Genomic DNA, 142,744 nt, shown 5'->3' with positions numbered 1-142,744 from the left:
AACCAACTGGGTTCTTTACCACTTCTCTCCAACTCGCATAAAAGGATATGATCATAAATCAATATAACATCCAGATAGAATAAAATTGTGTTGTTCTTATTTTCATCTTCTATTTCTCCAGCACATTTTCAGCTCCTGAGCTCAGAGCAGGAACCCAAAACTGTTTTAGTGTTAAAACCTGCCACCTAGAGATCAAAACCACAAATGGAAATAGGTTTGTGGGCTGTTGTTTTTAAAGCAACTGTCTCACAGCATTACAGATGTGCTAGAAACTATAAATTCGCTGTGCTGTCTTTTAGGGCAACAAAACAGATTTTAAGAGACCCTTGATTATGTATCTGCACAGCACAGACATCATTACAGGGTATTGCATCTGCTCCCAGCACAAACACTGCTGCATGTGGCTTAGTGATTATAGGACAGAAAAACATTTTTTCTCCCAGTACTATAAATTTGTACTTCGTGTAAACAGAGACTGATCTCTTTCTCCCTCTTTTTTTTTTTTCCCCCCTTCCTTTTCTGAGATCACATAACCATTGCAGAAAGCAAGGCAGTTTTTAATCATAAGTTTTGGTGCTTTGAGTGGCAAAAAACAGTCTGGGTCTGAGTCTGCAAGTGAGCTGTATTAGCTCAGCTAGTCTGAGAAACTTTTCCTTGTGGTCTTCAGCCTGAAAAGGCATTAAAAAATAAAAATCACAGAGCACCTCTGAGGAAGTTTCTTGAAGTTTTTAACTGGAGCAAAATAACTTTCAAGTTTCCACTTCTAGGAAAACATCCTGTTTCCACCTCACCTTTGAACTGAAGAAGTTGCCAATTCCTACTGAAAATGGATCACCTTTCAGTATTTCTGAGTCAAGAAACACTTCTGAAATTGTGCATTTTGATTCAGGTCAGTTCAACACTACACCACATTTTCACAGAGAATAGGAAAGGGATTAGATCAAAGTCATCTCCCCCTAAAAATTGTGCCTACCGAATGTGCTAGTTATTTCCATAATGTACCCAGTCCCAGGTTCCCGTGCTCTGTTGTACAGACTAGAGGGGAAAGGCAGAAAGGGATGGGAAGAGGCAGGTGAAGCAGTGCTGTAAATTCAGAAGAGTCAGCTACTTGCTCGTAATTGTGAACAGCATGAATTTTGCTGCCTGTCAGGTGTCCATCCACAGCATCCCAAATCTTCCCATCCCTGCCTGGAAAACAGCAGACTCACACCTGTATTATCAGACGTGTGCAGAGCCCTTCTTAGGAAAAGTTTTAAGCTAATCCTGACAAGTGAGAGGTAGTGGAGAATACTTAATTCCACAGCAATAATTAAGAGCTTATGACTTGGGCACCAGAAGTCAGCTACCACTTTGAAGACATCCGGACAAAAGCCAGCCCCCGAGGTTCTTCTTGAGACCGCTGTTATGGGCCTTGGAGCTCAGATCCTGGCGATTTCTGGCCCGTTTTGATATGCCCCTCACCTGGCTGCCAGCAGGGGATCCAGTCACCAGGCCCCAAGCAGAGGTCAGTCACCACCCCAAGACAAAGGACATATTTTAGCTACTTTCAGTCCAGCTAATTAGCAGCCTTCTGCCAGAGTGCAACCTCTAACCCGCTTGTCACCGGTGAGGCCCATTAGCGAGTGCCTCTCTCCTCACCTTAAAGCTTTAAATTTACTGTTTGATCCGCAAAGAATGAAGTTGCATCTTCAGATCAACTAAAACCACCCAGACCATCTGAATACAGCAGCCATCTGACTTTAATTAACAAATCTGCTGGTGCCCTAGGGCATTTCAATCCACCACAAAAAAGAAGCAGGTAACCAAAAGGATAAAAAGCAGCATATCCAAAAAACGGGGTAGCTTGAAGAACTGGGGCAAACCTCAGAAACTACCCCAATTGCTGTTGAGAAAACCACCACCATCTTCTTAGGAATCCCATACAGTTTTAAGTACATCTCAACACCTGGGTGACCCTCTGTCAGGAGCCTCTCCTTTCTTCTCCACCTCCAACACACAAAGACGACCTTATCTAACCAAATGGATTGGTATAAAAGAGTCTCAATAAAGTGAATATCAAAAATTCCTTTGCTAGAATCTAGCAAGTACCTTTTTAAGTACGGAGATACAAAGAGTAACTCAAGTCTTCCACAGAAATATGACGTACAGAATTCATTCTGGAAAATAGCATAACCACAGGAAAAAAAGTCACCAACACATCCTACAAACACAAAAGGCATCGGATTTATTAGGTGTGACAGACCTCTAACCTCGAAGAATTAGCATTGACATCATCAGACTCAAAGAGCACCTACTAAGTGAGGATACTGGATGCCATTCAAAGGCAAATACTGCCCAGCAAGATTAAAAAAAGTAGGTGTGTCTTCTCTTTTTCAACCAAATCTTTGCAGCAATGAATCCCTCTGACTAGGAAGAGCATCTAGAATTTATTCCTAAAAAGTGCTTGTGATTTATAGGCTGGCTCTCTTGCCAAGTCTGGATCAAAGAATAAAAAAAAAAAAAAATGATAAAAAAGACAATTTCATAGCACAATGAGAATTTGAATGGAATATCAGTAATGTCTCTCTTACACATAAAATGTACCTATTAAGCTATAAGGCAGAAACAGGTTTAAGGCTCAAGGCTAACTTTTGTCTTTAAAAAAAAAAAAAAAAAAAAAAAACTCAGTTTTCCATATCAAACTACTTGAAATTATTTATTCACAAGCACACCTGGATGTGAACGGATGTGAATTGTATTTTCCAGAGACATTGTCATTAGCACTGTAAGAGGCTGATGAGATCTTGTCAAGTGTAGACTTTTACACATCAAGAAAAGTCTGCAAAAATTAAGCCTCTCAATGGGACTTGGTCGGATTTCTTTTCCACCCTTAGGTGATTCTCCTCTCCAGGCTGGTTCAGAACCAGACAGCTGCTAAAGAGCAGTGCTGGATGCCTGCTGTGAACATTAGAACGAGGGGCACGTTTTCAATGCTTCCTCAAATTTCAGCATGAGGAGCACTTCCTCAGGGGACAGCAGTCACTGCAGTTTATGACTATCTTCTAAAATCGTTGGTGCCTCTGAAGTAGCTTTCATTGAGCAATCCCTAGCAGGAAACTTCCTAGGCTTCAGTTGTCCTGGAAGGTCACCTACCATAACATTGGTGGCACTGGCACTGATGAAATTCAGGCGGTAGATGAAGTGTTACCCATCCCAAAAGATGTGAAGCCCACCACTACAATGAGCCACTTTGATTAGCAGGCTCCCAAGAGGAAAGGCTGCAGTACCCTGACTTTCACACGTGAAGAACTGCCTTCTTACATGGACTGAGACATTTTAGCACTTGTATTTCTAGAGTTAAAGAACACTGTTTGATCTTTTTTACTTTAAATTAAATCAGGCACTACATGAAAACTCAGCTAGTGTTAAATTCCTACCTGTTGTCACAGACTTTACCGAATGATTTACCACTCAGTGCTGCCTTCAGCTGTCCAGTGACACAATGTCAGGTTCATTTTAGTAAACCACACCAACACGAATAATACAGGATCTCGTCTCTGCACCGTAAGTCCCGTATCATCTGACCAGTGCCTGACCATATATGAAGCACATTAATACACATTCGGTGCAGCAGACATTTGACCTGTCCTTTTACTCCTTCCTTCAGGGCGTAGGTCTAGGAACTGTAAATGTCAGCGTCAAGATAAATGTTCACTGCTTGCATCAGAAAGCAGAATTGCCCAGGCGCTTAAGTGAGAAAAACTAAGAACAGCTTTAAACAAATAACAACACGAGTTTTGGTAACAGCACCTTTATGGAACACAAGGTTAGCTTCAGACAAGTGCCAGGTTACATGAATTTTCAGCCCTCTATATAAAGAAAGCAATCCTGGGTTTACTCCATCCTGATGAAACTTATAAATATTCGTTTATAGGCACAGTGTTTGGGCTATTTCCAAAGTAAAAAGGGCTTTCCATTACAGTGCTGGGAGTGGTTAACAGGTAAGATAACTTACTACATTCTTTTCCAGAAAATAATATTTCTCATCCATTATCTCCCAATGGTATTGGGATTTCAGAACACACAAACAATGCAACCCTAGTTCAGGTTAAAGAGGAAAGTAAAGTAGTTTAAGACAAAGAGCAAATCATTTTCATAGTTACACTTTTGCATGTATACATTTGCATGGGAAATTAGACTCATTTTTGTGAACAAAAATCCCACCTCTCTGTAAAACAAAAGGAATTCCTCGTCAGTAGAGGGCTACACTGTGCACGGGTCAGCCTTGAAAAGAAAGTCTGGACTTCAGGCATATCCAGCTACATGGATCAACAAGCAACCCCTTCAGATCCAGCAGCTTTGGTTTAATGGACGGAAACTTTGGCCTATTGTTTAAATGTACTTGCCAGCAACGAACAAGTAAGAATTTTAAAAATAAAGTGTGATACATGATATGAGCAATGTGCTTAATGTCAGAGCCTTGATCCTTAAAAGCATCTCTTTAAGTGACTTAACCTTAAAATGGGCAGTGCTTAAGTTACAAAAGATTCAGACCTTCAAGGCTGATTGGTTTCTTTATGATGACTGAAGAAACAGTTCTGCTGCAGGAATTCAAAAGATGTATCAGGTTTAGTAGCAGATTTATTATTTTGCTGTGATTTACAATAAGGTGATCATGTCTGAACCAAGAAGACATCAAAACAGGTTTAGCCAAGAGGTTTATGGCTTCAAAGTCAAATTCCACAACCAGTGCCAGTCGTTTGGGCAACTGAGGATTAGCAGACAAAAGATAAGCAGAGGCCAGGTGCTGCACTGATGGTTCAGAGACGGTGTTCCGAAGTGTCTTCTCTTACAGCAATTTCCTTTTCTCAAACTCCTGCAAATAGCACACAGACATTACAGGTGGAGGAAAAAAAAAAAAAGAAAAAGGTTTTTATTAATACTGTATTTTAAATTACTTTCTACTTATTGTACCAAATTGAATTTTAGGAATTAAAAAACTGGAATTAGAAAGGAAATTAAAAAGCGTGTAATGTGTGCAAGTATTCTCCCACCTCTCATTAACTCACTGGCTATGAAAAACCAGTAGCTCTAGATTGCGGTCAGTGCACCGCACTCAGACTGCAATGCTGTCAAGGCATAGGAAAACAGGCCTGAAAAACACTAATTCTGCATGAAAACCGCAGCAGAACCCTTATAGTACAGAATTCGAGCCAGGAAATAAATAAAGTTTTTCTTTTTAGTAAAGGAAAAAAACACAACAGAAAAAAGGGAAGACTCCCACAGCAGCCTGTGAAGGTGCTATTATGCAGTCATCACAGGAAAAACAACTACCTAGCACAGTTGAATTACGCATTTCCTCTAGGCATGAAACAGTGCCTTTTTTGGAGATGAATTAAGAAAAATAGCAATAATCCTGTTTCATACAGAAGTTTCTCAGCTGTATGCATTCAGCCATAATCCCAAATTAGTACTTAAAAGAGACATGCCTATAAGCCAGGCCTTTCCTCCTTCAAATACTGTACTTTCAAATAGTGTTTTAATATTTTAAATTAACTTGGGTTCTTTGCTTCCTCAGATAGCATCCAGAAAACACAATTCAACCAGTTGTTGCAAACACAGCTAAGTGTAATCATTTCTATATTTTGCTGTTTATTTTCCTATAAGGTTGTATTACACATGCTACTTGCGCTATCATCTAAGCAATAACCGCAGCTTGTTCAGTCACTCGACTTCGTATGTTTAACCAGGCTTAGAGCAACAGAATATTTGGGTGAGAGATGTACTACCATTCCCTCAAAAGTAGACTCCTGCTCTGGATAAGTGTATATACCAGTTTCCAAGTAACGAACCTTGTAGATGGTGCTACCTAGCTGAGCAGGGGACATGCTGACCACAACGCCAGCACTCTGAAGAGCTGCTATCTTCTCTTTAGCTCCACCCTTTCCACCAGCAATGATTGCTCCAGCGTGACCCATCCGCCTGCCTGGAGGAGCGGTCAGACCAGCAATGAACGACACTACTGGCTTGGCATTTGGACCCTGTGGATAAAGAAAATACACAGAGTTACATGGGGGAGAGTGAGATGAAAAGCAATTCTACATGGCAGGTTAAAAAAAAAAGAAAAGCATCAACTAGGCAGGCAAAGTTATCAAAGAGCTGGAAACCTCAGACAACATGGAACCACTAGTCTGAAGATAACTCCTCCTGATTAACTGTGTCAACCAGAAGCAATCATGAACTTTAAGATATCTCTTTACAGAACTATGTATATCACCAAAAAAATGTTCCCTACAAATGTCATTGCAGGACTAAAAATCTGAAGTTGTCGCTGCTCTGCTGTTAGAATTGAAATTAGAAGCTTCAATCATGATAAGTCATTCTCTTTAATATGAGTACAATCACTGTTTCTTTTTTGTTCTTTTGTCAGTACAGGTTAGAAATTGAACCAAGCTTTCTTGACATAGCAGAAGATGGCTAACCCCCAAGGCATCTGGAAACAAGCTCTTTAAGACTTACAGAATTATTTTCTTTCAAGAATGCTGCTGCATCTTCTTCAGCATTTCCTCCAATCTCCCCAATCAATATGATCCCCTCAGTATGAGGATCCTTCAGGAAGACATCAAGGCAGTCAATAAAATTAGTTCCATTGAAGGGATCACCTCCAATCCCTGAAAAAAACATGAAACCACATTAAGGTAACTCAATATAAAATTACATTCATACTAATAGTTTCAAAGTAAATTTCAGCATGAAGAGTTGTTCCCAAAGGCTCAAAAGAGGGACAGCTCTCAGAGTGCCAGGTTCCTGCTACAAATCTGTCTCCCCCACTATTTTACAGAAAGCTTGATATCCTAAGTTAACATCTATGACCTTTCAAACCATAACCAAACAGCACACCTTATATAGAGGCTCTATAAAATGTACAGCAGGGGCAAGACTCCAACTCTAGAATTGTGCTCTAAGAAAAAGTGAGTTAGCCAACTTGCTTAACATACCCAAGTAAATGCTTAAGGAAGCCCTAACCCTTTTTAATACTAAACATTTTAGAACATGTTCTAGTGGGAGGTGTCCCTGCACATGGCAGGGGGGTTGGAACTAGATGATTTATAAGGGTCCCTTCCAAACAAAACCTTTCTGTGATTATCCATGTGTTGGCAGTTCTCTGCTCAAAACTGTTTCCTAGGCTGTTATTAATCTGACAAGAAAATGATATCAGAGAAGGGGGATATTCTTCACAGCAGCTAGGGATCTAATTTCTCAGTATGACAAGAACTGATTCAGCTATTTCTATGCTTGCAAAAAAGAAATTAATTGGGAATTGTTCCTGTGAAGAAGCAGATTAGTCTAGATACAGCAAGCTGCTTCTGAGGAAACCTACCGACACAGAAAGACTGCCCCAATCCAACTTGCGTTGTCTGATGAACAGCTTCATAGGTCAGGGTTCCAGATCTTGACACAATACCTTTAGGGAAGAAATGGAGGTAAACTTAACACTAATATAGCTAAGTACGTGACTAGAGGTAGCTGTACTTGCATTCATGAAAATCACCTTAAATAAACTGAATGTGAGATGTTAAGTTTTCCAGCTATCCTTGCCAAAAGATGAAAACTCTAGATAAAATTGTATCTGTACAATTTCTTAGCTAGCACTTTTAAAACTTAATTGTAAACAGATGAACAGGCTTGCCCAGCAAGCCAGTTCTATTGGGCAAGACAGCATTCCTCACATTACAGCTTTACCAGGAGAGAAAACTGAAAACAGAACAGAATGTCTTTCTTGTCCTGTATACAAGTAGCTTATGCACTGAACTCAAATCAGCATTGCAGCTGAACAGTTAATGAAATAATTCAGTACAAGTTGTATCTCCAGCATTGCCAGGCACATGAAAGGCCCTCCAGAATGGAAATACACTTTGTAATGTAAGTTACCACTATTAAGGTAGCCATTGCTACAACACTGCTCTGCAATACATATTTAACAAGTACATTCCAATATTACAAGAGACCACAACCTAGCCTGGCATAAGCAGATTTTCTACAGCAGAAGTTTTGTGCTGAATCCTGGATCAGGGGCAAAATCATTCCATTTTTTTTGTTCGTTTTTCAAAGTCAAGATTTTTGTTAACACTCCAAGAGGGGAGTTTTCCAGGAAAAACAGATATTGTCTTCCATCTATTTCAAGCCATTTAACAAGCAATGTAATTAGTGTATTGCATGAACAGAGGACAAAATGCACCATTAGACTAACAAGCTTAGTTTTATCTACAGTTTATACTGCTGAACAGTGCAGATGTCTACTAGCAAAGAATTTTTTTCTCACTACATTTGCAAAAGGCTTCCTGTTTACTATGTTTCAGATTTCATGAAAGAAGCTACAGACAGAGGTCCTAAGATTGCAGCTATTTTTATAGCTTGCATCCCAAGATTGTCAAATGGTTCTTGGATGCCTCACAGTAAGAGAAAGCTGGGGAGCATATCACTAAAGGTCATAGTGGTAAATGAAGCTGGGAGGGTGGCAAAGTTCACATCTTTACTTCCTGATTCTTAGATCACCATTGAAAATATTTCTATTAGGGCAACTGGATTTAAAATATTATTTTGCACTTCTGGTGCCTTGCATTCAGATTCTACTGTCTTCTGACTGTAAGATATTTCAAGTAGACACAGAAAACCTTAACAGAACTTTGATTCAGAAGGAAACTCGAGGTAATGTTAGAGAACACTGAACAGCTTTTCCCACAGCAAACACTTTCCACCAAAAAATTTTGATAATGCTGTGAAGGGTACCTTCTGCAGAGGAGGAGGGCCGCAGAGATGATCAGAGGGCTAGAGCACCTCTCCTACAGAGACAGGCTGAGCCTGGAGAAGAAAAGGCTACAGGGAGAACTTACAGTGGCCTTTCAGCACCCAGAGGCGGCTGCAGAAAAGCTAGGGATGGACTCTTTGTCAGGAGGAGCAGTGACAGAACAAGGCGGCATGGTTTTAAACTAGAAGAGGGGAGATTTAGGTTAGATGTAAGTTAGAAATTTTTTACTCGTCAGGTGGTGAGGCACTGGCATAGGCTGCCCAGAGAAGCTGTGGATACCCCATCCCTGGAGGTGCTCAAGGCCAGGCTGGATGGGGCTTTGGGCAGCCTGGTCTAGTGGGAAGTGTCCCTGCCCATGGCAGGGCGTTGGAACTGGGTGATCTTTAAGGTCCCTTCTAACCCAAACCATTCTGTGATTTTATGATTTTGTGTCCAAGTTAAACTAGTTACCCCATTGACAGATAATGGCAGTGTACGCTGTTTACAACCTTTCTGAAACTCTATTTATATTAATGCATATTTTGGAACATATTTTTTTTCAAATAATGTAATGCAGGAGCTATAATCTAGTTATTATTTCTATAGTTTAGGACAAGAACCACCAGAAATCAGGACATGACACTTGCATGCAACAGGGTGTGCAGCTACCATATGATTATGAACAAGTCACTGCCCCTCTCACCTCAGCTTCCCTGTCTGAGAAGCGGGTGTGTTTGCCAATTCCACTCACCATGTTATAATTGCCTAACTAACTTGACATGTTATGAACTTATCTGTAATCTTTTCCTGGTGATGCTGAGCTCATGCTAGGTGTAGGATCCCAGTGACAGAATCATAAAGGTTGGAAAAGTAGTCCTCAGAAGCCAAGCTGTTGGAAGGATTAGTATTTGGGTGCCCTCTCAAACCCCACAGAAAATGGAGGTACAGTCAAATTAAGAGCATCATGGAAACACATTTCCTAACTAATCTTTTTCAACTGCTTTGCCTCTGCCATCAGCACTCAGCACCTACTACGGCAGGCTGACAGACTTTGTCGTTCAGGATTGATAATGGCTAAGATCACTCACAAACTGAAGGACAGAGAAGCTGTTATACAGAATGTTAAGTGTGATCTGGGTAGGATGTGACTAGCCTTGTGAATATGAATAGTAGAGTACCAAACTTTACTTTTAGATAATGCATAGATATTCAAAAACTCACCAATTCTTCCTTTCTTGTGAATGTGACCAGGCATGATACCAATTTTACATTCTCCAGGCTAAAGAGAGAGTGGGAGAAGTGAGATGGAACATTTAACCCATCACCAAAAATGGTCCAGCTTTGGAGCAAATCCAGAATTCACTTACATTGATGACACCAGGACAATTTGGGCCCACGAGTCTTGTCTTACCCTGCCGAACCAGTCTGTGTTTAACCCGAACCATGTCCTGCTGGGGAATACCTTCAGTAATGCAAACAACTAAGGGCATTTCTGCATCGATTGCTTCATTGATCGCAGCAGCGGCAAACGGAGGAGGTACATATATAACAGTGGCAGAAGCACCAGTTTGTTCTTTGGCCTAGAAAGATGATTTAAAAAAAAGCATTAAGCATCCAGTGGGCCCAAGGGGAGCATCTGACAATTAATTATTTAAAATATGTCTACTCACAAACATAAATGAAGTAAATAGATAAATACTGATTTACTATAATCAACACAAGTGTTAAATTCACTGAAGACAGGCACAGAGTGTGACCTGAGACCTAAGGACTGGCTGAAAAGGATATCCCCTACAAATATCACCACAAACACCCTTTGATAACAGTTGTTACAATTCCATCATATGCACCAGAATCAGAAACTAGTTATGGGCATAAAACATATGCATACTATGAAGTCATTTATATATATTTATATATACTATAAAGTCATTTGTGTTACTGAGCATCTGGACTCTGAACTTCCCAATGGAAGGCAAGCTCATGCTTGACCACAGTGAAAGCCACTTTTATAAGGCATCTATTTCATTCCACAGTGACATCCACAGTTCAAATATTTGTCTCTTCAGTATGAGGAATGGAATAAGGAGGCCTTCAGCAGCATTAGCTCTTGGATTAAGCCACCTGGTCCTCCAGTCATTGCTGCAAATTACCTCCTTCACAGAATTAAACACAGGCAGACCCAGATGAGTTTTTCCACCTTTCCCTGGAGAAATTCCTCCAACTAGATTGGTGCCATACTCCAACGCCTGCTGGCTGTGAAAGGTGCCCTGTGAGAGAGAAAGAATAAGTAAAGTTAAAATGCATACAAAGACAAATTTAATGTAGCAAAAAGAAGTTTTGATGACATTTGTAATTCTGAAAGCAATTCATTGCACTTAATTTATTGCACATGCCATGCTTTTTGCTTTTAAATTGGAGCACTATGGTTGCACACTAAAGAATGGTTTGTTCTGTGTTGCTAATACACCAGCAGACATAGCAACCACATTTTATCTTCCACATCAATTATGGCAGATGACAAATACAATAATCAAATAGAAGAAATTAGCATTCTTGTTCTTGACTAGCTGACAAATTTAGCAAAAGCAGTCTTCTTCCCTTGCAAATGTGTAAGAATCAATGTGGAAAAAAAATACTAAATATCCTGAAATTAAAACTTTTTTTTCATAGCCATTGATATTCAAAAGCTTTTGTGAAAGAGGCACTTTGAAAATTGTAAGGTTTTTGCAGGTTTTTGCTAGTCTCTTTCTGCTTTCTCTACAAAGAAACCCTTTCAGTTCTGTGCAGCTTAAGGCTTAAGACCAAAGCCAACCACAAAAATCAAGTCATCATGATGACAACTCAAAAAAAAAAAAGTTTTAAGCTTGTATAGTAGTGGAAAAAAATCTAGTTTAACGAATTTAAGGGAAATGGTATTTGGACAGAAGAATGGGAAACCAAAGAGCTGAAAGGATCTCCTTGATCACAAAGTCCCGTTTCCTAACAACACAGACAAGGCCAGCACATCATCTCTTTTATATGTTACTATGTTTTACGGCCAATTAATGTTCTGCACTGAAAGGGTGACAGAAGAAACAGTTCATATACATACCTGTTTGCCTGTAAAACCCTGGCAGATAACCTTTGTATTTTTGTTAATGTACAGATTTTTCCTCGACGCTGAGTAGGAGCAGTGTCGTACTCCATTCTGGTGCACTAGAGGAAGAAAGCAAGGAGAGAACAAATCGTTAATGAACTGCTTTGTTATGCTCTAAGTTAAAAAAACGTCCTAACAAGTCAGTACGTGTATATTTATGCTTACAGGAAAAGATGTTGATCCTGTAGCTCCTGTTTTTAAAAGCAGACCTGAAAGCTGCAAGCATTTACTAACTTTCATTCTAAGATAGGAAACAGCTTTAGTTCACTCTCTAAGGCTGCTCAGTTTGCTGGGAATCAGATGTTGGGTACTGAACATCAGAGCTCCGGTCAAGATAAATCACAAACACCTTTCACTGCTTTCATTTGTGAACGAACAGGTCTCTGTCCCCTAACAACTGCTACAAAGAGGCAAAGCAGAACTAAGATCCTGATATCCCAGAGGCTCTACATGTTGTGCAAACATAGCACAGCTCCTACAGACACCAAGAGATCTCAACACAGCCCCAGGACCTCCAGGCCTAACTCCAAGCATGGCACACAGCAAGAGATCTTTCCCCAGCAGATGCCCAGCCACGGGAACTTGTACATCACAGCTTGTGGGCTCTTGAAGAAATACGGCTCTCTGGATACTCCACTGGAACAGTTTTCAATTTAGTTCTCACAACTCTGGTCTTGTAAACACCACTCACACACAAAAGTAACACAACTGTAGAGAAATGGCACAGTGAATGCTGGTTTCAAGAAGAAAAGGAGAATGACTGCTGCTCTGCTGGAGGGAAAAACAGGGCATTAACAAATGATTAAAGAAGAAAAGTGTAGAATGTCCCAATGCAAGAAAACTCAAGAGATTAAGGAGGAAAAAGAGGCACAGAAAGGATGCTCTCACTGCCATGAGCTTTTGCAATGGCCAGGGTTTTGAGGAGATCTGAACTGATTCACTCCCTACAAGAGTTTTAGATAAAGACCACATATTGTGCCTGGAGTGAATGTGGAAGAGTGCAATCCTCATACAAACACTGACACTATTATGGTACTATGCACCTATTAGCTATTTGAAAACTTTTCCACTTCAGATTTGCAGAAATAAAAAGTGAAGTCAAAATGAAAATACAGAGGTTTTGAATCAGGCTCCTTGGATTGTTCCACACACTTGCTCAGGCACGCCTGATCCGGAGGGAGTTGGGTTTTTTTATTGTTTGTTTCTTACAAAGGAAGCAAAAAGTACTAAGATGGAAAAGAAAAAAGAAAAACAATATTCTTCAATATAAACTGTTGATGCACAGAATTTGAGATGACTTTTAGCAGGACACACTCAGTGATTGTAGTATTAAAAAAAAACAAACAGTCATTTCTTTCTCCATACCATGAAAGCAATTCTATGGCCCCAGCTCTGCTGCCCATTCCGTACCTATTTTCAGCTATTTATAACCTTTCACACAGATGTTTTCAGAACCTTAAGTGTGCCAATTCTCAGTCTTCAGGAGACTATACAGACATGTTTCAAGGATAAGAATCTTTAGTGCCTTTTATAAGCTATCAAGTACCAAAAAAAAAAAAAAAGATATATTTATTCCCATGCACTGATAACTGAAAAACAGCTTAAATGCCAAGCTTTTTCTGGATTTACTCTTAAAAACTTTATGTACTTTGTACATGAGTGAAGAGCCTTGATTCAGAAAAAAAAAAAAAAATACAGCTTTTTTCAGAAGAACCTGGCTAGAGCAGAGCAGCTGGCTGTCTCCAGAGAGGCAGCTTAGCCTGGCACGTGTCTGGGAAGCGATATATATTGGAAGAAATGAAAAAAATCACCTTGTACTTTCTGGGCTGGCTTTGGATGAGATTTTATTTATTTATTTATTTTTAACTGGCACGATGCAGCTCTGTATTTCTCTTCATAGCCTTGCCTGAAGCAGAAAGGTTTGGCCCTGGCTACCAGCACAGTCGGACCTGCAGAGGAATCGGTGGAGATGAGGTTTTGCTATACATATGGGGCACTAGCAGCAAGCCCCGGGTGCAAACAGCTGGCAATTTAAACAGCTAATGGCCATTTAAATAGCTGAGACAGATATAAGATGAGAAGGAAACAGGTGGAATATTGAAATGGCACGCCTAAGTTCACAGCAGGTAAGTCAGAAATAGAATCAGTCTCAGTTTCCAGCTAGGACCTTCATTCACCAGCTCAAACCGTTCTGTGACTCCCAACTCCTGCAGGCAATTGCTTTTACTAGACAAAAGCCAGGAGCCTTAGTGTAAATGTATGTGCCTTCCAGAGGGCAGGACAAGAAACAATTTGCTCTTCTGCTTACAAAGCTTCAGCAATGAGCCAGGAAAAGCCAAACTCCTTGCCGATGCTATTTTAATGCACGGCTCTCACTTACAGGCCAAGTTACAAAGGTGCTGGCTCCACACGAAGCCATAAAGCACAAGGACAAGTCTTAGCACTTGCAGATCTTATCAAAAGTATGGTGGAAACGCTGCATTTTGTCAAATCAGAGGCCCAACATTAACAAAACCGTGTTCAGCCAAGGCCTGTAATGCACTCACTGCAGCTCAAGTAGCAGGGAAACACGGTTACATTCACTTCTTGAAAGAAACCTCACAGCAGTAATTCATGCCTGACAACTCCAAAGCCTTTCTAGAAAAACACGCTCCTACTTACCATCGAGTGCAAACACCAATTTACATGTTTAAAGGAAAATTAACCCATTTGCAAAATATTTTAAGTTACACATCAAATGTAAATACTGTTGTTTGTTGTTTTTTTTGCAGGTTTCAGGCACTCTTGCAGCAGGATGTCCAAATCCTGACCTTACTTAAACAGCACAACCCAAGCCACATTTGCACAGCTTATCCCAGATGAAAGCCAGCTGACAGTGGAGGTACTAAATCTCTTCCTCAACTTTACAGAGTTGAAGATTTGTTATTTTCAGGACCTCCCACAAGACTCCCTAGAGCTACAGGCAGGAATCCAAGTCAAAGTGCTTCCTTCTTGCCCACGCTTATCGTGGAGGAAGCACCTGAAGGTGCTCACAAAATGAGCACAATATAAAAGCAAGGTAAGGCAGCAGAGATTCCTTTCCGCAAGGCCCTGAGCAGACACCTCCACTGTCAGAAGATGGACAGGTAATAAATGAAATTGTCCTTCCACTGCTCCTTGAAATACCCCGAGGGCCTGGAGATGAAGGAAGATAATCCTTTTCCTATTACCTATGGAAGGGAAGAAAGCCTTAGAAAATGCACAGGCTCCAAAACAAACAGGGAAAATGAACTTTAGTGCAGGGAAAGTCAGGGAGGAGTCAAGTACAAAGACTGCAAGGCAAAATGCTCAAAGTTGTTTTTTCTTTTTTTTTTTTTTCCCCCCCACACACATACCCCTCACTTTCCATCAGTTCCAAACCCTCAGTTTGTTTCTAAGAAATCCTCCCAATATTTCACATGCTGTTTAATTTGCCTCGTTATGACCATCTCCTTTCTCCTCCCTCTGCCTACAGACGCGTGGCCTGGAGGCCAAAGTACTGCAGCAAATTTTAGAGTTTGCTGACTCGAAGTTTGATATTACAAGAAGATTTGACACAGTTCCTTATCCCAGTCCTTCCTTCAATTGTGATGATCACGATCAGGCCATACGTGCACATTCACACACGTGGTTGTATCCTGGACAATCCTTCCCCAAACCTGTCTAAATTCATCCTGAAAGGTATCGGTTGCACTAGTAGAAGATGATCCCCAGTGACAAAGAAGTTTTCATGCTGTTGAGGGATTGCCAAAATATCTTACTCCTGGTCTTAAGAGGATTATGAGCTCAGGGAAGGATTTCCAGCTATTGGTACCCAGCCTCTCTTCTCTCACCCTTTCCTTGCCAAATTCCTATTAATTAAGGAAAAAACAATCCACAAACATGGCATAGGAGCTGAGGAATTAAGTAAATTAACCAGTCTGTAAAGGAGAGATGCAATGACTATGTAACAACAACTATGTTACACAAAAGTAAGCTGACGGACAAGTGACAATTAGAAAAAATTCATTCTTTTCAACACCTCCCTCTCCGCTAAGCAAAAATCCCCGCTTACTGCCATGGACATCACAGGAAACATGACAGCATCTGAAAGAAAAGCTTTCTTCTCCTAATTTATGAAGTTGAAACTGCAGGGCCATGTGGAAATAGGCACACTGTGTTCTGCACAGATCAAGTTCTTCTAAGACAACAAACTTTTTCCCAGGTACACTCCACTAAGCCTGCAGTTAAGGGTCTGCGAGCTTGCACAAAAGCAACAAAGAAATTCTTCAGTGTGCATCGTGATTTCTGCAGCACTTCTTTGCCAGGATTATTCACAAAATTTACTTTGGTTATTTAATCTAAGAGCTCTCCAAAGCCTTCCAGCTCGCCCAGAACTTTCAAAAATCCTGACTCTCCAGCGATAATTAAGATAAGCTTAAGTCTTGGTCCATAAGCGAGCAGCACTTTGAGCTGACCTTTGAGCAAGCCCTCACCACTCATTAACATATTGCATAGCATGTTTTCACAAATTCCTGAACTGAAACTTACCGATACACACCCTGCAGGCTTGCTTCAGCAGTGTACCAACAAGAACAGATGCTCTTTTGCAACAGAAAACACTAGAAAGTCACTGCTTTAAATTGCCACTAAGAGGAGATGTTAATTATTTGTTACTGGGACTGTTGCATGAACAAAGTCCAAACTTAATAAATTAAAAGACTGCCCAAACCTTAAGAGTTTCAAACCAAAAACTGTTTCAAATGAAGAAATATTCCTTCTTACAGCACTTTCTTAAAAGAGTTTATGAACTGTTGCTGCAAGCAGAACACTTCCTGAAACACTGAGTCCACCTCTTCCCCTTAACCTACAAAAGAATCTTAAGCACTCTTCCCTAATCTCTTACTGCACACAAGATTACTTTTGCTATGAGCATAAATTAACCTGAAGTGTAGGTGCTACATTGTCATCTCCACCAGCACCAACCTGCTCTGGGGAGCCAGCGCAAAGAGCTGCCCGGCAGAGTAAGCCCCACAGGAAGGAGTTCAGGAAGGGGTACAGCTTCCTTCCTACTCGTGCTCGTAGGGGACAAGAGGTGGGAAGGGATGCCTGGGGGACAGTGGGTGCGCCACAGGAACAACTTGGACCAGCTGAAAATGTCGTGGGATCATGTCCTGAGCCCCTGACCTGCATGTTACCATAGGAAGCACAAGCTTTGCTTGCACGGAGATCCAGTGAAATTTATGAAGTTTAACTTTGCCCACTTGCTGTCAGCTGTCAGATCCCTGATGAACACACCATTTCCTCAGCTGAAATTCCAAGAAAAACTTCTTGTGCCTAGGCTACCCGTACCGATTCCTGTAGAGAACACAGCATTAACTGCACAAAATAAGCACCAAGAAAAACACTTAATTTAATTTACTGTGATATTATTGTATCACACCAACCCCTCTAAAAGCTTTTGAGCTGACGTTCTAGCTGCAGATTGCTTGCATTCTCTGTGCTTAAAGGCTAACGCTGTTACTCCTGACAACACAGACAACTTCATCAGGTTGTGCTGAAGTCTCAGGACAACTCAGGGCCCCCGAGAGGCCTCTAACCCAAAGAACTACTCAAAGTGACCTGACCCAACCCCACCACCACCTTTTTCGAGGAGCTCTGCACATTACCAGAGATGAAACCTCCCTGGCTCCCCACCCAGCGTCCAACACCCCCCCAAAGGGCACACCCTTCATCCCCAAGGACCCCCTCACCCCTCAACGACCCCCCAACCCCCCCCCCTCACCCCCAAACCCCATTCCCGTGCCCACCCCCCCGCATCCCCGCGGCCTAGCCCGGGGGGGGGGAGCAGGCCTCGGCGGCTGAGAGCAGCTCCCACGAACCGGGAGGGCCCCGAAGCACCTCAGGGGAGGGTTGTGGGGTCCCGGGGGAGCGGTACTCACGGCGGAGGAAGCGGCCGAGGAGCCGGGCGGTGTGGCAGTGAGCCATCGTCCCCTCACAAGGACACCCGGCCCGCAGGCCCCGCTCGCCGCCTCAGCACTGCCCGCCCCGGCGGCGCGCGGGGGGTTGTGGGGGTTGTAGTCTGTCAGGCTCCTCGTAGTCATTCTACGCTACTTTTTAGCTCCTAAATTGTGATACATTCAGCCCAAAAAATGAGTTCTGATGTTTGTCTGCAGGTGGGCATTAGAAGATGTCCCGGTACACTGCTAGGTCAGCAGCTGGGGAGAAAGGCACGCTGCCTACACAGGGGTTACTCTTTTGTCGTGTCTGTAGCCACCAGTGCAAAAATAAGTAATATTTTTCAGGGAAATGCTTCAGTAAACAACATAAGACACGTACATCTTCGTTGGTGAATTAATAAAATGTTCCTCTCTACATAACAGACCTCATATGTTACTGATTTTCAGGGCTAAATGTGTAGGAATGCGGCAGAGCTCACGTCCCGACCGCACCAAGGAAATTTTCAGTAAATTGGTAATTCAGTAAATACAATCACAGAAGGATTTGGGTCAGAAGGAACCCTAAAGCACAGCCAGTCCAACCCCTTACCACAGGCAGGGACACCTCTGGGCAGCCCAGGTTGCTCAAAGCCCCATCCAGCCTGGCCTTGAGCACTTCCAAGGATGGGGCAGCCACAGCTCCTCTGGGCAGCCTGTTCAGTGCCTCACCACTAAAAATTGTGTCTTCAGGAGGGGGAGAGAAGTTGTTCTAGAATTGCACACAACAGAAATGAGTGAGAATGGAAAGCAGAAAACCAAATGGAACAAGCAGAACCCCAGCTATTTCTAAGCCATCCCCCTGGGCTTGCTGAGGCAGGTCACAGGCAGGCCTGTCCCAAGGGTCAGAGAAGAGTCCCTGGCCTGTCAACAGGGAGATCTGAAGTTTTAACCCCAAATAAGTTATACAATGGGTTATTCTTTCTCTCTTTTATGCTGAGATACGTAGTGTCACAAGTCTAAATTGGACACCAATTTAAAATAACTCAGGCATGAAGTCAACAATGTGGCCACTGCAACTTTTGCATAGTTTTAGTGGGACTGTAGAAGGTGAAGGGTAGTGTGGGTTTGTTTTGTTTTGTTTTCCAAACCTGAGTAGCATAAACATCTCTTTAGTCAAAACCTGAATGCATGTAGCGTCTTTTAAGTATTAATATTCATGTATAATCAAAAAGTCATTACCACTCCAACAGTAAAGTTTCAGGGTACTCAATCCAGCTGTACAGTATATAATTGGCCAGAAGCTCTTGGAAGTGGGTTTGTTCCCATCAGAGCACACTCTGTCCCACTAATATTAATTTAGTTAATTTAATCAACTACATAGAAAGAAACCATTCAGCCAAGGGAGAAACAATACAGCAATTAGCAACACTCGGGTGGCAATGACTGGGGCTCCCTTACACAGTTCAGGACAGAGTGAGTTTTAGCTCAGAGGGGGGTAGCCAAAGGATTAAAAACAGCTGTGGGATTTAATCTACTAACAATGCTTTTCAGGCACTGCAGAAAGATCAAATGTCAGGCAGGCGGTGGGGTCTCTCCCTAATGTATTATGAAATGAGCAACTTCATTATAAGAGCAACACGGATCTTGGAGCTGAACCTTGTGAAAATCACACACCCAGGGACTGAATCCTAGAAAACATTTTTCTTGCTGTCTTACTCGGAGTTGGGAGTTAACTTTGTTTGAAAGCACTTCTTCATGATCCTAAACACAGGGTGTTCTGCCACATATCCATCTGCAGAGGACCAGACCTTCAGATCACAAAAAAAAAAAAAAAAGGATCATAAGGATCACGTTAATGTTTACCCACATGGGAGCTCCAGCAGTAGCCTAAGATAAAAACAAAGTGTCTGCTAACCTTTTCCCATTCCTAGATCTTCAGATGAAAATGATTTTCACTTTGTGAACAAATTCAACCGGTTTTGGTACTCCCTTAAAACTTATTGTTAAAATTGTTTTCATTCCTTCCTTTACATCGTGGCTGGGCAGTTGAGGGCCCTGGCTGTGGTGCTAGTGGTCTGCATGCTTCCTTGGGACCATCACGGAAACTACTCAACCTCTCCCAGCCTTGATTTCTTCTCTCTAAGAAAAGACAACGCTTTGTTTGCTTGCATCAGCAGCTAAAAATGTCCAATGCAAATAAAACATCAACCCCTTAAATATCTGGATTTACCAGCACTAAGAGCAGCAAAACCACATATGTTTTGTGTTTTGTTTTGTTTTGTTTTGTTTTGTTTTGTTTTCAGGGTGCCCTGTTTACACCCCAGGCCCTAGACCTGATGTTATTCCACACAATGAACACAGACTGTGCTCCAGGCTCTGGCACCTAGATCTAATTGTCACCTGCACCAAACCCCCGTGTCTTTTTTCTCCATGAAGCCTCAATACAGCAACTACCTGCCAGGCTTAGCCTTCTCCATCCGCAGAGGTAACTCGCCCCTTAATACACAAAGCAGTCCCTTTCCCATATGCACATTTCCATGCGTGGATCCATGTATCTCCTTTTCTGGGTTTCAGGAGATGTCTAAACTGCTTGTGGGCTGGCATCTAGTGCAGCTTGAGCTGCCCTGCAGCACCCCATCCAGCTTCTTCCTGCCTCTCCAGAAACACCTGGGTTTCCTTTCAGTCCTGTATCCAATTAGCCAGTCCTCTACAGATGTCACAGAAACCATAATGCATCCTACACGGCATCAGACACCTATATTTAGTCACCTAATGTGAGCCTTTGCTGCCAGAATGGTATGCAGCTAAGGAGGAAATTCAGGTCCTGTGTGGCAGGTGAGTATGTGTGTGCTGTCCCAGGTCTCGTTGTGCCAGAGGAGACCTTGTTGGTGCCATCAGCATGGACAAACTGCAGTTCATGAGATGTCTATAAGCATCTGCTTCAAGGAGAGGGATGAAATGTGCCCTTGTAAAGCTGGAAGGTCTCTGCTGGTTGTGACAAGAGCTCAGAAACCCACTCACATGGAGGCAGTGTGTGGTGGACAGGTCAGCAGAAGGTGTGTGAGGCTGAACCTGACTCCCACCCACCCGAAAGCATTTTGATCCCAGCAAAATACGCTGCTAAGTCTGCATACATGTATTTTGCCAGCACTTACCTCTGAGATAAGGGTCCGTTTGGGGCTCTGGTCAAGGTTGCACCAATGTTTTGGTGCCAGCATGAAACCTGCTCCATTGCTGTCCACCCAGCTGCTCTAGGACTGCAGCCCCCAAGCTTTGTGGTGACCTTAACCCCGGGCACAAATCCTTTGAGATGTGGTCACACACTCGATCCATATGTTAAACTCAGATATATCAAAAAAGTTGAACGCAGCCTAGCAGCCATACAAACAATGCAGTCAGTAAAGCCAGAAAATGGCCTTTATGGGCAAATACTTCGTGGCATAAAATATACCATTGGCTTTCTTCTCAGAATCAGCTTTGTCTGCTAGTGCTGGCCAGGGTTAAAAGGTTCCCCTTCCTCTCTGCTCTTCCCATCACGCAGCTCCTTCCTATGCAGATCTGCCACCCGCCCTGTGATCAGCATTTCTTTGACAAAAGCAGGTTCTAGCAGGAAAGGTTTAGCAAGAAGGCCACCCTTTGAGCCTTTATTTTGGGAATTGCTAAAGCAGGGACAAGCTGGCTTAGCAACGTCCATCTGGTTTAACCTTTACTCACATCAGTGGTGACACCAGACCAACACTCCTTGCACCAGCTGATGTTTGGTCACTGGCTCCCATTCCTAACTCTCCAAAATAGCCCCACTGCTTGAAATCCTCATGCATCTTGTAGATTTAGCAGCAGCATCACCTCCTATCGCTGGAAGTTAAGAATGTGCAAAGAAATGGGTCATTCCTCTCATCTTCCTTGGATTGAGGGACCAAAGCGTGAAGACCAGCCCTGGCCTTAACTGTACCCAGCCTCCAGCAGCTAGGGATGCTGACCTAAAACAGGCTCACCTGTGGATTATTTTTACTAAAATTTACAGGTTGCAAGAAAAAATAAATAAATAAAGTCAGCATCTCTGCCCTGGAAGTCACCGGGTCTACCATTCTCCTTCTCTTTGTGAAAAGCACAGAAAATCAGAGGTGAGGATTCCTCTGCAAGGATTAGCCACGCTTGTGCTTTAAGCCACTGAGTCTTTATCCCTGCAGCCTGTAATGCTGCAGTAACAGAGCTATGGCTGAGAGCATCTGCTAAGGAATTAGGTAGAAATGGACTTACTGGGACTTCTGATGTGGCTCCAGATAGCAGAGAGAAAACCATCAAGGGTTTATGGCAAGGAGGGAGAGGCAGGGGTTGCTGGTGTTGTCTCACTTACTCCATTTCTCTGCAATTCACATACTGTTTTGAAAATTTTATGTTTAGTTCTCTGCTCCTGAAACATCACTCAAACTTCAGTAGCATTTCTACTGGTATGATTATTATTTTCAGCAGTGCCAAATGAAAATTCACCTGCAAACCAGCACTACCCCCCTCTTTCCTAAGCATGGCTTGGTGTTTCCGAAGAGCCTGCTGTTCCTGTGCTGCTTCACAAACAGGGCTCAGGTTTCACCTTGGCACCAATCAGGGTCACAGCATCGACATCAGAAGGGGGCAGTCCCCAAGGACAGGACGCCCAACCAGTCCCCACAGCCTGCCAGCCCTGGACTGGCCATTTCAAGTTTGCACTTCTTCAGGAAGGCAGATGCTGCTGAAGACCTTTGGTCATCAGCTGGTTTTCCTCTAAATATTTTTTCCCTTTTGCTCTGTGATTTGAAGTCTTACTCTGTCCTGTATCAGGGTTTTATCAGAGTTTACTCATTTTATTCAGGAAATTTTGGCAGAGATGCTTCAGCACCTCCAGCTCTTAAGAAAACCTTGACATTTGATGGGCTTTTGTGGCAGCTCACTGGGCTGCAGTCAGAGCAGCCATACACATCCCTCTGCCTTCCTGCTGTCGGAGATGGGCCAGCCAAGCACAACGATTTATTAAAATCACAGGTATTGAGCCCAGAGCTGCCCCGCAGTGCTGGGAAATGTTCACTTGCACCACCCAGGGAGCCAGCTCTTCCAGACCTCCTGGTCATAAGGAATGGAGCAGATCTGAAAGATTGGATGTTCACAAAAGAAAAACAGAATTTTGGGGCAAATTCTGTTCTCCACAATCTTGCATGGAGTTCTCCTGGTGCTGGAGCAAGATACAGCATGTGGAGCTTTGGCCATCTAGGAAGAAGAAGGAGCAAAATGGGATGCAGGTTCCTTGAACCAGAAAAAGGAAGAGCTCTTTCCCCTCTGCTTTCAATAAAAAGGAGTGAGGTTTTTCTGCTCCTTCTCACCTTAAACTTGCTCTGGATTTGATCAGAATGAAAACACAACAAATAGCAAAACCATACTACTAGATGGTTTGGGATTTATTTTGAATGGTTTGGCATTTATTTTGACTTGCTTCCATCTACACACAGGCATTTTCATGGCAATCCCCAACCAGCAATAGCATAACATGGGCTGCAGAACTAAGGATCTCTTAGAGTTTGAAATCTCCATGGGTCAAGATTTTTCTTAACACAGGTATGCTCGTACACTCACACAATCATTGATTTGTACAAATCCATGGGGAAATTGCTAGGACAACCTCTGGAGGATGACTTTGGCTGGACTGCAGTCCTCGAGCAGGATCTGGGAGCTTTGAGTAGCCCCAGCTGATAAATCTTTCCTTCAAGCAGTCTCATGGGGTTTCAAGAATCTATACCTTCCCCCCAGGGGACACATTTTCAGCATGAAAGTGCAAAGCAAAGCTCAGCTGAAATTCTTATTTTATTCTGAATATACATTGAAGCCTTAAGAAGTGCTGGGCTGCCAAACTATACCTTCTTACTATCCTTTTCTGGATGTGATCAGATCATTTGCAATAGCGAGACAAGTCACCTGCATAGTCTGGAAATCTCAGTGTTGGCTAAAGCAATGGCATAAATGCATCTGTTGAGCTTTTTCATATTAAAATTGTTTTTCTTGTCAGGCTTTGTAAGGTTGATGGAGAGTCGAAGTTCTGTCCACACTTTTTTTCCTGGAGGCGTAACAACCCCAGAATAAAATATAAATTCAGGTTTATCCCATGGAAGAATTTGTCTTTCACCTAAATAAAAAAGTATTTTGTGCAAGTTGGAGGGTTTTTGTGCTGCAGTCATCTTTCTACTTCCAAAATACTACTAAAAAAATGACAACTTTAAAAGTGCTTTGTAAAGTGAAGATTTTTCCCTGAGGTTTTTCTTTTGCTCTGATCTTGCTACCTCAGCAATGTGCAGAGTTCTGCAGGACCAAGTTAATGTTCCACCAAAACGCTTTGCTTAAGGATCAGTTCTTGAAAATTAATTTCTAGGAAACATATCTAAACTAAATGCAGAGTCTGATCTGCATTTCACATCCTTACGGTTAAATGCAGAGCACCAGCACTGAAGTTACTCCCATGCCAGCACTTCAGACCTTGTAGCCTCTTGAGAGTCCTCTGGCTCCAAATCCTTAAAAGCTGCAGTCAGATCTCCACCTGTTACATCAAACACACTGAAAACCAGCTTTCTTTAAATGTGCTTATTCTCACATACTCAACGTTGTTTAATATATATTTTCCTATTCGTTCCTAATTTTGCCTTGGCAGTGGTGAAGACCCACAGAATGACACTCACATCTCTCCTTTACAGCAGTTTCTTCCAGTTTCATCTTCTGGGAAACCTTTCAAAACCAGCTGCAGCAGCAAAAAGCAGTGGATGGCTGAAGAGCCCTACTCCTCCATGCAAAGCGCAGTCTCTGCTTCACTAAAATTATTTTCATTTTTCCTGTGGTTCCGTCATAGAGGAAAATTGCAGGTAGGTCATGAAGGCATGATGGTCATATATACGTATTGTCATATTTACAGAGAGTATTTTTCTCTGTGCTGAAATAGCCACGAGTACCACTAGATGTCACAGCTGCTTCGCTGTTTGACCTTCTCCCAGGGCTGCTCTGAGCAGCCTTCCAGCAGAAGGGCTGCTACAGGCTGAAGAGCAAAAGCGAGGACTGTGCTGAGCTGAACCAGGCTCCAGCTGAAAGATGCTTTAGAGCTGACTTTTCTTTAGCAAATATTTGAAGTCCTTCTGAAGTCCTCTGACTGGACGGGGTAGGCACAAGAAGGCCTGCAGGTTGTTCGGGCTGGAGGAAACCATCAGAGCTGCAGAAGAACCCTGGCCATTGGAAGCAGCAGCAGAAAATTGGGGTGGAGAAGGGGCTGCCTTCCTCCTCTGTGCTGGTAGTTTCACTGTTGGAAGAAGTAATTTTTTCTACACATTCTCTAGAGTTAACAAATGGCATTTGCCCTGGTGCCGTGGTTATCAATGCCTGCTGGATGGATCTCAGGGATGCCTGCTTCCTCCTCCTGAAATAGTTAAGAAATAACAAAAATATAAACCAAATATAATCAGGTCAAAACTGGGGCATTTTCTCTCAAAGGGAGCTAATTTAAGTGCCAAACAGCTACAGAGATTGGCTGCATCTCCGCTCTATTTGTGGCAGAGAGGCAAATAATTGCAGTGTGAAGGAGTGAGCGCTGTTTCTTCAGGCCACATGAAGGTCAAGGAAAGAATATTCTTCCTCCCTTCTCAGGCCAGTCTTATTTCTGTCTCCTCTCGTGTCACCAGTAGGAACCTCTTCATTTAGCTCTGAGGTTACCAGAAAGGATACACCTTTTCTGGAAGGAGGTTCGAACTAATTATCTCCCACAAGCCTTCCAAAGATTTGTCTTCCTCTTCTAAAGACACTGCAGTTAGTGCAGCAGCCTGTGTCATCATTATGCACATGAAAGTAATAACAAAGCTGAAGATAATTAATTCATTTATTCACTCTGGCGTGACCGGTAATTGCTGCTGTGGATTTCTTTTTCACTCCAATGACAACACTTATGCTACAAACAAAACCAGAACTGAATTCCTGTGAAATTGCTATTAAAACATTCCCTTAATGCGCTTCTTATGAGAAATTTTAAGAGAAGTCAAGTGCAAATCAGGAAGTAGCTAAAAACGATTTCTAAATGGAGTCAATTTTCCTAGCTTTTGTTGCTGTGTATTATTATTTTAACCTTGCCCCAAACATCTTGGGTGTAAATCTCCTGTACTGCAGGGGGCTGGTACCAGGCTGTCGCTATTGCAGGACCCATCACCCATGGAAACCCCACCTGGCATCACTGAAAATGGGGTCCCCATCTCCTGGAGCAGAGCAGCATCTGGCAGGACATGATTATCTACAAAAGCAGCCTCTAAATTTGGGCTTTGAAACTCCAGTCAGTGTTCATCCTTCCTTGGTGCTGAAAAATAACATTTCCATCAGCTTTTGCTGAAGGCTTCCCATTTGCTCCCACACAATTGCAGCAATACAAAAATGGATTCCTTAATTAATCTACAGTTACAGGACGACAAAATTTCCACCCAGTACAAACCTTTGACACCTATATCAAGGAAGCCTCGGTTTCTTGCTTTTTTTCCTCAAAAGGTTAGATGAGTTTTCTGGATTCAGGACGTGGCATGGTGCCACAGGCTTTGTGGGCTTCATGGCAACTGCTCTTGTCTTCCCATGGAAATCAATAGCCAGAGGATTGGCATCATAATCTACAACCAAAGACTGCAGAGAAAGCAAGGCCATGGCAAAATTGATAAAGAAAACACCAAATCAACAATGATCCCTCCTCTCCAGCCCCATCTTCCAAGCAGAGCGGTCTCTGCCATGGATTTTGCTCTCGCAGTCTGCAGTATTTGAGATGAAGATGGTGGAAAACATTCCTGCCAATGTAAATTCCCCTCCTGCTGCATGGTGGCTCTTCTGTTCAGCAAATCACCTTCGCTGAGAGATGCTTAAAAAGAAGGAGGGAGAAATCAGTGGTTGGAAGGTGCACTGGGGAAAAGCTCTGGGCACCTTTCAGCAGAGCAGATGTACCAATTCCACTCAAACACCATTCAAAGGAATGTCTAAAACCAGACTACAAAGCACATATTTAAATGTGAATGTAAATTCAGCTCTGAGCGTGCAGATAAGGTAGAAAGGCTGCCTCCCTCCCCAGGTGCCAGATCCCAGAGTGCAGCACAAGGAGTCTTCGAAGAGGTGGCTGCAAGAAGCCAAGAATTTTTCACTAAAACATCCACAGGATTTGAAAATATGGGGTTCATTTGAGCTGTCTTCTCCCTAAAAAGAAACAAACAAACTCATTTTCCCTAATACACTTGTGCTGGCTTCTCATGGCAATCGGAATTCAGTCCTGGGAGGAAGCTACTGCGGCCATGCTCATGTGTGGGTTCTCTCCTAAATGGTGATGTCTCAGGACTGTAGGTTGCCCTGAGAGGCTGTGGGGACTCCATGGGGGTCTCCAGGAGTCGCCTGGACGTGGGGCTGGGCCCCCTGCTCAGGGTGACCCTGCTGGGGCAGAGCTCGGGGTAGAAGGCCCTACAGGCCAGCTGCAGCCATTGGGCCAGGCCTGATGATTCCAGGGCCTGCCCTTCTGACACGAGCCATACGTGAGGTTTTGTGGGTAGACACAAGGAACAGCTCATATCAACAAGCAGCGATGTGCTAAATCCACTTGACTCACAACCTGCTCAGCCCAGAGCAAGATCGAGCAAACACCACCCCACAAAATAATCTTTCACTGCATCCCCAGCCTTTCCCAGCCTCAAACTTCCATCGTTTCCACAGCATCCTATCTCCTTTCTTACCAAACTCCAACCTGAGCCTCACATCTCTTCCCCGTACCTCTGCATGTGTCGTTTCACAGCAGCCAGATCCTTCTTACTGTCTTCATTTTAGCCATTTAACATTTTAGTGCTGTTTCTTATTCTGTTTCTGCACAGGACGAGAATACACCCGCCTGCCCACAGGAATAGGGTGCTGGCATTTCATTCCCAGCCTGTGTGATGATGTCCCACAGGCCAGATGTGCACAGTTCACACCTACACAGCATCATGCCACCCCACGGCTGCTCTCAGCTGTCCTCGTCGCTTCTCTCACACCGTCTGCCAGCACGGAGCCTCCACGCACACCAGGACTGTCTTGCAGGTTCCTCAGGCTGCTTCTCTCTGTCTCCAAAGCAGGGATTAAATCAATTACAAATCTGGTTTAATTCCATCCCTAAAAAGCACAGGAACTTTGTGTCCCACCACTTGCATTCGTCATATAAATTAATTTATATCCTCAGCATCCTTTTCTAGTGGCTGAGTGCATTTAACAGGAAACAGATAAAACATCCCACAGAAATAAATGGTTCTTTTATACCTGAATGAGATTCGGATCATTGGTTGCAGAGGAAACCTTGCGTCACATGCAATGTGCAAGCTGCAGCAACTGTACAGACATGGGGCGAGCTGGAATCGGGATGAACTTTTGTAAGCAAGCTGGAGAGAAAATGAGTTTTCCTCCCTTCCTTTAACTCTGCTCACAGATCACTGCTCTGCTGAAACACCCAGAGCCGCTCACCATCACAGCAATATCTGCAGTTCAGTTCAAAATCAATGGGATTACTCACAGCTTCACCAGCCCAAGTACAGAGGAGGGTCACTGTGAAGCACTGCCCATCATTCGTTCCCAATCGTGTCTCCAAACAATAAAATAAGATTTTGGTTTAATATGCTCATGCAGCAGTAGGAAAGTCACACCTTCTGCAGGGATATACACAAAGTTGCTTGTTATTGTTAACAGCAGGTGCATAGCATGCACCATCCACCATACCCATAGGAACTGCAATGAGTAGAAGTGCTCCAGTTTGCACTTTTTATTCTTTTATATGTAATTTATTATTCCTGCTTGGTTAGAGTGGAGTAACTGAGCTGATTTGATGGTCTTTTGGGTCTAGCTTTTAATGCTAAGTACCCAAGGTGACAGAAAAATTAGGACATTCATTAACTATGTTTTAAAATACCTGATAAAATAATACCTGGTGCATAGCTAAACAAGAGCTAAAATAAATAGCTGATGTGCAGACATATGCATCATCTTAATGGGAGGAACAAGCAAATTAAGGAAATATTGTATAAAGGAGAGCAAGGGATATAATCCCATCTCAGATCGCTGTCATCTTAATAAATCTTAATTAGTCGAAGATGACAAGTCAATTATAAATACATACTTACAAGAGGAAAGCTATGAGGAAGTTAAGTCTTGGCTTGCCTTTTAGAGCAAGTAGATTGCTTTCCAGTCCTCATTAATGTCATGTTGTGTACTTGCTGTTTTCCCCAGCTCTTCTAGGCTTCACTGCAAGTCACATACCCAGTCTCAAAAGCCTTTGGATGACATGGGGTGAGGATATGGGATGGAGTCATCCCACTGCAAGTGCTGCACCTGCTGCACCTTCTGCAGAAGCTGAAGCAACCAAGAGCCTGAGACACCCCAACACTGGATTTCTGCTCAACACCTTGATCTCCACAGGCTGGAGCAATGCCCCTGTGTTCTCCTTGTCTTTGGATTCCCCAAGTCCACCTCCTGCTCACTCCCTGACCTCAAAGCTTGGCCAGATGATTCCCACCCTGTTTGCCCACATTCCCCAACTCACCTGTCACAAGGTTAGTTTTTACAGAGCCTTCAGTCAAATTCCTCTGCTGCACTTTAAAGCAGTGCTTATTTTGTCCGTCTGTGCATCTGACTTCAAATGCAGGTGAAAACCAGCTGAGACCAAGAGATCTGCTTGTGCTTACACACTTTGCTGAGCAGATGTGCATAGTCGAGGTTTCACAGATGAAGGAGGCTGGTCTTTGTTATGAAAGGATGCTGCTGTGGATAGGGCAAACGATGGGTGAAACTATCCCCTAAAATATCATTCAAATTTTTGCTGCTGAGCTCAACAGCACCAGGATTTTAACCTGAATACAGATTTGGAGCATCACTGCTATGAGAGCCCAAATGAACTTAGCTAAAATCAATGGGAGTGTTAGAAATAAGTTCCCAATGCCATAAAAAAAAAAAAAAAAAATGCTTGGATCTTCATAGGATCAGCGTAACTGCCACAGAGAGTTGTTCTCCTGGGGAGGGACAAAAATGAGTTTTCAACACCTCCGTCTTTGAAGCTCTCTCCCATCTGTAGCTGCAGGGATTGGCAGCAGCAGCTCTGACTGGTAAAATGTCACCACTGTACATACAAATCCTGTTAGAAACAACAAATATTCCCTATGAGGGAAAAAATAAAGGTCAATCCTGTTTCAAAATATTTTCTGGAAATTGAATAAAATCTATTCCATTTTTTTTCTTTAAAAATGAGACATATTTTGATTGGGGCATTTCACATATTCAGAGCAGTATTTTTATCCAGAAAATCCAGCTGGCCCTGGTGTGCACCCAGTAAAGGTATGGCTGTTACTGACTGACCTGCAGGTTCTGCAAAAGAGTGTAAGACTGGTGTAATTAATCACACTATGGAAAGTAGAAAATCCCTTTAACGAAGCCACAAAACCCTCTTTAACTTGATCACACTGGGAACAGAATAGAAACAAAACAAGACAAACAAACAAACAAAAAAAAATACAAGACAAACAAACAAGCAAAAAAGACAAAAAAAAAAAAAAGACAAAAAAAAAAAAAAAAAAAAAAAGATTAGAAGCAGTGTTTAATTCCTAATGCACTGCATATACCGTGTTGGCTTTTTTGGGTCTTCTAATCAAGTCATCAACTCTTAGATCAAGACTGAACCTCCTTTCACTTGCTTGAGCCTGTACAGTAAATTATAGGGCCAAACTCCAAAGTAATTTAATTTGTCTAGCCAATAGTTAACAACTTTGCAGTTTTTATAATATATATAATTTATAAATATAACATGCACAAGTGTTGTAAGGGTAAGTCCTGGGAGGTGCTGGTGGGACAAGCTCCAGCAGGAGCTCTACAACCTTACAAAGTCCAAAGTCAAATGAAAAGCTTTGACTTTGCTGGCTTGGTGCAGAACTCCTTAGGTACAGGAAAAGCTGAGGGTTGTGCGTTTTTGTTTGTTTGTTTTGTCTGAGGTTCTTTAAATCTTGCTTTATCCCAATTACATCTTTCCAAAAGAAACAGCTGCAGCACAGTCTCCAGTTCCAAAAAGAAAGCTCCCTGCCTCCAGCTGCTTAGGCTTGTGAATTGTCACAAGAGGCTTCTGCTGAACAGATTTTTAATGGACATGAACATTGCAGGAAGAAACCAAAGCATTGTTACTGACCCATTCAAACAGCAGCAGGAGCTTTAAAGATGTCCTTCATCCTGAAAAGCAGTGTTATAAGGACCAGGCAGTGGGACTTGGGTAGGTGCTGCCAGGAGGGGACAGATCCTGTCTAAATTAGATGAGATGAATCCACTTGGCTCATTCCACAGGGCTCCACATTTGCTCAAGCTACCTGCTCATGTAGCCCTTGAGCGCCAAGTTACTTGAGACAAATCCTATTACCGATGCAGCAAAAGTAGGAATAAGTTGCTCCTGGTCCTGCTATCTCTGTCTGTTTGATCAGCAAAATGGGTGCAGAGATAGATCGATAGGCAGAGAAATGTATTACAGCAGACAGGATTTGTCCACGCTTAGCCAGCTGTCTGGCTAAATAGCAGTATTGATCCTGTAAATAATGACATCCCTAAAACACCTAACTTATTCTTCAAGCAGTAAGTACAGGCCTCGGGGCATGGATTTCTCACAGGATGAATTTTGCTCGGGAGAGGCAGCCATCCACTGCAGAGCAGCCACAGAATGGGGACTCTCTCCTATCTTATTTATTTCTCTTTCATTAGCCAAATGAAGGCTAGAAAGGCATTGCATTTTTCCCCCCCCCCTCTTATTTACTGCATATTCAGTTTAGAACTTCAAGCAATCCAGAAATGTGGAAGTTTTCTAAGCAACCATTGACCAAACAAGGTTTGTTAGCCCCTTTATAACCAAAACATTGCAAATTTGGAAGACTCTAAGCAGCTACAAGAAGATGCATTACACACCTAGCTAAAAAAAATTCCAAACCTTTGAGTAGCGTTTGATAAGATTTTGATTGAAATGTGGCAAAACATTGCTGGCACCTCCAGATGCACAATCCTGAAAGCAGAGGTTTTTACAGTGATTCTTCTGCAATAGCTCCAGCTGTTAAGTTTCACACTGACTCACCTTAATTCATGAGTTCTGGCTAAACTAAAAAGGGATTAAGCAGTTTTATTACACAATATTCAAAACAAAATGATTTGCAGAGCACTGCTTGCATTGACTATACTGCATTGCCTTCCCTAATACAAATAATACAATAATAGCTGTTATACACAATAATAGCTAATACAAATGGCCAAATGTTGCCTCGAATTTCAAATACTGCAGTAAAGTAAAACTGAAGAGGACTCTGCAAATACTCACTGATGTTACTGTAACACAATCTGGCTGTCCTTCCCATTCAAATTAGTTAAGTAATAACTATAGAGACAATTATATAGAGAAACTATATATTATATATTTATATATATATATATATATATATATTTTTTTTTTTTTTTTTGAGAGAGACAACACCCCATTGCAGGAGGGCTGGAATCAGATGATCTTTAAGCTCCATTCCAAACCAAACTATTCTACGATCCTATTAATTTTCCGTATTCCCAGTGTTAGGAAGAATTCTGATTCCCCAGTTCATTTTGCAGTATAAAATTATCTTTATGTAAAACCCAGGTCAAAAGGCCACTGCTGATGAGCTATTAATACCTCTAAAGGGTTTGTAGATGCTGGTCACTTCCATTAACCCACCAGCTGCCCTCCTTTAGGGACAGAACACACGGAGATGGACAGAGCCATGATATCCAGATGCCTACAAGCAACGCTGCCAAAATGAAGTTACTTAAATACATAAATACATAAATACATGTTAAGTTACTTAAATACATAAATAAATACATGGATGACAAATATCCATTGGTTACAGAAGACCAACCCAAGTACAAATACCCTTGTACAAATATCCTTGGGGACTTTGTACTTTTGGGGGAAGCCAATGCCAATTTAACTTCACAGCCACGTATGGAAAAACATTTATCTATAGGCTATGTAAAAAAGGCCTAGAGGAGCTCATGCCACCTGGTAGGCACTTGGTGGCCACCTCTGGTGGACATTTCTCCAGGTCATTGCAGGAGAGCAGAGAAGGGGGTACAGTTTGGGGGTGAATCCTTCCAGCCCAGGCATTCCTGCTAAACCCTGGAAGATCAAAAAGTTTCATTTCATACCGGAGGTAGAAAACGTTATCACCAGAAATAGCCTATAGTTTATAGCCTAATAAAACAGACAATGAATACTTGACTTAAAAGACTAAATTACTATCGTTGCTTGCATCGGGTGCACTGGATGGTGACGGCATGCTGAGGATGCTGTTATCCCAGATGGGTCAGTAACTGCCAAGAATGAGTTTCTGAGTTTCATTTCATGACTGTGATTCCTTCATATGAACATAAAACTGAAGGTAACTGTGAGTGCCCACTTTTAATTTAGTAAGGATAACCCAGACAGATTTTCAATTTCTTCTATTAAAAAGCTGTTTAAAAGGGAACCAGTAGCAGTACCACCTAATTTTTGTCTGCTTTTCAGTGACGCCGATGAGACTGACTTCATATTTGTGACAATACGGGCATATGGACCTGGTATAGTTGTGTTTAAGGCCAGTAAATCTCAGCCACAATCTTTTTAATATCTTTTTTTTTTTTTTTCCAAAGTATATCCAAATGTGTTGAAACCCCACAAACGAAGTCAGCAGGGAACAATTTTAACCAGATCTTACCAGCCTTTACGTTTATTTTTGAATGGAAAAGATGTTCTTAACTGCTAACATTAAAATACAGTTTAAAAAAAAAAAAAAAAAAAGAGCTTTGGCTATGTAGCTGCTACATTTTTATTTTGTTTTATTTTGTTTTATTTTTGTGCTGCCGTACAACCTGAAATGTAAGAGAACATTCAAGAGGAAGAGGTTTGTTGGAGGACAACAGGGGGGTTCTACGAGCAGCCTCAACAAAGACAACAATGAAATAATTCCCATTAATAATAGATGCCTGTTCTTGTACGGGTCTGAACTAAAAGCAATTTGTACCTGCTACCATCTCAGCAGAGAAAAGCATTTAAATTGCTGCTTGTTCTTCAATTACATAAGATTTTGCTTTATTAGTCATGAGCCATTGGATTTGGATTCCTCGCTGACCTGGCCCCATCCTCACTAAACTCTATTTAAAACTAAAGAAGGGAATGGTGAGCTACGCTTTGAAAACCAATACTCGTGTAAGAACAAGAGGAAGACAAGATTCGGTTTTTAAGCAAGGAATTAAGATAGTGAGGCAAGTGTCATACTGTCTAGATTTACAGTGGGCTTTTTCAATTTAATTTGACAGTGCCAAATACATTACATTGGGATTAGACTGTACAGGTTATTAAATCCTGATTACCAGAAGACAGTGCACTGTAGCAAGCAAATAGCTCACAAGTTACTGAAATTACAGCTTTGAAAACGTTTTAAGGGAATTAATGTTTAATTAATGATTTTGATTTTTAAGGCCTTCCAGTAACAGCTTCACTAAGAGATTACACAAACCTGCCGGACACTGCAAGCAGAAAGGATACATGGTGTTATTGGTTTTATAATCAACCTTGCACTGGAACAGCACCACGAGGGAATGAGGAGGCTGATGTACAAAAAAAACAACTGTTCCAGTCAGTAGGCACTTCACCTTCTGTGATTGTTTTTGTTTTGTGTGATCACATTTATCTATCATCCTTTTAACATTACAGCATTAGATGAACTTTGAATTTACGGTGATCCAAGAATATCCCTAATTCAACCTCCCAAGTTAACTTGGATATTAATGTGCACGGATGTTTACAGACCTAAGATGATTGTTTAAAGTTAGCACCGTGCTGCTGGCTTCTTTTTGCTGCTGAATGCTGACTAATGACACTCTTTTTCTTCCACTCAGTTTCATTTCTGCTACTGACTTCCAGGAATAATATACACTTTATAATTTTCCAGCACAAGCTCTGTATGAAACCACGACTGTTTGTTACAAAACTTACTTACACAAAGAAATTTTTGTACAAACTTTTTTTTTTTCCTTAGTAGTTTAAGTAATTTCTCATATTTATGTAGTTTCTTAGAAAAAGCCAAGTCACTGATCCTTCACTCTTTAGCTGACCGCATTTACCATGATGATCTGACATTCTCTTCACAAGGCTGGAATTGTACTTAAGGGACTTTGGAAGATGTACGTGTGTGATTGCCTGTAAAAATGCAAGCAGGAGTCTATTGAACTGAAAATGGTAAACATTTGACATCAGTTTTCCTACAGAAATGACCTTAAAAGGACTTTTCAACACCAAAACATTAGGGATCTTAGTGGTAATCCATGGTGCCCGGTCAGGAGATCAGGATACTTAAAGCTGACCTGTGGAGTGCTGTAATTGTACTGGGGCTTTCCAACAGGGCTGCTCTTGGTGTGTTACAGAGATACGGGGATGATACAAAACCCACTGAAGTTATTGGAAAGGAAAATGCATTATCTTTAGTAGCTTGAGGTTAAAAAAAATGGCTTTCATAATTCATCTTTTTAACCTGAGATACGGGACATTTTTGCTATTGTATTGAGTAAAATAGAACTGTAAAGAGGTTTGGGGTGATTCACAAGGCTTGATACATTTGAAAAGTCCCTTTGATAAAAGAAAGTCACTTCTTCATTTCTTCCTGGAGCAGCTGGACCAAAGCCAAAGCCACCAGAAGGTATCTGGTTAAAGCCACCCGACTTACATGTTCCCCCAGACTTAAACAACTTACCCAGATAAGCCACGAGAAGGCTTTCCCTGGTTGCTAGATGGACCTGGCTCTATGTTTAAAAGATATCAATGCTCATTACGGCTGGTTAATAGTCATTACAGCTCATTTTTCTCACTGCTTATGTGAGCATATTCTCCTCATCACTTGGTTTGGTCTAATACACACAGCAAACATCCTCTGTGCTGCCTGCTTAATTATTTCCATCTCTTTGTCAAGTTTCTCAGCGCAATAATTATGTCAGCTCCTCAAACTAGTCCTGCAGTGACAATAGCAGGAACCTGATGGAAAGAGTTGGTTTGTAACATGGAACGAGGTGGTTCACTTTAACTAAACACTTAATTTCTTTCCCCTTAGTTTAATTAATTCAGCTTAATTATTTAACCTGCTAACCAGAGGTTAATTTGGTTGGATCTGAAGCACTCTATTATTATGTTTATATCAGTTGGGGGTTCTTTTTGGAATGAGCCTCGTGTTTTATTACCTCTCATCCTCATTAATTTTAGTGCTGCTGTTGATCTTTCTTGAAACGTTTGTTTTCTCCGGGGCCAAGTTAATCCATAATTCAGCGCTAATGGTACATCAGCTGTGCGTTACCCGCTGTGCTCAGTGCTAAAAGCGAGGCCAGGGTTGGCGTGCAGGGGATGGATCGTGCCCCCTTACCGTGGTAAGCTTTGGGTAACAGGAACTGCAGTGATATCGCACCCTAAATAGTCACAGCTACTCTGCCTCGGGTGTTAAAAGGACAACTTCTTCCATTTGCTTTTTAATATATATTTTTTAGCAATTCCATCTTCTAAAAATGTATTCCTGCTCTTCTTCCTGAGCAGGTTAGGATAGAGGTGGCAGCCCTGTTGCTAAAGGCTTCTTAAGGCTATTTTAGACAGCACCTTAAAAGTCAAAAAGCAAATGCCACACTACAAACTGCCCAGGGTGTTAAAATCAAGTGCAACAAACACAAATTCAGGCCCAGGAGCTGTTGGGAGAAGCCCTCCGGTGTGCTCACAGGGGAACTGCCCCCGCCCTGGATGGTCACAGCGTGGCAGGGACCCAACAGCCTCCCCGCTAGCTGCAGGGCAGCACCAGTCCCCGCTCCATTAGGTGGATTTTGAGTCATGGTGCCCTGATCCAGAACGCATCCACTGACCGAAAATCTCAGCTGGAGGACTTTGCACCAAACCTGCATAAAAATCGACACAAAGCCTCCAGACCTGGTTCAGACCCCAATTTTTCTCCATCCCTGCAGGACACCAAACTCTCCATGACAGCCCATAACCCAAGACCTGCTCGAAGTCCCCCCAGCAGGGACAGCTGCCACCAAAGCACCGGGCAGTGCCACGAGCATCCCAAGCACCCTGAGAAGCTGGCAAATTAGACTTGCCACGTTCAGGCTCCAATTAACAAGCCCCTGCTAAGCACAGAGCTGAATGAGATCACGTCTGGTCCAGGGCCAGGAAGTAATGGTGCAGTAATGGTTTTATTGGCTTTTTGAGAAGGAGCTGTTTGACTTCAGAGAGTCAACAGCAACGTTGGCTCCCGCTAATCTCATTTTGAGAAGCGTGCTGTGTGAGAAGCAGTTTCCTCACAAAGCTTTGCTTGATTGCTCTCTGTTTATCTAGGATTACATTAGGAGCCCGAGACAATCTGAAAGCAGCCCGTGGCAGTCGAAACAGGGCTATGATTTTGGGAAGGGCTTCTGCAGCATCAGATTTGCGAGAAGAGATGCTTCAGCCTTTCCAGCAAGTTGGTGACTGGGTGGCAGCCAGCGTGCTCAGTACAAAGAGGTTCAGAATTCACAGAATAGATGTGCAGAAAGGGGAAGATTTAAAGGCGTAAAAATAGCTCCTTTTTGTCAAAAGGGAGCTGTATTTTCCATGCCCAAGTTTCAGACATGCGGATTTAAGACAGGCACGTTGTAAGTGCTGCAGCTAGCACGTGATAATTAGATAAGGGTTCATTGAAAATAATGTGTTTACCTTAAGCAAAAAGAAATCAAATGCAACAGGGTGAATTTAGCTTGGGTGAAGTGCTGTTTTAAGGGAAAAATGCAGAAAAACTTTTAATAGAACTAGAGCATAGATCAGTCTCACAACCACCTGCTCACGGAGTAGTTACCTGAAGAATGAAATCACCACCAGACCTGGTATAACAGTTCTTTATTTCAGTGTCTCTAACACAAAAAGAGGGCTTGCATTTTGACATCAGAACCATGCAAAGCACCTGTACACAGAGAACAATATATCAAATGAGTGTCTCCCTCCTGCTACATACGGTAAATTTAGGCAGGAAGACTCGGTTTTCCTTCGCATTCTGCTCCATCCTTCCACAAATCAGCCAGCTGCGAGAGGTGATCATTAACCTTCATTCCAAACCAGTAATTTGCCACAGAACAGTATTCTGCACTGCCCCAAGCTGCTCATAAATGCTTCCGTAAACATCCTCAAGGACCCTCAGGTTCTGCTCTCCTTTTACAAGGATGAAGTTCTGAACATCTCCAGCTACTGGAACAGGCTTTAACAGAGGTACTGGGTTAATGCAGTTGTACGAGAACAGATTTTGGCTCAAAGGATGAATGTCTCCTCCATACAGAGGCCCCAAAAAGGCCCTTATTAACGTCCCAGACACAGGGACACAGAGACCACAGTGCCCCTAGGCTCAGAGATTTGTCATATGCACAGAGGATTAATCAGACATCCCGACTATTAAAAAACAGTGGTGTAGAAAAAATAAAAGGCATAAAATACCGAACCAAAAAGGTTCCAAATAAGGCATCAGCAGGTCCCAACTGGGTGTGCTCCCATTATGCACACCATCCTCCCAAGGTGGCTAAGGATGATGCAACAGGATTGTATTTGTGACCTCAATCACTGAGCGCTAAGAGCAGCCCGAAGGGTTCAAGTTCTGTTCAAAAAAAAAAAAAAAAGAAAGAAAAAAAGAAAAACAAACAAAAAAAATAAAACACAAAACAAGAAGTATTCTTTTTGGTAAATATTTCTTAGAAAATCAAAATGTTAAAGCAATTTGTTTAAATGATTCTTTAAAAAAAGACAACATTCCTGTAAAGTAAAAATATATATATATCTAGAAATAGAATATAATTTTTTTGTTGTTTTTTTTTTTAAAAAAAAAGACATTCAGTATCACATCAGCGGATTCTGCTCAACTCCCCGTCCGCCTCCTGCGATACCCGCTGCTCGTTAAGGCAAAACGTCAGGCTGGCACCGTTACCACAGCTGAATCCAAGTGGCCCGAGGTGAAGCAGAGCGGGCAGCGCGCCGTCGTCAGCGGGGCTGCTTCTCCCTCACGCTGACCGAGCCGTCCTCCATGCCGAAATACACCACCTCTGCCATGTTGATGAACAGCCCCGTCTCCACCACACCTGGGAATGAGAGCGTTAATGCTGGAGCCATCAAAGGTTCAGAGAAATGTGTCCAGCCTGGGTGATTTGCATCAGCCACACTGGGAGCACCTGGGAAGCTTTTTCCCCGCAGCCAGCCCCCTAGGAAGCTCTCTGGAGAGTAAGAAACAGCTCCCAGAGCTCCCCGTGATGTTCACACCACCCCAGCCACCGTTTTTACACTAACACAACCACAAACAAGGCATTTTCAGGCAGCCCACAGGAGTCAGAGGAAGCCACACAGCCATAAACTTACCCACTTTAGCTTTTAAACATGTCTGAAAAATTATCTTCTTCGAGTACACCTGGGTAACGCTTGTTCAGATATTAAGAGACAGCAGATCTGCTGCTGCCTCTGCAATTTGTAGCCCATTAGCAGGTATGCTTCTGGTTGCATTTAATTACGTAATTATGGGGTGCTCTTAACTTCACAGTGGTCACTGAGCCGCAGCCAGAGCCCATAAATACCCAGGCTCGTGGTTTCCAAACCAGGCAGGTGGAGGATGCAAGCCAGTGCCATGGGTTCAAACAGTGCCTCCAGGCTTTCCTCCCAGCCAGCAAAAGACTCCTCTAGGAATCAAACTGAAACTTCCTCCGGGACAGGGGAGAAAAGCCAGCTTTTCACATTGCTTAAACCTTTGATACCACAGAGATTACAGCCACAGAAAAGACCATGAGAAGCTTATCACACTGTCTACAGGGAATTAAGGGCAAAATGGATTTGAGGCCAAAGATCAAGGAGGAAGAAAAAAAAAATAGCATCAAAGCGATGCTCATCCAGTTGGTCCTTTCTTATGCAGCCAAAAGAAAAGCCCAGGGATACCATCAGCTCTGTTTTGAGGCACACAAAATCCTCGAGCATCTTTAACACTGGCAGTTTGTAGCGATGCACAGCTCTGCAGCCCCCAGAGACCTTCCAAGGCGGCAGCTTGCTGGTGCACGTGGCACTCAGCATGCCAAAACCCTGGTCCCGTAACGGACCCAAAGACAGAGGCCACCAACACTCAGAGCCAGCAGTGAGACTGCTGGGTGAGCCCACGCATGCTGCCTAGGACATGGAGCACTGCACGGGGACAGCCCAGCCCAGCAGCACTCACTGGTTCATTTACACCAGCCACTGGTTTGTTTAGATCTGCTCCTGCCAAAGGTCTGAACCCGCCATCTACTGTTGGCTGCGAGCAAGTGCCAAGTAATTATTCAGACCGCAGACACCAAGACAAGCCAGGGCAGAGGTAACACCCTAGCAGCTTGCTCCGAGAGCTGGAGAAAAGAAAATGGGTTTGTTTTCAGCAAGTCAGCCTTCCAATAAGCACAGAGGGAAGCAAAGCCACTAAACAGAAGCAGCTTTAAGTTACCGGGGACTCTTCACCAAGCCTAAATTCATGGCCTCTGGCTGGTCTTGTTTAAATGATGGTGCCAGGACAGTATTTTGCCACTTTGCAACAGGATCCCAGCCTGTTCCTATGCGTTCTGGCAATACACGAGCAATAGTAAAGCTAAAGGCAGTCCTGCTGTGTGCTGCAGGGGCAGGCAGTTATCTGGGATGAACTCAAAGATAAAAGATACAAGAATATGTATTCAAAAATTGGCCAGATTCAAGAGCAGACGTTTGCTAAGAACTCCAGACGAGATGGCCAGAAGAGGCTGAGCCAGGCTTCATCTGCTCAGGAGTCCTTGCAGAGAAGCTGTTCCATTTGGAAACAGAATCATTGGCCACTGCTTCTCTTTTGCACATAAACAGCTGTAACAACAGGTACGATATCCTGCAACCTTACAGCAAGGTGAGCCCCCAGGACTACACAACAGTAATGAGACGGAGCTGTAAGCAGTTTCTGGATAACACAGCCCAGTGCAAAAATGAAAATAACGTAGCCCAGTGCAAACCCCTCGTTCCTGAGTCCACCAGTGGCTCCATTAAAAGCTTCTTGCTAAATGGACATGAGGAGAGTAAGGAAGAGAATAAGACTGGCGTGACTAAAATACAAAATGGCACACACACACACACACATACACACATTATCCCAAGGTTGGGGCTTTTCTAGCATGGACCAAGCCTTAGCCAGTGTTTGTTTTTTAGTTACAGACATTACCTGGTATCATTTTGATGGCAGTGTTCACTTCGCTCCATTCATGAACCTTGTCAAACTTCCAATCCAGGATGAAGTTCCCGTTGTCCGTCACCACGGGGCCCTGGGAAGCAAACCCATCTGTCAGCACCGTGAGCTCTTTTCCTACCAAGCACGGCGAGGGACTGTCACGGCCTCACACCAGGAGCTGTCCCCGCTGCACTTTCTCTTTTCTGTTCAGAGAAAGTCATCGTTCAAGTAAAGGAGGGCAGTGCACTGCTCCACGAGAACAATAAGTCTGTAAGAAAAAACATCACCCGAGGCAACTACGCCTCCCGCATTCTTCTGCATACAGTTCACAGATAATCATGCAGAAGCTGGAAATAATAATGATGTGATTTCATCACTGTGATAGAGGATCCTTTTTGCAAGAGTAAAACCAGATGAATGTCCTAAAAAGGCTTGGTAAAAATACACAACTGAGGCCAAAACAAGACCCTCCACCCCAGCAATATGGGTGTGCCATGTACTGCTGGATGCTATGTGGAGGTTTTGGGAGCTGAAGGATTGCTGGCCTTCAGTGTCCCAGATGTGCTCAGCACTCTCAAACCCCAACAGTTGGGTCCTTTCAATAATGACATGACAGCTGGGGCTGAGAACAAGATGTCTCAGCAGCTTGGTGCAGGGTTTGTGACCACACATGCCAGCAAGGACCACGGCAGGAAAAAAGCATCCTCCAAAGTCAGGGCTCGTGCTGGAGCAGCACCAATGTGCATTCCCGAGAAAGGCTGGTCTCAGTTCATGGACAACAACTGGTTTGATCTTCTCAGGCTCCTAAACACAGCCCCTCAACCTCTGGCCAGGGGATTAAATGCACCAACACCAAGTACTCAGCCTTCAGGCATTAGCTCCAGCTTTTTCCTGCAGACAGCTCTCTTTTTCCCTGGCTAAGCCCCACTGTCCCAGCCAGGATAGGACAGTGGCGGTGGAAACAAGGCAGATTTGGTTTCAATTTAGTGCAGCTCTTGCTCTGTGTAACACTCAGGAGCCTGGGATCACCAGGAGCTGCCCACATAACACATTGGTGGCACAGACTGCCCTCCAACCCCCAAACATCCCTGCAGAGCAGCAGGTCAGGTATGTGTGGGTGAGATGGAGGCCCCAGCAGGACAGAGAGGGATCCCACAAGCACAGCAACCCGTACTGTGAACAGAGAGACCCAAAGCAGCCTTCAGACGTGGGCTTGGCCATCCCTCTTCCCCTTGTTCGGGGCTGTTTGCTTTGAGAGGGAGGCCAGAGAGGCCTTCCATGAGCAAGCCCAACATCTAAACACGCAGTTCGTTAACCGAAGTGTAATTGGGGGAGAATTACACAAGGGACCAGATTTAATCAGACAAAAAGTCACATTCAGGTGGTTCCTTTGGGCACTTGGGGCCGATCAGGGCCACTCACCGCTTTGCTTACAGCCATCCGCAGCTCTGCAGCACCCCCGAAGTTCTTGGTCAGGGCTCTGGTGACAGGGACGTAAGCCATGGGGATGACTTCAATGGGGATTCCCTTCTTCCACTGCTCCCCGAGACTCTCTGATTTTTTCCTGAGGACACGGTTTGAGGCGAGATTAGTGTCAGACATTACACTGCTACCACCATTAACATAACACACATCAAATTCTCTCTTGCAAATCCCGCAGGTGTAAGGCTCTAGAGAACAGAGCACTCAGTTTGCACTTGCACGTGTGCAGGAAGAACAAGTTTAATGTGCAAAGCTCTGCTCATAAGCCCTGTTTTTACATACTTTGGACAAACAGGACAGAAATTGGCTTCTCCACAGCCTCATGGCTGCACGCACAGAAGGGGAAATTTATTCTGTGCCGACAATCACTGAGCTCAGAAAGAACAGAGCAGCAGCTTCCCCACAAGCTCTGCTGACTTGTAGGCAGGCCTGCTGAGTTGAAAATTAAGGAAAAAAGGCCAGATTCAATCGCTGAAGCACTGGGAATCAGGCTCGTCTCCACTTATCCCTGCTCCCCTGACCCACTGGAAGAACTGTAACAGCCTAACATGGGACCACCCAAATCCTCCCACAAGACAGAGGTGTAACAAACCTTAATATTTACCTGTAATCGGCAATAACAATGAAGCATTTTGCATATCCTGCAACTATCTTCTCCTGCGTCAAGCAGCCACTGCAAGGGAATAAAAGAAAACGTCAGAAAATGTCAGAAAACATCGGACTGCCCCAAAGCCACCCACCGCCGGCGCCCCACACAGACACACAGACAGCAAGGCTCACCCGCCACCTTTGATAAGGTTGAGGTTTGAGTCCACCTCATCCGCTCCATCGATGGCAACGTCGAGCTGTAGGGAGAGAAGAAATTCAGTGTGGAAACCTCACCCATACAGCCTCAAGGTGCTGCTCTCAGTGAAGACAGGAGGTGAACTTGCCGTCTCAGGGGATCACCCGGGGACAAGCCCTGCTCTTTCTGGTCACCTTGTGGTGTCAGTGGTTGGGATTTTGGGGCATTTGTGGTCTTTGTGAAATGGAGGAGCTCGGTTCAACAGCCTCCTGGCCCACAGTCCCTGCCCAAGTCACCCTAAAACCCAGCCTCTCAGCCGGACCACTGCTTGAGCAAACTAAAAAGCTCAGGGAAAAAAATAAACTAAGCCAGTTTTCTCCCATCCTGCAGCTTTTCTCCCCAAGGACAGATGAGCCTGGTGATTTAGGAAGGGCCAGGCTGAAGGCAGGGCAGGTGAGGCCTCGGTCCCGCTTACCTCTGGATGTCGGTCCAGGTCACTCAGCGTTAAGCCGTTCTGCAGGATCAGCTGCCGGGCCTGCGCACCAAGAACACAGCAAACACCAGTTACCAGGGGCAGGGAAGGAAAACAGCCTTGTGGGGTCGTTCCCCACACCACAGCAAGGATGGAGGCACCCTGGAAAGCCTGCAGGGCTCTGTCCTGAGCTCACAGAGACCCAGCAACAAGGCACGACAAGGAGGAAATGCTGCTTCCACACCAGGTTCTTTTGTCCAAATAATGATGGTTTGAACTCAAAATGCTCAGACGGTGCAAAGGGAATGGCCTGAGTGCAGGTCTCTCCATCCTAGACAGCGGGAAGGCCTGTCAGCTTGGTGGGAGACACCTGTGTCTAAGCATGAGGACACATATAGGCTTTTTGATTCCTGTGTTTTTCATTTCAGCTGGGACATTATACTCCCCTGCACCCATCTAGCCCCTCGGATTTCTTTTGGCTGAAAAACAGGAGCAGGAAAATGAATTATTTGCACCGTAGCGATACGGGGCTAACGATGAAAGTGTTATTCATATCAGAAAGAAACAAACACCAAATGAAAAAGCAAAAAGGAAAAGCACAACTCATGGCAAAAGTGTGGGAAGCCTCCTGGAACAGCTCTTTGGTGGCCCCGGCAGACTTTTACTGAAGTAGCCGTGCATTTCCCTCTAGTGGCAACACGACACAGAGCACCTGGAGCTACTCTCCCCTTGGTCCACCTGTATGAATGTAAGACGAAGCTTACAGAACCTTAAATGGGTTGAATTTTCCGTTGCAGATCACTGTTTGAGTGAGAGTCCCTCCTTGCATGAATTCTGCTCGAGTCTGAACTTCCCGTTGTGCTGTGGCTATTCCAAGAAACCTGGATGAACTCCTTCCCAGCAATTTTACCCACTTAAAAAGTGCACCAGTCACATGTGGAAACGCTAAGAAGGATTAGCCCGTGATAGCCCTGGCAATGAGAAACAACTTGTATCTTTTATATTTCTGTATCACTTCATAACATGCAGCTTTAACACCCATGGGCTGAGGGCTCTTGATCAAACTGTGCACTGGGATTGCCCCGAGGGCTCCCAAAGTACAAAAAGACCCCCGTCAGTGGGTGTACATTGGTGGTGTTCGTGTAGGAAGATTTCAGGGATCTGGGAATTGAAAGCATTGGAAAACACTGTGCTGCACATGCAGGCCAGATCCCAAACAGGCCCAGAGCGAGTGGCGTGGAAACGAGGTGGCTCTCCTCGGGCCCTCTGCTTGCAAGGCGATGAGAGCAGGCCGGCAGAAATCAGCAGCAGAGCTCCCACAACGGGGGGCAAAGTGGCAGGACCCGGCAGCGACGGGTCGCTGCCCACAAGGGTCTGGCTCCGTGCTCTCGGCACGCGTCCGGGTGCAAAGAAGAGACAATGCAAAAGCCAAGGGACGGATACTTACCCCGGCACTAGCTTTACTGATGGTGATGGAATCACCCAACCTTACAACAGGGAAGGGAGAAGAATAAAAGCCCACTGAAAGCAATTCTTCCTTGCCAGTGACCTCAGGCAGCCATTTACACCTGTACGTAGCGAAAATAAGAGGCTGTTTTGCTGACCTGGGAACGTTGCCCTACGAATGGGTTGAGGTCTGAGAGACTGCACAGGATACGAGGCAGCCGCACATTTGGGGGATTTGGGCTCATGCAGGTGTGTGACCTATCTCCTCCCTTTACCAGCAACCTGGTTGTTTTACTGGGAAGAAACTTTGTAATGTTACGTGAACGATCCCAGCAGGGCAGGCTCCAGCCCACACTCGCCACAAAACTTCTATCAATATTCCCTTCAAGACCTAACGATGTAATTCAGAAGAGTTTTAATACGTTCTGACAGCCCATGGCACCTCAGGATGGGGATCAGTTTAGTCAGATCAAAGAGAGGCCATCACTACAGTGAAACAGAAGCACTGATACAGGTTGAAAAATTTTATTTTTTTTACTTGTTTCCCTTTGCAGCAGTTTGCTTTACATCCAGTTTGCCACTGGTTGTTTGCAACTGCTGAGAAGAGAGAGACTTACGTTTAAAGAGCATCCGCAGGGCACAAGGGTATTAAGTTTTCATAAGGTTTTAGGATAATTTAGGTTGGTCTCCATCCAACCTCCAGCTCACACCAGGGTCAGCTACCAGGCTGCTCAGGGATTTGCTACACAAACCTCTGAAACTGCGCACGGCCCCTCTGGGCAGCCCGCCTCACCGTAGGATTGTCCTCACGGTGACAAAGTTGTGACAGAAGTACAATCCCAGAATCCACATCAGGACCAAGAAAAGGACAAATGTCCAGTTCCCAGACTGGAGTGTTGCCACCCAGCCTTGAAAACCCCGCGGGTGGCTGGCACCGTCTCCTCTCTACCCTAAGGGGACAAGGTGCACAGCTGCTCCTCCGCAGCTGTGTTTCCACCTCAGGGAACAGAGGCAGAGAGACCAAAGGCATTTGCCTGAAGGCACAGAAGCAGCTCAAAAGCTTCCTGAGCAGCTCTGAGTTTTACCACAGAGCCACAATTCTCCCTCTCCCCGCCAGCTTCTTAACAGCTAGGTTGGTATGAGCTGATCCCTGCAAAAGTTGCACTGCAAAGGAAAAATTAAGCTGATTTCTCTCCCGCAATCTCTTGTAAAACCCAGCTGATACATGCTGTCAAGCTCCTCCTGAAAACACAAGAGCTTGCACCGTGATTTTCACAGCTTTCAGGGCCTGGTACAGAATGAGGGAAGGAGACTCGGCATCTCCAACATGTTTTGCATTACGAGCCTGCTTCACCACAGCCAAAGGAAAGATGTTTGTGAGCGCCTGGACTAAAAGAAAACAAAGGAGGGAAGAGCTTACCTGAAAGGATGTAGGGATGCAGACAATTGCCAGGTTCTCTTCTTTGACCCGCTCGGCTGGAGGAAGAAAGCAGAAGCCTTGGTTTGTTCCTTGCAGAGGGAAACACAGCGCAGCAACTCTCGCTTTAAGGAATCAGCTCAGAAAAGCCGCTCTGAATCACCGCAATTACTTGCTTGGCTTGCAAATAACTCAGTCACGCTCAAAACACCAACAGGTGCCACCCTGCAGAGGCTCAGGCTCTGTTTCTGCAGTGGTGTTTGAACACCCCCCCAGCCCCGGACCCCACGAGCCGTTAACCTTTGGGTCTCCAGCAGCGGAGGAGCGAGGGTTGTGCCTCATCAGCAGCTCCTGAGACATCGGCCCCGCTCCCCTCTCTCGCTCCATTAGACAGGCTTTGCTGTGCTCCTTGTAAACAGAGCCGCAGCAGCTGCCTGAGAGGTTTTCTGGCTCGTTGCCTTGGGGACATCGCGCCCATTTCTTATAAAACATTTAAATATACGGCAGGGAAAGGATTAATGAGGCACGGTATGCTGTGAGACGGAGGGAAAGATTTCTTCCCCCAGGTTAATTTCAAATGATGAAAATCTATCAGTATGATATTGCTACAGCCAAAAATGTGATTTTTGTAAATACAATGCAACAGCCAGCTCATCAGAGCGAGCATGTGGGCCACAGGCTTCAAGGCACTGCAGCCTTGCAGGGATGAAATACACAGGGCCATGTCCTGCTACAACTCACATCTCACTTTTCTTTTGAGATCGATCCCGTGTTAAAATTGGAAGTGGCTGTAACACTGAGCCAAACCCAGGCAGCTGAATGGCAGCTCCCGAGCCACCTCCCAGGACATACAAAGGCGTGGGGTGATGTGGGTGCGACAGGCAGGTCACACCGTGATCCCTCCTGTGCCCTGTCCTGTGCTCTGCCCGAGGAGCTGGGAGTCACTTTGCAGCCACAGCAGCCAGAGGCACACCGAGCTCTGCTTCCAAATGAGAGTCCCAAGGCCGAAAGGGAACTTTAAACCTCTGTGCCCACCGTAATGAGGCAGGAGGATAATTACCCTCACAGTTACTCTGCAAAAATGCGTTCGCTTCGCTTGAGAATTTTGCAAAGAGGCTGAAAATTTCTGAATCACACCCCAAGCAAATCTGCACCTCGAGGCAAGCAGATCGACCTAGCTGCGGGGTATAAAAAAAGGTGAAACAGGATTTCATTCCTTGCCCTGCTCACACCTCAGCAGGACCCTCAGCGTGAAGCAGCGTGAGCTGCATGGGAACGGGTTAATGGCAGCAGAGCAGCTGCAGGAGCCACAAAGCAAGTCAGGACTGGGCAGAGCTGGAAGGTTTTTAGCTCCAGTTTGCAGTGGGTGCCAGTAAATCGCATCGCCTGGCTCTGCGGGGAGAACAGGTGGAAAGCACGGCCCTGCTGAGCAAAGCCGAGGGAATCAGTCCCTCCTCGGGGCTCTCTGTGCAAAAAGTTTGGAGCACGAGGCCCGGCTGTAACCTCCGGCTTCGAGCAGGACAGGGCAGCAGGGTGAATACACCCAGTGTATGAGCACGAGCTCTACGTACGCCTGGTTTCCAGTTATTTGGGACAGCTGGACAAGAGGACTTTCCGCAGGAGGAGCGATGTGACGGGGAGCACCCTACCTAATCGATGCACCGCGTGGACAATCGTGGAACCGCTTCCGATGCCAAGAACTTGATTGTTCTGCAAATCAAGGAGAGAGACAGGAGAGCTGTTAGTGGGGCACGGTGTGAGGCCTCTGCTGTTCCAGCAGACTGTATTTTGGGCACGTGCAAGGGAAACTTTGCCTGGAGATGCTCGCTGACAGCGTGCTTCAGACAAGGAGAGGAGCTCGCTCCAGTGTGGCAGGACTGCTGCCTGCTCTCCCTGAGGGATTTTAAGCAACTCACTCACTTCTTACAGGACCTGAGCTCGCTAAGTACCGCTGTGTCTGGCTCTCGGGGTGCTCAATGCACGCTCATTGCTGGTTGCTGGCAGCGCCAGAGGCAGCCTCAGCAGCAGCACATCGGGGCTTGAATTCCAACTAATCCTTGAGGGACTGTGCTGAGGGCAGCCAAAACAACAGGATTTGTCCTCCCCCACAAAAGCCCAGCGCAGAGCAGGAAGGAAGCCTGGGAAACACTCGCACAGGGTCTCACGGCTCAGCCTCTCGGCACTCCCAGCCAGCAGCACGTCTCCTCGAAACAAGCAGCCCATTTGCAAGCCCCAGCCCCGGCACAGGATGAGTCTTTTCCTTCCGAGAGCAGGCAGAGAGGAACATGAGCTCCCTGCGGTTCACCAGCAGGCAACGGCAGCACTTCTCCTGCCGGAGAGCTGGGAGCTTCCCCCAATACCACAGAGGAAGAAGGTGAAACGGCCTCCAGATAACATCTCCCAAAGAAGCCACATAGCAACAGCAGCGGGCTGCTGCCAGCGGGGTTGTTAATAATGCTGGACATGCACCAGCAGCCGAAGCAAAGCAGTTCCTAGAAGACACTAACACCATCCCCTAACACAGGGCACGGAGCTGGCTGCAGGAGGCTCCGGCGACAGCCCTGAAGGATGAGTGAGCCTGGCAGCGTGTGCTGAAGAGGGTCACGTTTTAAACACAGCTCGGCCCTGGACTTTCTCTGCTCGTGGTCCGGCTCCAGGATCGCTGCGGTCTCACCCGTAACACAGACACGTTTCTAAAGCACGCCGCAGGCTGAGGGTGGTTGGGCGCAGTCGTGTTGCCTGCCCCAGAGGATGCTTTGCTTTGTAAACCTGTGTTTTATTACCAGCTCAGCCTCCCACCCAGCAAGAACTGCCTGTGGCATCTTGCACACTCATTTTCAGTGTACTTGCCCCAGGTTTGGATGGGATCCAAAGCTTAAATTGACTTAAGGAGGCACGGTATCACCACAGAGATTTCAGACGCTAAAGACTTCCAGCCAGCCAGAAGTGCAGGCACAGAGCTGCTGGGTGTTCCTTCTCGGATGTCAGGCAGCTCTTCCTCCGTGAGCAACAAGTCGGAGCTCAGCAGATGTGGACAAAGCCACATCTGCAGCATTTCAACCGGCTGAAACGTTACTGGGACGTGAGCCTGCCTGGAAAGGCAGAGCTCAAGGCAGGTCACCCTCCCCTACGATTAATGACTTCCCTTGCTTCTGCAGCTTAAAAGCTTAAAAAAAAAATAATAAAGTTCTCTGAAACCCAGCACACAAACAGCTCCAGCTCTTCCTAACCACCGTGACTCTGCAAAAGAAGGGGAAAGCAACAGATCACGGCCACGTGCTTGCGACACTGCCAGCAGAGCTACGACATGGGAGAAGCCCAACAGCTCCCAGGGCTTCTCAGTTTCACCTGCCTGGCTGGCAGAGCCCAGCAGAGCAGCTGCAAGGGGCGAGCAAGGCTCGTTTTGGCCATGCAAGGGGCAGTTTCATCTCCTTGACCTCATCTCTGCAGGCTGGGACAACTTTTTGGAAGCCCTAAAGCAATGGTGAAAGTCTCGGCATCAGCCACCCCATTGTAATGAGGTGGGAAGAGCTCACCAGGCTCATCAACAGAGATAAAATTGAAGTTGTTTATCAGTGAGGAGGGGCAAAGCACCCTCCTGTAGGAGGTGGCAAGCCTTTGGGCTAAGCACGTTTCCCAAAATTCACTTTAAGCCTTTCTAAAGCGGTGCTGTCACAACCCCTGACCTACCACGGTTCCTATCTCTCCCTTCTCAGCTCCAACCCTGCCCAGAGCAGGGGCAAAACTAGCCCAAACCCACAAAATTTTAAAAACGGGTGCACAGCAAGCCTGCCCCGAGCTACAGACCAGCAACACCTCACAGGCACGGCCAGTCCAGCACCAGTTTCCAAGATTTGGATTTACATGAGCAAAGAACTGGAGATGAGCAGCACGAAGGCCGAAGTTTCCTTGTGGGCATCTTCAGTCCTCTGTGGCACTGGAGGAGCTGTATAAAGGCAGAGCCAGCTGTCCCCAGGCAGCTTAGGGCTCCATGCTACCTGCACTGCTCCTGTTTGAGCTCCTCCATCCCGGTGTCTGCTCGAGGTACCGTGGGTTCTGCTCTCACACCTGCCCAGGGACAAGCGCTGGGGGTAAAAACACTGACCTGGCTTTAATTCAATGAGAAAGAAGGAGGAAAAAGGAAAAAAGGGATCCCTTCCTGATCCCCACCTAATGCAGCTGCTGCAGGCTGCCCAAGGAGCTGGAACTTTTTGGAAGCCCTAAAGCAATGGTGAAAGGGCAGCCCCAGTGCCATGAGCTTGCAGCAGAGCCGTGTCCTGCCCAACCCAGCCCCAAACCCAAACCCAAACCCAGCAGCACCTTCCACACGTGCCTGGCACACACGGGAGGTGATCTGCAGCTGCTTTTTTGGGAATCCTACTGCTCCCTCTGCTAGCAGCGATAGCAGCAACAGCCAAAAGCAAAACTGTCGGGCAAAGCAGCTGCTCCCTCCCGATAGAAGCTGAAAGGGAGATGGGTTTTCTGCAATAGCTGAGACCATCCAGCTCTGGGGGGACTCCAACTTGTTTCAAGCCAGCTTGCAGAGCAAACATTGCGATATTACTCCCACTGCTGCCTCTTTCATTATTAGCCAGGCCCTGAACTTCAACCCGTTGGGACAGGGCCAAACGTCACCGTTAAGTTGTCCTGACCATAAAATAGTGCAAAAGTCACGACTCAGGAGTCACGTTTTGCGCCAAAGTGCACCCACTGCATGACACCCCGCAGTGCCAGGCACGGAGCAGCCCCGCTCCTGGTGGTCAAACCCTTCACAAACCCACACGCTGTGAAATTTGGGGCTTGCTTTCAGCAAGGGAAGGAGCTGATGCCACTGCAAATCGGGATCTCCCCATCCCACTGCCAGCTTTGCAGGGCGCTGCGGGAGGACGGAGTGGCTGCAAAGGAAGCAAAACACTTGTGGGACACCAGGGAAGCTGCTGGCAATCGGGCTGGGGGCAAGCAGGGTGGAAAAAGGGATTTTTCCCTCCCCACGAGTGCTAATATGGACTTGGAGCCCTACACCCCTTCTTCAGCACTGTTGAAGAGATGGTGAGATAACCCATGGCTCGGCGATAACCCACTCCCTGATGTTAACCCACTACTCAATGACAACCACCGAGCCTCCAAATGTTCCCCACCACCTACCCCAAAGCTGGGACACCTCCGATCCCATCCAACCCTTGATGGGGCGACCCAAACCCTTCGCCCCTCTCCCTCCTGGCATGGGGCTGCCACCCCCACAGGGCTCGCTGGGCTGGGGGGTGACGAGCCTGGGGGCAAGCCCAGCTCACAAGGAGGGAAAGCAGGGAAAAGCTGGGGGTGTCCTACCCAGAAAGGGGGGCTCGGGGACGAATTTGGGGACCGGGACGGGACGGAGAAAGCAGCCGGGGTCTCACCTGGACGTGCCTGTCCACCGCCGCGCAGGCTGCCAGCCGCTTGGCTTCCTCGGCCATGGTGCCAGCCGGCCGCCCGCGGCTGAAAGCTGCCGTGTCCCCGTCCCTGTCCCTGTCCCTGTCCCCGTCCCTGCTCCTGTCCCTGTCCGTGTGTCTGTCCCTGCCCCTGCCCCTGTCCCTCCCCGGCGGCCGGGCAGCCAGGGCGGTGCTGCGGAGCGGGCCGAGCCTGCCGGGGAGCCGCATGCCGCCGCGGCCCGCCCCCGGGGGGCTCTCCCGGCCGGGCTGAGGCCCTGAGCCGAGCCGCCTGGATGCCTCCCACCTCCCTCCCTTCCTCCTTCCTCCTTTTCTCCTCCTCCTCCTCCTCCTCCTGCTTCTGCGGCAGGCTGGGACTTGTAGTGCGGCGAGCCCGGGACTACAGCTCCCAACAGTGCCCGCTTGGGGGAGCGGCTCCCGGCTGGGCTGTGGGGTTGGGGGGGAGCCCGGAGCCCTTCACAGCCTTTCTCAGCTTTTTTCAGTCTTTCACAGCCCCTATTCCCCGCCTGGCAGCCGGGGAGCTGCCCCCACACAGGCAGTGTCCCCCCCTGGGACAAATGGGGACGTGGATGGGACAGGAGGTGCTGGCCCTTGGGGCGGCCAGCACCCGCTGCTGCTTCTCCCAGTGTAAAACTCAATGGGGTTTGCCATCAGGGAGTGCATAAAACCTTTTATTTTTTTTTTACTTTTTCCGCATTTTTTCCCCCTTTTCCGTGGCTTGTCAGCTGCTGACACCATCCCCTAGACAATCCCAAGCCCAAACCTGGTAGCCAAGCTGAGGCCAGGCACTGGTACCACAAAAAAAAAAAAAAAAAAAAAAAAAAAAGCCCTTTCCAGGCTTCATCCCATGTAGGCAGCTGGGATTTGCAGGTACAAGGTCACAACGAGTGGAGAATCTTTTCTTATTTGCACAACAGAAAAGCTGCTGTTGACTCTTTTTATTTTTTTTTTTTAGTTCTGCACATGACTGACTTGTTCTGCTGCCAACCCCTGCAATTCCGCTGTGATTTTTTAAGGCTAGAAACGTTTCCTTTTGTTTTCCCTGGGCAGGCACGCCAGCCTTTGAACAATGGGGCCTTATTTCCACAATGGCTCTATTATCATCAGCCAGGCTTATCGGAGTGAGCTGAGGCCTTACCTTTCTGTACAGAGCAGGTGACTCGCTATTAAGAGCATGTGACTGCTATACAGAGGAGCCCAGAGTTTTGTTTGCTGGCAACGATTTTTCCACAAGATACACGTTTTAAAGTCCAAAAACGCATGGCTAATGAAATCTAGATTTCAGAAAGAAATCCCTCCTGAGTGCTGTGTTCTCCCACAACGCCTTAATGTTGAAGGAGAGGCTGACTGGGTTTGGGTGTCACTCCGTTCGGCATCCTAAGTGTTTGACTTCTGCTTGGAACAAAAACCAGTCCTGGGGTTTTTACACCGAATCAGCAAACCCACCTTTACATGCGGGAGCCTCTCAAATCCTGCCTGAGTGAGGAGTGCTGGTGCTGAAGTTCAAGACGAGGTGATAAACATGTTTGTAGCCTCAAAGCAACCGCTGCTGGCTTTGGCTTGAAACACATCCCGCAGTGCACGTGCCCGGAGGAATGCAAACATTTCCACTTACAGATAATGCTGCTTTCTGTTAGCGTTTTCTCTGAATCGGTCAGTGAGGCACAGTTCCAGTGAGCGCAGGAAGATCTTTCCCAGAATATTCAGTTTCGGGTGTGCTGAGACTTGCCTGTGCACAAAAAGAGGGCACTGGACCTTTTAGAGATGCATTTTCCCTAAGTTTCAGTGACAGCCAGCTCTATTTGCAAAGGGCTCAAAGTCATTCTGTACAAGCCTGTGTTTGCCCCTTGTCAAAGCCACTCTGGGAGCCAACACTCATCCTCTCTGCTTCATTCAGTACAGAGGGAGGCGTTTGAACCTGCTTTGTTTGAATAAATGTTTTCCTTGTCGAACAGGGTGGCAACTGCAGGATGTTAACCCTAGCAAAATGCCACACTGATGAGCAGGGAAGCGTGGCCCGTCGGGCTGGGGAGGGTGGCTGCCTGATTCTGGAAGCTGATTTTTCATCTGAGGCTGAAATTACACGTTAGGAAATCACAGGGTAGGAGAGAGAACAGCTTGCTGTTGACAAAAGGGAAGATTGTGCTCCTCACTCCCGTCACCCACCATCCATTCGGGTCCTGAGTACACAGATTTTGCTGGCTCTGCCGTTTGCTCAGCCCCTGTGCTGAACCGATTGCCACACAGGTGAAAAGAGCAGCTTCTTGCCAGGTGTGTGAGGTTGAACCGGCTCAGACAAACTTAGCACGTAACACCTCCCTGAAAGGGAATTTTATAACTAGTTTAAGCTGCTCCAGTCTAAGCACCGTCCCCAAAAAGGAGTGTTCCCACCCTATGGTGGGGAAATATCCATTTGCCAGCTTTTCCTGCTACTTCCATATGTGGGCAAGGAGCTGTTTTTTTCTGAAAGGTAAAACAACCAGGAAAATCAGAGGTGGTTTTGCTGAATTTGTGCCTGTATGAGGAAGGCAGCAAGAGGCAGTGGGAAGGCTGTAAGACAGTCTTCTGTAACAGGCTTAGCCCAGCTTAAACCTATTGCAAAAGCGTGTGCTAACCTGAGTGAAATCCTAGTGAAGGCACAGCAGTCTCAGGGTGTCAGACGTGTTTATCCAACTGTCTGTCTCATTCATTTCCTAAGTGGCGTGAAACAGTCAAAAAGATACAACCAATAAAGGTAAAACTTCACAAACACGCAGGAGAAAACAAGTGGAAGCATTTTAAAGCATTCATCCTTCCAGGCAAACTCTTTTTCTGGTTGGCAGTGGCTCTCCAAGCCTGTTCTTCCACTCACATCCCAGCAATTACATTCTTGCTACCTAATTTTTTTATCCTGCAAACTGCAGTTCAGTGGCATTTCTCCTGGATAACACCTGCTTCACTTCCCTCCTCTGGTTTGATCTGGTGCTTGACTTTATTCTGCTTATAAAAGATATCAGCAAGGGTGCTGATATACTAATTCCAATATATGCAGTATTTTGCGAGCCTGAGTTTTCCTGGGGGAACAGCAGGCTACAAATAAATCATTTTTCAGGGGACTACTAATGGCCCTTGGTACAGGGCAGCCACAAGGTGGCATGCTGGGCTTTCACTGCTGTGCCTGGCTGCTCTGCGAGCAAGTTATTCAAGAAAAGCAGGCAAGATCTTAAATGGAGTTATGTAAAGCACCCTTCCTATTAACATCCATCGTCCTGCAAGTACAGGCTTTGATTTCCAGCTAAATGTCTGGTTGGATCTTAAGTTATTGTCATATGATTGAAATAGATCTCTTATGTCACTCAGTCAAAACAGAACGGAGCATGTGAGTCATGCTTTGCAAAAAGCAGGAAGTTTGGTTTTGTTGGCACAAGATTTTAATAAGGAGAGAAACTTATACTGTTGTAGTGCAGAGTTTGGCTTAAGGATTTCTGAACAGCATTGCCAATGTAATAGAGAAATGAATTTCCAAAACAGAAGAATGAGAATGGATTAGGAGCATTACTCCTTATGCTGCAGTGGTAAGGTGTTTAGAAGAAAACATAGACTCACCTGCAAACTGTTGGACCCCTTAACACAAAAAGCAGGAATTGGCAGATTTCTGATCTGGGTGGGACAGGAGTAACGTGAGAAAATTAGTTAATGCTCGTGGGTGTGATGGGGACACTTGCACAAGGCTGTTACTGTTTTGCCTTAAGTGTAATAAACCCTCCTGAATCAGCACAAAGGTAGAAGTGCAAGTCTTGTTGTGAAGGAAGCATTCAGATACCCTGAAATGTGCTGGTGTCTGTGGCTGTTGAGTATTTGTTTCTAAGTCACCGGAATAACTGGTGGGAAAATAAAGAGTTTCCTGCAAAAAGCGTAACACAATGCTAAATTTTTGGGCACAATCTATAAATACAATGGAGTTTTAAATTTAAATACATTAGAGTTACCCTTCAATGTGACTGTTGAAAGCACTGCTATGCAAGAAATGTTAATTTAAATGGGAACAGGTGCAGGGGAGGGCTAGTGAGATGAACGGGGGAACAGAGAGCCAAAAGTGTAAGGGAAGAATAAAAGCCTTTGGCTTGGTTTGCCTAGCAAAACAGACGGAATTTGATTACTCTTTATAAACATATGAAGGGGTAGACACTCAAGAAAGAAGAGTTATCTAAATAAAGAAAATATTAGCAAAAGACCATATGGATGTAATAATAAAGTGTCATTTGAGTTACTAAAAATGACAATATTCTAACACGAGCCGCTTGGCACGCGGCACAAGGTAAACTCTTTTGGACTGGAGTGTAATGAATGATGCCAAAAAAAAAAATTCTCTGGATTCCAAGTCAGTGGTTGTCTGGAAAGGAGCGTTCATGACCTGACTCTGCATACATCTGGTGCTTTAATGGAGCTATTTTTTCAACTCATCAGAGTGCACGCAGGAAGAAAAAAATAGGTAGGAGTTCATGAATAACAATTATAAGCTCTTCAGAAGGAGTTCACTGAGTCAAAAGAACGATGGTCAAAGAGTGATGACTCCAAAATCAAGGAGGAAAATACTGTGGCCATTCCTGTGTTACTAGCAGACCGGAGAGAGAGTGATGAAAAATGAAAAAATAAATAGCCCAAATGGGGAAAACAGGAAACCAAAAAGTGTTGGTATAAATGGGAAGTTATGAGAAGCAGAGTAGTCATTGGAAGTGAAGCACATCAAAGGAAATCCATAGCTGGCAGGGCTGTGCACAGCAAAAATCCCAGAAAACTCGAGTAATGGTACAGGCCCATTACTAGCTGGACATGATAAAAATGTCAATAACGATGCAGAAGTGTTCATTGAACATTTATGACCTATGCTTGTCAAGACCCAGGAAGATCCGTGGGTGAATTACTTAACAGTGACTTGATAAACTTCAGTCCATTAGTAACCAGCAAAGCTCTTCTGGTGGTAACTGCGGCCGAGGAGCTCTAAACCAGCTGGAGAGATCTAAACCAGGCTGTGGAGATCCCATGCCTGTTATGTTCCCTTTCTGTAAACCTAGATATTTACTGAAATTCTAGAAAGCTAAAAAAAAGTGCCAGGATGGTATGTGTCTTCAGAAAGGGCAGCTGCACGAGATGTAGTAAATGGCTAAGTACCAAAAAAATTGGTATGCGACTCAGTTACTAAGGAAGTAGTAATGGCAGCCAGAGGCCTAATAGAAATCTCATTTCATGCTTCAAGAAGACAAAAAGAAAAAAAATATATATTTCTTCTGGGAGGTGTAATAAACTTTTCAAATAATTTTTCCTTGGAAAAAAAAAAAGTGTAATTTTCTTGGAAATAAAAAGTGTAATGCAACATCAATTAAGCATATATAAAACACTGGCCACATGGATTATTTTTTTTAGAATTGGTTATAAAACAATGAGTAAGGCTACTTCTAATGGGGTCCCTCCCGGATCAGTCCTACACACGTACATGATCAATACTTCCATTAGTCACTTGGAAGTAAAGATAAAATCACTCCTAATACAATTTGCAGTTGACATCCACATTGGCAGGCGGCACAATCAGGATGATGAGAGCCGATTTCAAAGCTGGGTCCAGATAAAGTGACTGTGTGATAAGGCAGCCAGGCACAAAGCTGTGCACCACCCAGTACCCCCCAGACACCCCCAATACCCCCTCAGTACCCTCCAGTACTCCTCCAATACCCCCCAGACCCCCTCAGTACTTCTCATTATCCCCCCCAGACCCTCCTCAGACCTTCCCAGTACCCCCAAGACCCCCAAACCCCCTCAGTTTCTCCCCACTATCCCTCAGTACCCCCTCAGTACCTCTCAGACTCCCTTAGTACTCCTCGTTATCCTCACAGACCCCCTCAGTACTCCCCAAGACACCCAGACCCCCTCAGTTCCCCCTCAGACTCCCCCAGTACCTCCCAGACCCCCCTAGTACCCCCTAAACCTCCTCAGTACCCTCCTAGACACCCCCAGTACCCTTCTAGACCCCCTCAGTACCCCCTAGACACCCTCAATACCCCCTCAGTACTCCTCCAATACCTCCCAGACCCCCCAAGTACCCCTCAGACCCCCTCAGTACTCCTCATTATCCTCCCAGACCCCCCTCAGTATCCCCCAAGGCCCCCAGACCCCCCTCAGTTCCCTCCTAGACCTCCTCAATACCCCCCAGACCCACTCAGTACCCCTTCAGTAGCCCCCCAGACCCACTCAGTACCCCCTTAATATCCGCTAGACCCTCTCAGTACCCCCCAGTACCCCTCCAATACCCCCCACACCTCCCCCAGCACCCCCTAGACCCCCTCAGTACCCCCTCAGACCCCCCTAGACCCCCTCAGGACCCCCTTAGACCCTCTCAATTCTCTCCAGACACCCCCAATAACCTCCCCAAACTCCCCTCATCCCCCCAGTACCCCCTCAGTAGCCCTCAGACCCCCCACAAATCCCCTCAGTGCCCCCCCCATCCTCCCCCCGCCCCGGGGTCCAGCCCCAGCCCCTCCCTCCCCCTGGACGCGCCCATTCCGCTCCCTCCGGGGGGGGCCCCCTCTCAGCCTCTTCCCCCGCTCATCCCCCCCCGTCCCGCCCGCCGCGTGGTACGCGCCGCTGGCCCCGCCCTGCCGGCTCACGGCAGCAACAGCCACGTCACCAGCCCAGCCGGGAAGGGGCGGGGCCGCGCGGCCCGGCTCCTCCACTCAGCAACACACGTGGCGCGGCGGCTCGGCCAATCAGCGAGCGGCTCGGTGAATCATGCACTCCCGATTGGCCCGAGCGCCGCGCCACCGATTGGCCCTGCGGCCGTGTTGACAAACACCCCCCCTCCCTCCCCCCGTCTCCGCCCTCCCCACCAATAACAACCCAGCGCCGCGCTGAGCGACGTTCCTCTCGCCCAATCACCGTTCTTCTTGCATTGGGGGCGGGGCCTCGGGACGTGGCGGGGCGGGCGGGCCGGCGGCGGGCGCCCATTTCGCGGCGGCGGCGGTGGGGAGCGGGACGGGCCGGGAGGGAGGGGGGCGCTGCGTGCGGCTGGGCGAGGCGCGGCCCCTCCATGCGGGGCCCGCGGGCCCGCAGCGCCCTGGCCGCCCTCACGCTGCTCCTCCTGCTCCTCCTCTCGCTGGGGGCGGCCGGCGCCGCTCTGCCGGCGGCCGGCGGGGAGGTGACGGTGGAGGACGACGAGCAGGAGGCCGAGGGGAGCGGCGGAGAGGCCCGGAGCGGCGGCAGGTGGGCTGAGGGGGCGTTGGGGAGGGCGGGTGGCTGAGGGGCTGTGAAGGGGCTGAGGGGGTGTTAAGGGGCTGGGGAGGGGTGACAGGACGGGAGGCAGCGGGCACAGAGTGCACGAGTGTTGTTCTTGGTTTTTAAATGTATTTAGCCTCAGGAAATACTTAAAAAATTAAATTTCTGCCTCATAACTAGCGGTAAATACGCACGCTGAAGGTGTCCAATCAAATAACTGAAGCCTGAGCCTTTCTGTTTTATGACTGGAGTTAAACGAGGGCGCTGAAGGTGTTCAGTCAAGTAACTGAAGCCTGAGGTTAAACGTGGCTGTTCTCCCATTGATCGGTGCTTTGGGATGAATTTGCTGTTGCCGGATTAAAATAGAATATCACCAGCTCTGTACTATTTACCTGTGTGCCTGTTTAGGTTTTTCCCACCTGTATTTGTGAGATCTCTGCCCACCCCAGCGAACTGTTCTGCCTCTACCTAATATCCATATAATACAATGGGGTCAGTGCCATCTGAAAAAACACCCCACAACCTGTTTCTGCTGTAGGCAAATAAATGTTATCGTGGTTTTGAGGAATTTCTCTTTCCCAGAATAAAATAAGGATGGTGGTTAGCGAGGTACCGTGCTCGTCACTTACAAGCATTCAGGGTTTGAAGTTGGAATAGCTGTTTAGAGTTCAGATTTGACAAGTAGCTGTCTTGCTCAAATACACTTTGAGGCCAATATTGGGGTTGTTTGTTCCTAAATGAAGCAGGAGTTGTGGTACGTGTTGTACCTAAGTGATGATAAGTTCTGCTTTCTTTTCTAACCAAAAGGACTCATTTGAATAGATGCAGATCTTCTGTACAATGGGAGTGTGCGGACAAGCCTGATATGTGTTCCTCCTGTCCTGTTTTCATCTTCCCCTGTTAGCGTGGCCCTTTTCCTCTCTCTGTAGGTAAATGAGAGTGCTGAGTTTCTGTATAGGAGAACAGAGCTGTGTTCGGGGCACCTCTTCTCCAAATGGGTTGTATTTGCAATGATTTGAAGTCCTGGAGCTGGCCTTTTGTAAATGGATGGAAAAGTTTGTAGCAGGTTCTTTGGCGTAGTTCTGGGAGGGAACTTTATAAATATGCTTCCATAACAACCTCGTGTCGTGAGTGGCAGGGGCTAAGAATTGGGAAGAAAGCAGACTTTCATTCAACTGTGGAGGTTATTTATAGATGCTGTGTGGGGAAAGAAAACACACTTTTTTCATACTGACAAAGTACAAATAAAACGTGGCTGTATAGCATTAGCACAGTCTGTCAGCAGCTGCGATTACAGCTATTTGTATGTGCTGTGCTGCTCCCTTGCTTTAATCCTGCTGCTGGGGCCACCTGTAAGAGCACAGAAGGGATCTTCTGTCCCCTGTTACTGGTTCCTCACATGTTCTGGAGCACCAGCTGAAGACAAGGTAAAGCTGTGTGTGTTTTTACAGATGTTTGCTTACCAGGTGCCTGCTCCACGCATCCTGGAGTTCAACTCATTGCCTGGTTTGGAGTTAGGAGTGATTCTGTTGTGTTTTTTTCATCTCATCCAGGCTTGTGGAGACTATTGTAATGCTGGTGTTTTTTTTTTTTTTTTTTTTTTCCCTTACCTACTAGTATGGGATGTGATTCACTCACTAGTGGCTCCTGGTTTATTTTCACCAATTACCTTGCTATACTTGCAGCCATGTTGCTGTTTGGCTCCCTTAACACCCTGGTTGTGGGTTTTGGCCTTTTTACCTTTGACCTCAGGTTGGGCAGTTGGTGTTTTGTGTGGGACGGTATGCAAAATAGAGGTCTGCCTTGGTGGGAGTCTCAGGAAACTCTTACAGTGCTGCTTTGGGCTTCTTGCAGTCTGTAAGCGCTGCCTCAGGCAGGAGGTGGTGCTGATACCACCAGTGATAAGGTCTGGTTTTGCAGAGGGTAATAAAGTTCATCAGGCTCACCCAAAATCGGAGCTGATGAGGAAATGTCTTTCTTTGCAGTGTGTTGATTGTGTCCTGAAGATGCATCAAGAAAATTGCTGTTTCATTTTCATGTTTATAATTGCGGTTACAGTCCTAATGTCTGGAACCAGTAACGGTTCCTAAAAGATGGGTCTTTATTCTTGAATAACTTCTCACCTAGCCATATGCTGCTGGTGTGTGTAAGAATTTGGTGTTACATGTTATGGTTACCCAAAGATGTCACAACAGGGTGACAAAAAGCAAGTGGCTTTCACCTTTTTTCAAATGAATGGTTTTTTTGAAGTCACCTAAATTGGGTTTATCAGAATGTATTAATCTAGTGCTTGACCAGAATACCCAAAAGATGGGAACATCTTTTTCTTGACATCGCTTTGTACTGTCAGTGCTCGAAGCAACAAGCAGTGGAATTGCACAGAGATAAGGGAGAAACTTAGCAAATGTGCTAGTGAGAAAATACAGCACAAGCTGAGCGTTGCATTACTGGTCTGAGGAGGGCACAGGTAGACAAATCAGGAATATTAAACCAACTAGAGTTCAAGTACCAGGATTTTAAGTTGCTGAAGTTGGTCAGAGATGGGGAGAACTTACTTAAATTTTAATTTACAAAGAAACAGAGTAAGTAACCAAGGAATCTTTAGCTTTTTTTTTGTGACAGACAGGAATATTGTTGAAGAGCAAGACAAAGATTGGACCAGAAATGCAACTGTTTTGTTTAAAATGAGTTACTCATTAAAAAAAAAAGAAAGGCAGAAACATGTTTTTCTTGCACCTAGCTGCAGGTCTAAAGGTAGCCAGCTGCAAAATTTAGCCCAGAGGGTCTGGCTGGCTTGGTCCTGGCCCTGTGTCTCACCCAGGCGTTTGCTCTGGAAGTGGAGGTTGTGAAATGAAGTCCACCAAGTCCCAGGGGGATATTTTGGGTACACAGCAAGAGTTGGTCACCCAGTTTACGAGGGGTATGTACCGTTGGTACGAAAGTTCCCTCCAAAGGCATGTTTATTTTCTATTTTCCATTTCTAATCAGCTAAACTTAAAAACTTAGGAGCAGTTGCACTGATTTGAGTGACTTGAGGTCATTCAGAAGCTGCTCTGTTGGGTGGCAGGGCTTCAATACGAGAACTCCCAGGGAAGGCTGCAGTTTGCATCTGGTGAGGAAAGCTGATATGAAAAGGTAAGGCACAAAGGCATAAAATATTCCTTATTTGAGGGATAAAACAAGAAAACCAATGGGAGAAGGTCGGTAGGAAACATTTTGCCATGTTATGTTAGGGTTTGTCTTCTCTGCAGCATTGCTGCCAAGATTCCCTCTGTTCTAGCTGTGTTTCCACCTTTTTTATAACCAAGTTGTCAGCTGGATCAACATAAAACTTAAGTAGATGCACTTGGAATAATATTTTTCTGCCATGCCAGAGGGCTCTGGATAAATCGTTGTAGCATAACGCAAACAGATCCTGTTAAATGTGTGTCCAAGGCCGCTGGTGTGCGAGCCCTTGTTGACACTGCTTGGGAACAGATAGTCTGCAGCCGGGTTGGTTATTAACCTGGTCTTGGTTTCTGCACGGGTGGAATAATGAAGTGTACTCGGTTTATAAAAACTCACGTATTTTGTCTAAATGTTTGCACAAGTGGCACTCCTGAAAGACTTCCTTAAACTGGGCAGTTTGGAGAAATGTGATGCGTGGCTACCTTCAGAAAGGAGGGCTGCAGCACTGTTCCTGGGGTACAGGCTGAAGGTGTATTTAATTTTCTATCTATTAATAATATAGTGCCCATAGTACAGCATAGGGTCCTATAAACATGCATGGGTTACTTTTACATTTAAAATTGCAATATTTTAGATGACCTTTGTAGGTGGTGTAAGTTGCTGCCCTTGAATGTGTTTTTAAGATCATGATTTTAGCTTTTCCTCTTTAAAGAAAAATGCCAGCCCCCATGAATTCCCCTCTAAACTTCAGCTTACTGCACTGGTAACCTTGGCCAAGTGAATGTATCTGGTTGGAGTTCTGCACAGTGATTTGGTGACCCTCATTGTTTCCCAATTCTTTTGCTTCTCTGAATGAGCACTGCCATCCCCTCCTCCCCTGCAATCTGCTCATCAGGCTTATTTGCACAGCTCCTTATTCTCCCTGAAAGCCCTGTCTATAAAAAGTCCTTCTGGGTCAGTAAATCCAGCCCCCCCTTGGTGCAAGCAGTCTGTAAAGCGACCGAGCTCTGCTTCTACAGCCTTTGAAACTTGGTGAGCTTGCAGCAAGCCCCAGCTGCCTACACATCCTCTGCCTTTTCAGGTCAGAGCGAAACAACTTTCAAGGGAAAAAAAGGCCCTTCAAAAGTGCCTTGTCAGTGTTTTCTCACTGGTCATTCATTGTGGGTGGAGTGTGACTCTTTTTTAAATAATGCTTGAATTCTAGCCTGATCAGAAATGCTTATTCTGATTGTACTGCTATGTCAGAAAACGGATAAGCTTCGGGTTCTGCAGAAACCAAGAGCAAGCTTGCTGTTGCCGTGTGTTCCTGCACAGGCTCCTTAAAGCAGACATGGCATAAGGCAATTTGCTTGCTTTGTTGTCTGTAGTGGCTGGATGTTGTTTGTTGTGTCCTGAGTGTTTCTTGGGTAAGACCTGTTTTATTACGAGATGCTGTTAAATGCCTTCAAGGATATCAGTGTTTCATCCAGAAGCAATGAAAACTTACTTAGGTGTGACTATATACGTGCTTGGTTAATCGTTTCAGGTTTGGGTTGTTTGGATGTTGAAGATCAGTGTGGAATGAATAGGGTCTGTGCTGTGCTTACAAATTCCTGAAAAGAGGAAGATCTCATCCACTGTTGCAGTGGCAACACGTGTATGTGAGAGCAAGAAATCAGCTCTCTCCCTCTGGAACTGAACTCTGAAAGCATCTTACAGCATGTGAACTTGTTTGATATCCAGCCCCAGACTTCAACTTCTCTATTCTCCGTCATTGGTCAGGGTAGAACTATTAAACCCTGTTTTGTGGCATATATTGACTTTGTATTTAATGCAGTGGGTTTCCAACTTTAGAAAACAGCTAACCAATAAATGACCTATTGCTGGAGCTCTTACTGTGAATATTTCCCCTTGCAGGTCTCTAGTAATCATCAGCACTTTGGATGGACGGATTGCTGCGCTGGACCCAGAAAACAGTGGGAGGAAACAGTGGGATCTAGATGTCGGGTCAGGTTCTCTGGTATCCTCCAGCCTTAGTAAACCAGAGGTAAGGCTTTATCTCTCTCCTGACAATCTTTTTAAAATTAATTTCCTATGATAAACAGAGTGCTGTTTCTCCCATGTTTAACAGATGTTAGATATTGCAGCAAACTCAGTATGGACAAAGTCTGACAACTATTTTCAAAACAACTATTCTCAAACTTTTTTTGGGGTGTTTACATCATGTTTCCGTTTCAAACTAGAGTCAGCATTGTAGTCCTGGCATTGACATATGTGACAACTATCAAACTAGATGATGTAACCAGGTTTGGGAATTGTGTGCAGTTGCTGATTGGAAACGAGTTACTTGTAAATTGAAGCAAACGGAAGGATCATCTGCTTTGTATTACCACGGTGTGTTTTGGCAAGTGCTGACATCTTTTTTTTCCCCTTCAACAAAAGCAAAAGTCCTTGTGACTTAGCAAATGAACAAAAGATTTCTTATACTAGATAAGCAGGCTGCCTATAAAATAAAATGTTTGCAATGAAATAGAGCACTGAAGGTCACCCTGAAGTATGGAGTGGAGAAAGGTTGCATCATTTCCTGTGGATGAGCTGTAACAAGGAAAATCAGATGGTAAAATTTCTTGTTTGGTGCCATTTCCACCATCACTGGTTGTATTTCCATCAGTTTTGAATAAACTTAAGTTAGAAATTAGAAGGAAGGTGGTTTTCTGTTCTTTTTTTACTTCCTGCCTTGAAGTTATATCCATGAGTCATTCACTCCTACAATTAGGAAGAAAAAATACACCAACTCTGAGGTAGTCTGTGATGTTGGCAAACAGCGTGGTCCTTCACTATCAAGAATGGTTGGATTTGATAACCAGTCCTATATCTGAGTTCTTTGCCATGAACAACAGAGAATGAAAGTTGAAGAAGTGTTTTCAGACTGTATGAGCATCTTGCTTGTGTTTCTGTGGTCCTGTCTGCTTTGTGACCTCTTCTTTATACAGAAACAGTCTACTGAAAGATTTAGTTTGATGCTGTGGTAGCAAAAGGTGAGAGCTATTACTTTTGTGATCAGAGATGCTCATTAACATGAACGTTGACTTCTGTTCCCTTATTTCTGAGAGAGAATTTTACTTATGGATGCAACTTCTTGATGCTTGCTCAGATACTTTTTTCAATTTTTTTAAAGAAAAAGCAAAAACTTTAGTGAAACTGTTTTAAAGCAGAATTGAAAGGACTATAAAAATTGTAAAGAGCTCCATAAAGAGGAAAGTATCTGCTAGGAACTGTTCTTGACAAATAATTTCAATACTAGGAACTTGAAATACTTGTCTGTTACCCGTTGCTCTGAACAGTTTGAGATGAGGTCAATGAAAACAAAACAGCCATGTATAAAACAAACACTTGAAATCTATGCAAATACAAACTTAATTTCACATTACAAATCAAGATGTGATCCCAGGTTCTCAAAGATTTCAAGAATTCAAACATTTATTATCACGGAAGTGTTCTTGCAAATCCAGATTTTTGTGACTGAACAGGTCTGGCCAGGATTATGATCTTTTTGCATTATGATTCTTTTGTGATGTGACCTTAGAAACAAAAGGTTGGTGCCTCAACAGCATAAATTGTCCTTTGTTCATGCAATATATTAAATTCATTAAGGTCTAAAAGTCTGTCTCCAGTTCAGTGTTTCCTTTCTGATTTGGGCATGTGGTATATTTTTACTCTCTCAAAGTAACTATTGAGGCTTTTTCTTCCTCTACCAACATTTTTGAGGTAGAGGAGTTCTCTGTGCCTGCAACCACAATATTATATTCTGCATAAGAGTATCATTATGTAAGCTGTTAACCTACATCTTGCAAGAAATGGCAGGTGAGAAATTCCTTCTGCGTTACACTTGGAGTCGTGTTGTGTTTCTTCAGGATGAGGGAAGTGTTTGCTGCTATGTCTTAATTCTTTGGATTTTTTTAATTTTTAACTATTTTGGCTGAGAGTGCAATGAACTCTAATTCCAAGTCTTGGTGCAAAAGCATGAAATCAATTTCCGAATGCCTTTTAAGAAAAGGCATTAGGAATTCAAACTTGAGTGTTTAATAGAGCTATAGTTACTTCCTCTGCTTAACTGTAAAATGTCAACTTGACTGTCTGAAGCTCATGTGTTAATTAGAAAAGTGAGGTAGTAAAATTTCAAATGTTCCAGCAGCTCTGTCAAACACTTCAGATCTTGAAACTAGTTCTTAAGATGCTGACAAGAGAGATGTTCATCATTTGTTATGTGAACAGATCAATTAGAAAGGGAAGTCTGCTGAACCACTAATTGTTTGGGTAACTGCAATAGTAACATTCTTTCTTTGGCTCTAAGCTCCAGTGTATACAACTGTGGTCAGGGTGGCAGTGCTGAAAACATCTGGGACCACGTTTGCCTTGTGCATTAAAACTTAAAAACTATTTCCCTGTGTAACTTCAAGATTCATTGCTACTTGCACATAAAGATTGCTCCCTGAAGTTTAGGGTAAAGTTGTGGACAATCACCTCTTCCAAAAGTGCACTTCTAATGCAAACAATTGTTTACTCTTTAAATGTAAACTTTGAATATACTGTCTAATTAGAGAATACATCTGGGAGAATCAGCATGTCAAGATAGAGGGCTGTCTCAAGCAGCAGAAAGGGTTTATGCACATCATCGAGACTGCTATCGCTTCCTAACAAGGGTGACATGCTCTTTTACCTGCATAGCTTAATACTAAATTGCTCAATGGGCTCCTTTCTTCCCTATACTATACTATGAAAGACATTTAGGTGTAAGCTTGCCCCTATATTGAAATCACTAGCCAGTAGAGGTGTGCATGACCTGTCAGAGGCTGGAGGAGAAATGAGAGACATTAAAAAAAGCCTTCTGCAAGATGGATAATCTGTAAAGACACTGCTGTGAAAAAGCTGGTAGCTTGTTTTCTTCTGTGTGATGAGACAGGAGAAAAACAAGTAGGATACTTGATGGTGGTGATGTGAGAGTAACAGCTTAAAAATACATTCATGGCTGACACTTTTTTTGTGCACTGTCAGGGATGCTGCAGGGAGTTCAGCCTGGCAGGGTGGCTCAAATCATATATACTGGGTAAAACTGCCTTGGCTCGTAAGTCTCTTGTTACAGACTAATCCCTGAGTAAAAACCTCACTTCCTTATTTGAGAGGTTTGGGACCATGGGACAAAATGAGAAGTCAGGTCCACCAGCCTGACATCCATAGGAGTCACAGTGAACATCCTACTGGAAAAAAATGAAATAATCTGGGTTGTGTATTGTTGTAAAATTCATCAGCATCCTTATTTTCTAAAAGCTCTTAGCGTAGCAACTCAATAAGCTTTTCTACAGCCTTAGGGATCTGGGAGATTTCTTTCTTTTTTTGCACTTAAGTGGCAGTTTCTTGTGGGATAGCCCAGGATTATTATTTTCCTTCAGAGAAACGTGGAGATACGGAGAAGTTTTATTCTGAAGTCAGCTGAAAAGTAATTGCACTGTAGGCAAAGAGCATCCATAGATATCTCAAGCCTTTTGTTCTTTTTTTTACCCTTTGGAGAGGACAGGGTGATGCTTAGAGCAGGCAACTGGGGAAGATTTCAAAGTCTCCAAAGCTCTGCTAATTACACAGGCTTTAATTTACAATATGAGTGTTTTGTTTTCTTTATCTGCATCACAAACACTTTTTTTTCCATGTTTTGGTTCTACGGAAGAAATAGGAATTTCTGCAGTCAAGTGTCCAGGCATCTGGGAATCCCTTTAAGGCATTATCTGCCTGGACTTTGCTGCGCGTTGGGTAAAGCAACTGCTGCACCCAGTCGTGGCCGGAGAAGGGTCAAAAAGTGTCCTGGGTTGAAATTGAACAACTCTCATCCTTTGGCCTCTTACATTTCAGAGCAGAAGAAATGGCAAAACCCACATTGCAGCAGGTCAGGGCAAGACAGGAGGTCAACGCGCCCTCAGGGGATGTTGACTTGTGATTTCTGGGTTCTCTTTTATGTGCCCTCCCAGAGGTTAGGGGCGGGGGAATAATTGAACTGTCTCATTGAGAGAGAAATCTTGTGACATCAGCTTCAGGAAAATCACACCCACCACTTAAGGCACCCCTGCAGCAGCATTTTAGCCTGAATAAAACCGAGGTTTTTGTTTGGCCCGTGGTTCTCTACTTTGGTTAGTTTTTCAATTAAGTCATTGCCTGTAAATACCATCCAATGGCAAGCTGAGCTGTGGTTGTTTGCGGCATGGGTGGGGAGTACTTAGGACTGTCAGTCATACTTGTTCAAGTGCTTTCACTTCAAGGGTTATTATAGCAGCTTTTGACTACGGTGCTGAATATTAGGAATTTCTAGCAAACCTGTACAAATCCGTTCTGGCTTTCCCAGCAGTCACTGGTGAGAACAAATGGAGGTGCATCTCAAGCTACACGCAAACTGACAAAATGCCTTTCTCTGTACTTACCGGCTCTTTGCTTACAAACAAATGAATCTGCATCACTCACTAGGGTTAATCTGAACTTTAAATGTATTTATGCATCTTAAAACAGCTGGTGTGGGGCACAGCAGCAGAAGCAGTCTGTTCTGCTTAGCACTTGGAAGACTTCTTGAAGGAGCAAATGCTGGGTGGTGAGGTCTGACTTCTGTATGCACAGAATAAGAAGTTGGTTCTCGGTGCCTTAGCATGCAAAACTACAGCAAAATTTTGCTCCAGAAAGCAAAGAAAACTAATGTTCTAAGTTTCTAGTGATGCTGCAAAATTATCTTCGATCCCTGCTGTGTTGTAACCAGTAGCAAATCCCCAAATCTCCACTTAGTTCAAGCGGGCAGAGTATTTAAATCAATGGACTTGGTATTGAGATGACTAATTTGGTGAAAATCTATTTCCTTGCAGGTGAAGCAGCATAATTTTAGATGTTTGGAAGAGTTTATTTGTAGAGTTCCTTGTGTCCTGTAGCTCATCTTTACTTTTGTGAACTGCTGGAACAGATACAAGACCACCAGATGCTCAGAGAGCTGGAGGTATCATTCCTCTAGAGGAGGGCTGGGGCGTAAGCCAGTTCTCCATCATAGAAGTTCTCTGTAATAGAAATAGAATTAAACTGTACTGAATGAAATACAAGATGCAGGGATTGATAACAACAGTTTTGTTGAAGGTCGGAGGTGATCAATTTAAAACTGAGAACCCTGTGTGCTGAGATCCTGTGATGGGTTATCAGCTGCCATCTTAATTCCTCTGCAGGGGAAGGAAATGTGATCCCACGCTGCCTGAGGGCAGAGAGAGAGATTAAGAGTCCTAAATGGTCCTGGAAAAGCTCATAATGAATAAGGAGTGAGTGTCCAGAATTGTACTTCAAAGGAAGATAAATTCTAATTGCAATTGAGGCAGAGAAGGCTTATTAGGGCTATCAAGGGGAGAGGAGCCTGTGTTTTACAAGAAGAGAATAGACGCGACTGCTCTTTAACTACACAGATTTATTATGATTACTGATGACTCCAACAGTTTTTTTTGTTTTTGCTGCTGGAAACATGTGAGGTGAGCTTGGCAATGAAGAGGGACGTGCTTTGAGAACGTGGCTACCTGTGTGTTTCTGAGTATAAATCTCTGCTTTCTGGGTGAGATTAAAAAAAAAAAAGATTTATAATTATCCTGAAAATACCTCTTGAACAAGGCCAGAAGTAGTGATCAGAATATCATTGGCAAGGCAGTAATTGTTTTAAAGTATCTGGATAGCCAGAAGTTGTGCTTTTGTAGAAAATCCAGCTGAACTTTTTAGTGTGAACTGTTAAGTCTGTGGGGAGTGGGGCTCGGTGGTGGATTCCTGACCTAAATTGGGGGTTTAATGTGAAGCAGCATTGTGTCTTCTGCAGGGTGACAAATCGATCTGTTGCTTAGACAAGTGGCTGTAAGTATTTATCAAAATGCACATTTTCAAAGACAATCATCAGAGTTTAATGACTCGTTCAATTAAAAAAAAACCAACTTCCTATAACTGCAGCTCGGTGGCTTTCTTGCTGACACTTAATGCAGTTAGTACTGATGAAGCTCTGATAAAGTGCTGACACGTGTCCTCTAACTCATGCTGTAACGATGTCTGGGGGGGGAAAGCTTCCGTTACAGGGCACGTGGGGAGCCAGAATAACAAGTGTGGCTTGTGTGATAGCAGAGTGCTCAGCCCTGAGCATCACCAGTGATGCTCTTCCTCGAACAATGCCAGCAAAGTTTTCTCTGACAGAAGCACCCCGGGCTGATGGTGGTGGCCGACTTTCATCTGTCATGCTGGCAGACGTGGCCAAAATGCATTGGAGCAGAGCTTGGGAACGTCATTCATCATCAGCCCGCTGTCTGTGGTGTTTGGTTGCCTTGATGGTAGCTGGTAATTTAATTACACATGGTAGGCTGCATGTTTTGTGTCGTCTGCTAAACAGTTCTGCTGTTTACAGAACCGGGAATGGATCATCTCTAGTAATGCCTAGACAAATACCCATTGCAGAGCAGAGAGTGGATGACTTAGATATGTGGAGCTCGGCTGCCCAAAATACAACACAGCGATTTATTCTGCCTTAAACCCATTTTGAACTTGCAGCCTCTATCTCTGCCTGTACAAGAAAAGGCTTCTTTCAAGCACTAAGCATTTTAGACAGTTTAGCAAATCATTCTTCCTGCAGCCCAGCTGCTGACATCTCATTTCTAATTTTCATTTGGACTTTACTCTCTATCCACAGGTAACCCTATTAATCTTTCTGTCAGAGTCACCGTGTGTTTTGTGCTTTCTGTCCTCTAACCCCTCTGTGGTCCTTGCATCCTTGAAAAAGGAGACTTTGCATTTGCCCTCTTCTCTTATTCTCCTGTATTGGGCTCTTTTCTCATAGGAATTGCTCTGACTCTGAATTTTTCAAGACATGGGGACTTTGTGTCCTTACCAAAAACAAAAAAACACCCTGTGCAGGCAGGTTTAGGGAAAAAATGTGCCAGGCCTGGCAAAGATAGACTTAAATCCTGGATCCCCAAAGTGATGTGGGTTGGTGTTTTTGCCCATTTTCCCCATCTCTTAAGAGAAGTCTCACCTAAGTTCTTCCTAGTGGTCCTATAGGAGCTTGTGCAGTCCTGAAAGATAGATTTGGGCTGGGGGGGGGGGGGTCAAACATCTTAAAACATCCCAGTACTGGAACAACACCAATGTTGACATTGTAGTTAATGAGCTTCTGTACAGTGCCTGTTTCTGTAGCAGTGAGGTTTGGGGTAATTTGCCTTACTGATCTTTTCCCAAACATTCCCTTGGTTTCAGTGACCTCAGCCCTGGGCTCAGTAGCAGCAGCTCCAGCATGCCTTAGAAAGGACTGCTCCTAACTTCCAGAAGACTGCTGAAGTCTTTTTCTTTTGAACAGAACTTGCTACGTTAAAGAGGGGGATGGAATAATGTCAAAATAAAGTCGTTCTTACAGCACCGTGCGTTTTTGATTATTAAGGAGAACAGTTTTAAAAAGTCTGTTGCCATGGCAGCGAGGCAGGCTGGCATCTCTGTAGTCAAAATCCCAAGTCTTGTTTGACTGTGATTAAAGTAACAGTGGTATTTTAGTTCGCTGGCCCTCTTCAGAAGGGGCTGTTTTGATTGCACAGCAAACAGCGTTGGGGAACTGATGCCTTTTGAAGCTGGGGCAGGCTGCTTAACACGCTGTGGTTCCTCTTGTTCCTCTGTTTCACTGCGTGGCTGCTTAAGGGAGGGCAGAGGACAGGGTAGGGCTAATGCTTCTAATGGCAAGCTCGAGCCAAACAGGACACCATGACCCTTATGCTGGCAAGGAGACTTTCTGTTGTGATGTGTCGTGCAAAAGGCAACCAGGGTCCTGACCCTTGATCAGGTTTTAAGGCCTGCAGTGTGGAATTGTGCCAGAGATGCCGACTGCAGTCATTCAGTGAAGTTGTTGGAAGCGTGTTGCAGGTGTTCCTTCAAGGAAACAATAAAAAGGAGTTTTCAAACAGGTTCTCTAGGCACAGGATTACATCACTTCGGCTCCATGCTTGTACCTTGCACTAAACATTCCTGATAAACACAGCCACAAAAGTTAAATTCATGACTTGTCCCAGTCTGTTCTAGCCAGTGAGAAATGAAGTAGAAACTACCAAGTAGGGGTCTATGGTGGAAGAAGAGGAAAAAGGTAAGAACTTCCATATTTCTGTCATATGGATCTTGGCAGGGGCCAGGTTAGGACATTTCTGAAATCCTGGAAATTCCTGGGTAAAAGTCGTCCTGTGTTTCAGAATCTTGTGCAGTGACTATTCCTTGGAAGGCCTGTGTGCCTTTGCACTTTATCACAATCTGGCTGAGATAAAAGCCCATTTCCTTGGCTTCTCTGCCATGTCAGCCTGGCCCAGGCTGTCCCTTCCCTTCAGAGAAGGCAGGCCATGTTCTCCCTCCATAAGCTGTGAAGCAAATACCAGGGCATCAGCAGTTCAAGAGAACCTTTCTCACAGTCCTCATCTTGAAGATGTTGTCAGCACGTACACTGGCTAACAAACAGGATGCAGGTAGGAGCAGGTACGTACTTGGTAAACAACTGTCATGCTGAATCAGAAGTGGAGGTATTTACAAAAAGTAAGTTTTTCAAGACAAGACACTGATGACAGCCTGTCTGTAAGGTATTTCCAGCTTCAGCTTCCTCATTGCCCTTGAGTACATCTCAGAAGGTCACTTGACATATGACTGATGTGAATCATGGACTTCTCTTTCAGTCAATTTTCTTCTTCCTTGGCTGGTTAAACAGCACTGTGTGCTCTGGAGAACTCTCTGCTCTTTTACCAATGCTTTAGGCAGTGGCACAGCTTACCTGGACAGCCTTTGTTTTCCAGAATATTGTGCTAGGGTCTTTATTTCTTCTTAAGGAAGAGTCAGTTGCAAAAAGTTTGCAGAAAAATATGTTCTTAGACTCTAGCTGATCCCTTCATGCTGGTGTGTTTTTATTTGAATAAGGTTTTCCTGTGGGTAAATACTGCGTTGTCATCCTTGTAGTGTAGTACCCCGTGCTTCAGAATTTCTGAAGGTACCTGAAGGGAAAAAATGGGAATTAACCATCCTGAAATCCACGCTGAGGCAGAGAAATAGCCACTTCCATTGGAAGAAAGTCATAAACCAGTGCAGCTGTGCAGATACATCCCTATATATATTTGAAAAAATATTTATATATAAATGTATATTATATATTTTTATTTATAAATATATGTACTTTTAAATATATATTTTTATATATTAAAAATGTATTCAGCATATAAGTATATTGAAAAAAGGCAGGCAGTAAATCAGTTCAGACACCTGAACTAGTAGCCTTGCCATGTGTGTGACCTGAAAAACCTCTAAAAGTTCATGGGAGGGATATCTCTATGCTGCTATGATTTATTTTTTTTTAATGTGGAACAAAGTGATTACGTTCTCCTTCCCTGATTCGTTTGTGCAAACTCCTGTTTCCACCCTTTCTAGCAAAGCTGCTATAATTGGCTCCTAATGTTGCCTAGACAAATTTTAGAGGGGCTTAGAGACAATTCTCACTGGGGAGTAGCTCTCAGAGCATACCCAATGTGGGCTTTGATCTTGTTTGTGATTACATCTACAATAAGATTACTGTAACAGACAAAAAAAAAAAGGCACCCTTATCACATAAGATCATATAGGTTAGTCTGAGCTAATTAGTAACTGGAATAAAGCTCTTACAGGAGTGATATCTCATGATAAGAGTAAGTTTTGAAAACCATAAGCTGAAGGGTTAGAAAAACAAAGACTTAACGCTTCCTATTCTAAGGGAAGGGTTTGATCTCTGCTTAGTTATTTCTTGGAGTTACTGGCAAGTCCAGCACAGCTGAAAACAATATTAACTGTTGTGGCATCATTTTTTTAACTCTCTGTAGGTGAGCATGCTTGATATTTTGTATGGTAAGGATCGTTAGGTATGGGAAATGAATGTTATGCTTGCTGTTAAGCAGCTCGGGGAAGCTTTTTGATCTCTGTTTACACGATGCTTTTTATTTTTTTTTTCCCCTACAACAAATCAGCAGCTTTCTTCCTGCACCGAAGCAACCTGTCGTGGAAGCTCTCGTGCGCTGCCCTCCTTTCCAGCAAAGAGTCTAGACAGCAAATTCCCTGGTAGCGTATGCCATTTCGGATCGTTCCGCCTTTTGGCTTTTTTGTCAAGGCTTTTTAGAAACTGCATTACCTCACCCGTCGGCCTGGAGATTGAGCAGCCAGCGCTGCTGATAGGCCTGCAGCACCCTGCGCCGAGCCAATGGAGAACTTCAGCTTCAAACTCTTTAATGAGCAAAAAAGAGCAGCGTCTCGTTTAGGGCTCGCTAGTTAATGTAGGGCTTTTTTTTTTTTTTTTTTAATCTAAGTGTTACTTCTGAAAGACAAGCCACTTAACAATTATGTGCCATATTGCTGACCGGTGAAGCTGAACAAATAGCTATTTACATTGACAGATCAGAGGAATGTGTAAGTGCATCGTGGTAACCTACATTTTCTGTGCCAAGAGATTTGCAGCTGACTGCCTGGGTGACTCACTCCTCGGATTAGCAGATGAGGTAATGCTGTAGAGATACGGGGTGATGTCATTCCTCTACCTGAGCTGCATGCCGATGCTGCTGGCTGCTACTTTCAAGGAAAGTCCCTTTGCTGCTTCTCAGGTGCTGGATTTGCTAGGAATTGATATTGTTGCTGTGCTTTAAAACCTTTGCTCTGAAAACCACGCTTGTGAAAGGCAGTGGCGTGTGTCCACAAATGCCTTTTTGTCGTGTGTACACCTGAAGTAGGCACATCTGCACACCTGCCTCATTTTTCAGCTACAATAGAGCTATTTTAGTTGGAGAGGAGCTTTGTGGCAATGAGGTACAGTCCCCTGCCAGAGCCATGTCTGTAATCCCATTTATGAATATCTTCATCTAGGAAGAGGAATTCGGTTTTGCCTCTGTTCCTCCATTTGATGTGAAATACCCCACTTGTGATGGTTACTGAGATGTCTAGCTTACGTTTACCTGTTTTTAGTTGAACCCCATCCATTCTTCCTCCAGCATTGTCCTTCAGCACTGCAGCTCTTCCCACTGCCCGCACTTGCTTTCCTGATGTGTCCACCCACAGCAGTTGTGTCTTTTCTCAGCCTTTCCTTCCCAATGTCATGCAAGTCGTGCTGCTCCCAAGGTTGGGAGTAGGGGCAGGTGATCAGCAGAGCTACCGGAGCAGTCTCATCTGTCGTCTGCAGCTGATGGGGATGGAGGCTGTATCAGATGAGCTGTTAGTGCCCCACTCCTGGGAAATTCTTGAAGATGAGCAAGGCGTGACCCTGTTTGACTCACATCTTGGGAGCATACTTCCATGGGGGGAATTTGGGCTTTGTATTCCCAGAAAGGGCCAACGTTTTGCCATTTTCTGGAAATTTTCCCAAAGATTTACTGGTCAGGCCTTGGAGACAGAGCTTTGGGATGAGGAGCCTGCACAAATGCATGGCAATGAGTGTGGTGCTCAGCACATGCTCAGCCCTTGGTGTTGTGGCTTTCAGGAAGCTTATCTAAAAGCTGGGACCCACAAGTAGCTATCTGGCTACCAGCAGCACCACGTAGCTTGCCCAGGCTGTATGAATTTAGCTGGCTGGTAGCCCAGCAGAACTTCTTCTGGATCCTCCTGGAAAATTGGGCTTATGTCCTTGCTGAATGATGCACAGGAAGAAGCCTTATGGAGGATTTATTAATGCAATCTGCACAGGCTCTGAGTTCTGGTTTGTAACTATTATGCATTTCTGAAAGAATATATTACAAAAAAACACTTTATCATAATTGCTCTGTGTTCAATGTTTTAACAAAATTCTCCAGCTTGGTCAAAGCTGCAAGTTTGGCGCTGACTTCTGTTGTTGAACTGTTTTCCATGATCTGTATGTCTTTGTTCTGAAGATCACAAGGCTGCTCTTGAATGTGAACGTTTATGTAAACCTTGTTTGCTTTATTTTTCCACTAATCATGTGATTTCTACGAATGACCCTGTGCACAAATGTTTGCTTTTGTTTTATTTCTGGAAGTGTGTGTATAGAGCCATGTGTATGTAGGTGTATATCCTCTCCACCCCCACATGGGAGGCTGTGAGAGCTGTGATGCACAAGAAATGCTGCATTACAGTGTCTCTTCCAACATGTTTTGGCCTCTTTTGTTGTAAGGTAAATATCTGGGAAGGGAAGAAAACACTTCATTTAGCTTTGCAAAGAACTCAGGGGCTTGCTTTTGTTATCTCTTCAGTTACACGTTGTAATCCTGAGAAGTAATTTGTAACTGTCACTTGTCATGAGGCTTTCCAAAACCAGAAAGTACTGGTCTTGGATCCTTAGGGACCCTAGATACAATCACCAGCATTATCAGGTAATTCACCTGAAGTTTCTCTCTGAATCACTTGTACCAAACAGTGTAGGAGAGATTAGTCATGACATGCACACACTTACAAGACCTGACTTTCTCTCCCCATTTATGTGAATTTCAACTTCAGTAACCCTGTTTGCTCTTCTGTGACCCACTGCGAATAACAAGTCTCATCCTAGAGATTTTAACCATGCAGAAGATGTGGTTTCAGATCTTCACTTAAGAAGAAACCTTCTGGATCTTTTGTATGGCTGTGCACTACAACTATCTGCCTTGCAGTTTGGCAGTAATATGCTTTTTTGAAGTGACTAACACATATTTACCAGAACTAGAACTTAAATCCGGATCCCTTACACATTATAATTTAATGTAATTATGTTGTAAGGTACTGCCTGAATGGACAGAGGGTCTGAAAAACCGTTAACATCTTCCATGTTAATCCATATCCTCAAAAACCAAGATCATATGGATTATAGTTTCTCACTGTACATGATGGACACAGCCACTGTGGCTCCACGGTATTAGTTATGGTCTGTGATGCTGATAATGAGTTCCTTAATAAGTCCCTTAGTACTCATTGACAATGACTCATCCTTCCGAGTGAGGATCTCCTTGAAAAATCTGTGTAATGGATGAAACTCTATCCTGGTGAAAAGATCTTGACCTATTGTGCCTTTTAAGGAAAAGCCAGAGAGTGTTAAAGGAAATGTATATAAATAAAATAAAAAATTAAAAAAAAATCTGGGGAGGAGAAGTTTGATTGAACTGTCTGAAAAGGCAAAAATGAAACGTGAGCTCTGTCAGTGATAATTGCTCTGCCTACTTTAAAGGAGGATGGATTTTCTGGTGTAGTTGTTAACTGCAAAAGAGTATGCACAGCCTCAGCTCTTATTTTAAAACAAAATTCAGTCTTCTGACTTGGAGAGAACGGTTGATTGTGTGTTTAGAAGTAAATCAGCTGTGGTGAGGGGTAGAAAAAGGTGGAACTTCACCTAAAATGCCACTGTCTTGAAACTTAGCGCCATCACAAATAACGTGCAGTACTTGCTTCCCAACTAGTGACTTCAGTCTCTTCAGGAATGTTTCTCCCTTTACATTTGCTGCAGTTTGGATTACCATAGAGTCACAGAATGTTTGGGTTGGAAGGGACCTTAAAGCCCATCCAATTCCAGCCTCCTGCCATGGGCCGGGACACCTCCCAGCAGCCCAGGCTGCCCAAAGCCCCATCCAGCCTCACCTTGAACAAGAATACACAACTGTAAAGGAAGATGCTGGAATATAAAGTACTGTACTGGCTCATACAATGCTTCATTTTGTATTTGCCATCTGTATATATTTCACTAAAAATGTGTTTAGATGCTACCTAATGTTCTCTTGAATTCTTGTAGGTATTTGGGAATAAGATGATAATTCCTTCCTTGGATGGGGACCTTTTCCAGTGGGATCGGGATCGAGAGAGCATGGAGGCAGTTCCTTTCACAGTGGAATCTCTTCTTGAGTCTTCCTACAAGCTGGGCGAGGATGTTGTCTTAGTTGGGGGAAAGTCCTTAACAAGCTATGGGCTGAGCTCATACACAGGGAAGGTAAGAGCCTGAAAAGTTGCCTTGTCATTGTTTCTAGCACTGTGTTGCCAAAAGGCTGCTCTTAAGATTTGAACTTCACTATGGTTCTAGTGTACGGCTGCACAGCACAAAAAAAATAGAAGCTGAATTTACTGGGAAACAAACGCAGCAGGCTGGAGTGGTGGTGATATGGCTCAGAGCATCACTGCAGTGTTGTCTTTTCTGTGAGCTTCTGCTCTGTCCCTTCTGCTTTAACACTTCCCCCTGGCTGGGCCAATGCAACTAACAGCTAACCCAGCACAAAACTAACCCAATCAAAAGTGAATGCTTTTCTGTTAGGTTAGCAAATCTAGTCAGCTCAGCCAGGGGTTGGGAGAGTGCCAGAACCAGCGCAAAGGAACAGGGGGGTTGTGACTAGAGGTGAGTGAGAGGGGAAAAAGAAAGAAATGACCCTTTGCTGCTGAAATGGAAGACTTCAGCTTCATTTTATATATATATATATCTAGCTCTGCCTGAAGTAGACTTTGCAGTTCAGCTTACTGAATATCAAAGAGTTTTAGATGATGCATGTTTTTTTTAACACTTTTAGATTTTAATCTTTTCACAACTAACAAGTTCTATCTGGTTGAAAACAAGAAAACATTCAACATACACAGCACTTGAGGTTTGTAGTTGTTGCCAGTAAGCATGCTCCCTCTTAGAAGTTCCCCTTAACTTCTGCATACGAGTTTACAATTTAATTTGAAAACTATTTGCTTTCTGACTGGTTCAGAAGGTATTTTCTTCTGAAATCCACTGGTTAATAGTTTTATGTTTTAAAAAAACTAAAAGCACAGGAATTTATTACATTTGAGTTCTGGACTTTGTCCCTCTTTTCTTCCACCTTTTATTTCAAATATTATTAAAATACTTGTAGATACTTTGTGTAGTAAAGAACAGACATTTGCTAAGTCAGAAAAAAGTGCATCTTTAAAACAGATAAAAAGAAAAATGATGTTTTAAACTTTAAACTTCCAGTGTTTGCTTTCAACAAAATTGTTTGTGCATTTTGATCAGATGTTGTCATATAGAAGACTTTTATTGCGTTGTGTACAGTGATCACTAGTGATAAAGAGTCTAGATCCAAAGCAAGAGTTTATGAAATTATTTTGATTTTCACACTGATAGCAAAGGCACTGTACCAACAGACTGCTCTTCCCCACACTATTCAGGAAGTGGAAATTTCGGTTTTTGCTTTGATTCCAGGCTCACGCTTACAGTAGCAGAGGTGCTGTATACAGGAAATAGTGCCTTGTTGAGAGTTTGGGCAGTCTGTCTTTGTCAATTTGGCATCAGTTCAGATTTCCTGAAAGCGTGTCCAACTTTTTTCAATACACAAATGCCAATACAATCCAAATTCTGTTTGAGATTAGGACTATTGCAAGGTCTGCGCGACTGTGAATTAATGAGGTTTTATCCTCATTTTATTAGCTGAAAGATAAAGTGGGATGGTTCTGCTGTATCGTATATAAATCAATAGTTCTTCATTTGAAGTTCATAATAGAGTTATGCTGAGGCAGATATGGAATGAAAACAGAATTATGCCAGGAGCCTACTTATAGAAAACTTGTAGAAATTATCTATGTCCATAGACACAGTGGAAAAAGAGTTGCATTTTCTGTTAGAAGTAGAACACAAAGAATAGTCAAATAAATATATGATTGTAAGTTATAATATATATATTTGAAGATATCCCAGGCTGACTAAAGATGGTCCAAACTGTAATCTTCAAAAAGTTCTAGGAATTCTGTAGTTTTGAAGAACACTTATCTGTTAAACCAGACTCCTTGACATCCATCAGTCAGGTCAAGCATCTCTAACCAGAGCTCCAAATCCCACTGCGAGCTGAAAGCATTTCATAGGAATTGTTAGCTTTGAACGTTCCTGTTTGTTACTTTTTTTATTGAAGTTCTACAGATTTCCAAGTATGTTTGAGTCTCTTGCCTTGTCCCTTAGGTGAAGTACATCTGCTCAACTATGGGCTGTCGCCAGTGGGATGACGATGAAGCAGACCAGGAAGACACACTCCTCTTACGCCGAACCCAGAAAACAGTCCGTGCTGTTGGACCACGCAGTGGCAATGAGAAGTAAGTGTGGTCATTGCTCAGGAACAGTCTGACAGAGATAAGGTCAAATCCTTAAAGCATTACATATAAAAAACTTGGTTTTACTCATTAGAATAGGATTTGCGTAAGGGAGTTCGGACTGTTAACCGAAGGAATGCAGCAGGCTCACTTAGCACCTAACCCCTTTGATCCTCGATGCTTTTGAAAAATCTCTTTATCTTCAGTGTTATGGATCATTAGGAAAAAATATTTGCATGAACTTACTCCCCCTAAATCAGATGAAAGTGACTTTATTGTCCTTGTATACCTCAAAAGAGTCTCACTGCTGTACTATGCATGGCAAATGCCACTTTGGTTTGTTCCAGCTGTTGACTGGTACAGCAGGAGATAGTTTATGAGCCTTCGGCAACTTACTGATTCACTTCAGTTCTTTACCTACTCATGGCAACCCTTGCTTTTTTATTATATTTGATGTATTCAGGTTTCTTTTTAAGGTGATTGAAAAAAAGACTAAAGACATTTTGAAAAGCCTTATTTCTTAAGTCTCCTTTAATTTTGTAACATAGGTGTTCTGATCTTTGCAATCTGTAAGAAGTGGTTCAGTTTCTGTCTTCCCTAATGTTGTGACACAAGTTTTTATACGTTAATATTTTTATAAAAATAGACAAATTGGACAAAAAGACAACAAAACCCAACAACAAAAATCCCACCTTCCTTAAGTACAGGTTTAAAAGGCTGGTTACTATACATAGATAAAATAACTGCCCAGCCGTTCAGAGGAGGACTAGTCATTCTCTGTTCACCTGCTCCCTCTTCTGTTTGCAGTGGGATTTGACACGTTGTGTCTGTAGTCTCAGATAAGCTAATTAGAACTCAAGTAGATTAGCAGATGAGAAGTCTTAAAAGAGAGATCTTAGATTCTGTGATTCTTGGGGGCTGATGGTGGTGGGGAGAGATATGTCACAAAAACATGCTTTTCTTTCCTACGCGTCTCTTGAAAACATACTGTGATACTTTGTGTATCTGAATTCTTCTTCATTGTCAGAAATAGAGATGCTTTCCTGGTGAACAGTACTGCTGTGGAGTTTATAGGATAGCTCTATTTTCAATTCAAAGAAAGAAAAGCTTTTAATAAACAAAGTTCAACTTATTATATAAAATATGCTTGACTTTTACCATAGTGGTGTGATTTTTTTTTTTAAGGAGACATTTTGACTCCTGGTTGGTCCTAGGAAACTTCGGGCAGCCAAGCATATTGTTAAGAAGTATATTCCCCCTTGTTGCTGTTCAAGACACAAATTTACTGTTGCTTCCCCTCTGTATCTTTCTACAGCATTGGGCTGTATGGTGGAAATAAGAATTCATTATTTTCTTTTCGAGAATAATTCAGTTTCTGCCCTGATTTGTTGGTTTGTAAAAGTTAAAGAGCCTTTGGCTATGCAAGACAACTCTGTGTTCCTTATACAGTCATCCTTGTTTGAGAGTATGTTAACCTGGGACACGAGCAATGCTGGTTTCATTGAAGTGCCTGTCAAAGAAATCCTCTGTTAAGTCTTGTGTGTGGGATTAAAAGAAAACAGCAACAAAAAAATATCATCCTTCCACCAGCTCAAAAGCCATACATCTCAAAACATGCTTTATTAATGAAGCGTGTCTTTTGGAGAATGCTGCTTCCTAAATGCTTGTTGCTTTCATCAGCTATGTAACATTTTCCCACCTAAACAGACCTAGATGTATTCCTTGATGTTTTTTTTTAATTACCCTCTCCATATGCTAAACCTTTAATGCCATTGCCCCTACTTCCCCAGCTGTTTTCTCAACTCTACATTGTGTTGGCAAACAAGATTTCTCTGGTTTGTATTCTGGATATAGTTAGAGGATTAGTGCTTCCTCTCCTGGTAAACCTGTGCTCATCTGGTAATCTGAGGATTTACTATGAAAATGTGCGACAAATTTATATAATTCAGCATAAGAATCTTCCGATTGGAGGGGTTTGGGACTGACTTGGAGTATGCAATCAGTTTCTATGAAGTTTTTTTCTTTCTTTTAGGTGGAATTTCAGTGTTGGCCACTTTGAGCTGCACTACGTCCCAGATATAGAAAACAGAGCAGGATACATTGAGAGCAATTTTAAATTACATCTGAACAAAGAAGAAACAAAAATAATTTCAGATGTGGATGAGCAGGAGGCTATGATGAAAGATACAGTGATAAAAGTCTCAGTAGCTGACTGGAAGGTTATGGCTTTTAACAAACGAGGAGGACATCTGGAATGGGAATACCAGGTAGGGGTAAAGACATGGTATTAAATGTTAACACGTAGACACTTTACAGCATCATATATGATGTCTTTCATCTTGAGTTTTGGCTCTTTGAGCTGTTACATCTCTTACAAAAACTAAACCAAGGAATTTAAGCACACTGTTATAACATCTAGTTAATATAACATTAATTTTCCAGTTACCTCTCTCTTCTTCAGTTTTGCACTCCAATTGCTTCTGCGTGGCTGGTTAAAGATGGCAAGGTAATTCCGATCAGTCTGTTTGATGACACAAGTTACACCACAAACAATGAAGTGCTAGAAGATGAAGAGGACCTTGTGGAAGCTGCAAGAGGGGCCACAGAATCCAGTGTCTATTTGGGTGAGGCACAATTCTGAGCACTTGGTTGTAAACATTATCCTTTTCTTTGAGCTTTCAGAAAAGCAGATCTTTCCGTGCTGGTAGAGCACCCTCAAGAGGAGCTATAACACGTACAGTCTGATACTTCATATAATGTAGACTGTTTGTAAAGCCCCAAAATAGAGGTTTTACTAATGTATGTATCCCAGAAAAACAACTCTCCTTGATTAAAAAAACATCAAAAGATAGATCTCTGTTCTCATCCCTTCCTAACCTGCTCTGGTCACCTTTATTTCTGTCACTTCAAGTCAGATTTCTGTGTACCCATCATAGAAATTCTGTCAGTTACAGAAAGTAATGTTTACCTTCTGTAGAAGGTAAAGTGTACCAGAAGGTATGGCATAGCTTTGGCTCTGGTAGAATCCATTTCTATGACTGTTTGGCCTAAAGTGGTAGCTAAATGATGTTTTGGTTTTGGAAAAGGAAAATGAAAAACAGAGGGCCCTCTGACCCTCTATTTTGTCACATTCGTTTCTTCCTCTGCAGTGATTACAAGTAACTTACTATGAAGAAATTTCAGTTAAGTTTTCCTGTGACTGAGTTTTCATCCAGCTGTCAGTATTCATATGATGTGAATTCTGACGACTAGGAATAGTGTCCCCAGGTCCTTCCTCTCAGCTGTCTGTCTCTGGGAGGCAGATGTGCTTTGTTTTTTTCTAAGCCCTTAGCATTTCTCTTTAAGTCTTTACACCTTTCCTGCTAGTGGTTACACAGATTTTTTTTTCTAGCCTTCCTGTTAACAGCTGTTGAAGAGTTCTGTGTACCAGCATGCAAGTGTAAGACGTTTGAAGGAAGCCTTATAAAGCCCAAGGTGCTTTATAACTCTTCAGAAATTGTGATATTTTTCTGAAGCCTCAGCTACCCAGATGTTCTAGTCTCTTGCTTTTCCAGAGGAAAAAAGAGCATGTACTACTTGAATTCAGTCAGAGTCAGTATCTCAGATTCTCAGAATATAAAGTATTTTCCAAAATATTTTCAGCTGTACATCTTACCTGGATGATTTTACACTGGGGATGAAGAAAGCTAAGTCTAATATGCTCTCTGATCTGTTACACAGGTATGTACAGAGGCCAGCTGTATCTTCAGTCATCAGTCAGAATTTCTGAAAAATTCCCAACTAACCCGAAGGCTCTGGGATCCAGGCATGATAATGCAATTATTCCCCTTCCCAAAATTAAATGGAAACCTTTAATCCGTAAGTAACAATCCAGAGTTTTTTATATTGTCTTAGCTCTGAAAAGACAGAGCATATTTCTGATTTATATTATGTGTCAAACTAGTCTAATAGTTCCCAAACTAATTTACAGCTAGAAACACCTTTGTGCTCTTAGTTCTTTATTCTTTTTAATGAGATGTTTAAATTATAAATGACTTTCACTTTTTACCTTTTACTTCTGAATTTCATTGGGTCATTTTAAATGATGAAATGTTGGTCTTCTAAACCATTTTTTTTCTATTAAAAGAGGAAGCTTGTTATTTTAGTGATGTGAATGAGTTAATTGGCTTGTCAAAAATAGTATTTTGGCTGGCAAATGGTGTTAAGTAATGGTTACCTTTTAACGATTACCTTGTGAATGTTTGTGTTAGTTTTCGTTGTTACCTACTGGTCCAACAATCTGATATTTTCTAAGATAACTGGAGTTCTCATGAAATTCATCTATAAGTAGACTGATTTATAATAGTTCAGCTCAAAGTTGTCTCTTCTGTGCTTAGATTCTCCATCCAGGACTCCAGTGTTGGTGGGGTCTGACGAATTTGACAAGTGTCTGAGCAATGACAAGTATTCTCACGAAGAATACAGCAATGGAGCACTTTCAGTTCTACAGTATCCATACGGTAGGTGGAATTTTAAATTTTGAAGTGTTTCAAAACAAAACGTGTGAACAAAACCACCTGGTGTCTGTTGAACAAACCTATTAAAGAGAAGACAGTTCCCTTTATTTGTAGGCAAGTGCAAAGCATGCCCTCTTTGTCTTTTATACACAGATAATGGATATTACTTACCCTACTACAAAAGAGAAAGAGGTAAACGGAGCACCCAGATCACCGTCAGATTTTTTGATGATATGAATTACAAGAACATTCGCAAAAAAGATCCTGTTCTTCTGCTTCATTGGTGGAAGGAAATTGTTGGCACCATCATATTTTGCATTGTGGCCACAACTTTCATCGTACGCAAACTCTTCCATCCCCATCCTCACAGCAGAGTAAGTATTATTTTTTTGCTGAATCCTAAATACAGAAAGTAGTATTCTAGCCGTTTCTTTTGGTTTTGAGTCTGCACTGAGTGGTGTTAATAAGTTAATAACTTACAAGATAACATAGCCTAAATGTGTTATTTAATCTATCTGTGAAGGCTGTCAGCTGCAGCGTACAATTTACTTAACTGCTTCAGCAAACAAATTGCTTCAGCCATATCTGCTGTCTTCAGAGATGTTCACACTGGAATTATTTAATGCTATATCTTAAGGGTACAAACTGGTCTCAAGTACTAGGGCTTGAACTGGTTTTTTTTTTGTTGTTTGATCTTCTTTTGGTCACCCATGTTAGCTGCGGAAGGAATCTGAAACACAGTGCCAGACTGATAGTAAATATGAGCCTGCTTGCGGAGATGTTAAGGACACCAGCTGGAGTGATGTCAAGAACTCTGGATACGTATCCAGGTGAGCTCAGCTCAGTATGACATTTACATAGTTTTTAATCAGTATGACATTTGATGCTGTCTGGAGAAAAGAGTTCACTAGCTCTTACCTGTCCTAGTCCTCAGACCCCTCGGGATAATCTGAAAGAATTCTGACACCCACATCAGTGGGAGACTGCTCTTTTGATTCGTCTAAGCAATCCCTGAGAGCCTATGTGGAACCTCTGCTTGGGAGTGTTGATCACCTATTTACTGCAGATATGTGAAATGGAGGATTGGATTTTACGGTTCTTAACCTGTGTTCACTCCCTCTGATTCTGTGCTTGTGGAGTAAAATAGAGTTAAGGGAATTGTGAATGGAAACATGTTTTATATACTCTACAGAATAAGCAGAGTATATTTGGAACAAGCCTTTGTTGTTATTATGAAGTAGTTGAGACTTAAGAGTGTATAGGGGCATATCACTGGTATTTTGGAAAAAATGTGAATGTGTGTATTTGTAGCCCACTGAAAATAGGAACTGGAATATTTAAGATGAGGAGGAATAAGAAAGGTGAGATTTAAGAACTGTTTCAGAAGAGGTGCTTGGAAGGACTAGTAGCAAAATACTTAATAGGGGTTGAAGGCAAATCACAATTTAGAAAATACTTGGCTGTCACTGCCTAATTTGGGCAAAGGAGCTTAAGCTAAATATCCATGATCCAGTATACGGTGAACCTGATACTCTGAAACTTCTTCAGTTTGTCAGGTGCATGTGTAAGGGGTCTTGCCAAAGATAATCAGCACCTGTCTGTTTCATAAGTAGGTAACCATCTGATTGTCTCAGCGGATGGGTAAACAGAGGAAAAAAAGGAGGAAATGCTTGAAGTCATTCAGCCTGTATTGCCTGCACCAAAGTTATTTACACTTTCACAAATGATTTTTTTTAAACTATCCTTGCTAATGCATTTTTCTTCTTTATCCTCCATCCATTCTTCTCTGCCTTTCTCACACCTTTCCTCCCAGATACCTGACAGATTTTGAGCCAATTCAGTGTCTGGGTCGCGGAGGCTTTGGAGTTGTTTTTGAAGCCAGAAATAAAGTGGATGACTGCAACTATGCTATCAAGAGGATCCGTTTACCTAACAGGTACTGAATGAGTATGAGACAGTGAAAGTCATGAATGGTGGGATCCTGTGCTGAGCCATCTGCTCCTGAACTGATTTCCCAGATTCATCATGATGCTGTATGACATACTTTTTTAATGGGGGGCTGACTTAATTTTGGCATTGAGAATTTGGCACATGTACTTACAGCAGAAGGGTGACCTGCTTGGCTAAACTAGTAACATAGCAGGGCCCTTGTGAGGGTGCTGCAGCTACATGGGAACTCCTTTAATTTCCTTGATGAATTGAGGCTTTGATAACAGCACTAGTTACTTGTAGCACTGTTAATTTGCTTTTCTCCTTCCTCTCCTCACCTTTCCTACTCCACCCTTTCTTTCTCCCTCTCTGGCCTTTTTGACTCCATTTGTCCATTTGTTTCGTTTTCTGGTCCCACAACCCCTACCTTTTCTTTCAGTCATAGGTGGTCAAGCCTTGCTGCTGAATTACCCTACACAGAACTTGCAGCACTTCCTTTTAGTGGGAGATGGGAGACACTGCTGCTGGAAATCTCAAGTTAGAACAGCAACAGGCAGGCCAGTAGAGGGAGGGGGTAAAGCAATGAAATCTAGAGTTACTAGTTTTTGAATGTGTTAAAGAAGTGTGATTATTTAAGATTAAGGGTTTTGGTTGGAGATCTAAGGTAGCCTGAATTATTTTCCAAGCATATCTAAATCCATTAAATAAAACCATCAGAATTCATTTAATGGAGTTACGCTCCTATGAAGAGAGTTTATGTACTTCAGTAGATAGCAGGCTACCTATTTTCCTATCTGTAGCATGGAGATAGTCTTCATGTTTTGCCAATTAAAAAAGAAACACTAAGCTATTTCTGTCTGTCTTTTGTGCCAGTGTCTTCTACATCCCTGTAGAATATTGCTATTTAGTGGACTTCTCTGCCCTTGTAAATAGTTGAGAGCAAGATAAACCTTTTCTTCTGAGTTTTGCTGCCTGTAACTACTTGAAAAGGTGTGACTAAATGCTTAACCATTATGAGCACATACTGCTTCCCCGTGCTCCTAACCTGAAGGAGTTCTGAGGAATTTTAAACAGATGTCTTTCCATGTGAAGAGCAATATTACTAGCCTGGCTTATACTGGGCTACCTTTGTTTAAACTTCCTTTTGCAGAAATTTCTATGCTGTGTTGCTGCTTTATGAGACTGTGTCTGTTTTTCTTTTCACCCAAATCCTAGGGAGCTGGCTCGTGAAAAGGTGATGCGGGAAGTCAAGGCGTTAGCTAAACTCGAGCATCCAGGTATTGTGCGGTATTTCAACGCCTGGCTGGAAGCTCCACCTGAGAGATGGCAGGAAAAGATGGATGAACAGTGGTTGAAAGATGAAAGGTAACTTGTGGGTTTTCTTACTCAGTTGAATTTGAGGTTGTAGACCAACAGAACAGGGGAACTGGTGGATGATCCAGGATGATGCAGTGACTATGTAAGAAAGAAATTGTTGTTAACTTAATCTGTTAAATTCTCAGTTTAACAAGGTACAAATATCACATTTCTGCATGGCATTGATCAACTTTTGGGTCCTCTGTTGTGTTAAGGTCCTTCTTTCAGCTTAGATCTTGTAATTCTTAAGTTAACTTCTGTAATCAGGGCTTTTAGGAATGCCCTGGTAAAGTGATTTGGTTTTAAACCTGGGCATCTCTGTCCTCCTCTTTGTTTTGGTTTCGATAGCTCTGATTCAGTACTTCGGTAGTTCAATTAAAGTTTTGGAACAAATTCGTGACGGATGATCAGACTGATTCATAAAGCTTGTTAGAAGTAGGCTAAAAATGAAAAATTAGGTAAAGGACATAGAGGGTGTTAGGAATAAGGAAAAAGTGGGTGTACGTTAGCAACATTTAAAGGTGGCAAGGGAAGAATGAGGCCTCATATTCCTCTGATCCACTATTTAGCAGTCTTGTAATAACACCTTAACATGCCTAACAATTTTTAGAATACAGTGACTTTTATATCTCAGGCATCAAATTAACATTTCACAGCTGTAATTCTTCCAGAGGACTTTAAATAGTCATTGCAATGCATGCTCTAAAGGGATGAGTTTTCTCGAGCTAAAGATGAGCCTGATTGCATGCTAGAAATGTAGGCAGTAGAGTTTGCTGATGTTTTTTTTTACTTTTTTTCTGATCGCTGCCCCCATTCCCTGTTCCCCTGTGCTGCTCAGGGGGAGGACGTAGAAGAGGGTGGGTAGAGGGAAGATGTTTTTAGTTTGCTTTCAGTTTTTCACAGCTCTAGCTTGTTAGTAATAGGTAATATATTATATTAATCTCCCTCTTTTGTGTCTCTTTTGCCTGTGACAGTAATTAGTGAGTGATCTCCCTGTCCTTATTTCAACACTTGAGCCCTTTCTGTTGTATTTTCTCCCCCTTTTCCTTTGAGGAGGGGGAACGAGAGAGCAGTTGTGGTGGAGTTCAGCTGCCCAGCTGAGTAAAACCACCACAATGAGGAGATGTTGTGCCCACTAAGAAAAGTGGGTGCCATATCCTGGTTATTAGTGATTCCCATACATGGGTAGTTATTTACTGTTACAGTGCAATGCTCTTTTTTTCGGTATGTGTTTAAATTTGGTCTTCTGAAAATACATTTCTAGCAGGATGAAGCTCTATAATTCTGATTTCTTGATTTGTTTTTTTCTAGCACTGATTGGCCTCTCAGTTCTCCCAGTCCAATGGATGTCCCATCATTTAAGATCAGAACAGAGCCGTTTTCTACAAAGGACCACATTGAAGTTATTGCCACTTCATCAGAGAGGGGACAGTCTTTCTCCACGGGAATACCGTGTGGTCAGTCTGATTCGTCTGAAAGTGAGTTCTCTCCTCTGGAATTTTATGCTACAGACAACAGGGACTTGCAGCAGTCAGAAGACCCACTCTTAAACCTTCAGGACAGCGTCCTTACAGGCTGCGATGTAGAAGACAGCACTATCAACAGTAATGAGTTGGGTCACTCCACGTTGGGTCACCCTTTGGAAATCTGTCCTCTGCCTGTCCCTGTTGTACACCTGAGAGAAGGGACCTCCTCTTCCATTGTCTTTGAAGATTCAGGTTGTGGAAATGCTTCTAGTAAGGAAGATAAAATTGACGTTTCACAAGATGAAAATCTTTCTGAGGATAAGCCGACAAGTACAAAGGAACCCGGTAACAAGAAATCAGCTTCAGGAAGTCCCCTCTCTGTTTCTCCACCGAGGCCAACAAGTTTAAGCCTGGACCTTTCTAAAAATACTGTGGAAAAAGTCAAGCCCACCTCTCCAAAGGTGTATCTTTACATCCAAATGCAGCTCTGCAGGAAAGAGAACCTTAAAGACTGGATGAGCAGGAGATGTATGATAGAGGAGAGGGAGAGGACAGAGTGTCTGCAGATATTTCTGCAGATAGCTGAAGCGGTTGACTTCCTGCACAGTAAAGGATTAATGCACAGGGATCTCAAGGTTTGTATTCATAGGGCACTATAGGAAATGCTTTTGTTATCTATTGAACTATTGAAGTTTTCTAATGAACTTTCCACATTCTGCTTTTAACTAGTTGTCTCACTGGCTGTGTCTGTATACAGATATTTCCTAGTTCACTGCTGTGAGATTGTCTTTGGAGCTATCGTAACTTGAATGATCTGTGCCCAAACTGCCAAACAAAAGTCTCTAGTACTGTAAAATTCCTGAAACACGTGGACTGACTCCATCCACTGTGTAGCTGTGTCAAGTTCTGCTGTAAAGTGACAGATGAGGAGTGTCAAGTAACACTCCTCAAGTACAAGTAACTTTTGGGTGTGTACTGGAGTAGTACAGCACTGGAAACAAACCACACTAAGGATGAGGTGGGAAGGGACCCCTAGGGGCCATATGGTCCCACCCCTGCCCCAGCAGGACTACCCCAAGCTGGGGGCTCAGCCCCACATCCAGGCAGCTCCTGGAGCCCCCCGGGAGGAGCCCCCCAGGCTCTGGGCAGCCCCTGCCAGGCTCCATCCCTGCCTGGGGCTCAGAGGGAGCTCCTGGGCTCCAGGCTGTGCCCAGCGCCTCTCGGCCTGACCCCAGGCACCGTGACAAGGGCCTGGCCCCTGTTCCCTGCAGCCTCCCCTCAGGGGTTTAGGGACACGGATGGGACCCCCTGAGCCTCCCTTCTCCAAGCTCTCCCAGTCTCTCCTCACAGGAGAATCCTGCCAAGATAGCTGGCTACTTAGCAGTGATCTCAGAATCGGTGTTTCAAAAGCTGAGTTAATGTCTGGGTAATAATTTGGGGTTGTAGTGCTCCAGGAAGTAAACTGATTGTTCGTTACTGCAGTCAAAGGCTGTCTTACAGCAAGACTTCTTGTACCTGGCACAGGTCAGTGGCAGTGCTTTTATGGCATTTTTAGGTCAGGAACTGTATGCAGGTTCACTCGCTGCTCAGTGGTATGGCTCAGAAACAAAACAGAAAAAGCTATTTTGAATTTTTTTCTGCCTTTTGAAATGAAACAATGCTGCTATTCTTCTTTCTGAACAGCAGCAGCGTTACCCCTGGTTAGGGACAATAAAAGTCAAATATTGCTGCTCCGGGATTGAAATGCAGGCTGCTCTGGAGTCAGATTCTGAGTCAGTGCTGACTGTTACAGCAGCTTTCTGAAGGATTCATAACCTTTGAATGTCTGATAACACCCAGCCTGGTAAGACTGGAAGGCAGCGGTGGTTGTTACCCCTGATGCTGCAGATAACTGAAGTCAGGAGTAACTTTTTTGTGCCTTTTTCATTATGCATCTGATCCTATGTTAGTGCATAACCTTGCTGGAGCCAGATGCTAGAATTTGATTAGAGAGCCTGGATGAAGTTAGTCTTATTCCTGTAAGCTGCGAGAAATGGAGTCCTTTGCTTTTGCTGAATGGTGGAGAGACAGCTCCTGTTCCCCTGCACTTGTTTGAGGAGGCATCGATACAGTGGAGTGAGTTCTGAAACGATTACAGCTGTTCCTGTAGCTCCTCAGGTGGTAATCATCTGACATCACTAGAAACAAAGGATAAGATGCCATCTCAGACAAGGTGGTAACAGGGGATTCAAATGAGGTAACACAAAAGTAAGTCAAAGTTGGAGAAACTCATAAAACTCATGAACCTATTTGAGTATTTTCTTTCCCCATCAGCATTAAGCAGTTACCTTAAGCCAATTATCTGAAAAATCTTCAGTGCTGGAGAGAGTGACCAAAGAAGTAATTTAATCCCTGTATTAATGTGTTGCTAGACACGTTAATCAGTAACATTTCTTAACAATACTTGCAGTTGGAACACTGCAGACTCTTTGAGAACACTGTTCAGTAAAGCTTACGTAGGTCATTGTAAAGCTGTTTCACCCTTAATTGATGTGTAGAGTCCTGTTGGGACATCTGAAAAGTTCAATGGAGGCATAAAAAACTTGACTCCTTGAGCAAACAACTTCGGTGCTTCAGAAAACCTGCCCTGCATGTCTAACGTAATGCTTGGATCCTGGAAGTGCAGTTAGGTGTTCGTTGTTCACTTGGTCAAAACAGCAGCCACATTTATCACTGTCTGCAGTTCTCAGAAGCTTCTTGAGACACTTCTTGTAATTTGTCCAAGAGATTGGTTGTGCAACCCCAGCTTTGTGTCAGTGCTAATGCAGGAATAATCTGCGCAGCTGTTTTGCTTCTGGTAATAGTTAGCTCTGTGTAGCAGAGACCTGGAAAATACTTCAAATATTAACAGTGTACATTGAAGTACATTAAGTAGGCTCCTACTACTGAGAGAGATTGTCGTGACAAGATGGCAATTCAAGCAGGCAAGTGGATAAATCACAATTCCAGTTCTTTTGAAGAAAACAGAGTACAGAAACAGAAGTCTGTCTGTCCAGTGAATGTATTGCTACTCCCAGATTAAGCTCTTGGCCATGCTTTAACAGCTCAAAATCAACAGTGGGTCCTGCCAAATAGGGTATCACAGAGCTGACAGAATAGTGTTAGGCATGTTTTGCAGCATTAATTGAATGAAAGTCTTCCAGATGTAGCTTATTCACGTTTGTGAAAAAAGGTGGGAGTTCTTGCTCTGACTGCAGAATCTGAAAAGAAATTTCTTTGTAGAGGTGGCAAGATAACTAGAGAGTGGCTGTATTCTTCTCACAGAATGCCAAATTGTGGGTATTTCCCTCAAATGTCCTCTTTCAGAATGTGGTGTCTTTTTGCTGGCAGTTTCCAATAATAGCCCGTTTGCCTTAATTTGTAGAAACTATATGCCTGGCCATTCAGAGATCTGTTTTCAGCCAGGGAGGCGTAAGAATATGCTTACAGGGCGGCAGCTTTTGTGCACTGAAGGAGCTGTGACTCCAAAGGGCAGGACACTGATCACTGGAAAACACAGCGGGAGATAAGACCTGGCTCAGATGGCAGTTCTAGAGGCAGAACACCAAGCTCTCTGGGTGTTTCAGTGGCTTGGAGAAACAAGAAGCCTTTTCTTCTGTCTTCTTCCTTGCACGGAGTGGGTTTGTTTTTAACTGAGGAAGTCGGATGGACTTTGAAACAGGTCAGCTTTGTAGTCCTCTAGTCGGGCAGAGAAATATTGCCCTGTGTGTGCCTGCCTTCTCCTGTTCCAGGAGTTGTGCCAACAAAGCTTGGAGCAGGCTCTCCCAGCCTTGAAGGTGCAGGAGCAGTGAGAGGAGCCTGCCCAGCACCACCTGCTGCTTTTTCCACACATAGCTTTCCCTGTCCATAACCCTGAAGTGCTGCTGCTTCCCCCTGGCAGGAGCAGCCTGTTATTTTCCCAGAATCGTGTCTGTCTCTATCTGTGAGCCAGGTGGAGCAGTCAGCTTTCAAAGAAAATTGCTCATTTGGCGTATGTTGTGTCATCATTTTACTCTGGGGGCGGTGAGGCACTGAACAGGCTGCCCAGAGGAGCTGTGGCTGCCCCATCCCTGGAGGTGCTCAAGGCCAGGCTGGATGGGGCTTTGAGCAGCCTGGTCTGGTGGGAGGTGTCCCTGCCCATGGCTAGGGGATGGAACTGGATGGGCTTTAAGGTCCCTTCCGACCCAAACCGTTCAGTGATCCTATGATCAGCCAGAATGCAAAGCTCTGGAAGAGATGATCTGAGATGGGTACCATTAGCAAGTGAGGCACCCCTGTTTGTTTTTTTTTTTTTCCAGTTCTGATTTCTTTTATCAGTAGGTTAAAAGCAAGACAAGGCAAATTGTTGCTGTTGTTGCTGTTGTGAAGTACTTAAGCTTCAAATAATGAATTAATTCTGTTACACAAATGGTTATTCGCGCAATTAAGTTAAGCAGTACCAGCTGAAAAGCACACCTTGTTCCCGGACTTCCAGCCTATCTGTAAGATGATAACCAGCATGTAACACATCGTCTTAATGCTGCAAATGAGTTCAGCACTTGGAGATTGGAATAAAAAAATAAGTCAGAACTCTAGCACATGATGTGAATTTGCCATGTGTTTGGAAAGTCGGATAACTTATCGGTGCTGCTCCCCACAGCTGTTGACTTTTCTGCATGTTACTCATTAGATCTGTAGTCCCTCTACTGGAAGACAAGAAATGAGCAGCCTGGGCTTCCAGAAGGGAGCCTGGTTAATGCAGGGGTAATTCTCTTTTCCTGCATGGCTGGGATTCTTAGCTGGTTCTGCTCCTGTGATGTTTAAGGGGCATTTTAGCCTTGACAGCATGAATTATATGAATATCTACCAAGTGCTTGTTGTACCTAGCAGAACACATTCTTGTTTATAACTTATTTTCTTTTCTCCTGTTTGTTTTCTCAGCCTTCCAATATATTTTTCACAATGGACGACGTAGTAAAGGTTGGGGATTTCGGACTGGTAACTGCAATGGATCAAGATGAGGAGGAGGAGTCGGTACTCACCCCCATGCCAGCTTATGCCAGGCACACAGGACAAGTAGGGACCAAACTCTACATGAGCCCAGAACAGGTTTGTGCTCTGTACTCTGAAGCTATTTCTAGCACCACCTGGGAGACACCTGAATTTGGGAGTTCAAAGATCAGGCACTCCTTCTAGAAAGTTGTTGCTATTGAGATATTTACATTATTTTTCATCAAAGTAGAGCTTTGAGCTAAACTGAATTTCAAAATTAGTACTTTTAACATACGTATATATAAAACCATATGTAATAAGACATACATATATGTAATTTTTATATATACTAGAAAATAGTGGCTGATTTCTATTTGATGGATTGATTTATGTTGCTCTTAACATATTAAGAAGATAACTGTAATATTCAAGTTAGTTAACGATGCACTATTGTACATAATGTTTAAGTTGAAACATTTTGGCTTGCAGATGGGTCTGATGATCAGGAGCTTGCTCAGCCATACTCATTTGATAGTTTCATGTGCCCAGAGGCTGTTACAGTACCTGTCCTGTCTTCAGCTCTGCTGAGTTAGTCACTTCCCTGTGTTGAAAGGGGCTGATTACCTTGTATGTAATTCCATACAGTGATTAGATTGATTGACCTGACCTTAATTCTGAATTTCCAGATCTGTGGGAACACCTATTCGCACAAGGTGGATATCTTTTCTTTGGGACTGATTCTCTTCGAGCTGCTTTACCCTTTCAGCACACAGATGGAGAGAGTCAAGGTACGTATGGTACCGCACCGAGGATTATCTTCAGTTTGGTCATTTCTTTAAAAGAGCTGTTTGCTCTGTGAAACACTTGCAAGCTGTTCTTCACAGCTTTGAAACAGTGTTGGAACTAGGAACACAGTATCTTTATCAGCCTTATACATACCCCTGAATCACTGGAAATGAATTGCAGTTTTCCTAATCTGTGCAGTGAGATTGAGGCTGTAACATTTTTTACAAAGCTCCTCTGTTATCTCAAGTAAGAGAAACTATTGAATTAGGATATTCAAGATCTCAAATGGCAAAGGTTGTAACTTCAAACCTACCGGCTCATTTTTTATTCAAGAATTGGAGTCATGCTCTGTGTTTTTATGACTTCTTCTTTTTGCATCTCCAGAGCTTTTTTACCCAAGACATTGAAAATTTATTCCTTTTCTGATATTGTCTTAGCGGTAAGTCTAGCTCATTGCTCATCTTAAAGCAGTCTTCCCAATAACAGATGACTTTTATTGGATTAAATATGAATTTGGAAGGTTTCACTTCCTTGCTGTTAAAATGCATGTGAAGAAGATTGCCCTAACTTGCCTCAATTTTCAATTTTTGATAAAAAGAACCTCCAGCCATTTCTTGTCAGCCCTGGAGATTACAGTTCTGGAGATTAGCTTCTTTAATAGTTGCTTCCAAGTTGTTACACTGAAGCTTTTCCTTGGCATCAGCCAAGTTTTACTGCTGTTAACTGAAGCGAAGAATGCTCTGCCTGCCCAGGGAGCCCAGCAAATCCTTGCAGTCTGGGACAAAGGGCTGAAAAACCCCCAGAGGAGGAATGCGAGACCTGCCTCTGTCTCAGACTGTCAGCAGTTAAGTCTCTGGCAGTGCAGTTTATTTCCAGATCAGATGTTGAGAACAGATCACTAAATGCAGAGTGACTTAGTAAAGGAAAGAAGTGTTTTGAAATAGCTTGCCATAAAACTCACTTCTCTTGAACAGGAGTTTGACTGTTGCCCATCACTATTAACTAATCAGTTTGTACTTTCAGTGAGTAATAGTGGATTTAATTTAACGTCAGAGTTCATGTATTTGTGCTCAAAATTGTGCAGAAGGAGATCTTTATTAAAATAAGAGCTAAATACTGCCCTTCTGCACTAACAAGATGCTGAAGTAGGTCATGGGTTTCTGGAAATCACAATTTCAATTCATGAGGCAGCCAGGCTGCAGATATTTTGTGGCTCAGTGTGGAGAAAATCCTGTCACTAGATGGAGCCAACGTGCTGCCTAAGCAAGAAAGAATGACTGACGGGGATTAGCTACATTGCAAGGACACAGAAATATGCAACTTCTTTCAAAATTGCTGATAAATGTTGGTCCGTAAATATTAAGCAAACACTCTGCTTACATTATTAAGGCAGATCCAGTCATTTCGTGAGTTTTAATACTGGTGTAGGTGATCTTGGGGGTTACAGATGCTGCAGAGTACTTTATTGAGCCAGAACAGAAACTACTAATGTATTTGGATGATTTAAAGCTGCAGAGATCGCAATTCTTGTAACATGACAATTTATGTAATGTGATTTCAGGTTCAGGCTGTAAGCAGCAATTTGCCTGGTTAAGTGAGAGTTAACCACTAAAGCAAGACCTGTAAACAAAGTTTTTCTCCATCAGGCTGATTTGTTTTCAGAAGTGGCATATTTTTCAACAATAATAACTATGTTGAAGAATGATATTTTGGAAAATTAACATTTTTCTTATCATTTTTGCAGACCCTGAGTGATGTTCGAAACTTGAACTTTCCACCGCTGTTCATTCAGAAGTATGCACAAGAAGTAAGTATGTCTCATGCTAGTAACTGTAGCTTTTTTCTTTGCTTTCCAACTGTTTTGCAAGTAAAAATAGAAGAGGAAAACCACCAAAACACCAGCTTTTGTTTAAGACACATTTCTCTGCCTGTGAACTTTACTGTTTTCCAAAATTCTAACATTATAGAACATTATAGTAGTGTGGATGCTGATGCTTCTGTCACAAAGTTTATCTCCAGTAATATGGAATATTACTTGTTTTCTCTTCTTGCTTGATGTTACTCCTGTTGCATACATCTTGCCATGAGTTCTTGCAACAAATCCATATTCACAAAGAGAAGGTGCAGAGTTCTAGGCAGAAAGTGGAGATATCACAGTAGCATCATGGCTGTATGGGATTTAGCTCCAGGAACTGGATCCTCGAGTAGGAAACCAAATTAATCAAATCCTTGAAATGATATGGTTTCAGATAAAAAGAGGAGGTGATGTACAAAACCTCTCCAGTGGAAAGCTGAAGTGCTTTTGTGTTTTCTTGGTAGCTTCACACCACTAGCTAAATGAGACGAGCCTTTTTTGCTTTACAGCTGCAGGCTGTCCGGAGGAATTCAATGTGCTGTGCTCAGCTAGAACAGGACATTTTGTTTTCTACTCTGAAAGATGCTTTGTTAAGTAATTCTGACTTTAAGACAGATTTTCCAGCTACCTGTAAATTTAAAGGAAACCTCCTAACTCACCATGAAAAATTACTTGCATGGCTTTAAATGCGGTGGCTTAAGCATAAAGCTGAACACTACTCATGAGTTACAGTTCATTTGCTTTAAAATCCTTGTGATTCCAAATAATGTAAAGGCTGTATAACTATTGAATCTTGGGTCAGATTTGATTTGCCAAATAGATTGTAGTCCTTGATAGTGGAGGCAATTTAAGGAATGCACAGTGATATGTTTTCAAACATTTAATGTGTTTCTAATTACTGTGCCAACATACTAATACCCAAATTACTTAGAAAGCAACTGGGAACGCTTCCTAGTTGTTCATACAGACAGCTGAAGTCAGAACATTAAATAAGGGTGAATTTATGAATTGAAACACACACATCTCATGTTTTCTTTCAGTACACCATGGTGAAGGACATGCTCTCTCCAAGTCCCACTGAAAGACCAGAGGCTGCAGCAATCATAGAGAATCCTGTATTTGAAGACTTGGAACTCCCAGCAAAACCAGTGCTTAGGCAGAGGTCACGGACAATGAGTTTATCAGGAAATAAGCATTCGAGACAACCAAGCAAATAATTATCCTCAGGATCACTTCTTCCACTCAGCAGGTTTTAAAGGGATTGTTCAGCAAAAGGATCCTATGATGCAGAATGTCTATCTTGGAAACGTTTACTTAACTTTTTTTGCCATGATTAATGTTCAAGACATGTTGGACAGATTTTTGTTTACTTTGACAGCCAACAAAAGCCAGTAACCACACTTCTCACATTCCATTTTTCTTACCTTAACTCTCCTAGGTGGATGGGTCCAGCTACTGTGCTTACCAATGTTGTACTCCATTATCTTTTGGGGCGGGTTTTGTGTATTTTGTTTTTTTTTGAAGCTTGTAAATGTCAGCTTGCTGGGTAAGTGAGAGATCTGTAACATGTAAATAGAATTAAAATACTGTATTTTTATATAGCAAATTACAGTCTCTAAGCCTAGTGAGTGTATATCTGAATCACTTGCTCTTCAGTGAAATGAAGATGATTTTGGAGGAAAAAAAAAATGACTCCATTTTTGTCCCTGGTGGGTAAACTGGGAATCTGCACTATTTTTAAAGCAAAAAAAAAAAATAAATGACCACAGCTGTACATACTGTCACTTTCCATAGCCAGTCATTAGAGGAAATTTTTCTCATGTTTCTGCACTATAGTAGGTCTTAGGGAATGCATTTTATACAGATAAACCTGTAGGGAAGGAAAAGGAGCTTTTAGCCATTAAAAGAGGGCTTATAGGCAATGGTTGGAAGAGCCATAGTAAAAATTATGTACAAAAATGTTGTGATTCTGCCAATTTAAACCTAATGAAGTCATACATGTCGTATGTAATCTTGTAGATTTGTACTTTAAAAAAAATCAACTGGTAGGCACTTGTGTAATCTGCTAATTTAACTGCCTAATGCCATGCTTTTATTTCTCATTGTAAATATGTTAAATTTTATTTATAAAATACAGAATCAATCCATTTGGGTTGGTGGTGTACAGAATGCACTTGCTATAATTGTTGAGTGCATTAATTATTGTGACTTCTTTCAAGTCTAAATGATTTAATAAACTTTTTATTTAAAAAAACAGTGGTTGCTTCTGTTGAAAACCTGCATTGTGCCTGCTGTAGGTGGCAGCCTCGTGCAGTTGGAATAGGGACAGGCTGTTGGTTTCTGTAACTGCCTTTGCTTTCCTGTCCTGTACTTGTCACAGTGCATGATGCAAAGATGTATGTGGTGCTTGGAAGTGAGATGGTGGCAGGAGAAGGGAACTGAGTTGTCCTAAACCTCCGTTTAGGTGTGGATTATGGAGTCCTGGAGATAATCTCTCAGGTGTTATCAGTGGGATAACTCTTACACTATTAGAACAATTTTTGCCTAAATGCATTTTTCTGGTTCTACAGTAGTTTTCAGGCTTAGTTTTGAAGTTGTAGTTCTTGAAATCAGTTTCTTAAAAAATTGGACTTCAACTACTTCAGCTCCTTTTGGCGATCACTGTACTGTGGTATGATACTGAGACTAGAATTAAGCCAGCTGACTACTTGTGGTGGAAGCCAAGAGGGGCGTGCAAAATTTTTCATTGTTGTGTTTTCAACTGCTTCTATCCTGCATGCTGGCTTGTCCAGTTGAAGCCAAAATGCTGTAGTGAGTATTTGGTCAAAACTAGGATTTTAATCAAGTTTTGCTGTGTCAAAACAAGGCTGTGTCCTCTTCCCTTGTATTTGCAAGTTTTCAATGTCAGTTATAAATGCACAGTTCAATGGCCGTGTTTAACTGGGTGAAGCTCTGGGCACTACTGTAGCTTCTCTGCTAGGTCAGTGAATACCAGTGGAGAGCAGAAGGTAAGGAATGAGCTTTTTACTCGGTGTACCTCTGTGCTGGATTTAAGTGGTTACGTATTCCAGGGTCCCTCCCTGCTTTGACCAAGAAAATCTTTTCCCTGACCAAAGCGTTTCTCTCTGAACTCAGGTCACAGAATAGGTTGGGTTGGAAGCGACCTTAAAGCTCATCCAATTCCACCCCCCCCCTGCCATGGGCAGGGACACCTCCCACCAGCCCAGGTTCCCCAAAGCGCCATCCAGCCTGGCCTTGAGCACCTCCAGGGATGGGGCATCCACAGCCCTTTAAGTGCCTCACCACCCTCATGGTAAAGAATTTCTTCCGTATATCTAACCTAAATCGCCCCTCTTCTGGTTTAAAACCATTCTGCTTTGTCCTATCAAACAGTCCTTCCCCAGCTTTCCAGCAGCCCCCTTTAGGTCCTGGAGGGCTGCTGTAAGGTCTCCCTGGGGCCTTCTCTTCTCCTGGCTGAACAACCCCAACTCCCTCAGCCTGGGTAAGCCCTAAACCCCTATTTCAGAAGCAAGCAAACAAGCTGAACACTGTGCAGACAGACCAGGCTTCAGACTGTGTGAACAGTGTACTTAACTATACCTGGTCACATCTGTAATATGAACTGCGAGATGAGAGCTTCAGGGCTCAATCAGGACGAAATACCATCACAACTTGTAGATCACCAGAATGTGCATACAGTAAGACAAAGTCACGTTATTCTACTGATTTCTTTTCCCCAGCATGAAGATTGGATTCGTATTAGGAAACACTCATTAAAAAAATAATTACTCAGGAAAGAATGAGTTCCGTTAGCTACAACAAATTCCTCTTTGTTCATAAAACCGTGGAAGAGAAAGAAACACATCGTTGCTGTATGCCCCCAGCTGTAATATTTCAGCCCCTCCATCCTCTATTTTCCAGCCATGCACTTTTCCACGAGGACCTGCTCTTGCACTTTCTACACCACCACCTCCAGCGACCAACTCTGAGCCCCTACTGCTTGGGTTTGCCCTTCAGGACACCATTGGGCACCGGCACAGTGATGTTATATTCCAGGTCGGGAGCAGTCCTGGAAAAAGTGGCTATGGACACCATGTCCTCCCCGATGTCCACCTGCGACCTGGGCCTGCAAATGAGCAGCTTCTTCAGGGCCCGCTGGAAGTCCCTGTTGAGGAAGGCGTAGAGCATCGGGTTGATGGTGGAGTTGCAATACCCCAACCAAGTGATGACCTTGAAGGTGTCCACCAGGACCGTGCTAGTGGAATCGGTGCCCCGGGCAGCCAGCCAGACGTTCAGGACAAAATACGGCAGCCAGCAGAGCACGAAGACAGAAATGATGATGCTAATGGTCCGCGTGGCCTTGTTCTCCAGCTGCAGGTGGTTCTGCCGCTTGCTGTTGGGGTGGTAGTGGAGCTCCAGGGTCTGCGACATGATGCGGGTGGCCTTGAGCCGCGACGCTCGGTAGATGAAGAAGTACATGCTGCACATGACCATGAAGGGGACGAAAAACGCAAGAGCGGAGGCCACGATGGCGAAGATCCAGTTGGTGACGAAGACGCACTCGGTGCCCGCATCAAAATCCACCCCGGGGATCTCGTTCCAGCCTTGCATGACAGGAAGGAAGGAGATGAGGGAGGAGTACACCCAGACCGTGCAGGTCATCACAATGCATCTGCCGAAGGCAAGAGATGGGGAGGGGAGAGAGGGTCTGAGTTATTCTGAGTTGAGAACATCCAGTACAGCCCAATCCCCATGGCAACCCCTGTGGGATATCACCGCCCGGTATTCCCAACGGGCTTGGAGAAGGCACTGAGCAGGGAAAAAGCTGGGGTACAACACGTCCGTACAGCAACAACTAATGACTGGGTGCTTGGATCCGTGGCTTACAGAATTGGGGCTGGCGTAAGGGATGTTCAGAGCTGACAGAAAAAAAACAGGAAGGAAGGTTTTATAGAGGATTTTTGTTAATATTTAAAACAACAGCATGGAGATTTTTCCAATTGGTTCCAGCATTAATATCAAGCCATTATCTTACTGGCTGAGGATCCTTCCTGAAGCATCCTCTCTGCCCACCCTCAGACAACCCTCCCCACCCTGCAGTCCTCATTTCAACGTTTCACATGAAACCTTGGCAGAGCAAAGTTCTGCAAAACTTTAAATGGTGCAAAGATCCTTGTGTTCTGATTTGGGGCAGAAAAAGCCAACGGCTCGTTTGGTCCCTTTCCATTATAGGCCTTGGCCAAGTGAAAATTTGGAAGGACCCAGAATGAGAAGCAGCTACACTCACCTGCCACGGGACATCCTTCTGGAGTAGTGGTAGGGGGTCACCACGGAGCAGTACCTGTCCAGGCTGATAAAGCACAGCGTGACGATGGACGCGGTGCAGAACATGACATCGAAGGAGATCCAGACTTTGCAGAACAGCTTCCCGAACAGCCACATCCCCGTCACCTCGTAAATGATGCTGTGAGAGAAAACGGGCAGAGACCAAAGCTAGAGAGGCTGATTGAATGTATTTCAAGATTCCACTGAAGAAACATTGTATTTTATTGGAGGTACTCCAGATGAGCATGCAGTGGAGTGAAGCTCAGACACCAGATATTCACCCTCAAAATGTAATCCAAGGCATTAACCCTCAGGTGGGGCATGGCTGAAGAAAACCGAACCCAAGTTTCTTGCCTGCAAGTGCCTTGGTCAAGGTGCTTTGCTCCAAAACCTCCCAAAATACACATCTGCACAGCCTTGTTTATCCCAGCTTTTTCCCATGCCATATGAAGCACAGCGTTTTATGAATCCTCCCCAGTTTCTAAGGTGTGGAAGATGCTGCCTCTGCCAAGAAGCTCGCTTTTCATCTGGTCTCATGCTTCAAAACTGAAGGATTTCAAGTCTTGGATTAAAAGAAGATATATATATATCCTAGGATGAAGCCTGAGTGGCTTGTACATAGCTCACAAATGCCTCAGTGAGGGAAGCACAACAGCAAAAAGCAGACATTATGCCAAAACCATTCCCAACAAAGTCAGGGGGGCCTGTAAGAAGTGAGCAGCGAAGGAAGGAACATATGGCAGCTGTAGGAAGGCTGATGCGTGTTCCTACAGCACTCAATCAGCTGCAATTTGCTTCCCCTTTCTTTCAGCAGCTTTCTGTAACTCCTGGGGTGCTGCTGAAACAACCATTGTGTGTGAATTTGGTGTGGAAGGCTGAGTACCTACCTATTGCTGCAAAGCTTTAATTATCCTGTAACTTCACAGCTTTATGGCCGAGCAGAGGGAAAGCAGAGCTGCTGCGGGGCCCTTAGGTGGGCTCGGCTGCCTGGCAGGGGCAGAAAGAGCCAACTTGCTATCAGGAGCTAGAAGCCAACACCTGCTCCGCATTTAATTAGCCACCATTCATTAAAACCACTTGTAAAGGTTGTTCTAGAGCACAACAAGCAGGGTAAGTGCATTGCTGGAAGTGCTGTTGAAGGGCTCCAGCTGCGGGCAGCATTTTACGTGGGCTGCTGCTCACAAATCCCCCAGCAGAATCTGTCCCTGTGCCCTGGTGCCCTCTGCTTGCCTGAAAAGCTTGTGGTGTGAGCACCTTGGCTGTCCAGAGGCCAACAATGCTGCGGTCATGAACATCCCTGCACACAGATCCCGTACCTAACAGCCACCACCACGCTTCTCCTGGGACCCCCATGACCTAGCGATGCTCTCAGAGCACAAGGCAGGGGCCACCCACTCCGTTTTCTCTGGTGCATGCAGCCTCTGAAGGCCCAGGAACGCAGCAGGTTAAAGAGGATTAATAAAAGCCCGAAGAAACACACCCCATGAGCAGAAGCAAAGTCACCTCGGTGTTTCATTTTTGCTTGTGAAGCTCGAAACTCTCAGCCTGGAAACAGATGGGCTGGTTGGAGGATCTCAACAATGAGCTGAGCACAGCTGAGCTGCTCCTTCCAGCGAGCCAGGCCAAGAACAAAGCAGAAGTCCTGCTCCTACGACGTTTAATGCATCAGATGGCAACCACATTTTTCCTTCCTTTCTATCACAAAACCTCTTTTTGCTGAGCCAAACTGCCTCCTAGGGTCATTTCTTTTCCTCCTCTTTGGCATGTGCTACCTACCACGTGCACCGAGGAGCAAACTGTGCTTCAGAAGAGCAGCATGGGCACGAAGCTGAGAAGCTGGGTAAGATGTGACCCAGACCTCAGACCTCACATCAGGAAACCTGCAACATTTGAGGGGTGCAGACCAGAAGCAGAGCTGCTGGCTGTCCTGCTCCAGCAGCAGTCATGTTCCTCCACCACCCTCTTGCAGCACTTCCACCACCCCAGGGAGAAACCCCACCAGCAGCAGCACAAACCTCCCGGTGCAGACCCTAATTCCCACCGACTGCAGGAGGGTAGGAGCAGGTTCCAGCCAAGCTGCAATAAAAGCCCCCGGCGCAGATATTTGCAGTGGGGAGGACAGGTGAGCACGGATGGACGACTCGAGAAGCAGAATTTAAAAATTTACACAGTTCAGAACTGAAGCTGGCAGTGGTACTGTTCGTAGGGCACCGCTAAGTGCTTTATTCCCACCTGACAGCATAAACCACTAGCTCGGTTTGTAAATTTGTTTTGGGAAAATACCTTTCAGTGCCAAACTCAGAAGCGTAGGCAGCCCCGTGAGAACGACAGCTCGAAAGGGGAAAATAGCCTTCAGCTCCTCTGTGGTGCTCCAAGAGCTCTAAACACAGCTCAGCCACCCACCCTACACAAACTTAGGGCCGCTTTGCAGCACGAGACAGACAGACCCAGCATGAACATTGGTCTGGGGATTTGTTTCCCTAGGATCATCTAGACCACAGTTGTAGCCAAGTGAAGGTCCTGATAATATACACCTCATGCAGGGAGAATCTGTTCTGAAGAGGCACTTAAATATAGAGAGAGCCTAAACTACCCTAGAAATAAAATCCTAAAATAAAAAAGTACGTAATTAAAACCCTTACTTTTATGCAAGGAGAGGGGAGATGGCCTTCGTCCCCATGCCAACGTGACAGACACCAATCTGCAATGGTAATAGGGGCGAAACAATTCCCCCACACGCAGTGAATCACATTTGATACCCTACTGCAGGCTGCACTGTTTCTGCTCATGCAGGCAAATGATTAATTTTGCGAGGCTGCCAGCCTTCCCCACGAGTTCCACCAGTGTGTCACCTTTGGAGCCAGAAGGAACAACCACAATCCTGTGTTTCATTCGAAGCTCAGGGGATCTTCTTACCTGAACGGCATGACCAGGCACGCTACGAGGAAGTCTGCCATGGCCAAGGACATGATGAACATGTAGGTGACGGTCCGCAGCCTCTTTTCCACCACCGGGCAGATAAAGACCACTGTATTTCCCAGGAGCGTGACCAAGTCGATGAGGGTGAGTATTAACCCGATGACTACCTCCTGGAGGCCGATCCCTGCCCGGCTGCCACCTCCTTTCACAAAGGATGACGCAGTGGAGGAGAAATTAGAGAGCCAGGACTCGTTTTTGTCCATCAGCATCCTCCCACTGTTAAAATCTGGATGGCAGAGAAGGGGAAGCAAATTACAACTTCAACACGCGGTGAAGGGAAGCACAGAAGCCACGTTTGTGCTCCGTTGAAAATTTCACACACCCTGCTGCGTCTCTGCCATCACTGCCCCATGGTTATCAGTCCGTCGTGGTTATCAGCCCAGAAGTGTCTGAAACATGTCAGGATAAACGTGCGGCGCTGGGTGAAGTCCTTCACGGCACCTAAAAGCTCCCCTGTGGATGACAAGTGTGTTATCAGGGGAAGCAGATACAAGGGGAAAAAAATCAAACAAAAGCTCTGCGAGCGGAGAGAAGACAAGCAAGAAATTGAAATCCAGACCGAAAGCAGCTCTGCTAAATCCCCCTTAGCAGCACGCCATCCCCCCAGAATACATTCTCATTACATCTTTGCTGTCCACAGACCAGGTGAGGCTGCTTGCCCAGCCTGCTTTGAGGCTCCTGGACACCTCTACAGCTCTTCTAAGACTGTGATGGACCAAAACTACAAACAGTTTCCAAGAAGTAAAAGCGCCGTGGATTTATACGATGGTGTAACAATGTTCTCTGTTTTGTCCCTGACTCCTTTTCACTGCAATTCCTAATGTTGTTTGCTGCTTTTGATTGGCACTTAGCACCGAGCTGACCTTTCCATGATCCAAAGATCTCCTTTCCGAACGGTAATGGTCGGCTCAGAGCCCACTGCTGCAGACACAAAGGTTGGGTGAGATCAGGAAATTAGATACCCCCCTTTTCATCATCCTCAAAGTCCATCACTTCACAGCTGAATTTCTTCTTCCATTTTAATGCTCAGTCACTGAGCCCCATTAAAGCTTTTTTTTTTCTTTTCTTTTTTTTCCTTTTCAGGGACTTGCTGCCTGGGACCCAAAGCTCTCCTGCCCCACCAGTACTGAGAACAAGCAGCTTTGCTGGGCATCGGGCCCCAGGCAGGTGCTGCCAAAAGGCTGCAGGGTGTCTTAGCAATCACAAGGAAAATGAGCCTTGGGCAACATTTCACATCCTGATAGCACCACATACAAATAAAAAATATAAAATCCTACCTCCAGCTCTCCCATTATTAACAGAAGAGGAGAGCCTAGGACATTTGCTCTAACAGTCCCTTTGAGGAGATCATCAAAATGGATGGGCTGCTGAGCACAGTTTGATTCCGATGCAGCCCCATTTTTTGGCAGAAAAGCTGTTCAGCCTGCTCTCCTCCTGATACCTTCACGCAGCCAGCATGGTGAAGATGCTGGTGTCCCCACAACTCCAGGGCTGCTGCGGGTCTGGAAGCAGTCCTCTGGTGTCCACCTGAAGTTGGTCCCTAGCCAGGTTAAGCACACGACCATCCTTTCATTCTCCTAGCAGAGTACACAGCATTGAGATGGGCTCCCAAGGCATTAACAGGACAAATCAGCTTTGCTTCATTTCAAAACGTTCTCCTTTTTTCCCTCTGGCCTATGGCCTTGAATAATTATTGATGAGGATGCTGGGTTTGTCGTCTGAGGTTTTCAGATGTAACTCTGAAACAAAAGAGCTTAGAAGTTAGATCTTCCTTCTCCTGCGGGCTGTGCTCATGGTTCAGGGCATGCAAGTGTTCCTCCAAAAAATTAAAGCAGATCGTCACCTACACACAGCTGCTCTGGTACTGATCTGCGAGCACATACTGCTCTCAGTCTTCAAGCAGAAGGGGAACAGAGCTCTTAGACTCCATCTCTGCAAGCCCTCTGTGATACCCAAGTACCACCTTGGCCACCAGGATAGCCCTGGTTAGGTCTTTCCAAGTGGAAAACCAAAAGCAAGCTGCTTAATACAGGCTATATCTAGGAGCACAACATAAGGATGCTCACAAGTAACAAACGTGTCCACACTCACAAAATATCAAAGAAACACTCCTGTATTATTTTTGGTGATGCCAGGACAGACTGAGCAGCTGGAAATCACACTTACCTGACCACCCACGCCACTTCTCCAACCACAAATATTCCGTAAAAAAAGAAGGGATGATGGATGCTTGAAACTTCAGGTTTGGAATCAAGGTGCAGACAACAGGGTCCTGCTGCTGCGGGCTCCATTTCAAGCATCCCCATATAAAGCCCCTGGAAGTGCATCTGCAGCTCATCTGCTCTTTATGTTACAGCCAAGCATCCTTTTATTTATTTCTTTGTTTGTTTATTTTGCCTCTGACTGGGCAGCCAGCAACTTACTTCTTTCTTATTAAGAAGTGCTACTTACCCCTGAACCATCTGGAGCCTTGTTAATACAGGAAAGCAGGGGATGATACAATCTTAAAATCTCTGTGGAAATCTTTGGGACAAAACGGGATGTGCCATCCTCCCAAGGGATGTACTTTCACAAAGTAAGTATTGGAATAAGTACTTAAATTCTTGTATGAGCTGCAGCAGCTCATGTGGCTATGCTGCTGACATAGCACAGAGTCTTTAACATCTCTCTTTCAAGCTTTCCTGTAAAGAGCTCCCTAAAATCAGTGGGATAAATGCCCCACTGCACCATGCTATGCAATCAGCCCAGGAGGAATGGGGACCTCAGGTGCCTCAGGGTTTGTGTTGCTTCTATTTGGACATCCCAGTTATGCTTCTCTTAAAAAATTAATGGGACAGATTCTGTTCTCAGTCTGCCCGAGAGAAGTCTAGAAGCAACTCCATCATCTCAGCAGCTTTCCTTGAATATATGGAAAGTCTGACCTAATTTATTCAGCAAAGAAATCCCAAGTAAAAGGTTAATTTCATTACTAACATGCATATTTTGATGGAAAGGGGGGAAAAACACTGCAATCTCAAAGCTGACTGCACTCTAAAATCTTACTGGAATTGTGAAAACGGGAAGTGCATTTGCTGCCACTCTGCTCCTCTGCTAAACTGAGTAAGAGCCAGCACAGGGCAACATGCAGCTACCCCAGGACCTCTGTGGGAGCTGAGACCACAGCAGGACAGCAGGGTGTTAACAGCAGTGTGTTAATAACGAGTTACTGTGCAAGGCTGGTGATAAAGGAGGAGGAAAGTCCCTGTGGGTGCTCCCACCTGTAAAACATGCATTTGAAGAGGCCATGCGAGCAAGTGTGCCTCTGTCTTGATTTTCCTTCTCTCTCTTCCTACTCCATCTGAAGGGCAGCATTTCTCAGGCACAAACGATTTATTTCCATCCCCAAATCAGTGCAGGGGAACCCCAGCTACCTCTCCAACACCTCACCAGACCTGCATCTGGCAGCCCACCAGAAGCAAGCATGATCCTTACCTTCAAACCTGGCCATTGCAGGCAGCCGGCTGGCTCAAAGCATCCCAGCAGCATCTCGGAGCAGCAGCAGGGTGCAGCTTGTAGGATGCCCCGGTCCCTTCCCACCAAGCATCCCCAGCCGGGCTGCGTGCGAGCATCATCCCTGCTCCACTGCTGGGCGTCGAACCTGCATCATTAAATAGCACAGCCCGTTCCCATTCGAGATCTCTCCCCCACAGAAGCAGCATGCACTTTTTCTGCAGGAAAAGTGAGTCTGTAGCACTTCTCCGAGGAGCAGGCGCAGGCAGGAGCACGATCGTACGCTACAACTCAAGGCAAAGTTAAACCCACGATGCGAACGCAGGGAGCTGATGAGCCGGGGTGCAAAACCCCAAATCTTGGGGTGCAAGCAGCAGCCTCCAGGGATGCAAATCCACAACCCATGAGGGTGCAAAACCCTAAACCAGGGTGGCTGCAAACCTCCAAGCCCCAGGATGCAAATCCTCAATCCCTGGGGTGTAAAACCCCAAGCCCCCTTGTTGCAAATCCTATGCTACAGGGGGCGAATCCCTAATCCCTGGGGTGTAAATCCCATGCCATGAGGGCAAACCGCCAGCTCCTGGGGTGCAAATCCCCAACCCTCAGGATGCAAAACCCCAATCCCGGGATGCAAAACTCCAGCCCCTGAGGTGCAAAACCCCAACCTCCATGAGGAGACCCCAGCACCGAGCACTCAGGGCGGCGCCCGGGGGCACAGCCAACCCTTCATGGACGGTGCCAGGGGTGGTCAAATCCCCATTTCCCATCCCTGGGGACCGTCGTCGGCTCTTACCGGCAGCAGCTGGAGCCTCAACCCGGCTCCGGAGCTCCGGGGCCGGGGCAGCCGCCCCGCCTCTCCCCGCCTCCCTCAGCCACCGCCCCGCGGGCCGGGCTCAGGGGCCGGGGCTCTCCCCCTCCGGGCCCAGCGGCCTTCAGGGCCGCCTCGCCTCGCCGTGGCACCTGCTGTGTGAAAATAAAGCAGTTTGGGTTTATATTTGCCTGTCATGTGTAAAAAAAGTGCTTTCTGGGGGGCCGCCTTGGGGAAAAATAGCGGGTTTTTTGCCTGCGCTGTGTGGAGAGAGCGGGGTTTTTGGCCCCTGTTGTTTAAAAAAGAGAGGGGTTTAAACTTACCTGTGATAAAATAGCAGTTTTGGCCCCTGTTGTGGAAAAACAGCAGGGTTTGGGGTTGTTTTTTTGTTTGGTTGGACTTTTTTTTTTGCTTCCTACCATGTAAAAATACAGGGTTTGGGCCCCTGATGTGTAAAAATAGTAGGGTTTTGCCCCTGCTGTGGAGTTTTTTGTCACTGCTGTGTAAAAATATCAGGTTTTAGGGGGAGAATTGGGAGCGTTGTGAGGTGAGCCCACTTGCTTCCCTCACCTCACATGAGGTGCCTGGAAGCTGGCAGCAGCCTGTGGAGGTGGCATGTCCACAGGGGAGATGCTCCTCAATGTGCTCCTCTGAGGGCTGGTCTTCTTCTCCCAGCTCAGATCTGGGCATGGAGCAGTGCCTAGTATCTCTCGGTCCCCTCATTCAGCTCCACACTCCGGTAGAAAATGAACTTGGCAAGGAAAGGTTAAAAAATGAGATTCTTGGAGAGCCTGGGTGTCGGGAACACAAGGCTGGTGTGCGTGCGCCTCATCCATGGCTCCTATCCTGAGCCAAGCCCCAGGTCTCACAGCCAGGCACACCAGTTCACCTTCACACTTGTTGACCATCACCAAAAGCTGACCCACCTCTCCCACCTATTTGATTATTAAGACCATGGCTTCACCTGTCACAGAAAACATCCTTGAGAATTTTCTTAAAGAGTCTGGAGAGGAAACATCTTGAGCAGGGTTGGTGAAAACTGAAGAAACCCAGGTGCACTGTCATCTCCCTAGCATAGCTCAGCTCTTGGGCTGGACATCGACCTTTCATGTTTCAAGCTTGTGCTTGACATTAGTAATCAAACTGGGATGGATGAGCAAATTTGGACACTTACCATCCTATTTATTCATTCAGAAACAGAAGATTACCCTTTAAAAGTAATAAAGTCTACTTTAAACGATGCTTTTCCACTGCAGCAATGAAATAAAACAGGAAAGGAAAGAAAGAAATGCAAAAAAATTCATATCGTACCCAAAACCCATCTCATCTCTGTATTTTTTTTTAATGAGATTGGAAAAAATACTTTGTATAAAAGTGGAGAAATAAGACATGCATGAATTAGAATATTTCATGATTGATTTCATTGCCTTAATCAACAAAAATTTATGTGCATTTCTAAAAAGTCAGTATTTACATCTATGGAAAATAATAATATTGCGTTTAAAGTTATCTTTCAATTTTCCTTTTATTTCAAAATGGCTTTTAGAAAGCTTGAAATCCAAACAAAATAGTTTGTTTTAGGTCAAATATAACAATTCTCAAACATGGAGGAAAGTTGTAGAGTACGGTTTGCCAGCGAGCTCTTGAAGCTACATTCTGTCTTCCTGCCTCCTGTCGTCAGTGCCACTGAGCCAAGCTGGGGAAGACAGGCAAAGGGGAAGGAGTTGTAATAAAAACAATTTAAGGATTGAGGGTGTTATTTAAAAAAGAATATACCAAACTGTTATTTATCCAGTGCTGACAACCAAACATCAACACATAGAATGATATTATATGTATCGTAGCATCATAGTATAGTTCGGGTTGGAAGGGACCTTAAAGATCATCTAGTTCCAACCCCCTGCCATGGGTATATATAATAAAGAAATTAGAAAACCCTTGTTTTTTTTTTTTATCTTTTTGACAGCCCCTTCCTAAAGCATGCTTTTTCTTCTTCTCAATGTCACTTGAATTTATAGTGCAAAAGCAGTTCCAAAAACCTGAAAGAACCTGCCTCTGACAATAAATTACAGGTAATTGATCATTATCATGGGTTATATTTAACAATGGGTTATATTTAATATATTTAACAATATATTGGTTGGATGGGAGCATTAAATGCCTGTGACTTGGGCTCATGGCAGCTCCTGTTACCGTCTGCGGTACCCAGAGGTCTGCAACCCATCTGGGTTCTGGCTCACTTCAGCCAGCTATCATCATTTTCCTCTCACAGTGGCTTTATCATCGTGTAATCTAGGAAGACTGTCAGACTCAAATAATAGAGTTTTTAAGGAGTAGAGAGTAGTAATAAAGGCTTGCAGTTCTTCAAGCATAATAGCACTGATCCCAAAAACTGACAAAAAAGATAGATAACGGTGAGAAGGTGAAGAAAGCGGTTTGGACAACGTGCTGCAGATGCTGTGTCAACAGCTTGGAGTAATGTCATTTGTGATCGATACCACCTGCTGGCACGTCACAAGCCATCAAAACAGCACAGTTTAGCATATATTGTAATTTCTAGAATATTGTAGGGCAGGATAAAGTTCAAATGGGTTGTGGGGGTTTTGTTTTTACTTTATATGCCAGGCTATCTGGAAAGGGAGGAGTCAGGAAAAACAGAATTTAATTGACTTTCTCATCTTGGCAAGAAGAGAAATAGGAAGCGTGCACCCCACAGTCTTTTGCATATCAAAAGCAGCCTGACCTCAGAAAATCAGTGTTAGAGCTGTGTTCATGCAGGCACCAAGGTACAGCTAAAGGTAGAAAGCAACAAATCTCCTTGAATTGCCAAATAAGAGGTACTGGGTGTGGAAGACTCAGGAATAATCCAAGGCTTTATTTGCCCTTAATACCAACCTGGAAAGTGGAGTCCCTGCAAGAAGCAAGCTGTTCTGGAAAAGGATCTCTGAGGAATATGTTGAGTTGCCAAGTGGTAGGATGCAAGGAAATGCTTTCCTGGGTGGGTTTTAGACATCAAGGCTTTGGTGGTGAGGATACCGCCGTGGCACATGATAACCCTATCACACCAGGAGATCTGCCAAAAGTATAGAAAATAACAAATAATAATATATATATATATATATATATATATATATATATATATATATATATATAAAAAGCTAAATCACATGGGACTGGATAAATAGGCCTGGAGGAATGTCAGATTTTTTTGTGTTTTCTCTTCTTTTGTCCTTTTAGGGGGAGCCTGGCAATGATGGTACAGCCTCTTGATTAACATCGTTCTTGGGGCAGCTGCATAAAAGGCAGAAAGAAATGAGCATTTGCTTTCCTGTCTATCTTGATATAGCCAGGTGTGAAGCAGTACCAACAGTCATCTCCACTAGAGACTAACTCAATAACCTGGCCGATTGACAGCGCTTCTGAGCAGAAGCCACTGAAGACTCTCGCTCAGCACTGTTCTTCTAGCAGAGGCAGCTGCCTCTGGGGTGTGCTCTCTGTCAGCTCCCGTTGGTGTGCTGGGCTTGATTTCTGTGGAAGCAGTGCTGCCCATCAGCTCCAGCACAAGCTCCTTTGGCACACGATGCCTGCTGTGCTCCCTGGCTGTGCTTTTTAATATCTCATGTCCTGTTGTGGCTGAGACATTTCTTGCTCTCGATGAATTCTCTCTGACAATTTCCTTTCCTTCTTTCCCGCATCATCCCCTCCCTGTATATTTATGCTTTCTCTTTCAGGTGGGATTCGTAAACCTTTTAGTTTGACACATTCACCCCTAAGATGAACACCGAGGGATGAGTCCTGTTGCCATTCATCCACGCTGCAGGCGTTCAGCTCAGCTGCTCTGTTCTGCTTCTCTGCTCCCAGAAGTGGACGCACGTTTCTCCAAAGGCTGTGTAGGGGATACACACTCCTAATTTTTGCAGTCTCAGTTGTATCTAATTTATATTCTTGAAGTAAATAGTAGGAAATGACATCTAGCCCATGTCATTCTACTGAAAAAATCAAGATCCTCCTGGTTTTCGAGGAAACTGGAAATCCACAAAACATTCCCAGTGAAATCCATGGGAATTGCTGGAACCTAGGACAGATTACATTTATTATCTCAGCACCCATTATTTCAGGAAGAAGAAAATACAGTATTGGAATTATAGACAAATAAAAAACAAACAAACAAACCAAAACAAACGAAACCAAAACAAACAAACAAAAAAAAACAACAACAACAAAACCAGCAAGTGATTATAAGCATCAGAATGTTTTTATGGAAGCACCCAGCATTTTTCAATGTATGCAGCAATTTTGGGTCATTGGATGAATCCCACATGGAGAGGAGAAAGGCCACTTGTCATTTCAAAACTTCCAAACCCAAACTTGAAAATAAAGTAGAAGTCCTCCATCCACCCCAGTCTTTGGTGGTGTTGGGGATGCAAACTACTCTTTGAGAAAGAGCAGGAGTGGACAGCTGCAAAGATGAGGGTGATTTGGGGGGGGAACCCCTGAAGTACAGTCTGTGTGACTCATGTTCAAAGGACAGGGTATCACTGGTAGCTTGCTGTTCATGAAAATGAGTTTTAAAATCCTTATTCTGGTATTCTACCTGGGTTTCTCCTTGGTATGAACAAGCAAAGTGTGGTTTCCAAGCGGACCTGTGCTTGTTCTCCCCACACCTCTGCTCACAACTTCTCAACTACAGGGCTGTATGTACAAATTAATTAATATATGGGGCTGTATATCTAAATCTTGCTCTATTACGGATTCTCCCTTGGGCTACAGAAGATTTTGAAGCTTGTAAGCTGCAGAAGCTTATTTGGAAAAAGACAAGGCATAGCACTGCCTGTGCCTTGTAACGGTGATGGTTCCTGAACTCTCTTCTATTAGTGTTTGAATTGTTTGCTGTTGCTTCATTTCAGCTCAGCCACACACATCACTCCACATGGCCGTGAGCAGCTCCAGCTGAGTCTTCTTCTGACACCTTGAGGCGACCCTGGACGTTGTATCCTGTAGAGACCTAATAATATCCTGCAAAGATCTAATGCTGTCAGATCACGGTCCTTGCATATCGACTGTCCTTGCGCGTAGTTATTCCTGAGATATCCTGTAGTTCAAGCAGAGGTGTTTAAGGCTGGTAGGAAAACATCCCTGATTTTACATGAAAGCAATCCCGATTTGTACAGTAGGACCAGCTGTTACCTATCAGGAGGCTTTCTGGGAACTTTGGTTAGCCTGCAACGAAGCGTGCGTGCGTCTGCTGTGTACTCTCACAAAACTGTTCACTCGCATCTCTGAAGTGGCTTGTTTATCTCTGTGTAGCTACTGCCTTGTATTCATGCGGGAGACTTCTCCAGAAATGTGATGGTACTTCTGAGCAAAACGTTTCTGCCTGGAAAAGGGCACGTCCTAGTTATCAGATGGGCAGCTTTTCAACGTGGGCACGCTCCTTTCCCTTGGTTACACCACTGCGCTTTCACCTGCGGGTCACCCTGTTTTGCAAACAAGAGCCCATTGTCAAGCAGGAGGCTCGGTGTTTTTACCCATACGTTAATGAGCAATAAACCAGGACCCAGTGAGTAAGACCGACATTCCCCAAAGTGCCCTGTGATCCTAAGCACCTGGATTGGGATATTTAGGCTGGGTTTGCAGCAGAGCTGTGTAACTTAGACCCGTGTGGTCCCTATTTAAATAGCTGCAGGATTTTTACCTGCTTCCACCAATTCTGTCTCATGGCTCTATTATTCATTTCTAGCAACAACACTGAAATTATTTTATAAATCTCTGGGAAAAAAAAAAAAAAAAAAAGTCATCTAAAGACACTTATCATGAAAACCACTTCTCAGGCTGAAATAAGTTGCCAAAGAAGATTTTCTTTCCCTTTTTTATTATTTTCCTGACAAGTTGGACGAGGGCTGCTTTCTCTTGTGCTGAAAAATCTAATTATATACATACATAAAAAATAGAAGGCACTAACCATTTGTCTCGCATGACTCACCACTGTCTTTCCAAATGTCATCGGTGCTGGCAAGCAAACTACAACCACGAAACACATTAGTGTCTCACAAGGCTGCTTGGCTTGATTACAGGCTGACAAGGATTAGGCTGAGTAATTGAGAGGAGATGGGAGGAAGATTTCACTGGACATCGGGGATTGCCGTGTGCTGTAAACATTGCAGAAGAGAAGCCACTAAAAGACGGGCCAGTGCACTCAACGGCAACACCCACAGCAGGGTGTTATGGTTTCTGCAACCCAGAAGACATGAGGAAATGGAGCTTTGTCCAAGTGGAAGAGAAGACACCCACATTGACAACAGCTACGAGCACAACACAACCATTCCCTGGGTATGGTTTTCTTCTCCTATACCATTGCACATCCTATAGCTGCGGCAGCCGCCAAGACCAAACCCCAGGCCTGCTCCTGCCAAACCTCTGCTGTCATAATATGAACTTCTTGCCCTGGATGGACCTCGGGAAGCAAGTTGAATGGGACCACAAGCTGCATTTGTATCACAAATAAAAGCTGAGCGCTCCTCTGGGGCTGCCCTGCCTTAATTGGGCTGTGCAGTTCTAACACAGGAGGTCAAATTTAGCTTTACATCCAAAATAAAGGACAGCGAAACCATACGTTGGGCCTCCTGCTTTCAAATAAAAAGCAGAGCCCTCTGGATTACATCTTCAGAGGCACCTCCTGTGCAGGAGTGAGCCCGATGCCTGGAAGCCCTGCTCTGGACCAAGTGGTGAGGAGGAGGGCTTCAAGTGTGCTTATGGCAAGACCTTGATGTCCCCACCAGGCCTCATCTTCTCACACAGCTGCAGATGGTGCAGCAAAGGCAAATTTTAAGTCCTCACAGCCCCCACTGGAAGAGCAGGGTCTTGCAAGGGTCTTGCACAGCTTCTTCTCTGTCCTGGGACTACACGTGTCAAGGCAGTCCAGTGCCAAGGCAAAGCATGTTGGGCTGAGCAGAAGATGGAGCCAAAGATTGTCTCAGATCCAACGAATATGAATATATAATACCCAATAAATTGGATATTAGAAGAAATTTCTTTACTGGAGGGGCTGTGAGGCATTGGAATAGGCTGCCCAGGGAAGCGGTTGAGTTTCCATCCCTGAAAGTCTTCAAGAAACATGTAGAAATAGAACTTGGTAGCATGGTTTAGTGCTGGACTGTAGTACTAGGTTAAAGGCTGGGCCGGATGATTGTAAGGGTCTTTTCCAACCTGAATGCTGCTATGATTCTACGAATTTCCTATAGACAAGCTTCACCCCCCAAAAATCAAAGGTACCTCTGAAAAGCCTGAAAGACTTTGAGGTGTCTCAGGAATGGGGTGGTGTGGACAGAGTATTTCTGAAACACAATTTTTCCTAAATGCTGTTCCTAAGCCGACATGGCACACATTTCCTGACAGCTCTTGGGCCAGGAGCCATCTGCTCCAACAAGAACCATCGCTGTTTACCTTTTACAGTCCTATTTGAAAAATTACCCTCTTGCTGTGTGATTTCCTATCAGCGGGGCCCGGCCTCATTCACATGCACAGCATTTCCAGCACGGCTTGAGCCAAGACCGGCTGCCGAGCTGTGAAATTTGCCTTTTCACCCCGCCGGCTCCTTCCAATGCGCCTGGAGCAAGGGTTTTATCTCTCGGTGACGTCAGGACAGTAGTGCCTGATCTTCAGTAAGGACTCACGGTAGCAAATTATTGATCAAGAAAAGGTACTTGGGTGGACAGGGAAATTGGGGGAAGTAAAAGAAGTAGGTTCTGTGGCATTCGACCGTAAAATCTCAGAGCTGCCTGTGCTACATCGATATATCACGCTCTTCTCTGCAAACAACTGCATTACGTTTTAGTCATTCAGCAAATATAAATGCGGTTTATTTTTAGCTTTAATCGAATATCTCCCTTCAAATCTTATCACTGCCCACCCAGATCAAGCAAATTAGACATAAATACAAGCATAGCAGGCTACATCATGCTGAAGAATACAGCAACAGCAAATCGATATTTCTTCTTTCCAAGGCATTTCATCCCAAATCCAGGAGAGACCAGGGACTTGTTTACTGATGTGATTCATAGCTGAAGAATAAAAAGTTGTCTGGCAAGGCTGATATTTCACATCTGAATATGTATTTTCACCTGAGGATCTCAAAATATTTACAAATCATAAAGCCTGATCCACACACACTTCCTTTGAAACAAACAACTTTATTTCATTAAGAACATGATTTTTTTTTTCCCCCAGTACCTCTTCATAAAATCACAAGCACAGTTAACAAAATATTTTAGACCTTAATAACTTAATTCCCTTGCCAACATAGGAAAAAAAAATTACTAACTTTGGTAACTTTGCGATGCTAAATCCGTAGAGCATTCACATATAAAAACCAACATCACTTGTCTTAAGCTTAACTAATGCCGTACCATGCCTCGCAGGGCGGAAAGTTGAGCAGAGCAGTCCCAGCATTGCTGCTTCACCGGAAAGTGTGGGATAATTGCTCAGCATTGTGCTGAGAATACACACCTGATCTGAATATCTATGAAAGCGTTTGTCGAAACGGGGATGTGTTTAAACTAGCAGAATGAGAAACATGCTGCTTCACTTTGATGGGGAATCAAACGCTGGCCGTGGTATTTTGCTCCAGAGGTAGGCAAGCCTTGGGGAGATGGAAGGAGCATGTGTTGGAAATTAGATGTTATACTCCAAGGACTATTTTTTTTCCTTGTTCGATGTGTGAATCTTACTAGGTCATAAAACCTGGATGGTGAGAGAAGGGATGGCATGTAAATGCACAGCCAGTGAAGGAAGGTAAGAGATGAAGAGATGGGCACGGCTGCTAGAGGAGCAGGAGGGAGGGAAGCCTGGGTTTGTAGGTTGTTCCTTGGAAGAGGCTGAATGGAGGGCAAGGCATCTATCCAAAGGGATGAACTATAATGAGCTGGAATTCATGGCTTTTTAGGAACAGAGCAAAAATCCATCTTGTCAAAAACTCATCCTTTCCAGGAGCAAATGTAAAGCAAGTGGGGAAGGGAATGAAAAACCATAGCCTGAATTTCTTTATTACTTTCTCATAACTTATGAACAAAGACCAGAAATGATTTGCTGTTGACTTCTGTGTCAGGCTGTGGATCCCCAAAGACCTCCTTTCACTCTGTCTCTCTGCTTTCCACCGTCTCATCTGGAATATTAAAACATAAACTTTCCTACTTTTTAGTTATTCTCTTTTCATGGCTGGCCCTCGCTCCAGCAATCTGATCCTAACAGAGTTTGGAAACCTTTAATTCTGCTGAATGCCTTGGTCAATGAGAGAATACACGTTTTTCTTCCATTTTACATGCTTTTGGTGTTTGAGCTTCTATCACAGACATATCTGGGAAGAAGTATACCGAGATATGATATATATACACTTATATATTTATGTGTGTGCTAAAAAATCACACGTATTTAATAACAGTACTGTGACTACTTTATATTTTTCAGTCAAAAGACTGCTTTCAGGGGAAATCAGGCTTCACCATTACAGAGCCAAAGCTACGATTTCTATGATAAATGAAGCAATATTCTTCCTTCTTTGCTTTCTTCCATGAATTTTACTCCCATCCTTGGGAGAGCAAAGGGCTGGAGTAAAAGCCTGTATGATTTAGAGTCTGTGTTGGGTCTGTGGTTGCACTGCACTCAACTCCTGGTGTCTATACAAAACAGAAAGCTTCCCACCAGCTAGAAATGCAGGGGGCAAGAGCTGAAATTCTCACAAACACCTGATTCTCAGTACCGAAAAAGAAGGAACCCAGCTCCAGGAGCAGTTCTCACAGTGCAGCAGCTTTGGAAAGGCTTTTCTCTGTAGCCACCAGAGCAGCTTCTGGAAGGGAAGACAGTCCACTTCCAAGCCTTCTGCAGTCCTTCTGGATTTTATTCAGTGATTATCTATTGGAAAATTCACCAGTACTAAAATACCAGTCTCTAAGGCTTTCCCCATTTAATATATGAGTTCCCTAGGCACCTAGCTACCTAGCTACAAAGCTGCTTGCTTCGTTTCTTTCTGGTCCTGTGAAATCTGCCTTTTTGGCCAAAAAAAAAAAAAAAAAAAAAAAAAAAGGAGAGAAAAAAAAAAAAAAAGTCCAGGTCAAGAGGAGCCTAAGGAGTCCAATGAGTCTGGTGAGTGAAGAGGGGCACCTTCCCAGGGCTGAGAGAGAGGTATTATTTCCACCACAAACCTGCTTCTCCTGTAAATGTCTTTTACATTACATTATTACCCCAAAATAATAGTCTTCTTCTGTTTGCAAAGGTGACTGCAGAGTTCATGTCCCTCTGCACCCTTAAGGCCTTTTAATCCAACTGGGCAGTGCAAGGCAGGGTTAGCACTCATTCTTAAAGACAAGCCAAGCTGGGCAGATTTTGTACTTTGCACATTTTGTACTTGCACAACACAACTTTTAGTTATTGTACATTTGCATCCTACATCTGCATCCTCTTGAAGGGAAGAATCCTCTGCCCTTGCCACAGCAAATGCATGGGCAGGATGCAGCCCAGCACTAGGCAATTCGGGGAAGACTTTCTTTCTATTTGAGGAATTTCAAATGACTTTTCTTACCTGCATCTTCACAACAGGCCTGATGTACTTTTCACTTATTACCACTGCACACCAAGAACCTATCTAAATGGAGAGTATGCAGCCAGCTGTCCTGATGGGGTTTTGGTCTCCCACTTGCTCCTCTCTCCAAATCGATAGAAAAACAATCTTTTTGTGAAGAAATAGAAGCTAGACAAAAACAGAAATGCGTGCTCTTCTCAGATTTCCTTCTGCATGGTGTGCTCAGCAGGGACATCTGTGCACACAGGCAGGGACACGTGCTAATGCAGAGACACAGAGTCAGATCAGAGATCCGTGGTATCTCTGTCAGCAGCGAGATGTGAGTTCATCCAGAGTGGGAGTGTATTTTTCTAGATGTTCTGCTAAATATCTTTTTGAGATCAGTGGCTAACAGGAGCTAAACTACCTGGGAAAGTGTCTGAGGAGCAGGAGGTGAGGGCTGGGTGGCTGGGCAGGTGTGGGGGGACCTTCCTGTCCTCTGTCAACCAAGAGCAGTTTTGGGCACTCTGACATGAACCACTTGGAACTGGCTATGTTTGGCAGAAACTTGTGGTCAATAACTAGCACTCATCCCTTAAATCTCAGACCGTGGCTGGAGAAGAGTGCTCTGGTGCTGAAGCTGGAGTCCCACGTTGCACCAAGAAGCAAAAGGAGGGAAATAATTTCAGCTGAAGCCATCGCTGGGACAGCCAAGACCTCCACAAGTGTATCAGCAGAGGTAGGAGGCTGCCAGCCTCAGCTCTAAGAGATCGACAGGTCCATGAAATAGCACAGGGAGGAGCTGAGCACTTCTTATTCAAGAGGTTGAATTGAAAGCACTTGTGCCTGGTCCCTGCTGGCTTCTGTCTGTCCCCAGCGGGGATGGTCAGCAGAGATTTAGCTGGAAATCAGGTCCCCAGATGCAGAATGCTGCAAGTCCCAGAGCTGCATCTTGAGGAATGGGTCCCTTTGATGGGTCATCAGATGTCAGCCTACCAGATAATCTGAAATAACCTAGAAAAATTGAGAGGGATATCAAGATGGTGTTTCTGATCATTGTTTTTCTTTTTTTCTTCTTTCTATGTAAAGTTCATGTTGCACAGGGCGTTAATGGGGAGCACTGTGTGCTGCTCCTCTTTAGTGCAAACACAAGATGTCCTCAAAGGCTGCACTAATTAGAGCGGTTCAAGCTCTTTGCAGTGAGAGGACTGCTTGGGAAATGGAAATGCTACTCCATTAAAAAGAAGAAAAGACATTGCGGAAATATAGACAAGAAAAATCTCTTGGGGAACAGAAGCCAGAAGAGTTTCTGGCAGCAGAAGAAAATCGTGACTTAGGGCAGGGTCCCCACCACTCAGGCCGGGCTTTCCTGCCCACTGCCCTCTTGGCTGTTGGACAGGTCTCAGTTTCCCTTTGTGTTGTGGTAAAGCCTTTATTTCGTGGTGAAACTAAATCCTATTTTTCTGGCTAGCGCTTGTTATAATGGCCTCGAGGGTGCTTTAAATGTTCATTTACTTTAGCAGGGTTCAGAATTATTTAGCTCAAGCCAATTAAGTTTTTAATTAAACATGCATTAGGAGGGGAACCTTGCATATGAAATGTCTTCATATCTTTTTTAACAGGCGTAGCAATCAGCAAAGTTTGGCAGCCCCTGCACTGCAATAAGTTAAAGCCCGAGAACTCTTTTAATGTTCGCTTGTAAATTGCGTGAGTCACAAAATTGAAGATCTCAGAGCAGAAACCCGCAACTCTATTTCTTTTTTTTTTTTTTTTTTCCCCAGGATGTTGCTTGATGGATCGATCGTATTCCCCAGGTTCCTCTGATAGCAAGGCTGGCGTTTAAAAAGTAAGCAGCATTTCATTCGTGGGCACTGTGCTTCTGTGGCTCGCCAAGCCAATATATGCAATTCGCCAGCTCGGCTGTTAAAGCGAGAGCGTGTTGAGTAACTGATCTGCAGCGGCATCCTCCTCCGCTTGAATGTTAATAGATGTATTTAAAAGATTGGGCTGGAAAACTAGGATGACCCTGGCCAAAAATGCCTGAAGTGCTCCGAAACTGAAAGGCGTGCTAAAAGGGTGTGTTATGGAGGCTCCTCTGTGCATCTTCTTGAGAGGGTGTTTAGGTATTTGGTGGCCAGAGAGGTGGTTGATGAGGCTGATTGCAAAAAAAATGGCTTATTGCCTCTAATTATTGCATGAAAATCCCATACCAATGGGACAGCAGGTTGCCGAAAGCCTTGCTGGCAGCAGGATGAGTATGAAACCCAACCTTTCATGCTTAAAACAGGGAAAGGGAAAAAAAAAGTATCTCTGAGACTTCATAAAGTTGTCCACAGGAAGGCTGCTGATGCCAGAAACAGAACGTGCAGAACATCTTAAGTTAGTGATACAATGAAAAATCCCATTAAAATGCAAAAATCCTTTTAGTTTGGCTGAAAAATAGATAATCTATGATGAAAAATAACTAGCTCGAAAGCAAAGATGCAGGCATTTTATAAGGATAAGTTAATCTCAGCTGAAATTGCTTTTCTGTAAGACTGAATCCATGGGAAAGTAATAAGGGGAAAACCCAGTGCTCGCATCTCTTTGAAGAAGAAAAATAGCAGTGTGTGAAGATGTGCTGAACTCCCTGGTAGACAGCTACCAGCTGTACCCCTCAGTTGGCTCACAGTGCAACAGAAAATACTGAAAATACTGAAAATAAGTTACCAGGGCCAAGCATAAATTCATCGCAGAGGCAGAAGTGGGTCAGGGATTAGCAGCAGAGGCAATGTTCCCCCAAAACATGCTACCGAGGTACCCAGGACAGCCTGTGGCTTTCCACCAGTGCAGACCAGAAAATCTATCAATTGGCCTTGAGTATAAGATTAAAGGAGCTGCAGTTGTCCGTGTGTAATTTACAGGCTACTGGCAGTACTGTCACACTCACTGTTCCTTCTGAAGCCACGTCCTTCTCCTGTGTTTCATCGTCATCCCCATCAGTGTTAAATGCAGTAGAAAAAAATGGGACTGTATCCAATCTGTATTTTTCCACTTAAAACTTTGACACGTGAAAAATAGCCAGCTTAAACCCAGTGCTCTGACTCTCCCCTTCCCAATCTGTGCTTGAGGAAAAGCCCGTTTGCTTTTTAAAGATTTAATTTTCCGTTATTCATCGTTTTTAATCCCTTTAAGTGGGACTCATCTGTACCTCTTTTTTTTTGAATTGGCAATAAACACCGAGAAAAGGGAAACCCAAAGAAATTCTGCTTCTGAGCTGAGAAACAAATGTTTGGTGGTGGTGGGGTTTTGTTTGCTTGTTTTGGCATACAGACAACTCCCTCGAGACCTTTGACACCCAAACTCCAGGGATGCATGGACTTCCAGTACAGCTTTCAAAGCCATCGTTTGGACTCATGAACCTAAATCCCTGCATGGCTTTTCTTTACCAACCCTTCAGTCCCTTTTCTTTCCAGGGTGTGTAGTGACAGGACAAACGGTAATGGCTTTAAACCAGAAGAGGGCAGATTTAGATTACATAAAAGGAAGAAATTCTTCATGGTTTAGAAACTTCACAGTTTAGAAACTGCCCAGAGGAGATGTGCATGCCCCATCCCTGGAGGTTTTTAAGGCCAGGCTGGATGGGGCTTTGGGCAGGCCTGGTCTGGGAGGTGTCCGTGCCCATGGCAGAGGGGCAGAGCTGAATGAGCTTTAGGGTCTCTTCCAACCCAAACTGTTCTGTGCCTGATTCTGTGATTCTATGGCACTTGGACATTTTGGGAAGCAACCCACATTAGAAAGTACATTTTCAACATAATTAAAAAATAAATAAATCCTTTTTAGTGTCCTACATGACATCCCGTCCTCAGCCCTACAAGCCATGGCCAAGGCGCTCACTACAGCTTACAAAAACCTGGAGGAGAACAAGCCATGAGTCTCAACAGGAACACATGAAGGACCCAAATTTACTTACAGTGCTACTGCTTGTCCTGAAGATGCTCCTGGGATTCCTGACATAAGCTGAAGGCCTCAGTGAGAGCTGTGGTGATATTGTGTTAGCTGTGCTGAAGCTCCCAGCTAAGCATTAGACTAAATCAATTATTTTGTTATCCACTGCCATGTGGCGTCCTCCTGAAACAAACTGGAACGCAGCAGGCCTAATGTTGTGTTCTCAACATAAAAGGCTGAGGTTTTGCCTAGTTCTTGGCACAATAAATTGCCTGAAACAGGTGCTTTGTAATTAATAACCCTACTTTATAATTGCAAAATGCCTGCTGAACAGTGATAGGCTTCAGCAATGTGTGCCACAGAATGGGAGGGAAAATGCAGATCTCACGAGCTGGCAGAGGAGGTTTAAATTTGGCTGATTAATGTCTCTGAGCTGTCTTCACACACACAAAAAAAAAAGGAATTTCAGTTGTCACTGTGTGCTGTGCTGTGGGGCCAAGCCTGGCAATGCAATTAGTGCTAACCTGGAGGTGAAGGGCAAGCAGGGACCACCGCGATGCTCCTGGCATTTCTGGATATCACCACTTACTGGTTGGGTGGTTAAATACGCTTCCTTCCCATGCCACATCAGCTATTTAGTCATCCATTTTCACCTCTCCGCAATCTTTGCTGCCAGAAGAGCTAAACTTGATGCAGGCGAGAAGAGATAAAAGCTGAACGTCATCGTGTAGCCCTTAATAAACGCCTGTAGGGTATCACAGGATGAGCAAGGGCTCAGCTACAGACGTGGTGCTGCACAGAGGAAGGTGTGCAGCCAGGTTTCAAGTTCTGATTTGTGAATTGAGTTTGTAAAGCTGCTAATTACTGGAGTTCGCTCGGGTGCTTAGCAAGAGGATGAAAGACTTCTGTTAATGAGAGGGTCGTGATAGAGAAGTGGCAGGTGGTGACGGGGAGCAGGCAGCACGCTGTGATGCACACGGGATGGATTAAGAGGAGCTGTAATGTGGGCACGTCAGATCCTGGGCACCTGGGTGCAAGGTGCACACTCTTTTCCTACAGATATAGTGTTGTGCCTGTCACTGGGTTGAGACACACACATAGAAATACTCATCCAGACACATGTATACACACAGTAAATGAAAAATGGTCACGAAGAAACCCTGGCCACGAGGCTGAGCATCCTGAGCTGGCTTTCATCCGCACTAATTAAGGCTGACCCTCGTTAGCAGGTTGTCTTGGGGAGCCACGGAGCAAGCTGCTGCTCGGTTAGGTGGACCATGGTGGTCCCATGCTTCAGCTGACTGCCTGACCCTCTGATTTAGCATTATAGGTGTGCCCTCAGGATTCTTTTCTACCCCATTCTCCATGATTTGTTTAAATATGGGAACAAAAAAAAAAAAAAACAAAAAAAAAAAGGTCATTTTTCACTGCCACCCCCAGATTGAACCATTGATTGTTCATAGTGGTCAGCTTTTTGATTGAAAAAGGAGTGGGTCCCTGCCATCTCCAAGGGAAAAAAAAAGCAACAACAGTGCTTGAATGGGAAAGCATCTGTTACAGGACGAGCAGTTACCGTGGAAAACGTGAATCCAGGAGCAGCTTTGCGAGGCAGTGACTCAGGCAGCGGTCATCCCGCAGGGGTGGTGGGAGCAGCCACGGGAAGGCACCTGCATTGCAGAGCTGCGGTGACTCAGGGCAGGGTTGGCATCTCCAGCCTCTCATTTCTGTCCTGAAGTGCAAGCCCTGTCCCCAGGAGCACCCCCAGTCTGCCCAGCCCTTCCTTCCCCGACAGGGCTGGGAGCCTGGAGCTCACATTCAGGCACTTTTCCCCTCCTTCATCCCCGGGGATGAAACTGGGAGAAAAAGGGGTTCCCTCAATGCAGCACTCATTCAGAAAAACAAACTCTTTTTTGGCCACAAAGCTATTTACAAATTCAGATGGATTTTACCCTTGCTTGTATTGTTGGGATGATGCTGACTGTAGGGATAGCTGACTGCCCTGGGATAGGTGGGTGGTCAGATTGGGTCAAAAGCAAATGGCAAAAGACCATTATAATTTTCTAAAAGACCACGTTTTGATTTTTCTCAAGTTTTTCTGCTTTCCTGCCCTTTCCTGGGAAAGACAGAACTGTGTGAAGGAAAGGAGGCCTGATCCCAGTTCAAAGACCAGTCCCAAATTTCTAAACCACAGCAGAAATGCCACTTCGATGTTTTCCTGCGAACACAGCGCTGTGCCCGTGACCTGCTTGCGAAACAGCTCTGTGTAAAGCCAAGCAGCCGAGCTAACAGCTGGCATTTCTCACAGCCCCACTTGGAACAAAACCCACTAACTTCCTATTAGGCAAACAGCAATGTGATGCAAACAACACGGCTGCTAAATACCTCTCATTCCTCGCCTGCTCGCTGGCTGGGGTTCAAGACAGCACGGAGCAGGCACACATAGGCTGGCACAACAAAGTTTCATCCCCAGCACCTGGCTCAGGCACACGTATCGTTGTCCAGAGCCCTCCATCCTCCTCCTGCACGTCGTAAGGTCCTTGAAACCCCAGGGGCTGTGGGGCTGGCAGCACGCTTGCTGCTCCAGGGACCTCACGGGGACCTTCATCCCCTGCTACGAGGTCCTCATCTCCTCCTAACGCCAAGGTCTGGGTTTTTATAAGATGCAGCCTCCAGCCATCGACCTCTGCCCCATCCCCACGTGCTGTGGGGTCGTTGCATTCCCCAGGCACATCAATGGCTGCTCAGCTCTTTATTCTTTATTTCACCCATTCTTTCTTTTTTTTTTTTTTTTTTTTTTTTTTGTTGGTGGTGGTGGTGGTGGTGGTTTTTTTTTGTTTTCCTAGGCTTGAAGCAACTTTTCCCAGTTCTCACGGCTATACTTCTCCAGTGGCCTCAGGGGGTTGCTCGTCTCTCAGGAGTTGATTTCAGCCAGCGTCCCTATTTTTAAGGGCTCTGCCCCTTCTGTAATGCCCCATCACACCCGGTTCCCAGCACCAGTCCATTCAGCATGATCCTGTAAAGTAGCCTAACTCAGCACAGGTCTTGCAAAGCTATCATAAGGTACGGTTAACATAAAACCTCATTTTATTTTATTTTTTAAGTGCTCTAAAGCCTGATCCTCTCAAAACAAGAAGGAATCTTTCCTGGGAACTCACTTGCCTTGGGATGGAGCTTTCAGGGTGTGCGAGCCCACCTGTCCCCGCAGGGATACACAATAGTCATCATGCTGTAGTGAAAGAAGCCACAATTTTGGGAGACTCTCTGGCACGTATGGTGCAATCTGCCCTTCCAGATAAATTAGTTTTATGCCAGAAGGTGTCACAGCTGAATTCAAGAGGCTGTAGGTGATTATACACAGCAGCAAATCTCAGCCCGTCTGCTCTTCTACACGACACTCAAGACAGTTCGATTAAAATTCTTAAGTGCTTGTTTTCTCTTCTTTGTATTTGTTCACATCTTTTACATGTGCATTCCTTGGTAAACACAGGGAAATCGCATACCATGCACCGAGACTGAAAGCACGAGCAGTTAGCACAGCCAGCCTGGAAGACTCTCAAATGTTGCTTGGAGCTGGACATTTCTGACATGACCATTTGCCCTGCTGACCTATTCAATTAATTGCCTCATTATAAGCAACCTGGCCAGGAGCCACATCTCATCTGCTGGAATATTTTCCCCAGATATGCAGCCTATTGAGAAATAAAATCTATTTCTTTTTTTCCTATGTCTTTGGCATCTCATTTCAACTGCTGAGTAGCACACAGAGCTGTGTGTCCCCAGCTGGACATGGAAGGATGAAAACTGAATTAGCAACTGTGATAGTGTGTTTCAATTTGACACTGTTTAAAAGAAAAAAAGAAAAAGAAGAAGAAGAAGAAGAAGAAGAAATGGTGCATATAGGCTTGGTTCAGTATAAAATTAGAATAGATTAGGTCTGATAGACCTGGCTGGATGGCACCACTGCTCACTGGCTTATGTCTTACAAAGGCTGCACGATCTCGGGTGAAATGCTTAATTCTGATGTCATCAAAGGAGAATCGAAAAAAAAAATAAATGGAAAAATCAAAACTTTAATATTACAGAAAATATGCAGTTTCCAAATTAAAAAATAAATAAATAAATAAATAATAATAATAATAATAATAATAAACGGAAAATTCCAGCAGCTGATATCTGATGGAGGCACACTCAGCAAATCCAGTGAGCAGCACCCAACCCAATCACAACACCATGGTGCCAAGCCCAACGTAGCCATGTGTGTGGTCTTCCAAAGGAGAAAGAACAAAAAAATGACGTGAAGGGTTTGGTCCCTGAGCCAAGCACAGGCCAAGCAGTTGCACTTGCAGTGCGGGTGATCATCACGTAGCTATTTATAACTGTAAGCTCACTTTTATTTTACCTTGTGGCTGCGTCAGGGCGATGTGTACACAATAAACGGCGTCACTCCTGCTCGATAACGCATTCTCTTTCAGTTTCTGCTGGATGATTCATTTGGTTTTTAACCAAAGTGAAGAACCTCTCGTCATTTAGGTGAGCTCAAACAAAGGCAGTGAAGACCACTTAGGTGCTTGTGATTTTCTGTGACTTGAGTCCCACAACCAGGCCCATCTCTTTCAAGCTCCATCAGTGGTTCAAGAAAGTTTTATTAAAACTGTACTACTCCCAAAGCTTTGATGAAGTCCTGCTTTGCTGAAATGTGCTACTGGGCACGTTGGCTCCTTCCCTTTGCCCATAGCTGCTGGGGTTGTTGGCTGAGCCCCGGGCAGGTGCAGACCTCACTGCAGCACACAGGATTTCAGCCCCCACTGCAGAAGGGCATTTCCCAGCTGCTTAATGTCTACTACGTTGTAAAATAAGATGTAAAGAACCTGTTCCAACACCATTCTCCAACATACTTCAGCTATAAGCACACATCGAGTCTTAATCTTGCAATTAAGAAATGCTGTGTTGGAGGAGTCCCCTTCAGGGACGCACTTCTGCTCGGTGATCCAGGGCACGACCACCAAAGCCGTGCGAGATCCCAAATGCTGGTTCAGCTCTGCTGGCTTCACTCGTGATTCTAGTTATGTTTGTACAAACACCTCTGAAATTTTAGGCCTGTTCTGTCACCGACTATTAGCTCTTCTGAACCACGCTCTTCCCAGGAAGCTTTGGTGAGGCTGCTGCTGTGGGATTTCTGCTGCTCCCCAGACACCACCGAACACACCAGGGTTTTTGGTTGCCCCATGAAGAAGATGTTCTGTAGTGGGGACCAGTATGGCCACAGACACGTTTTAGGCAGGCTTTCAGCACTGTGTGATTCATTAAACTGTTCAACAAGCACATTTTACACCTCTAATGACCAGGGAGGGAATCTGCAGTGAGAGCTAGAAAGATTTTAAGTAGGGCAATAGTAATTACTGGGCTACCTTCTGATCATTTTGAATGGATTCTCCCATAAAGGATGAAGCAAGTTCAACCTTCAGTTTGTTCTTGTATGCTTGGAAGCATAAAGGACAAAATTAAAGATGGAAAATGCTACATGGAAGTTCACAGTGATGAGAAGGGAAGGTCCCAGGGCATCCTTTTCCCTGAGCAGCCATCCCCATTATGCGGCTTAGGGAGGAAATGTACCGAGCATTTAAGGGGATGGGGCACCGTGTGGCACTCCAATGCCACACTCACACAGCCCACTACCTACTACCTGCACAGCCTGGCCTAAGTGGGCATTTGGGGCACACGTTGCACCTCCAAAGGGAGAATTTCCCTTTCCACCCAGGAGATGGCACTAAGGCACTCACGCAAAAAGCATCACCTCAGCCCTAGTGGAAACTTATTTTTCTCTGAAGTTAGGCATGCACTGGGGAGAAAACCCACAAACTGCACTCGCTGGGTTGTGCAGCCTGTGGTGGGATCAACAAAGCATCCTAAGAGGGAACACTTCCCATACAAACACCTCATCCCTCTTTGAATCCCATGGAGCTCACAGCCGATGTTACCTGGTGCTGTGAGGCCAGGCAGTTAATTCAGGGCTGTGCAGAAAAGGATTGAAAAGGGACAGTGCTGAGGTAATTCCAGCATTCTCTAGAGCTGCTCACCTCTTTTCAGCCCCAGCACTCTTCCATTTTAAGCCTGTGTCACTCACATGAAGTGGCTCCATCCGAGAGGCTCATGGAAGCATCACTGGGGCACCAGGGAGAGAGGGAAGTGGTCCCTGTGGCTGTTCCCTTTTGTAATTTGAATATATTTGCATGCAGCCTGATTGTCACCATCACAAAACAGCCGTGACCTCCCAGAGTGGTGTGAGGGTTCTCTGGAGCCACGCTTTGCACTGTGCTGACTGCTGCCTACCCACTCGTGTGCTGGAGCTGGCTCAGAGCCATCTGTTTCCATAGCAGGGAGTGGGAGAAAAATAAATAAATCATCAAGAGGAACAGCTGCCAACATCAGATGGGACAATATTGGGAAGGGGTGATAAGAAACAAAAGGTAGGAAAGGAAATAAATGTGGTTCTGTGGAGACAAATGAGCAGGATCCTTTGTGGCCAGAGCAGCAGTTCTGTATTTCTCTCCCAAGGAGCAATTTGGCTTGCCTCGGACCCCCAGCTCCCAGGAGAGGAGGAATAACCTGCGGAGGGAAGGTGCCATGCACCAGAAGACCCAGAAGAAGACATTTCAGGGTGCCTTGGTACAGGCTGGTGCCCGTTGGGTCTCACCTTTGCTGCAGACAAGCATACCATTAAGGCCAACGACAGCAAATCCAGCATCCCTCTGCCTGATGGAACATCTCTGTTAGTGCTCGGATAGCTGTACTGCAGGCATATCTCCTGTCTCGGCCATTTGTTTCCACCGTGGTCACCCATGCTGATCAGCAATTAGCAGCATATTTGTTCCTCGTGAAGATGACTTGAAATTACCTTATATAAATCATTCGTCGCAACGCAGCCCCTCAGCCTAACAGCACTGCAGTGAAGCAATGTCAGCGTGTCTGAGGACTCCAGCTTGGGGAGGCAGGAGGATGACATTTCTTTCAGAAAAGAAACAAATCAGTGAGATTGCGGGATTCATTTTAACTGGTGCAAAAGCACAGAGCTCACTAAGAACATCTCTATTTGTGGGGTCCCATTCCCCAGGAAAACTGGACAACTGTCTCCTCTGCAGCCTGATGTAGGCAAATATTATTTCTCCCTCTTTTAAAGTTTAAGGCAGTTTCATTGTTTCTGCCCTCCAAATTCCACCCACCATACACAGCTGCAGTGGAAAGCCCTTCGATCCCCAGCACTGCACTGATGGGGTCAGGAACATCCCACAGCTGAGCATCCCCCAAAGCTTCTCCTCCTGCAGCCATGCACGTGGCTCTCCTACGGTCCTGTGGCAAGTTAATGGCAAAATTTGTCACCAGGGAGTGGTGATGGGGTGAAAAACCTGTGGAGTGTAAGGAAAATGTGATTCCTTATGCTGATAAGGTGATGTAAGGTATCCAGGAGAGGTGATTCCCTATGCTGATAAACTCCTTGGGGCAGGGAGCAGGGTGCTGCTGTGTCTGCATAGTCCATCACCATCAGCTCCTGGTCCAGGTATGCTCAATATTGCTGCAAGAGAGATTTTTGGCTGGCATTATTGCTCTCTTCGGATATTTTGGCAGTACCCATTAGGAATAACTTGCTTATCCCTGAGCATAAGCCCCACGGGATGCAATAAGGACGCCACCCATAAAGATGTCTCGTTAAAAGCAGCACATTTTAGGAACAGGGGAGGGAAGTCTCTACACCATCCACTGCAGGCTAATTTTGGTGCCAGTTCAGGAGACCCCAAGGCAGAGCACCAAGGTGACACAGCTGGGCAGGATCGGTCCTGCCCAGGGCCACCAGCCCTTCCCTGCAGCTTCCATGGGATCCGCAGCTCTGCAATGCCACCTTCAGGCTGACAGCAGCCTTGCTCCGTGCAGAAATCCTAGAAACCTCCCTAAACCCCCCAAAAAAACGCACTGTAAAATCAACGCTGGCTGCTCTGGATAACATACGCAAGACTTTTAAGACCATATTAACACAGCGATTTTAAAATAACTTCTTGCTGTAAGAGAAAGTTTACTGGCAATTTTTATTTAGAGTATATGAATTGAAACTGAGTGGCTTTAGCTCTGTAACTTGCATTGTCCAAAAAATCCTTTTTTTTTTTTTTTTTTTTTCTGACAACAGTAAAAGCTCAGGTTTCTTGTGAGATTTCAGTGAAAATATATGTGTAAAAAAAAATTCTGCTGAACACTTAAAAAGTATTCAGTAATGGGGATTTTGGAAGAGAGGTTTCCAGGCTTCCAGGGTCTCTGGTGGACAATATCATACAGCTTAGAGAGCCAAGGAGCTGCAAGAACAAAATAACATAGGTAACACATCCTAAAATCATTCAGAAACTCACAAAATAATGTAGGTGTCCTGGTCCAGCCTGCTGAGAGCAGGGCCAGCTAGATGAGGCCTTGTCTTATCATCTCCAGCGTCTGACCACCCTTGTGTAACAAACAATCCCCTAACAAGATCCTATTAAGGAGACTGGTTGGCAAATCACTTTTGAGGAGAAAATGCTGCTATTCAGAAGAACATTCCAGCAATAAATCACTTCCTATTTTGTCTCAGGCTTCACAACTGTTGATGGTTTTTCCCACTCCCTCAGCCCCTGAAATCCCAGAACTACTCACAGCTTTCCCTGCAAACATGCTAATCCTGGCACTCACCATGGCTCACGGGGTTGTGTCCAGTGCAACTCCAGTCTGGGAGGACAGCCTGGGGGGCTTCAAGGCAGAGCTCAGCCCCGTGGTGGGCTCTTGAGCCACCCGGTTCAGCCTATGCAAGAAAATGCTGTAGTTGTCCTTGTACTCAGACACCCAGCGGTTCCTGCGGAGAAGATGGAGAAAGGGTGAGAAGTGAATCTCCATCCTTTACCTTGTGCACCCAGACAGGGTCCTGCCTCCCTTTCTGCTTGGCCACCCAGCCTTAAAACCATTTGGAGCGGCCAAAATCACGTGTCGATGGCACGGGGAGAAGAAAAGTCTGTGTCCATCGGGACCGGCTGTCGTTGGGACCAGTCGCCCACCTTGATCAACCATTGCACAAGCTCGGGCTCCAGCCCACACCTAACACCAGGATCGTAGATCAAAATCGAGGCTTCAACGCAAAGCTGAAATGTGTGTGTGCTAGGGGGAGGCGGGGGGATGAGGCAGCGGGGAGGAATTGCCGTTCTGGTGAGAAATGAGAGCTCAGGAGCAGTTTCTGCCTGTTTGTTCATAGTGCGCAGATGAGTCACGTCGCAAACAGCTCCTGCCCTGTCTGATTTGAGAGTGCCCTTTCCCAGGGGAAGCCCAGGTGCTGAAATGTTGATTTGTGCCTCCCTGCCCCTGTCCCACAGGGGTCTCGGTTCCTTCTTCCCAAGGGGACGTGTCTGAGGTTGTCCCTGGAGGAGTTTCCCAGCTCGTGCCTACAAAACCTTTCAAGAAAAAGCTGAGCCTTGGGGAAGGCTTTGGCCCCGAGGGAATTAGTTTGAACCCATTGCATAATGTGGACACAGAGAAATACACTTGAGAAACACCTTCCAACCCCAGCTGGCTCCAGAACCTCCCTTCCCTACTCTTACCCTGTCCCCAGTCCCTGCTGGTCACCCACGGCCCCCCCCCCCCAGCTGCCCCTTACTGCTGGAAGCGCCCATCTTCAGGGAAAATGTGTGAAATATTCTTATTTGCTTTGCAGCATCCATCGTGGGCTGCAGGCCAGCGCTGGAAGTCTGTGGTGTAGGTACTTCTCCGGTCAAGGTCAAAGCACTCTAGTGAAAGAGAGTCCAAATCATTGAAACGTTTTGGGGTCTCTATCTCCTGTACCCTGCAGCCTGACTGTTTCCCCTCCTCCTCGGCTTCATCGTCACTTCATGCTCTTGGTGTTCCCACTGGGGCTCCCAGGACTGATGAGGAACAAGGGTTAGCCAAGGAGAAATGCAAGAATTGCCTCCCTGCAGAGCCAAGGGCCCATGAGATTATCGAGCCCTCATTTCCTATGGCCTCTTGAGCATAATGGAAGTCATGCAAGGCAGATCTAGAAGTGATACCCTGCTTTCTTCTGGACACTGACCGGTCAGTAGCTATGTATTTTTTCCTAGTGTCTAGATTTTCTTCTTTTATCATGCCAGAGCTAGGCATCCCTGCTTTATTTAATCAGGAGTAAACCAAGGAAGAGGTCTGCTTAACCTCTGCAGAGTAAATAAATAAAGGCACAGCCCCTCTTGTGCAGCATTACCACAAGAGGATGCACGGGCACTGATTTTAGGCTGAACTCTGGGCAGTCGCACAAGACTCTGTTCCCTCACTCATGTTTGTGTCTGTGGTTGTGTGCGAGTGACCCCAAATAAAACAGGTTTGTGGAAATCCTGTGCTCTCAAGCCACCATTAGTGCAGACATCATGGGAATTTGGAAAAAGGGCAGCTCAGCTCCTTGCCAGAGTGCTGCAGGCAAAGGGGATGTAGGCAGGCAGGGCAGCCCCCAAATGAGGACCAGCACATCTGCTCTGCTCTCACCCCCCAAAATCCATGCAGGAGCTGATTTGAAGGGTGTCATCTCCTGTATGGGCCATGTGTCCTTCTGACCCAGCAGATCTGCCTGCAGAAAATCCGCTGCCCACCTCTCACAGCTAAGCAGGGAGGATGCACAGAGAGCTACTGACTCCAGACATTTCTGGTGTGGCCCATATGGAAAGGGGGATGAGAGAGGTGATATTTCCAGCGCCCCAGTCTTTTCTGGAAGAAAATTGTTTTTCCTTGCCCTGCCTCTCCCCACCAACAAGTGGATAGTTACAGGGACTCTGCAGGCGCTTCCCATTTTATTCACCTTCCCTTCACCTTCCTCAGCCTCTTTCTGCATGAAATTAAGAGAGCCCAAAGCCAGGCTGGAGGCCACAAGTCACCCACAAGAAGCAGCTGCCCCAACTGACCTTCTGCCAAAACAGAGGAGCCCAGGAACATGTTCTTGTTCTGCTGAGCCTCCTGTTGCTTTGCCCGGCCCATCTCCAGCATGAAGTGCTGGTAGGTGCCCCAGGTTGGATCCAGCTTCTGCCTGTGCAGCAACATCCCTGAGAGACAGGAGAAGACAGTGAATTAGATAGAAACAGCATCAATTACCCAAACCTACCCTTGGGTGGGAGCAGGCAAACAAACAGCTGAGGCAAGTTGGAGCCTCAGCTGGCATAAATCAGGGGAGACTCATTCTCTTCAGCAGGGCTTTGCTGCGTTGCATCAATTTGGAATTGATTTGGTTCATGAAGCCAGTGGGAGAAAAGATTTATGGTGATGTGAAGCGAGTGGAAGGAGCCGTGCTGTCTCCACTGTGCTCCAGAGTGCTAAAAGGAGCTGAGACCCTTTGCAGAAGGTCAGGGTACAAAAGGGAAGGACTTTGCAGGGAATACTGCACCACTGGGCTGATCCAGAGAGATCCCATGATGGGAGAGGTGAGCTCAGGGAGCAGTGAGGACTTCCTTGATCCTGTTTGGTGCTGGAGCATCACTGAGCAGTGCTGCCCTAGGAAATCTCTGCTGCTTTGGGAAGGTTGCACAGGGATGGTAGCCACTGATTTTGTTTTCCTGATGTCTTAGCACTGACTTCCATCAGTATTTTAAGCCACACAACCAAGCCGTGAACTGGGGTGCCAAGGACTGGCTATCATCAGCCCATTTGCTGCCATACAGGAATACCTGGAGCAGAACCTGAATCCTGCTCATCATGAAGTCCTTTTGCCTCACCAAATCCTTTTGCTCACCACCTGCATCACAGGGTTAACTGCATCTCCCTCCTTCCCAAAGGAGAGAAAAGACAAAACTCCTAAAGACTTTGCTGTGCCGATGCCCTGGTACCCTGCTAACCCAACCCTGCCTCCTCGGGAGCCTTGTAACCCCCATAGCCAGCCAGCTCAGCCCAGGGGCAGGGGGAGCTGAGCTGGCAGAGCAGCAGGCAGACAGCCCCTCGGGTGGCTGGATCCGGCTGGTCAGCTGCTCGCCAGAGCTGGCGCCAGCCGAGCGGGGATTACCTGCTGCTCCGGGGGCGCGAGCAGCAGCCAGAAGGCGCTGGGAAGAAGGCAGCTCGTTTTCCAGCTCACTGAGAGCCCGCGGCCTCTCCAATCTCTCCGCCTGGGTTGCTGTCAGCTCGGCGGCAGGGCAGGGCCTCGGGAGGTAGGTTTCTGCAAGGGGAAGGGCTGAACCCAAGCGCATTCGCTGCTCTTCTTCAGCCTGCTGAAATGGTGGGAGGCTGGAGGCACTGCCTTCTTGCTTCCTCCTTCGCACAGCCCCAGGGCCGGGGGTGACTCCTCGTCCTTCCCCACCAGCATCGCAGTATGTCATCACCCGTGGTTCCTCAGGCACGGAGAACTCCTTGGCTTTGAGCTGGGCATCAGCAAACTTCAGCTTCTGCAGGAAAAAGGGGCTTGTGAGTGGAGCCCCAGCAAGTGGGACAATTTCTAAAGCATCGTCAAACAGCGCTACCTGCCCCTAGCTTTAGGGGACAGCACAGCCACAAAGTAGCTCCACAAATGTAATTAAAAGCACACAGGACACCAAGCTGCCATCTTCTGTCCTTTTTATGGCTTGGGACTCTGCTGGGTGCCATGTGGACCCTGAGATCCACCTGCAGCAGCCCAGCAGCAAGCCCACAGCTCGCTGGTTGTGGCCTTGGCCCACAGCTGGTCCCACACCAGGATTTGTGGCTGGTGTAGCCCATTTTTTTACATCTCCATGACCTCCCATCATGGAGAAGCTCCCATGACTTGACTGTGGGGTCTCAGCACCTCAACCACTGGCGAGGAGAACCTGACCCGTGAAGGGGAGGCTGAAGGCTTCAGGCCCTGCTGATCTCATCAGCAGAAGGGACGGAGCGAGGCCTGGCAGAGGGAATGGCTCCAGGATTCGTGGCAGGGAAAGGCTGCTGAGGCTATTCATGGGGATCTGCTGGCTTCAGCGTCTTTGCAGCCTCACACCGCGGCTCTGTCCAGAGCCAACTGCTCCTTCCTAAGGGCTCAGCAAAAGGCACTCCTGCCGTGAGCTCTGCCAGGCTGCTGGAGCCTGCTAGGACCATCCTTTGTCCACCAGCTCCTCTGTGAGGATCTCCATGGGGTTCTGTTTGGCCCTCAGTCTCCAATGTCTCCCCTGTCACCACCCACCCCACAGTGACTTCTTCGCCGTGCAGACAGCAGGGCAGCAGGGAGCTGCTGAGCTATGGGAGCCACCTGAATTTGGGGTCTTCCTCCACCAAGGATGGCAAAAGCTCCTCCTGAGGCATCTCCAGAGGGATAAGAGCCTCCGGGGGCCCATGGTGGGGATAACACCCCTGAAAATGCTTTCTGCCTTAACCCAAGGAGGTCCCCAGCTTTCTCTTGGGAACAGGACACTGTCCAAAATGTCACACACACACATGAAAAAATCCAAAGTTGTTTTAGCCACTTAATGAGCAGGTCCAAGAGGGAAACCTGGGCCTCCCGAGGACCTCACCAGCAGTGAAACAGCTTTCCTCTGAGGGCCTGGGGAGTTAATAGAGGGGCAATGGAGAGTTGAAAGGAGATGTGCAACCCAGTGAAAGCGGTGACATCTCAGGTGCTTCCTCCTTTCAACTCTGCCAAGACTTCCACAGGAAGAAAAATAAATAAAGAATAGGAAAGGGGACAAGGACAGCAGTGGTGGCTGGGAGCCTGGGGTCCCGCTGTGCAGGACGAAGCCTACCACCACCACCCTCCTGCACAGGCGGGCTCCTCCACACAATGATTTCTCTGTTGTCGCCCGCTCTCCCTGCCCAGCCTGAACTTTTCCTTCCTCTCCCGCGAGCGCAGGAGCCCAAAGCGCCTTCGCAGGCGAGCGTGCCCCCCGCCACATCCCAGCACCCACGGGGCTGCCACAAGCAATTAGGCTGGGGCAGGCGGAGCGCGGAAAATCAGATTAAATGGCTCAGGGGGTCGCTTGCTCCACGCAGAGATTAAATGGAAAACAACGTGAGCTTTCCCCCCAAGAAGCCTTCTCAGGCCCGTGTCAGGGCATGGAGACATCTCCGTCCTGAATGCAGGCCCCCCTCCTCAGGGCGGCACTGGGATGGGTCTGATCCTGACTCACCCCACCAGCCCCACGGGGAGCAATAGGAGTCCAAGGCTTAGGTGCGGTTCAGCGAGCAGTCGTTAGTGCCCTGACTTAATGAGTGTAATTAGCACAGCCCGCCCCAGATGCTTTTACTGGAGGGGGATTTCCCACAGAAGGGCTGGGGACACGAGCCAAGGGCGTTGGGGCCTGATGGGACCCGGTGGGTCGCGGTGGTGGGGACCAACATGGCCCCAGCACCCTGCTGGTGGAGAAGGCACCCAGTGACTGTCCCACAGCCACAAGTGGGGATCTGGCACCAGGGGTCGAAGAGTGAAGCAAGGAGAAGCCCACAGTACCTGTGCGTACACCTCGGAGGTTGTCTGGTTCTCGTCGTACCATCCGTAGTCCCTCTTGTACGAACTCCTGTACATGCCCAGCGACACCGGAGGCTGGAAGGAGAGGAGGCAAACACAAGGAGCTGCTAGGATTTGGGGGAAGTCTTTGAAGGTGGTGACGCAAACACAAAATGCCTCCTGGTAGCCAGGAGCTGATCTTCTGGACGCAACCTCTGTCCCTTGCTTGGTCAAGCCCTGAGCAGGGTGGCCAGGAAGGTCCTGAGCTCTTTTGGCAATGAGCTTTGGGGTTATTCTGGCCCCAGGGGGTCCCTCACAGTGAACACTTTCCTCCTGCCTTTCTCAGGCCTCCTCTGACTGCTCGGACACTCACCCCTGGGCAGAGCATTAATACAAATCTGCTGAAATGCTTTGATCAGTGCTGAGGCCCCAGTGGCACTCAGGTTAAGTAAGCACGTGCTTCCGTCTCGTGTTTCAGCGATATTTCCCATGTGCTCATCACAGATTTAAAGTCAAGCTCTGGCTAATGTCACTACACATTCTGCGAAGCCATTGGAGAAGTTATGGGGGAAAACACCAGCCCCAAGAGCAGAAATCACCACAGAGAGGGGTTTAGGCAAGAAGCACCATGTGCTCCTCCTGCTTCCCGTGCTCCTCCCTTGGCATCCACCATGGGCTGGAGACAGGGCAGAGGGGGAAACAGGCCTTTGGGCTGATCCAACAGAGCTGCTTTTATGTTAAAGGATTAAACGGGCTGATTTACAAATGCTCTGCAGAGGGCTGGGGGAGATGAGCCCTAATTAAAAAGAGGAATTGAAGGGTCACTGCCAGCCCCACTGCCACATCAGCACGTCCACCACTCAGGGGTGGCTTGGCCACAGGGCCAGCACTCCCATGCCTCGTGTTGGGGCTGTGACCGGGGAGATCTGCGGGGCAGCAGGGCACAGCTGCCTGAAAACCAGCAGGTCACACTGTCAGAGCCTCAGCTCTTCCTGGCCAAACGCTTTCAAAGGAAAATGTACAACTTTGGCATTTTGGACAGCCTTGAAATACTTCAGGCACCTCCTGCGATAAAAAGGAATCGATAACTGCACCAGCACGCAGCTTCTTAGAGAAGGCTCCTCGCGCCTTGCCAGCAATGCCATCCATTATGTACAAGAATCTATTTTATATCCTCCTTACTCTTTTCCAACATTTCACTCGTTTCCCTCTCCAGTCTTCCCAGACAAGTGGCTGCCAGGGGCCGGGACCCAGAAGCTTGTGGTCACCAGCTCCTCTTATCCTCCCAGCCTGGCAGACTGCAAACCCATTACTCAAACCGCAGGGAGGGAGGGACCCCGGACCCTCTTTCTTTTTTCACCTTCGAGTGCACGGGTTTCCTCATTGCGTCTGCCATGGTGACACAGGAACCTGGACCAGAAGTCACTCAGTTAACAACCAGCATCCCAGATCTTCTCCTCCACACCGCCCCAAGGGGTGAAGGATCTATCTGGAGACCTCGTGTGGGTCCTGGCAGGAGCAAGGGGATTCAGACAGGGCTCTAGGACTCCTGCACACCCCAAACTGGCATTTAGGCTATGTTTGAGTTCATCCAGCTTCAGCAGTGCCGAGTGTACCCATCCAGCAACGAGCAGGGACGGAGCCAGACCCCTCAGCTTGGTGGGACCATGCAGGCTGGAGATGATGGCAGCCCACCACCAGCAGCCAGCAGCCAGATGGGAGGTGAATTTGGGTGCCCCCTCCCAGGACAGGAGCCTTGGTACGTGCACAACGGGATACCCCAGCGTTTGCTGGCTGCAACGTTTCCATGGACTAGGGAAAGCTCCTGTCTTTTGTGAGGCACCCACACTCCAGAACCCTGGAGGCCTTGGTGGGATGGGGCGTCCCATGGAGCGTGGGGTGAAGGCTCCATGGAGGAGAAGCCACCCCACAGTCAAAGCTGGGAAGCTGCTACTTGCTCCTTCAGCTGCAGCCACATGGGGACACATGGCCAGGAGAGGGACAAAGCCCTTTGCGAGCCCTTGAGGCCTCCACCTCTGCTAAAGGCACAGGTGGGAGCAAAAGATGGTGAAAGGAGGGAGAAAGAGACCCACGCTGTGGACAGGAGATCCTATAGATGGACAGGAACACAAGACCACAGCCACAGAGCACCAATTACTCTCTTAAAAACGTCAAGCTTTAAGCAGGCTTTGATCCACCTCATCCAAGACTAATCTCAACTAATTTTAGACGTCCACAAAGAGGATGTCTCCCTCTGAGCCGAGCCTTCCTGGCCTCCTGGCTCCTTTAGCCTGATTTGTGTGAGCAGCAGGGATGTGTACTTTTGGAAGAAATGAGCTGCTTTCTCGGAAAGCCTGGGTTTGCTCGGCTGAATCTCATCCAAGAGTCCAATTTCTGTAGCCACACACGAGCCTGGCTATCAGATCAGGAACAAGATTCGCTGGCACCACAGTAATGCAAATAGTGGTAAATGCCAGCGATGATGCATGAGTCAGAAATATGACATCTCGGCCCCGGGATCCCGGGCTGAATTTACTGAAAGCAATGAGAACGAAGCTCCTTGGCTGACAATTTCTTCTGAAGGGTGTGGAGAGGGACCTGCTCTACAGGACCTTATTTCCAAGCGGTTCCCAAGTCTTGAAACTGGGAGAGAAATTCCCGTTTTGTTCTGCGCTTGTGCGGAGCTGCCTACAGAGGAAAGCCGGTCACGGACCTGGGCTTGCAGGCAGCATCGGAATGAGCCAAATTCCAGAGCTGTTTCTCTTTGCAACCTGTTATGCACCAGTGCATAACTGGAGCCGAGGGATGCTAACGCTCTGGCAAGGGTCGTGCACTGCCAGCCCCTCGGCGCTGGTGTCAGAAGGAGAAGCCCTTTGTCCCCTGTCCCCGCTGTATTTTATGCTAATTAATATGAGAATAAACAACACGACAAGGAAATAATTTATTTCAAGAAATGTGAAACTCTCATATGCTCCTGTGCTTATATTAAAGGGATTACACTCCATTTCCTTCTTAATACAGCTAATGCTCTATGGGAAGCCCTCAGGCCAGGGATTAAAGCACTTATTCAATTAATTAGGAACAAACTTCTGCCTTAAAGTCAAACACACAACTATCAGTAAGCTCTCATGAGTGTCTTCCTTCCAGGGCAGGGAAAATGAATCCTGTTTCTGATGTAAATAAACCCAAATCTGCACTCCAAATTATCAGGAGCAACATAAATTCAATGAGTCACTTTTAAAATTTCTGCATTCTGCAAAATCTGACAGTAAAGGAGGGGCAGCCCCATCATCTTTAACTCAGCAGCCGAACGCCCATGGGTTACAGGGGGAGTGGGGTCAGGTCCTACCCGACTCATATAAATGAGATACAATTTTAGGATAGAACATTAGCAACCAGCTCCAAGCTCCAGGCATGCCGGTGTTTGGATATATTTGAAGTTATTAGCAAAATCCTGGCCCTGCTAAACTCAAAATCCCAAAATGCTTATTCAGGAGGATCCGAATTTCACCTAAGGTGTCTGATTCATTACTGAGATAGGAGACAATTTCCAAAAGCTGGCTCCAAACCCTAATCTTCCTTGATGATGGCTTGATCCTTCCGCCTTCTCGCAGGCACAGTTCACATGAAATTAAAAGGCATTTTGCCAGCATAGGTCATGCAGGAGCAGCCCGCTACTGCTGTTCAGCTTCCCATTTCTTCTTCCCTAATACCAAACGATGGGGCTGATAATTACCAACA

General features: G+C 45.0%; 4 protein-coding genes across 4 annotated transcripts; 1 reads left to right on the top strand and 3 right to left on the bottom strand.

Moving 5' to 3' along the window:
* Positions 1 to 4,602: 4,602 nt before the first annotated feature.
* On the bottom strand, positions 4,603 to 17,970 carry SUCLG1 (succinate-CoA ligase GDP/ADP-forming subunit alpha). The gene is made up of 9 exons (XM_084285959.1): positions 17,846 to 17,970; positions 11,862 to 11,965; positions 10,921 to 11,037; positions 10,135 to 10,347; positions 9,989 to 10,046; positions 7,361 to 7,444; positions 6,499 to 6,650; positions 5,832 to 6,020; positions 4,603 to 4,855 (listed from the first exon to the last, which is right to left on the bottom strand). The coding sequence occupies exons 1-9, from the start codon at positions 17,889 to 17,891 to the stop codon at positions 4,829 to 4,831; spliced, it is 990 nt and encodes a 329-aa protein (XP_084142085.1). The 5' UTR covers positions 17,892 to 17,970; the 3' UTR covers positions 4,603 to 4,828.
* A 19,815-nt stretch (positions 17,971 to 37,785) lies between these two features.
* On the bottom strand, positions 37,786 to 52,437 carry RPIA (ribose 5-phosphate isomerase A). Its single transcript, XM_084286416.1, has 9 exons — positions 52,137 to 52,437; positions 48,390 to 48,450; positions 46,744 to 46,799; positions 43,881 to 43,940; positions 43,402 to 43,466; positions 43,226 to 43,294; positions 42,562 to 42,703; positions 41,134 to 41,233; positions 37,786 to 39,025 (listed from the first exon to the last, which is right to left on the bottom strand). Exons 1-9 carry the CDS (start codon positions 52,374 to 52,376, stop codon positions 38,928 to 38,930), a joined length of 891 nt encoding a protein of 296 aa, XP_084142542.1. The 5' UTR covers positions 52,377 to 52,437; the 3' UTR covers positions 37,786 to 38,927.
* A 6,751-nt stretch (positions 52,438 to 59,188) lies between these two features.
* EIF2AK3 (eukaryotic translation initiation factor 2 alpha kinase 3) lies at positions 59,189 to 99,589 on the top strand. The gene is made up of 17 exons (XM_084286774.1): positions 59,189 to 59,399; positions 64,476 to 64,605; positions 78,334 to 78,528; positions 80,503 to 80,633; positions 82,663 to 82,897; positions 83,092 to 83,254; positions 84,351 to 84,488; positions 85,007 to 85,129; positions 85,280 to 85,500; positions 85,844 to 85,956; positions 86,940 to 87,062; positions 88,271 to 88,420; positions 89,723 to 90,512; positions 94,816 to 94,983; positions 95,553 to 95,654; positions 97,397 to 97,459; positions 98,548 to 99,589. Exons 1-17 carry the CDS (start codon positions 59,227 to 59,229, stop codon positions 98,722 to 98,724), a joined length of 3,195 nt encoding a protein of 1,064 aa, XP_084142900.1. The 5' UTR covers positions 59,189 to 59,226; the 3' UTR covers positions 98,725 to 99,589.
* A 1,911-nt stretch (positions 99,590 to 101,500) lies between these two features.
* Positions 101,501 to 106,152, bottom strand: LOC311208611 (histamine H2 receptor-like; the record flags this gene model as incomplete). Its single annotated transcript, XM_084285445.1, has 4 exons — positions 101,501 to 102,179; positions 102,795 to 102,971; positions 105,749 to 106,037; positions 106,134 to 106,152. The coding sequence occupies 4 exons, from the start codon at positions 106,150 to 106,152 to the stop codon at positions 101,501 to 101,503; spliced, it is 1,164 nt and encodes a 387-aa protein (XP_084141571.1).
* Between the last annotated feature and the right edge of the window lie 36,592 nt (positions 106,153 to 142,744).

Source organism: Netta rufina, assembly GCF_964035555.1.
Source record: "Netta rufina genome assembly, chromosome: 4".
Lineage (NCBI taxonomy): Eukaryota > Metazoa > Chordata > Aves > Anseriformes > Anatidae > Netta > Netta rufina.
This window is presented reverse-complemented; position numbering and strand designations above follow the sequence as displayed.

Excerpts from the sequence above, each read along its gene's own strand:
- SUCLG1 (XM_084285959.1), bottom strand. The coding sequence starts at position 17,891 with ATGGCTCACTGCCACACCGCCCGGCTCCTCGGCCGCTTCCTCCGCC. Across the intron at positions 10,348-10,920 it reads TGTTTAATTCTGTGAAGGAG|GCCAAAGAACAAACTGGTGC; the intron begins GTAATTTGCAGC and ends TCATCTTTCTAG. Across the intron at positions 6,651-7,360 it reads GGGGCAGTCTTTCTGTGTCG|GGATTGGAGGTGATCCCTTC; the intron begins GTAGGTTTCCTC and ends TGTTTTTTTCAG.
- RPIA (XM_084286416.1), bottom strand. The coding sequence starts at position 52,376 with ATGCGGCTCCCCGGCAGGCTCGGCCCGCTCCGCAGCACCGCCCTGGCT. Across the intron at positions 42,704-43,225 it reads ATTGTTATTGCCGATTACAG|GAAAAAATCAGAGAGTCTCG; the intron begins GTAAATATTAAG and ends CCGTGTCCTCAG. Across the intron at positions 39,026-41,133 it reads TGCCATCAAAATGATACCAG|GTGTGGTGGAGACGGGGCTG; the intron begins GTAATGTCTGTA and ends TCTCATTCCCAG.
- EIF2AK3 (XM_084286774.1), top strand. The coding sequence starts at position 59,227 with ATGCGGGGCCCGCGGGCCCGCAGCGCCCTGGCCGCCCTCACGCTGCTC. Across the intron at positions 64,606-78,333 it reads CCAGCCTTAGTAAACCAGAG|GTATTTGGGAATAAGATGAT; the intron begins GTAAGGCTTTAT and ends GAATTCTTGTAG. Across the intron at positions 80,634-82,662 it reads CCACGCAGTGGCAATGAGAA|GTGGAATTTCAGTGTTGGCC; the intron begins GTAAGTGTGGTC and ends TCTTTCTTTTAG.